This window comes from Oncorhynchus tshawytscha, linkage group LG06 (assembly GCF_018296145.1).
Source record: "Oncorhynchus tshawytscha isolate Ot180627B linkage group LG06, Otsh_v2.0, whole genome shotgun sequence".
NCBI lineage: Eukaryota > Metazoa > Chordata > Actinopteri > Salmoniformes > Salmonidae > Oncorhynchus > Oncorhynchus tshawytscha.
Window position 1 is genome coordinate 16,818,805 of NC_056434.1, and position 113,646 is coordinate 16,932,450.

The 113,646-nt window shown below is 41.1% G+C and overlaps 7 protein-coding genes and 2 long non-coding RNA genes across 15 annotated transcripts; 7 read left to right on the forward strand and 2 right to left on the reverse strand.

The window, feature by feature from the left end:
- The first annotated feature begins 5,093 nt into the window (after positions 1–5,093).
- LOC121846710 lies at positions 5,094–6,114 on the forward strand. Its single transcript, XR_006083660.1, has 3 exons — positions 5,094–5,257; positions 5,381–5,897; positions 6,028–6,114. It is a non-coding gene; the product is annotated as an uncharacterized LOC121846710 (long non-coding RNA).
- A 917-nt stretch (positions 6,115–7,031) lies between these two features.
- On the forward strand, positions 7,032–15,377 carry klhl26 (kelch-like family member 26). Of its 4 annotated transcripts, XM_024423109.2 has the most exons (4): positions 7,032–7,183; positions 7,281–7,344; positions 9,827–10,009; positions 12,282–15,377. In XM_024423109.2, the coding sequence occupies exons 2-4, from the start codon at positions 7,295–7,297 to the stop codon at positions 13,861–13,863; spliced, it is 1,815 nt and encodes a 604-aa protein (XP_024278877.1). In that variant the 5' UTR covers positions 7,032–7,183; positions 7,281–7,294; the 3' UTR covers positions 13,864–15,377. The 4 variants fall into 4 exon arrangements, with proteins under 4 accessions (XP_024278877.1, XP_042178962.1, XP_024278878.1 ...); XM_042323028.1 differs by having other exon boundaries at positions 7,032–7,344; XM_024423110.2 differs by lacking the exons at positions 7,032–7,183; positions 7,281–7,344; positions 9,827–10,009 and adding an exon at positions 10,041–10,142.
- Positions 15,378–16,884: 1,507 nt separating this feature from the next.
- LOC112252136 (CREB-regulated transcription coactivator 1) lies at positions 16,885–49,573 on the forward strand. 3 transcript variants are annotated; one of them, XM_024423112.2, is made up of 14 exons: positions 16,888–17,105; positions 20,819–20,935; positions 22,399–22,524; positions 23,019–23,080; positions 24,846–24,940; positions 29,928–30,004; positions 30,100–30,140; positions 30,439–30,662; positions 32,673–32,809; positions 34,082–34,300; positions 43,878–43,907; positions 43,980–44,066; positions 44,199–44,373; positions 44,660–49,573. In XM_024423112.2, the coding sequence occupies exons 1-14, from the start codon at positions 16,980–16,982 to the stop codon at positions 44,869–44,871; spliced, it is 1,728 nt and encodes a 575-aa protein (XP_024278880.1). In that variant the 5' UTR covers positions 16,888–16,979; the 3' UTR covers positions 44,872–49,573. The 3 variants fall into 3 exon arrangements, with proteins under 3 accessions (XP_024278883.1, XP_024278880.1, XP_024278881.1); XM_024423113.2 differs by lacking the exon at positions 43,878–43,907 and having other exon boundaries at positions 16,889–17,105; XM_024423115.2 differs by lacking the exons at positions 43,878–43,907; positions 43,980–44,066; positions 44,199–44,373; positions 44,660–49,573 and adding an exon at positions 42,231–42,518 and having other exon boundaries at positions 16,885–17,105.
- Positions 49,574–51,350: 1,777 nt separating this feature from the next.
- comp (cartilage oligomeric matrix protein) lies at positions 51,351–63,205 on the reverse strand. Its single transcript, XM_024425321.1, has 19 exons — positions 62,974–63,205; positions 61,089–61,162; positions 60,923–60,974; positions 60,081–60,226; positions 59,684–59,821; positions 59,491–59,568; positions 59,218–59,370; positions 58,914–59,018; positions 58,692–58,799; positions 58,427–58,586; positions 58,206–58,324; positions 58,044–58,096; positions 57,711–57,904; positions 57,410–57,588; positions 57,241–57,289; positions 56,939–57,135; positions 56,452–56,624; positions 52,425–52,564; positions 51,351–51,604 (listed from the first exon to the last, which is right to left on the reverse strand). The coding sequence occupies exons 1-19, from the start codon at positions 63,038–63,040 to the stop codon at positions 51,546–51,548; spliced, it is 2,244 nt and encodes a 747-aa protein (XP_024281089.1). The 5' UTR covers positions 63,041–63,205; the 3' UTR covers positions 51,351–51,545.
- Positions 63,206–65,281: 2,076 nt separating this feature from the next.
- Positions 65,282–75,907, reverse strand: LOC112252137 (trimeric intracellular cation channel type A). The gene is made up of 6 exons (XM_024423116.2): positions 75,408–75,907; positions 72,581–72,737; positions 72,164–72,348; positions 71,908–71,995; positions 71,511–71,628; positions 65,282–66,117 (listed from the first exon to the last, which is right to left on the reverse strand). The coding sequence occupies exons 1-6, from the start codon at positions 75,529–75,531 to the stop codon at positions 65,905–65,907; spliced, it is 885 nt and encodes a 294-aa protein (XP_024278884.1). The 5' UTR covers positions 75,532–75,907; the 3' UTR covers positions 65,282–65,904.
- An 851-nt stretch (positions 75,908–76,758) lies between these two features.
- On the forward strand, positions 76,759–80,186 carry smim7 (small integral membrane protein 7). Its single transcript, XM_024423119.2, has 5 exons — positions 76,759–76,950; positions 77,324–77,365; positions 78,197–78,252; positions 79,157–79,247; positions 79,615–80,186. Exons 1-5 carry the CDS (start codon positions 76,925–76,927, stop codon positions 79,628–79,630), a joined length of 231 nt encoding a protein of 76 aa, XP_024278887.1. The 5' UTR covers positions 76,759–76,924; the 3' UTR covers positions 79,631–80,186.
- A 470-nt stretch (positions 80,187–80,656) lies between these two features.
- LOC112252138 (mediator of RNA polymerase II transcription subunit 26) lies at positions 80,657–89,234 on the forward strand. Of its 2 annotated transcripts, none has more exons than XM_024423118.2 (3): positions 80,657–81,185; positions 86,492–86,566; positions 86,673–89,234. In XM_024423118.2, the coding sequence occupies exons 1-3, from the start codon at positions 81,114–81,116 to the stop codon at positions 88,326–88,328; spliced, it is 1,803 nt and encodes a 600-aa protein (XP_024278886.1). In that variant the 5' UTR covers positions 80,657–81,113; the 3' UTR covers positions 88,329–89,234. The 2 variants fall into 2 exon arrangements, with proteins under 2 accessions (XP_024278886.1, XP_024278885.1); XM_024423117.2 differs by having other exon boundaries at positions 80,658–81,185; positions 86,489–86,566.
- Positions 89,235–90,841: 1,607 nt separating this feature from the next.
- On the forward strand, positions 90,842–91,643 carry LOC121846711. Its single transcript, XR_006083661.1, has 2 exons — positions 90,842–91,172; positions 91,339–91,643. It is a non-coding gene; the product is annotated as an uncharacterized LOC121846711 (long non-coding RNA).
- A 6,555-nt stretch (positions 91,644–98,198) lies between these two features.
- Positions 98,199–112,197, forward strand: slc35e1 (solute carrier family 35 member E1). The gene is made up of 6 exons (XM_024423120.2): positions 98,199–99,027; positions 100,509–100,579; positions 101,163–101,300; positions 102,098–102,223; positions 105,044–105,289; positions 109,281–112,197. Exons 1-6 carry the CDS (start codon positions 98,700–98,702, stop codon positions 109,515–109,517), a joined length of 1,146 nt encoding a protein of 381 aa, XP_024278888.1. The 5' UTR covers positions 98,199–98,699; the 3' UTR covers positions 109,518–112,197.
- The last annotated feature ends 1,449 nt before the right edge of the window (positions 112,198–113,646 follow it).

Sequence of the window (113,646 nt, forward strand, 5' to 3'; positions counted from 1 at the left end):
TGTTGGCAGTAGCCACTCAATGTTAGTGGTGGCTGTTTAACAGTCTGATGGCCTTGAGATAGAAGCTGTTTTTCAGTCTCGGTCCCAGCTTTGATGCACCTGTACTGACCTCGCCTTCTGGATGACAGCGGGGTGAACAGGCAGTGGCTCGGGTGGTTGATGTCCTTGATGATCTTTATGGCCTTCCTGTAGCATCGGGTGGTGTAGGTGTCCTGGAGGGCAGGTAGTTTGCCCCCGGTGATGCGTTGTGCAGACCTCACTACCCTCTGGAGAGCCTTACGGTTGGGGGCGGTGCAGTTGCCATACCAGGCGGTGATACAGCCCGCCAGGATGCTCTCGATTGTGCATCTGTAGAAGTTTGTGAGTGCTTTTGGTGACAAGCCGAATTTCTTCAGCCTCCTGAGGTTGAAGAGGCGCTGCTGCGCCTTCCTCACGATGCTGTCTGTGTGAGTGGACCAATTCAGTTTGTCTGTGATGTGTATGCCGAGGAACTTAAAACTTGCTACCCTCTCCACTACTGTTCCATCGATGTGGATGGGGGTGTTCCCTCTGCTGTTTCCTGAAGTCCACAATCATCTCCTTAGTTTTGTTGACGTTGAGTGTGAGGTTATTTTCCTGACACCACACTCCGAGGGCCCTCACCTCCTCCCTGTAGGCCGTCTCGTCGTTGTTGGTAATCAAGCCTACCACTGTTGTGTCGTCCGCAAACTTGATGATTGAGTTGGGGGCGTGCATGGCCACGCAGTCGTGGGTGAACAGGGAGTACAGGAGAGGGCTCAGAACGCACCCTTGTGGGGCCCCAGTGTTGAGGATCAGCGGGGAGGAGATATTGTTGCCTACCCTCACCACCTGGGGGCGGCCCGTCAGGAAGTCCAGAACCCAGTTGCACAGGGCGGGGTCGAGACCCAGGGTCTCGAGCTTGATGACGAGCTTGGAGGGTACTATGGTGTTGAATGCCGAGCTGTAGTCGATGAACAGCATTCTCACATAGGTATTCCTCTTGTCCAGATGGGTTAGGGCAGTGTGCAGTGTGGTTGAGATTGCATCGTCTGTGGACCTATTTGGGCGGTAAGCAAATTGGAGTGGGTCTAGGGTGTCAGGTAGGGTGGAGGTGATATGGTCCTTGACTAGTCTCTCAAAGCACTTCATGATGACGGATGTGAGTGCTATGGGGGCGGTAGTCGTTTAGCTCAGTTACCTTAGCTTTCTTGGGAACAGGAACAATGGTGGCCCTCTTGAAGCATGTGGGAACAGCAGACTGGTATAGGGATTGATTGAATATGTCCGTAAACACACCGGCCAGCTGGTCTGCGCATGCTCTGAGGGCGCGGCTGGGGATGCCGTCTGGGCCTGCAGCCTTGCGAGGGTTAACACGTTTAAATGTCTTACTCACTTCGGCTGCAGTGAAGGAGAGACCGCATGTTTTCGTTGCAGGCCGTGTCAGTGGCACTGTATTGTCCTCAAAGCGGGCAAAAAAGTTATTTAGTCTGCCTGGGAGCAAGACATCCTGGTCCGTGACTGGGCTGGGTTTCTTCCTGTAGTCCGTGATTGACTGTAGACCCTGCCACATGCCTCTTGTGTCTGAGCCGTTGAATTGAGATTCTACTTTGTCTCTGTACTGGCGCTTAGCTTGTTTGATAGCCTTGCGGAGGGAATAGCTGCACTGTTTGTATTCAGTCATGTTACCAGACACCTTGCCCTGATTAAAAGCAGTGGTTCGTGCCTTCAGTTTCACACGAATGCTGCCATCAATCCAAGGTTTCTGGTTAGGGAATGTTTTAATCGTTGCTATGGGAACAACATCTTCAACGCACGTTCTAATGAACTCGCACACCGAATCAGCGTATTCGTCAATGTTGTTGTCTGACGCAATACGAAACATCTCCCAGTCCACGTGATGGAAGCAGTCTTGGAGTGTGAGTGTGTGGGTGAGTGTGTCTACGTGAGTGAGAGTGTGTGGGTAAGTGTCTATGTAAGTGTGTCTACATGAGTGTGTGGGCGAGTGTCTATGTAAGTGTGTCTACATGAGTGTGTGGGCGAGTGTCTAAGTAAGTGTGAGTGTGTGGGTGAGTGTGTCTACGTGAGTGAGAGTGTGTGGGTGAGTGTCTATGTAAGTGTGTCTACATGAGTGTGTGGGTGAGTGTCTATGTAAGTGTGAGTGTGTGGGTGAGTGTGTCTACGTGAGTATGTGGGTGAGTGTCTATGTAAGTGTGAGTGTGTGGGTGAGTGTGTCTACGTGTGGGTGTCAGTGTAAGAGTAATAGGTGGATGGATATACATGTAAACAGGGCTGAAAAGTGACTGGTAGCAGGAATATATAAATACTTATGGTAAAATACCTATGGTATATACTGTATACATGTAATCAGGAGTAATAGTGACCAGTAGCAGGATAAATAGATAGATACTAATGGTCATGGCAATCAATAGTCAATGAACAGCAGTGTAGTGCCAGTAATAAGTCTAATCAATAATCATTTAGTGTTATGACCAGGGGATAGAAGCCGTTTGGGTGTCTGTTGGTCTGAGCTTTGATGCGCTGGTACAGCCTGCCGGACAGGAGCATGGAGAACAGTCCATGTCTCAGTGGGCTGGAGTCTTTGGCAATTTTTCGGGTCTTTCTCGGACACCCTCTAGCATGTACATGCTGGATGGCTGTGAGCCCACCCCCTGTGTGACCATCTCCACCACCCTCTGTAGGGATTTTCGGTTGAAGGCAGTGCAGTTGCCATACCAGACAGATGGTGCAGCTGTAAAAGTTCCTAAGGATCTTAGGGGCCCTGCCAAATCGTTTCAGCCTCCTGAGGGAGAAGGGACACTGTCGTATCATACTAGAATATAAATGTGACAAAGAAAAGAGCCATGTCAGAAGAATGTAACCATTGTCACATCTGCTCCTGCAACGCCCTCTACTGCTCATCCTGTGTCTCCTTGACCTGCCGCCACTCCCCCAGTACTCTCTCCCCCTCTCTCTCTCTCTCTCTGTGTGTGTGTGATTGTGTGGGTGGAGACAGGTGTGCTGGAGTCAGAGCAGATCCCCACCAGCTGCAACCTGTTCCATAATCAAGACCTCTACAAATACTCAGCACCTGCCACTTCCACACTGCCAGATCGTAATCTCTGCTCAGTCAGTCTATGCTTCTAGCCATTTGTTACTATTCCGATCCTGTTGGGCCTGTTTTCCTTGCCTGCCGCTATTTTCCTCTCCGCTACAGTTCCGCCCACTCTGACTCTGGTCCCTGTCTCCAGTCCCACGTCTCGTCATCCTGCTACTCTGTCCTGGATTCCCCACTCTACTACTCCCTTGGATTCCCCTCCGGACCTGCTTACCCTGTTTCAACCCCTCTCGCTTCAGCCTCCGCACCTGGTTTCCAGCAACCCGCCCAAGCTTCCCCTGACCTGCACTCCATCTCCCCCGTGTTTCAATAAATACCTTGGTTACTTCATCCTAGTCTCATCTGAGTCTGCTCTTGGGTTCCACTCTGCGTAACAATCATGTATCATGTGTAGATATTTTAGACAGTGTCAGAATACATGAATACAAAGACTAAACAATTTCACAGAATATTTGCAATGACTGTTCATATGACACCTAATTACATTTTTCCTAAAGTACCAGAGTTTGAACACAGAGGACAGGCCTATACACTTGTCAAAATGTATATTCTGTCAAAGCCTGATTTCTTAATGATTTCATCACAATGATCCATCTCATTCAACGATATAGAAAGACAATCTGTTTGCGGAGTGGGCATTCTGAGCCTGTATGATGTCTACCATCAATCACAAAATGAACCAGCATGGAGTTGGGGATCCTAAAAACCATCTGACTTAAGCAGTGCGGCTAAGAAGCAGTTGGGTTGTGTATCGGAGGACGCATGACTTTCAACCTTCGTCTCTCCTTAGCCGGTACGGGAGTTGTATCGATGAGACAAGATAGTAGCTACTAACAATTGGATACCACGAAATTGGGGAGAAAAAGGGATAATTAAAATAAAAAATAAATCTTCCCTATGGTTTTGTCTCTACGTATTTTGTTTTTTTAACATAGGGCCTGCAGAAATAGTTTTAGAGCCACTCATCTTTGGTCAAGGTGGGAAAGGAAGGTGAAGGAGAGGTGATTGAGAAGTGGGAGTGAGGCCTAGGCTGCATTGAAACAACAAGAAATGATATGATGCCTACTGTTTTACCTTAACAACTTGGCCTACAACTGCTGCCCATGGGTGGTGCATTCACTTCATGAAAATCATAATTGGGTTTCATACTACATTTCTACCTGATAAACATCAGGAGACCCTATTGATGTATCACTATTGTCATTAGTGATAGTAGGCTTAAGCTGCAATAGGCTGATATTATTACAGTTTTTTTTTCAATCATTTCACACTGGGCGCACACTAGTTGAATCAATTTGTTTCTATATAATTTCAATTTGGTGCAATTTAACATGTTGTACATTTCACAACTCTAAGCATGAAAATCTAAACAGATCATCAAAATGGCTCATTTCAAAACTCTAAGCACATTTTCAATTGAGTACAGCAAATAAATTCACTAAGTCATTGGTTCACTTGTCCACTGCATCAAATCACTACCAACGTGTATACATATTCACTAAGTATCTGCTTTTCAAAATGCAATATTCACTTTACATTTTATATGATTTTCTTGTCATTTGTTAACAATAAGATTAACTATAATTTAATCAAACTGCTCAAAACTGATAACTACTGAACCAAAATTATATAGTGCTTAGTTAACGTATATAGTTTGATAACTGCTGAACACTGTACATTTCTATATTTTTACCTCAAATGTATCAATTTGACATCAATTTATGTTGGAAGGTAAACCAAACTTGGCTGTAAATAATACATAATCTCTCTCCGTCAGCCAGTGCTCTTCAAGAGTCACTGTAACACTCGCTGCAGCCACCTACAGTCCAACTCATCAGGTTTAAGTGCAATACTATTTGAAATCAGTCAATTCTGTTCTTACATATATACTGTAGATAGGCCTACTATAGTAGATGATGATTGGAAATAATGTCCGGTTCTTCAATTCATGAATTTCATTTTAATCTTCTATATTGTCTGAATTCTGAATTGATTGACTGCCCCAAGATAGAGACATTTTCCTGGCTTACCATTTCTGGTTGTAACTGTAATTTTGTTGCAGAAATCCAAAATCCCACAGAGGTTAAGTGGACAGTGGAGGATTTTAACAATGGTACCCGACTCCTCAATCTGACTTGGGGTGTAAGTCACAGAATGTTACACAGCGTTGAAAATTAAACAACATTCTAGAACCTGCTGATTACGATTAGGCTCAAATTGTGTTTTAAACAGCTGCATAACTTAATTTGTACCCGTGTCTTCCAGACACCACCTTATCCAGTCTCTGTGGGACAGGTGAATTACAACCTCTCTCTCCATATTTGGCCTTGCCAACTAAAGCGAAAGAACCACACCAATATCACTACCACTGTGTTTAGTGTTTATGTGACTTACTCTGCTGTCAGTGGTTACATTTTTGCCTTTAATAAGGTGGGAAAGTCATCGCAGACACATATCCTTGTCCCAGCAAAACATCTTACATATGCCAGGAAGTGTAAGTATGTGTGTTCGTTTGTGTGTGTGTGTGTGTGTGTTCGTTTGTGCTTTTGCTTCATTTATTTCTACACAATGATGTTCATTCCTTAAATCAACATTTTGTTATTTCATTTCCAATTAGCTTGGCCTGATGACAAACTCATCCCACGCAATTATACCCCTCGCCTTAAAAATTCCTGTCTGGAATGGTACAAGCTAACAGACGGAGAAACACAACCAGCCAAAGTGAATATATCAAAAATGATGAATGGAACAGTGGAGGAAACACTCAAATCTATCAGACAAAGTAAGGGGGAACTTCACGAAAAGTATATATTTCTTAAGAATAAGAAATGTCTGTGTTCGTCTTACTGTGATATACTGTATATCTTGGTCTCTCTCTTGAACTGAAGATAATGTCTGGTTTTGATTTTTAGAGATGGACGACTATGTACGTTACTTTTACCTCGTTCACAAACAAACTGATGGAAAGCCACAAACAACAGAAATGCATCTCATGTACATGTCATCTCTCTCCGTCAGCCAGTGCTCTTCAAGAGTCACTAAGGCTGTGTATACACAGGCAGCCAAATTCAGATGTTCTTTTTTACTAATTGGTCATTTGACCAATCAGCTCTATTCACATACGATTTTTTTTTAGCGCTGATCTGTTTGGTCAAAAGACGAATTTGTGAAATAAAGGTCAGAAATGTGCAACCATTTTGTAATTGTATTGTAGTGTGCAATGCACTGCTGAAATACCTATCCCACTTACCTGAATTTCATTGATACGCTGTAAGCAGAGAGACGGCGATACAGTATCAGTTGACAAGTCACGTAAAAAAGTGATCTTGTACAAAGTTGCATGGGGCTGAAATGGCATTCAACACATGCTACGTTTTTACAGTTACCAACTGCTTTACAATACTCCAATGTCTGATGATTTGTCCTACGTATGTACTGTATCAGGATAATTCAAATGTAAGACTGACATTTTTCTCAACATGCTCACAACCTGCCATTGGATACAAATTATACAACATTGTGCATGTCAAGTTATAGTCCAAAACTGTATGGAAAAATATATTTACTCTCTACTATTTATTATATTCAGCACTCCAAAAACAACAGTTTTGAAATGTGTATCTTGTATTTTTATATTGGATTAAATGGTAGTTAAAATTACTAAATTGTGAGTCTATCATTATCTGATGTATTGGTGACAAAACAAAATGTTGTCATGGTATTTCACAGAAAACTGATTTTGCATGATTGACTCAGCGGTGAAAAATGTGTGAACCCTCAATGAATGCACAATCAAAGGTTCTGAACATAATATAGTGGATATTACAACTGTTTCGAGTTTTGTACTTAAGAGTTTACAAAATACACCAGTTATGTGAAAGATGTCCCAAAGTGATTGAAATGACCGGTATTGTAATCTCAGCGCATCCTAGCGGTGAACAGCAGCAGCGCATGGGCTCAGCACAAACTGAAGTCGTACACAGCGCACGACAGGACGTTTCCATCTGGTGCAGAGGTCAACATCTTTCAGCACGGGGGAAGGCACCATATGTTGTTCAATAGTTAGAGGTCGATAGGATTGATTGATGAGTTTATTTTGTCATGAACGGGGCAGTAATGCCTTTGACCCACTGCTACATTTACGAATAATTCCCTTTGCATACAGCACGGTGCTAGAAGATGGCGGAGTCAGATGGTGGGGATTTCGCCTCGAATCGTCCACAGAACAGGTGAGGATGACAATGTAGTGTTGAAATCTATATGGGAAAACTGTATTTTGACCAAAGGGCAGCTAGGGATACGGAATGAATTAGATAAATATGAGGCATTCGCTTGGATCATCAAGACATTGAGGACACTGGTAATTTTTTTTGCATTAATATTCACATCGTTGCAGATTGATTAATTCACTGTACATTGTATCCATTGTAGTCTACAATGGAAGGCTGTAAATGTTTCCAATGACAAGGTATCGAGTAAGAAGGAATGTTAGGAATATGTTTGTCAATCTCTCGTAACATTTACATTCATAGTTAAAGTTTAATATAGCAGGTGCAACGGCGCAACACGGTGCATAGTCCCTTACTTTCGAGAACCAATACATTAACTGTCTCAAGGGTTCTCAGCACCCTTTAACGTTACCAATGGGACCATGTGAACTACAATCCAGACGCTTTGTTATAACGCTTAGAAACGTCAAGATTCATAGATTGCGAGACGGTTTTCGAAACATATCGAACTTACTCTTATGAAAAAGAGTGCTGTCTGAGTACAGTATAACACCAGTATTCTGCAAATACTTAATTCCAAAATAACACCGTTTTTTGGAAGCAGTAATTTTGCAGTGTAACCACAGTCTAATGCAGTTATTGCACTTCTACTGCAGTTTCAAAACTGCAATCTTTTTTGTAAAGGTATCTTTCATATCAGTGAGAAATAATCTTTCAAATAAAAAAGACACACTTACTGTAGCAGGTCAGATCCATACTGCTGTGTGTCTCCAGCTGACTAACTACATTTCTGCAACACTTCCTCTCCAGTTATGCTCACATGCTGACCAGACCGCTAATCACGCGCATGTTTATTTTTGTGCATCCACACCACACACAATCAGGACACCCAGGTTGAAATGTCAAAACAAAGTCTGAACCAACTATATTAATTTGGGGACAGGTCGAAAAGCATTAAACATTTGGCAATTTAGCTAGCTAGTTTGCTGTTGCTAACTAATTTGTCCTGGGATATAAACATTGGGTTGTTATTTTACCTGAAATGCACAAGGTCCTCTACTCTGACAATTAATCAATAGATAAAAGGTTAAAACGAGTTTGTTTCTAGTAATCTCTCCTCCTTCAGGCCTCTTCTTTGGACTTTAAATGGCGGTTTGCAACCAACTATAAGGTGCATTACCACAACCGACTGGAGTGTGGACTTCAGTTAATCTTTCAATCACCCATGAGGGTATATGCTCCTAAAAACAATGAGATGGGAGAGGCGGGACTTGCAGTGAGTTCTATTTTAGCGCCTGGCTACGCAGATGCTTGTGATCAGTGTGGGTGCAATGATTGAATAACATGTATGTGTACATTTATTTTGCAGCGCACGTGACGTGGGTGGTGTTTTCAGCATGTTACACACAGGTGTTCCAGCAGGCTAGATAGCTAATTAGCACAGGTTGTCGCCTGTCTCCCGTAAAACAAGCACTGTAACATGGAGATATGGCCGTGTGGGAACACTAACCCTATAAAGATGTGTAGAAATGTAACCTTTTGTTTTTTGAAAATGAATTCTCACTGATATGAAAGACTACTTATGTTTCCAAAACCGTAGCGCAAGCGATGCATGTTAACGTTCAGAACGAGCATCGGGGCTCTTAAAACTCCCCCAGCCAAAAGATACCTTCATGAATAGATGCTAATGGTAGCTGGCATCTATGAATGGGCTACATACTAGTCCCTATCTTGTCAGCATCAAATAAGCATTTTTATGGCTGGGCTTATTGAATTTAATCCGCTCCATTTTGATGATACATCTTAAAAATACATTGGAAATATCTTACAAATATATGTAAACAACTTTTCAGTGGTGGCTTTGATCCATGGAGAAGGTCATATCCTCACTCAAAATCTAGTGACATTAAAGTGGCCTGACAGTGGTGAACAATTAAAGATGTTCTTCCGTGTTTAAGGGATATCATCATTATCACAGGTTGTGCGCTCTGAATAGAAAATAAAGCTTTTTTCCCCATGAAGCAGCTGAATAATTCAAGAGAAAAGAGTTGGGAGGAGGGTAATGATGCAGCTGCTGGGAAATACGGATGGAAAAAGTGCAGGAGAGCAAGAGCTCATTATTGTCACTGATACTACAACAACATCAGTAAACTCTGACAAGCATCCTAGAAGCTTAAAGGTAGACTCAGCGATATGGCATAGATGCAAAAAGTAAACAGCCTAGTGGATCAATTTCTGCAACAACTAAGAGCGTTGAAGCGCGAGGCTCAGCTTCTCCATTGTTTTGGTGCCCTGGCTACCATGCTGTGAACAGCGTGAAGCGAACCAGTACACATACGCAGATGCTTTGTGTGACTGTGTGAGAGCAAAGTCTTGTATCTGGTGCTGCTCGTGGCAATGTAATTTCGCTGAGTCTAACTTACATTTTTTCTAAAATATCCTATTCTGATACACTGACAGTGATGGGCCTTTTCTCTTGCAGTATGGCTAACAAGAATAGCTCCCTGCGTTGCACGTTCTCAGCCCCAAGCCATAGCGCCACTCTCCTACAGGGCTTGTCGGTCCTGCGAGCCCAGGGGCAGCTCCTGGATGTGGTGCTGGCCATCAATGAGGAGCGCTTCCAGGTTCACAAGGCAGTGCTGGCCTCCTGCAGTGACTACTTCAGGTGAGACTGACGCTGTCTCTCCGACATGGCTTCTGCTCTTCATCTCCTTTCCTCTGCACTGATTTGAGACAACTGGACACTGGATGTATTTTTTTGACTGTAGAGATGCACTGACCTGGAAAGAGAGACCCAGGTAAAGTCAGATATACAAATTAAATCATCATACAGATGTAGAGGTGAAGGGAAGAGTGTTGAGAGACTGTGTTGGTAAATTAGTCTTTGGTGTGAAATAATTGATACATCAAAAGCTTAGTCAGATGAGGTATGGTAGAGAGAACTGAGTAATTGTTGAAGTATGTGGAACTGATAGGTAGGGATATAATAACATTACAGGTGTATAATGTGAATATGTAACTTGTTTCAGGAAACTAGGCGTATGCCACGTGTCACTACTTCACAGGAGCGCCATTTGAACGTAAACTTCATTTAAAAAAAATCAAATTGTGTTTTTTGGCAGAAATGCCTTCTTGGACATGTGAACTTTCATGTACCTTAATAACAAACTTGTATGCCATCTGTAAATGTGAATAAAATTAAGTTAGGAGCCTAGTTAGTTTAGCCACGGAAAAAGACAGCAACCTAATCGCTAGCCAAGATTGGTTGAGATGATGAGTGGGCTGGACATGCCAAGAGAAGAGTTCTGATTGGTCTGCCATGTAGTGTGCTTCTGTCTATATCATGAGCTGGTCAGTATGTGTAGGTAATCCTTTCTAGCACAGCTCTCGTAGTAGAGCTGCATAAGTGTTGCTCTCCACTTTCTGGAGAACCGAGTTTTGAAACCAGTGGAAATTAAGAGTATGATAACTAAGGAGATGGAAAAAAAATCTGCCATTTGATTGCAAATATGCAGACGGAGTTCAAAAGAGAACACACAGAAGGCTGTCTCCGGATTACATCTTCAAACTAAGGGCAACTATGGCATCTGTGACAGAGAGGGAGAAGCGTCCATCCATGTATACGGGTAAAATAGTCTAGCTAGCTATATTTTCAGATATTACATGTTTCTAATTTTGTCAAAGTTGTTTTAATTTCAAATTAGTGTTCTGTTAGCTAGCTAACGTTAGCTGGCTGGCTAGCTAGCGTTACATCTATGATCTGTGTAGTAATATTATTCATATCTCAGAGCCATTTGCATTGCTAGTTATAGCCTAATGTTAGCTAGCTAACATTGAACCTGGTTGGTCAGCTACCTGCAGATTCATGCAGGGTAGTAACGTTATGAGTTTGGATTATGGTTCATTGTTTAGCTATGCAAGTAACCATTTCAATAGAGTGTTCATGATGTCACTGTGACAACTGTCAATAGACGTAGCTGGTAAATTCACTTTATCTACTCCGATTTCCGTGCACTCTCGTCTGAGTGTGCCATAGCGCATAATAACTGACAAATTTACGAAAGCTCAACACCCGTTGAATATGGCCTGTCAGTAAACGTTAGCAAAAAAAAAAGCGTAATTAAATTGTTGCCAGCAGCATAGTTGCAGTCACCAACGCTCTGGATAACATAAAAACAGCCAAACCAGCTCTGCTAGGGCGAGTAAAATGGTCAGTGAGTTTTTCTTTAATTTGTCTGGAAGTAGCTAGCCAACGTTAGCCCGTTAGCTTGGGTGCTTGACTGCTGCTGTTAGGCCAGAACGCTCGGATCAACCATACTCCTCGGTCAGAGCGTCCAGTGTGCACTCTGAACGCTCCGAGAGCGAAACGCTCTGAATTTACGAAAGGACAATCTGACAATGCTCTGAGTTTACGAACGCACAGAGCACACTCTGGTGCTCCAGATAACATTTACGAACCCACTCGTAGTATAAACCAGCCTATAGTCTTGAAATCTTTGTTTGTTTAGTACATAGCCTCACATGTGAACGACGCTGAATGGGTGTAGACAAAGAAGAGCTCTCCAGTAGGTACCAAAACATTTTCTCAAAAGTGAGGTGACAAGTTTATCAACTTCCAAAGCAGAATTACTTTCCCATTGTTCATCAACTATAGTGTATGATGTACAATTTTCTAGCTGTGAGTCTCTACTTTTATCCAATGTAAAAAAATATTTAAAAAACAATTAAAAATGTTGCTATGTAAGATCGAGCAGGTTGGTCACATATGTTTACATTTATAATCTGATGTTCTCATCCTGATGTTACATGGCAAGTAGAGATGAGTTGTTGTTAATTGTCTAATTTACCTAGGATGAATGTTTTGAATGGGATGAAATCAATTAAACAAGTTTAACATAATGACAGTTACTTAAATGACTTTCTCACTTGCCTTACAGAGCCATGTTCACTGGAGGCATGAGGGAGTCAAACCAGGAAACCATTGAGCTGAAGGGCTTGTCTGCCCGCGGCCTGAAACACATAATTGACTTTGCCTACAGCGCAGAGGTCACGCTTGACCTGGACTGCATTCAAGACGTACTGGGAGCAGCAGTCTTTCTACAGATGGCCCCAGTCGTTGACCTCTGCGAAGAATTCCTCAAGTCGGCTATGAGCGTAGAGACCTGCCTGAACATCGGCCAGATGGCCACCACCTTCAACCTGACCTCCCTCAAGGAGTCTGTGGACACCTTCACCTTCCGCCACTTCCTGCAGATTGCCGAGGAGGAAGACTTCCTGCACATCCCCATGGAGCGCCTGGTCTTCTTCCTACAGAGCAACAAGCTGAAGAACTGCAGCGAGATTGACCTGTTCCACGCTGCCATCCGCTGGCTGCAGCACGATGAGGCCCGCCGAGCCGGTGTAAACGAGGTCCTCTGCCACGTGCGATTCCCCCTCATGCCCTCCTCGGAGCTGGTGGACAGCGTGCAGACGGTGGACATCATGGTGGAGGACGTGTTGTGCAGGCAGTACCTCCTGGAGGCCTTCAATTACCAGATCCTCCCGTTCCGTCAGCACACGATGCAGTCCCCGCGGACCGTGATCCGCTCCGACGTGGTTTCGCTAATTACCTTTGGGGGGACACCCTACACTGACAACGACCGTACTGTGAGCAGTAAGGTGTTCTATCTCCCAGACATTGCAGCGCGTCAGTTCAAGGAACTAACGGAGATGGAGACAGGATCCAGCCACGCCTGTGTATCAGTGCTGGACAACTTTGTGTACGTAGTCGGCGGGCAGCACCTGCAATACCGCAGCGGTGAAGGGGCAGTGGACATCTGCTTCCGTTACGACCCACACCTGAGCAAATGGCTGCGTATCCAGCCAATGCAGGAGGGGCGTATTCAGTTCCACCTCAACGCTCTTCAAGGACAACTCTACGCCACTGGGGGGCGCAACCGATCTGGAAGTCTGTCGTCCGTAGAGTGCTACTGTCCTAAGAAAAACGAGTGGACCTACGTGGAACCACTAAAACGCAGAATCTGGGGCCATGCAGGAACTCCCTGTGGTGACAAGCTCTACATCTCAGGGGGTTACGGTGTCTCAGTGGATGATAAGAAAACCCTGCACTGTTACGACCCCACGTCTGACCAATGGGATTTCAAATCGCCTATGAACGAGCCCAGAGTGCTTCATGCTATGATCAGTGCCAAAGACCGTGTTTACTGCCTGGGCGGTCGCATGGACCACGTGGATCGCTGCTTTGACGTCCTGGCAGTTGAGTATTATATTCCAGAGAATGACCAGTGGACCACTGTTAGCCCCATGCGAACAGGGCAATCTGAGGCAGGCTGCTGCTTGTTGGATAAAAAGATCTATATCGTTGGAGGGTACAATTGGCATCTAAATAATGTCACAAGCATTGTGCAAGTGTACAACACAGAGACTGATGAGTGGGAGAGGGATTTGCACTTTCCTGAGTCTTTTGCAGGAATTGCGTGTACGCCGATCATACTTCCACAAACCACCACGCAACGGTAATCCTTCGGCCCAAAGAGACTGACAATTTGATTCCATGCATTCTTACTGTTGAGCTGTCAAATTAATACAAACATGGCACATTACATAAACTATTGAAATATTAGTGGTAATTTTGATGTAATGTGGGTGGGTGTGTTTGAGGGAATAAGTGGAAATAGGAATACTATTTTGCTATAATATACAGTGTATTACTTCATTTTCCATCCTATGGTTAAGGTCCATGTGCTGCATTGTAATGAGCAGTTTTAATGGAAAATAAGTGTTAGCTTTCCGGGACAAACTCGCTTTTAGGGTATTTTAAGCAACACTTAAAACACTACCCACAGTCAACCTATTAACTGATTTGCAGGATAGTTTTTAAATTTGTGCCATGCATCAAGGAAGCATGTTTTGATTATTTAATCAAGTATATTCATTCAAATAATAAAAGAAAATGTAAAAAATTTTTTTTTTTACAATATATTGGATGACATATTTGACTGTTTAGGACCATTTGAGAACTAGTGATTGACTTAAGAAGACTCTCCTAATGTTTTATGTTTATTTCAGAACATCTGTTTTTGCTGTGTATGGTGATGTGCTCATTAGGCTGTTCAATTGACTGGAGACGTTTACACACAGTCATCATAATGAAATGTGTATTCCAAACTGACAAGATAATGTCTCTTATGGCACCGTAATCATTTTTTTCAACTCCTTTGTGTAAGTGTGTGAGAACATCTGTGTTTAGTGCTCCTTTGGTAGGTATTAGGTAGGCTTCCTGAATATTCTGAAGTCTCTTATACTGTGTATAATCAATATACTGTAGATCAGAATGAAGTGCTTTTGTCTTGTCCATCTGTTGCAGTGTTTAGTTGTGGGGGAAACTGGTCAAGTGGTCAGATATATTTTGGTGCCACGTTCTTTCTCCAAGCTCCTACATAAAAGGACAGCATCAGTGTGAGCACTATGGTAATGAATTTTACCTAGACAAGCATACAGCTTTCACTTATCCAGTCCTGACAGAACTGTGAATCTCAAAGAGCTGGTCGCAAAGGGGCTGAACTTCACGTAAGGGTCAAAGTGAAGGCATAGATGGAAAGAACAGCACAGCACACAAGCAGTGATATGTGATTATTTTCCCTAGTCTATTTCTTATTTTAGTACAGTGCAGATGGTAGCATTTTTGTTTTATGAGGAGTAGCCTATTTGTGAGGATTTCAGTAATTGTATGCAAAACTGATCTTTTACTGATTTTAGACTGTTGGCAATGCTGAGACGAGCTGAATTTTATTTGGAAGCACAACATGGCACTCGTTGAAAAATGTTTGGTTCTGAAAATGTCACCTGTTTGCCTTAGGAACAGGGTTTTTGTGATGTTTTGTCTGTCCAACTCAGAAGCACATAGTTATCTATTAAGTGCATTATAAGTGGAATTCACTGTAATCCAATGAGAATGTAGACTTTTCTGTATCCAAATGTATAACTTTTAATTAAAGATGTTACGTGAACTGAAAAAGGTATTCAAGTGTTGTCTCAATGGTGGAATGCATCATTTTACAAAGACCTACAAAATGTTAATGGATTGGCAGATTAATGTAAATTGAAGACCAGTTAATCCTTATTCCCAATCGTAGTTCAGGTTTTATTTTCTATTAGTGAAACTGAAATACAAGGCCACACAATGTTTCATTTTATGAGTTTTTATACAGTACTGTAATTGTGCAAATATTTTGTGATTGGTAATCGGTATAATTGTCATTTCTGTAAGTTTTACAGAACATTCATTTGAATAAGGTATAGAGAGAACCCCTTGCTCCAGAGCTTCATGTTTTAAAAGTATGTCAGACGATTTACAGGAGACGAAGATTAATAATTAATGTATGGATTATATGGAGGTGCTACTTGACCATACACTGCATTTATACATGTATACATACATACACTGCAAAATACTGTGCAACTCCATCATTGTTAAATGTCACAAAGGTCATGACCGAAAGACATGAATCCCAATATTGACTTTCCTGTCAATTATAGGTGTACTGTAATGGGTAACTGATACATTTGGTATATTTCAGTTCAGCTGTGTACATCATGACCTTGATACAGTTCCAAGGATGTGATCTATCCACTACAGGTATTTAAACTTTGGTAGAGCAATATCTTGCTTTTTACAATGAAAAATATACAGTGCCAGTCAAAATTTGACACATCTACACATTCCAGGGTTTATATTTGTACTCTTTTCTACATTGTAGAATAATAGTGAAAACATCAACTATGAAATAACCCATGTAATCATGTAACCAAGAATGTGTTGAACAAATCAAAATATATTTTCTATTTGAGATTCTTCAAAGTAGCCACCCTTTGCCTTGACAGCTTTGCATTCTCTCAACCAGCTTCATGAGGTAGTCACCTGGAATGCATTTCAATGAACAGATGTGCCTTGATAATTTGTGGAATTTCTTTCTTCATGCATTTGTGACAATGTAGGGGTGGTATACAGAATATAGCCCTATTTGATAAAATACCAAGTCCATATTATGACAAGAACAGATCAAATAAGCAAAGAGAAATGACAGTCCATTATTACTTTAAAACATGAAGGTCAGTCAATCTGGAAAATTTCAAGAACTTTGAATGTCTTAAGTATACTGTGCTGCTCCAGACAGGTAGGTTATCCTCTGGTGATACAGTACCTTGTTCAGTACCCAGGTCATTGTGGTGTTCAGATGTTAAGGTGGTGGTGTCATTGTGGTGTTCAGATGTTTATTTTAATTAAACTTAACTTCAAGAAATAGATTGTTTTCCTTTTATCAACCTTTCCTATGAAAAATCGGATATCACAGTTTTTGCTCGGTACTGAAATGCTCTATCTTAAACTTGACTGATGTCGTGCTGACATGTACATCGTTTTTGAGTGAACTATCCCTTTAAACAAATGTCATTGACATTTTAGAGCACGTAATACAAATCAAATAGGCCTACACAAGTTCATTCCTGATTTAATTATGTGACAATGCTCATTTGTATTCCACGAAATGCAATAGAAACATGTACGCGCGTAATGACGACAAAACCATCGTATCCAAGCGTTGTGCGTAAGGTCCCATTGAGAAGAAGAGCAGAAGATGGCGAGTTCAAACAATCCACGTAAATTTAGCGAGAAAATCGCTTTACATAATCAGAAACAGGCCGAAGAGACTGCGGCTTTCGAAGAGGTGATGAAAGACCTAAACATTACTAGAGCTGCACGGGTAAGTGCCTTGTTTTGTTTATGAATTCTGCTGCTAGGCTAGCTAGCTACTGCTGTACTGTCAGTAACCTAAGGTTAGCTAGCTAACGTTAACTGCTGCACGTTTTTATTACAAGTTGTTTTTAGCCAGCTGGTAGTGGCAAACATAAGTGGTAGATTGACTGCCCTCGCAATTAAATTCAAATATTTGTATTCTGATAACCATCATTGATTGGTGCGTTACTTTGCCAGCATTTATAATTTGTTAACCGCAACCATCCCGTGAGCTGTCTTTGATGTTTGCTATGGTAGGCACCCAGGCAAGCTCAGGTAAAACTAGCTAGGTTATTGCTAGCAAGCACCTGGTCCTATTCATATTCCCATACATCAAAATATTCCGTGTAGTAAGCTAGATAGAGATTTAACCGCTAGAAATTGCAATGAAGACTGAACATTTTTACCAGTTCGACTCAAACTGGTGCGTTTGACACTGACTAACGTTTTAATTGTTTACCTGTAAACTAAAGCGTCACTTGCTATGCATACAACGTTAAAGCTAATGTTGACAAGCCATTTTGACAGAATTCACAATTCAGTTTTGCACGCCATGCAATGGGTTTGCATATTTACAAAGTACCAAAGCATCTTTGACAGCACCAAGAATCCCGCAGCATTTACGTGTATATGCATGCTGAGGTTTGACAGATTTGAAACTTCGAAGCCTTTAAGGCAGAGATGGAGAACATGGGATTTACTTCCTTGTCTTGAAGATGTTCATTATGTGTAATGCAAAGTTGGTTACTGTCAATCAGTCTGGTTTGTATAAAATGTTCATGTTAGCCTGTTTATTCATCCCCATCAAATCAGGCCTTTGTTTAATCCATCCTTAATGCAATTCATTATTAAAGCAATTGGTGAACTAAATCATTCAGTAATTATTGAAAGGAATATGGTGGTGAACCTACCAGTTGTGAATATAATAAAGGAATGGTTTAGGAGTACAGGATAGATTTATGTTGTGGTTTTAAAATATGCCTATTTTATTTAAAAACAAATAAAATAAACAATGTTTGACAAATCTAGCGACATCTTCTTTCCTTATGAGATTGACACAGCTTCCAGCTATTAAGCCTAGGCCTACTGACTTTGTCCACTTGACTTGGGACATAGTACTGACCTTGCACAAACTTGATACCGAATTGATTAAGATATAAACAGTTTGCGGCTCATGTTAGCCTATTGCCCACCAAGTGCCTTTGGAGAGTTCTTCAATGAGATTGCCACCTTGATAACCTTTCCCACTCAGCCCCTATCCAGATGGTTATTCGCAGCTGCAGTCTTCACGTGTGCTCTCTCTCCCACTACTCTTTCCCCTTCTAAATCCTGCTCCCTCCTATCTCCTGACTTTTTGCCTCTTCGACCCTACTCTCATGCCTTTCTGCATCCTTTGACTCACTGTCCCCTTTCCTCACAGCTGACCTTCCCCTCCCGCTCTGTGGCTGAGTGACTCATTGCGTGCTAACAGGGCTTCGGGTAGCTGAGCGGAAATGGAGGAAAACAAAACTTCCGGAGGACCTAACATCCTTCCACTCCCTGCTCTCAATCTTATCTTCCTCTTTATCCACTGCTAAAGCTGCTTTTTATCACTACATTTCAAGCTTCTGCCTCCAATCCTGTGAAATTCTTCTCCACTTTCTACCTCCTTTAATCCTCCTCCCTCTCTGCGATTACTTTGTCAACACCTTTGAAAAAAAGGTGATGACATCCGCTCCTCTCACTAGTGATGTCGGGCCACCCCACAACCAGCTTGACCAACTTGATTCCCTTCTCCAGACCAACTCTGGAGACCTTCTCCCATTCCTCACTTCTCTCATCAGCTGACCACTGACTGCGTCCCCTATGACTTCAAGATGGCTAGAGTCGCTCCCCTCCTCAAGAAACCAACACTCGACCCCTCTGTGAAACTATAGACCAGCATCCCTAAGTTCTTTTCTTTCCAAAATACTTGAGTATGCTGTCTATGACCTCTCTCGTTCTCTCTCTCTCAGAACAATCTACTTGACCCTAACCAGTCAGGCAACAAGGCTGCTCACTCAACTGAGACTGCTCTCCTCTGTCACAGAGGCTCTCCGTTCTGCCAAAGCTGACTCATCTGTTCTCATTCTCCTAGATATATCCACTGCCTTGGACACACTGAACCATCAGATCCTCCACTCCTCCCTCTCACGGTTGGACGTCTCAGGCTCTGCACACTCCTGGATTGCATCCTACCCAGCAGGTCGCTCCTACAAGGTAGTGTGGAGAGGCTCTGTGTCTGCACCACATGTTTTCATTACTGGTGTCCCCCAGGGCTCGGTTCTAGGTCCTGCTCTTTTCGCTTTACACCAAGTCACTCGGCTCTGTGATATCCTCACATGGTCTCTCCTATCATTGCTATGCAGAAGACACTCAACTATTCTTCTTCCTCCTTTGAGGGGATGTCAGCCAACCACCTCAAGCTCAACCTCAACAAAACAGAGCTGGTCTTCCTCCCTGGAAAGGTCTGCCCGCTCCAAGACCTCTATCACGGGTTGACAACTCCACGGTGACCCTCTCCCAGAGTGCAAAGAACCTTGGTGTAACCCTGGACAACAACCTGCCATTCTCTGCAAACATCAAAGCAGTGACTTGCTCCTGCAGTTTCATGCTCTACCACATCAGTAAAGTATGACCTTACCTCAAACGGCGCAGTTCCTAATCCAGACACATTTAATCTCCTGTCTAGACTACTGCAACTCTTTGTTGGCTGGGCTCCCTGCTTGTCATCAAATCCCTGCAATTTATCCAGAATGCCGCAGCCCCCCTGGTGTTCAACCATCTCATGTCTCCCCGCTTGTCCGCACACTCCACTGGCTTCCCGTCGAAGTTCAAAGCATCTTCAAGACCCTGGTGCTTGCCTACAGAGCAGCACTCTGTTCCGCCACCTCTGGTCTCTTGGCCCCCTCTTGACCCCAATGGTGGAACAAGCTTCCCCCAAAAGTTAGGACAGTGGAGTCCTGCCCATATTTCGACATCTGAAACCCTACCTCTTTTTGAAGAGTATCTTCAAAAGGAGCATGCTAGCAGTTACCAAATACTTCCAGTATTGGTCTTACATCAGTTAGATATTGAGCTTAAAACTGCACACAGAGATATATATACAAATGGTATCCCTGAGTTCATCGGACTCTGGGGATGTAGATAAAGTGATTCATTGCCAAAATCCTGAAATTTCCCTTTAAATTAAGACACTGCAGCACCGGCGCGAGGGATAAGAAATGCGTTGTACTCAATTGTCCCATTATCCCAAATGTTATACCGAGAAGATTTAATGACTGCTAGTTTTTCCGAAAACTGACCTTTTCGTCCTCATGCTAGGTAGCAGATGCCACAGCAGCCATTTTGGAATTCATCCCTGGATTGAGGTATGTATTCTGAGCCAAATCTTGCGCTGGTTCCGCGGTGTCTTAATTTAAGCAAACGGTCTGTCTGACCCTCTAGTGTAGCTTTAAGCAAGAATAAGGTGTTGGATCTGCTGGCTAACCTATGTCTTATCTCATTTGTCCTTTAAAAAAAAATGTTTTAGATGTGGTCCATTCTATCTTTAGCACTGTAACTTGTATATCAACTGTTTTGGAATGTGATTTTTTTTTTCTTCACATAGGCCTATCAGTTTAATCATTCATTCATGCTTTCATGCAATTTTACTTTGCACAGTTGCAGTTACAGAAGACCCAGTATTTGCAACTAGGGCAGAATCGTGGACAGTACTATGGAGGCTCACTGCCCAATGTCAATCAGATTGGAAATAGCAACATTGACCTGCCTTTTCAGGTGAGCTCTCAGCTTCTCTATCAGTTGGTTTAAAAATAAAAAATAAAAAAAACAATTTTGTTTAATGATGCAAATCAGTCTCACCTGAGGGAAATGTAGTCTTTGATTGCTTCCATGATGGGCTGTTTTACCCTAGTGTTACCTTGAATTGGATTCCTGTTAACATTACAAGACACTTTAGTATTTTACCATTTTGAAGACTTGTCCGATACACTGAATTTTCTGGGACCAACCATCTCTCAGAAGGAAGCTAACATTGAGAATCAGAACCCTCTCCCCATCTTGAATTAATGGTCCAATGAAGCAGTTTTTATCTCCATATCAAATAATTTCTGGGTAACAATTTAAGTACCTTACTCTGATTGTTTTAAATGACTGTCTGGGAGTGGTCTGAGTGTGTGTGGGGGGGAGGAGAAGAGAGGTTTGGAACTCTCTTATTGGTCTATTAACAAATTTACCACCTGGTGATGTCACCAGGCAGGCCAAAACTCCATCCTACCAAAACAGGCAGAGATTGCAGGTGTTCTTTTTAAAAGGGCATTATTATAATTTTCACTTTTTTTTTCAACATCAGTGTAGGATTGTACTGGAAAAATATATATAAACGCAACATGTAAAGCGAGCTGAAATAAAAGATCCCAGAAATGTTCCATAGCACAAAAAGGTTTTTTCACACTTTTTTTTTTGCACAAATTTGTTTACATCACTGTTAATGAGCCAAGAAAATGCATCCACCTGATGGGTGTGGAATTTCAAGAAGCTGATTAAACAGCATGATCATTACACGGGTGCACCTTGTGCTGGCGACAATAAAAGGCCACTCTAAAATGTGCAGTTTTGTCACACAATGCCACAGATGTCTCAAGTTGAGGGATATCCAGCAACTTTGCACAGCCATTGAAGAAGAGTGGGACAACATTCCACAGGTCACAATCAACAGCCTGATCAACTGTATGTGAAGGAGATGTGTTGCGCTGCAGGAGGCAAATGGTCACACCAGATACTGACCGGTTGTCTGATCCACGCCCTTTAAATTTTTTAATTTTTAAAAAATGGTTTCTGTGACCAACAGATGCATATGTATTCCCATTCATGTGAGATCCATATATTAAGGACTAATTAATTTCAATGGACGGATTTCCTTGTATGATCTGTAACTCTTTTGAAATGGTTGCGTTTTTAAAGATTGTATTTTTATTTAACGGGAAAATCACGTTTTAGACTGCACTGGCCTTTAAAAAGACACAAGTAGCCTATGTCATTGCTTTCTATATCATGGCATTCCATTTTTGAAATATATTTGTTAACTTGAGAATGTGTTTGAGGGCCCATAGCGTGACCCATTTTTAAATGAATACATTTGCACCATATTATACAAAGACATTTGAAATTGTATTTTTTTGTATGTATGTTTCAAAAGACAAATATTTCTTATATGGTTGATTTTTGCATTTCCTGTCCAGAATTCCACCTTGGACAGCAGTCGGTCGACCAGGCACCACGGACTGGTAGACCGCGTTTACCGCGATCGGAACCGAATCACCTCCCCGAACCGCCGGCCCCTCTCTGTGGACAAACATGGCCGCCAGATATCCTTCTTCTGCACTCAGCCAAAGATGATCTATTATATTGACAAGATAGTTGTGACTGCACTAACAATGGAAATGCATGTCCTCAAAGATGTAAAGCGATATCAGGTGGGACCATTCTAGCCAATGAAAGGGCAGATTTGCACATGAACAACAGGCAGAACTCTAATATAAAGTAGTTTTTTTCTTTTTCCAAAGTTGCCAAAATTCCACATATCAGTTCATTCGTAACAACCTACCCATTACGGAACTCCTATTTGATCCAATAAGCCTTAGCAAATTAGCAATTAGATTTTTTTTGACCAAATTGACACTTTGAACTTTTTCAGGTGGGACCAAGTATAAAAACAGCGTGTTGTCATTGTTGGAAAATTCTTAGGTAGACTTTGCACTTTAGTCAATGAATACTGACAGTTAACTTGACCATTCAAATATAGATTTATATTTCACAGCTATTTGTATATATATTTTTTGTGTCCTTAACTGAGATTCACATTGACAGCTGCCCCTATGGCTCAGTGTACCTCTCACCCCCACCGGATACCAGTTGGAGGAGGTAGGCCATTAACGACGACTTCATATTCGGAAAAACTTGGGTTGGGAGCAATTTCATCTACATTCAGGATATGCAATGCCTATGTACAGTGGGGCAAAGAAGTATTTAGTCAGCCACCAATTGTGCAAGTTCTCTCACTTAAAAAGATGAGGCCTGTAATTTTCATCATAGGTACACTTCAACTATGACAGACAAAATGAGGGGGAAAAATCTAGAGAATCACATTGTAGGATATTTATTTATTTGCAAGTTATGGTGGAAAATAAGTATTTGGTCACCTACAAACAAGCAAGATTTCTGGCTCTCACAGACCTATAACTTCTTCTTTAAGAGGCTCCTCTGTCCTCCACTCGTTACCTGTATTAATGGCACCTGTTTGAACTTGTTATCTGTATAAAAGACACCTGTCCACAACCTCAGTCACACTCCAAACTCTACTATGGCCAAGACCAAAGAGCTGTCAAAGGACACCAGAAACAAAATTGTAGACCTGCACCAGGCTGGGAAGACTGAATCTGCAATAGGTAAGCAGCTTGGTTTGAAGAAATCAACTGTGGGAGCAATTATTAGGAAATGGAAGACATACAATGTCACTGATAATCTCCCTCGATCTGGGGCTCCACGCAAGATCTCACCTCGTGGGGTCAAAATGATCACAAGAACAGTGAGCAAAAATCCCAGAATCACACAGTGGGAACCTAGTGAATGACCTGCAGAGAGCTGGGACCAAAGTAACAAAGCCTACCATCAGTAACACACTACGCCGCCAGGAACTCAAATCCTGCAGTGCCAGATGTGTCCCCCTGCTTAAGCCAGCACATGTCCAGGCCCGTCTGAAGTTTGCTAGAGAGCATTTGGATGATCCAGAAGAAGATTGGGAGAATGTCATATGGTCAGATGAAACCAAAATACAACTTTTTGGTAAAAACTCAACTCGTCGTGTTTGGAGGACAAAGAATCCTGAGTTGCATCCAAAGAACACCATACCTACTGTGAAGCATGGGGGTGGAAACATCATGGGTTGGGGCTTTTTTTCTGCAAAGGGACCAGGACGACTGATCCGTGTAAAGGAAAGAATGAATTGGGCCATGTATCGTGAGATTTTGAGTGAAAACCTCCTTCCATCAGCAAGGGCATTGAAGATGAAACGAAGGAGTGGCTTCGTAAGAAGCATTTCAAGGTCCTGGAGTGGCCTAGCCAGTCTCCAGATTTCAACCCCATAGAAAATCTTTGGAGAGAGTTGAAAGTCCGTGTTGCCCAGCAACAGCCCCAAAACATCACTGCTCTAGAGGAGATCTGCATGGAGGAATGGGCCAAAATACCAGCAAAAGTGTGTGAAAACCTTGTGAAGACTTACAGAAAACGTTTGACCTCTGTCATTGCCAACAAAGGATATATAACAAAGTATTGATAACCTTTTGTTATTGACCAAATACTTATTTTCCACCATAATTTGCAAATAAATTAATAAAAAATCCTACAATGTGATTTTTTTCTGGATTTTTTTTCTCTCATTTTGTCTGTCATAGTTGAAGTGTACCTATGATAAATTACAGGCCTCATCTTTTTAAGTGGGAGAACTTGCACAATTGGTGGCTGACTAAATACTTTTTTCCCCCCACTGTATATATTTTTTTAATTGCATGCTTAATTTAACAACTTAAATTTATTTGACCCAGTCTGAAAAATACCATGGCACATAAATGGTTGGGGAATAGGGGCCACAGAGATTTTGTTGATCTTTCTCTTCATTCTAATGCCACAGGACGAACTCCGACTCAGCTCTACACCAGAGTGCCATGAACCCTGTGCCCCAGGACTCATTTACAGGGGGTTCACAAGAGCTCCAGCCTAAACAAGGTAATGGAGGATCCAGGTTACATGGACACGGAACAGCTTCTATTTATTCAGGCCTGTACTCCTTTATTTATGCATGAATCCACTAGTGATGCACCGAAATTACATTTTTGGCTGATACCGATATCCAATATTTTCCTTGACAAAAAAACGATACTGATATTTAAAATTTTAGTGGCCTTGTAAGCATTCTAGTACTTGTTAAAACACACACACACGGACGCAGCGGTCAAAGGCACTGCATCTGTGCAAGAGGCGTCACTACAGTCTGGTTTGAATCCAGGCTGTATCACATCCTGCCGTGATTGGGAGTCGAATAAGGCACCGCACAATTGGCCCAGCGTCGTCCGGGGTAGACCGTCATTATAAATAAGAGTTTATTCTTAACTGATTTGTGTGGTTAAATAAAAGGTTACACACACCACACTGACCAACAAGTTATTTTGTTGGCATTTACGTATGTCCCCATTACCAGTAAAACATCATCAAAACCTATTTCTTTCACTTACTTGCTGTGATGTTTCATTGTATATTTGTTCAGTAGTTTCATTCTCAACCAGGATTTCTATGGAACTCTGTTTGGGTCTTTGCATGTCAAATATACTATTTAACACTTTTATTCGAGGTGTCAAATAAGTTTGTTGACCGATCAGGACCTAAATACTGCATGCCACAATTTAACGCCTTCATTAATTTTACACATTGATTACACGATCACTCGTATTTCATGTCATAACGATTCATCGATATTTATGCTATGATGCTGGTAAAAAAAAAATATATATATATATACACACACACACACACACACACACATATATAGCTAGCTCGTGGATGCAAACAATGTTCTTCCCCAAAAACATTGTCTGTTTCAGCAGCTATATAGTTAGTTAGCTAGCTAACTATATCGCTAGGTGTCATCTAAAATAATCATAATGCAGTTTATTTGATTTAATGGTAGTCCGACCTATCTATGTGAAGCTAGCCACAATAGTGGACTTTGCGGTTAGCCTTCAAAATAAAAGTATGGCATAATTCTACTATTTGTATTAGTTTGCATCACTGTCAATCACATACTTTTTTATTTTGAAGGCTAACTGCAAAACCCACCATTGTGCCTAATCCTTATTGTGGCTAGCTTCACAACATATAACACTGTCTGGTCGAGCATCACTAGCCAAATAGCTTTATCAGGCTGCTTATAACATTATTAGCTTTGAGCAACAGGGTTAAATAGCTGGCTAGCTATTTATTTTCATTAACTGATGTTCAGTTTCAATTGGTGAACAAGTGGCTACCTAGCTAATACTTACTCACAATGATTCCTAAATCATTGTTAAGAATAATTCATATGACTGTAGTTTCTACTGGTCATTGTTTTCAGGCTGGTTGTATTGGTGCTAGCTAGGTACCAAGCTAAAGCTAGCTACCCCAGAAGTTGCGGTCGAATAAATGATACTTTATTAACAGCGCGGTATTGTAAACACATCGTTCACGGCCGGTGATTCCAGACTTTTTTTGTACGACTTTGACAATGCTACTGTCTTTTTTTTGACACGGAAAGACCCAAACGGCGTTCCATTGTATGTGTGTATGTCGTGAAGCTAATAGCATTTATGCTATTACTGTGTGACTCCGGTAGAGCAACATCGGAAAAATAGCACACTTGGTAGTGTTAACCGGTCGGCGAAGGCCAACATCACCCACGACAGAGAACAGTTGATTGTCATGGACAGAGAATACCATTATCTTGGCTTTAATGGATTTCACCTTTGAGTTGTCTCGCTGAAATGTTCTTACTCTTACAAATGACTGCTTGACTTGTTGACTGCTCGATCCACACAGCAGACTTTGTGGGCTAGTTTTAGGAATGCTGTGTTGTACGTATAGCGCAAAAATTTATGTGGCGTCATGTACCTTCATTATATAGATATGCAGGTCAGCTTTGGCATCGGTTTTACACATCGGGCATTAAACTAGACATCAGCCGATACCGATGTTGGCATTTTTAGATAATATTGGACAATTCCGATATACATTTGAAGTCGGAAGTTTACATACACTTAGACTGGAGTCATTAACTCGTTTTTCAACCACTCAACAAGTATCTTGTTAACAAACTATAGTTTTGGCAATTCGGTTAGGACATCTACTTTGTGGATGAGACAAGTAATTTTTCCAACAATTGTTTACAGAAAGATTATTTCACTTATAATTCACTGTATCACAATTCTCGTGGGTCAGAAGTTTACTTACACTAAGTTGACTGCCTTTAAACAGCTTGGAAAATTCCAGAGAATGATGTCATGGCTTTAGAAGCTTCTGGTAGGCTGATTGACATAATTTGAGTCAATTGGAGGTGTACCTGTGGATGTATTTCATGGCTTCCCTTCAAACTTAGTGCCTCTTTGCTTGACATCAAAAGAAAACAGTCCAAGACCTCAGGGGGGGGAAACAATTATAGACCTCCAAGTCCGGTTCACCCTTGGGAGCAATTCCCAAACGCCTGAAGGTACCATGTTCATCTGTACAAACAATAGTATGCGAGTATAAACACCATGGGACCACACAGCCATCATACCGCTCAGGAAGGAGACGCGTTCTGTCTCCTAGCGATTAATGTACTTTGGTGCGAAAAGTGAGCAGGACAACAGCAAAGGACCTTGTGAAGATGCTGGAGGAAACGGGTACAAAATACCTATATCCACAGTAAAGCGAGTCCTATATTGACATAACCGAAAAGGACGCTCAGCAAGGAAGAAGCCACTGCTCTAAAACCGTCATAAAAAAGCCTGACTATGGTTTGCACATGGAGACAAAGATTGTACTTTTTGGAGCATTGTCCTCTGGTCTGATGAAAGAAAAATTGAACTGTTTGGCTATAATGACCATTATGTTTGGAGGGAAAAGGGGGATGCTTGCAAGCTGAAGATCACCATCCCAACCGTGAAGCACGGGGGTGGCAGCATCATGTTGTGGGGGTGCTTTGCTGCAGGAGGGACTGGTGCACTTCACAAAATGGATGGCATCATGATGGAAATTATGTGGATATATTGAAGCAACATCTCAAGACATCAGTCAAAGCTTGGTTGCATATGGGTCTTCCAAATGGACAATGACTCCAAGCATACTTCCAAAGTTGTGGCAAAATGGCTTAATACAACAAAGTCAAGGTATTGGAGTGGCCATCACAAAGCCCTGACTTCAATCTTATAGAAAATGTGTGGGCAGAACTGAAAAAGCATGTTTTTTTTATTTTTACCTTTTATTTTACTAGGCAAGTCAGTTAAGAACAAATTCTTATTTTCAATGATGGCCTAGGAACAGTGGGTTAACTGCCTGTTCAGGGGCAGAACGGCAGATTTGTACCTTGTCAGCTCAGGGATTTGAACTTGCAACCTTTCGGTTACTAGTCCAACACTCTAACCACTAGGCTACCCTGCCTCCTTGTGCGAGCAAGGAGGCCTACAAACCTGACTCGGTTACCCCAGCTCTGTCAGGAGGAATGGGTGAAAATTCACTCAACTTATTGTGGGAAGCTACCCAAAACGTTTGACCCAAGTTAAACAATTTAAAGGCAGTGCTACCAAATACACTCAATCAGTATGTAAACTTCTGACCCACTGGGAATTTGATGAAAGAAATAAAAGCTGTAATTAATCATTCTCTCTACTATTATTCTGACATTTCCCATTCTTAAAATAGTGGTGATCCTAACTGACCTAAAATAGGATATTTTTTACTTGGATTAAATGTCAGGAATTGCGAAACATTTAAATTTATTTGGCTACGTTGTGTGTAAACTTCTGACTTCAACTGTATCGCGCATCCCTAGAATCCACATGTCCTCATGAAAGGGTAAGCCACAGTCTTCTCAATCATATATTACATGAGTGGGTTGGGTTCCACTCAGGGATGGAAATTAATCCTAGTTATTATGGTTATTTAAAAAATGTATATAAAGTATCCCCCCCAACCGGCTCGGGAGAGGCGAAGGTCGAGTCATGCGTCCTCCGAAACATGACCTGCCAAACTACGCTTCTTAACACCCGCACGCTTAACCCGGAAGCCAGCTGCACCAATGTGTCGGAGGAAACACCGTTCAACTGATGACCAGAGTCAGCTTGCAGGCACCAGGCCCACCACAACGAGTCACTAGAGCATGATGAGCCAAGTAATGCCCTAACCCGGACAACGCTGGGGCGGCAGGGTAGCCTAGTGGTTAGAGCGTTGGATTAGTAACCGGAAGGTTGCAAGTTCAAACCCCCGAGCTGACAAGGTACAAATCTGTCGTTCTGCCCCTGAACAGGCAGTTAACCCACTTTTCCTAGGCTGTCATTGAAAATAAGAATTTGTTCTTAAATGACTTGTTAAATAAAGGTTAAAAAAATAATAATTGTGAACCACCCTATGGGACTCCCGGTAATGATACGCTGTGCCCAACTGCCTTAGACCGCTGCGCCACTCGGGAGGCCCTGACTACTACTTTTTAGACCGGGCTATTAGAAAATGTGCCCATCTAGCCCGCCAGCTGGTAACATGTTGTCTTCAAATATCGCATGGCATAGATTTCGAACCCTGGCTAGAAATTCTTAACTTCCATCCCAGGTTCCACTAGCTAACAGGTTTTGTCCATGTTGGAGCAAATATTCTCTTTCTGTGTCACTATCACCTTGTGTACAACCAACCACTGCTTTCTGATGAGGGAAATGTTGGTGTAGTATTTTGACTTATAATTGATTTTACTCAAGAATGCATGGAAAACGGATCAATAATATTGTGGTGACACACATTTGTGTGGTGTTCTGAAAACGGGAAGCATCTAGCTACCTGCCATTGAGCTGTGCCTGATGTTTTAACAGTGTCTAAAAACCATTAAGCAGCTTCATTTCACTACAGGAAAAGTACTACTTTGAAAATATAGCAATGTGGGTTGATTTTAAATTAATGCCTTCAATTGTTGGTTATTACCTGATTTTTCACCATTCAGTGCTGCTGCTTACAGTTCCTGGGACTGAGGAGTCTGAATCACACGCAGACAAGGATACACAGTGGGGTAACAAAAAGGTAGTGGAGCGAACATGAAGCCTAGTTGTTATATCTGTGCTTGCTCACAATTTTGGGATTTTTTTTTTTAATGCTGAGTGTGCTTTGCCTTTTAGAATGACTCAAGACCCAAGTCTTGTGAAGTCCCCGGGATCAAGTGAGTACTTACTGCACATCCTATCATTCATAAATCTAAATATGGTACACTGTAGAAAGGTGCTGTGAGAAAGATCACTATCCAGGCCATGCTTAGAATGAATTATGTTCAAAGATTACTCTGTGAAGAGAAAGTGTGTCTGTCTGAGAGAGGACCTATGACACCAGAACTGACATTTCCACACAAGGCATAGAAAAATGTCATAATTCATTAAAACAAGCAAAAATCATTCAGAATGGATTACCTTTGCCATGTGCTGTTTTAGGTCATTTGTATCCCTGTTCTTTCTCCCCTCTAGTATATTTCCATCTCCTGATCAGGAAGTGAACACGTCATTGATCCCGGCCACGCTCAACACAGGAGGCTCCCTGCCCGATCTGACCAACATCCAGTTCCCCCCACCACTGCCCACTCCGCTGGACCTGGGCGAAACTTTGGTGTTTCCTTCCCTTAGCACCTCCAACAGCACGGGCAACCTGACAACCAACCTCACCCTCCTAGGCATCAGTGCTGCCAGCCACGGTAAGCCATCGATGGCAAAATGAATGTGGCACATTTTGTGTGTGTAATATATATAAAATATACTACTATATGCATTCAAAAGTTTGGGGTCACTTAGAAATGTCCTTGTTTTTGAAAGAAAAGCAAAACAAATATTTATCCATTTTAAAATAACATCAAATTGATCAGAGATACATTGTTAATGTTGTAAATGACTATTGTAGCTGGAAATTGATGATTTTTATGGATTATCTACATAGGTGTACAGAGGCCCATTATCAGCAACCATCACTCCTGTGTTCCAATGGCACGTTGTGTTAGCTAATCCAAGTTTTTTTTATTTTTAAAGGCTAAATGATCATTAGAGAATCATTTTGCAATTGTTAGCACAGCTGAAAACATGTGCTGATTAAAGAAGAAATAAAACTGGCTTTCTTTAGACTATTTGAGTCTGGAGCATCAGCTTCATTAAATAGTACTGTAAAATACCAGTCTCAATGTCAACTGTGAAGAGGCGACTCCAGGATGCTGGCCTTCTAGGCAGAGTTCCTCTGTCCAGTGTCTGTGTTCTTTTGCCCATCTTAATCTTTCCTTTTTATTTGCCAGTCTGAGATATATGGCTTTTTTTTTGCAATTTTTCTTTGCAACTCTGCCTAGAAGGCCAGCATCCCGGAGTTGCCTCTTCACTGTTGACATTGAGACTGGTGTTTTGCAGGTACTATTTAATGAAGCTGCCAGTTGAGGACTTGAGGTGGCTTTTTCAAACTAGACACGCTAATGTACTTGTCCTCTTGCACAGTTGTGCACCGGTGCCTCCCACACTTTCTATTCTGGTGAGTGCCAGTTTGTACTCTTCTGTGAAGGGAGTAGTACAGAGTTGTACGAGCTCTTCAGTTTCTTGGCAATTTCTCGCATGGAATAGCCTTCATTTCTCAGAACTAGAATAGACTGCCGAGTTTCTGAAGAAAGTTCTTTGTTTCTGGCCATTTTGAGCCTTTAATCGAACCCACGAATATTCCATTAAATCAACCGTTTCCAGCTACAATAGTCATTACAACATTAACAATGTGTACACTGTATTTGTGATCAATTTGATATAATTTTAATGGACAAAACATGTGCTCTTTCAAAAAACAAGGACATTTCTAAGTGACCCCAAACATGAATCGTAGTGTATACATAAATATTATTTATTTATTTGAAATTCTGATAATGTAACCAAGGATAATCTCTACGTGTTTTTAATTAACAAGCAAGTTCTGTATCAAAGTTAATTTTGTGATCCACTGTTTTACTGGTGGTTTATGTACGAAACCTTGCTGAACTCCATGCAGCACCATTTCTACCATTTGAGCAAGGAAACCAATTTTCTTTGGACATAACATCCAAAAATCTGACTTTGGCAATAGTCTACATGCAGAATAACCTGTTAACGTATACCATGCAGATATTACAATGGTAATCATGTGACACAACTATATTGTCTTTGTAAGGTGTTTCCCATTACCCTGCAAAATATTGCATCAAACTGCCTACAGACACTGGAGCTCCTTGAACGTCTTGGCTAGACTGTTTCCCACCCCCCTGTATCTGGAAAAAGATGCTGTTGAAATAACATGCACAGATAGCTGGCAGGAATATGGATGGCTCCACTTATTCATTTATGGCTCCTTGAGCATCTTTAGTTAAAATGCAGACTAGATTCTGAGGTAGTAGGTGAACCTTTTCACTACTGTAAACATTTCACAGAATGATTGTGTCAAGTTTCGCTAGAAACGCCATTTGTCAAGCTACTGAAAGCTAGATAGGTCGATGGATAGGTACTTTATTACTTAGTGATTGGTACCTACTTAGGGATTGGCATTTGAGTGGATGCATGCATATAAACATATACAGCACACATCACTAGAAAATCTGTACAATGTAGTTGTGAAATCCCCCTGGCAATGTTACATTGCACAGCAATGTCCAGAATTAGTTTTGCTGTATTTCAGAGAAGAGCCACTGATGCCTGTCCTGTTGTCTTGGCAGGGATCCCAACCACCGCTCAGCCTACCGTGACGGCCCAGCGCAGGCAGTCCACCCTGGTCCCCCTAACCCTAAACGCCAACCCACAGCAGTCACCGCAGCATCTCTCCCCCACCCTATCGCCCCCTCTCAACATCCAGGTGAGAGGCTTTTTCTACGGTCGCATTCAGCAGTGATATTATTGAACTTTAACAGAGGTTGTAAACAAGTCATTTTTAACATAGAGATATCACTTTCAGTAAATCTGTTAACTAAAATGGAATTTTACCCTGATGTTTTTAAAGGGCCAAAGGCATGATGTAACATTTTGATTAATTCGATTGTTTAATCAACAAGGTAAATTCTAAGAGAAAAAGGTGCTGGAGTTTGCTAAACGGCTATGCAGACAAATGTATTTTTATCTCATTTTTATAAGACAAGTTTAATGCTAGCTAGCAACTTACCTTGGCTTACTGCATTCGCGTAACAGGCAGTCTCCTTGTGGAGTGCAATGAGAGGCAGGTGGTTATAGCGTTGGACCAGTTAACTGTAAGGTTGCAAGATTGGATCCCCCGTGCTGACAAGGTGAAAATGTGTCATTCTGCCCCTGAACGAGGCAGTTAATCCACCGTTCCTAGGCCGTCATTGAAAATAAGAATGTGGTTTTAACTGACTTGCCTAGTTAAATAAAGATTAAATAAAGGTGTAAAAAAAAATCGGTGTCCAAAAATACTGATTTCCAATTGTTATGAAAACTTGAAATAGGCCCTAATTAATCGGCCATTCCGATTAGTCGGTCGACCTCTACGCCAGAGTAATTTGGAGCTTTCAATTGCTCGAGGAAGGCATAACATCCCAAACAATGCTCAGTGTGCGACGCTTTAAAATATGAAACGATAACCTTTCTCTGCCCATGGCACCAGTATCTAATGTTTGTTTTGTCCATGAACTGAGAATCTTTCTATAACGTATTAAAGCCTTTGCGTCGCTGGGTGAAAACAAGATATTTAGCTACTCTTGTAATATATTGAAATGGATACGCAGTAAAAGGTGATTCATTAATTTCAGTCTTCATCTTGGTGCTATATTCTAGATATAGGTAATGTATATTTTTCCTCTTTATTTTTTATAGTACACTTGGGAAGATGATGCTAACATTTAGGCATTTTAAGTATTATTTGAGCCAACATCAGTTTTGGCAGTGTTACGTTTTCCAGCAAAGAGCAGTACGGTAGGTAACTAACTGGATATAATGTAATTGTTTCACCTCAGTTACCCAAGTTAGTTAGCAAGCTTTCTTAAATTATTTACAGTTTTAAAGTTACCAAACGTTCTTATGTTATTTTGCTAGCTACTGTAACTCTGTTATACGTGTTGAATTCCTCGTTTTCAGGTTAAGTTCAAGCTTTTTTCTCTTCCTGTATCGTTAACAGGCAATGGCGATGGACGCCTTGACTCTGGAGCAGCAGCTATCCCAGTACGCCTTCTTTAGCCAGCTGACAGCGCAGTCCCAGGCCCAAGTGCTCAATGACCTGCAGCAGCAAGCCCTGCCTCAGGGCATCAGGCTAATTACCCTGGCCACCACCACTGCCTCCACAGCCACCCAGTCCTCCCCAGTCAGCCAGATCGCGACGACTGTCAACATCAACTCGGTGAGTCGCACGCTCTGTAGACCAATGACACGGTGGAAAACTGAGCTGACAAGATCCAAGAAAAAGCCAGTGTTGTAGTCCTTGTTTTGATGAGACTTACCATGGACTTTTTGTATGGTGCTCTACACGGTGAAACGCTTTTGTTTGTGACATTGGAGGTGGGATTGTTGCTAAGTGTAAGTAGATTAGCCTTTTCCACAAGAGTATGGGAGGTGACATTACCAGTAGTAATTCTCATGATTTTTGAGACCGCTGTTTCAGTCAGAACAATTGTCTAGATCAGTGGATCCCAAACTTTTTTTATAGTCCTGTACCCGTTCAAACATTCAACCTACAGCTGCGTATTCCCTCTAGCACCAGGGTCCGCACACTCTCAAATGTTATTTTTTTGCCATCATTGTAAGCCTGCAACACGCACACTATACAATACATTTATTAAACAAAGAATGAGTGAGTTTTTGTCACAACCTGGCTTGTGGGAAGTGACAAAGAGCTCTTATAGGACCAGGGCACAAATAAATAATTTTTATATTTGCTCTTTATTTAATGTCTTACATATAAAAACGTATTTGTTCAACAAGAATTGTGAATAACTCACCACAGGTTAATGAGAAGGGTGTGCTTGAAAGGATGCACATAACTCTGCAATGTTGGGTTGTATTGGAGAGAGTCTCCGTCTTAAATAATTTTCCACACAATCTGTGCCTGTATTTAGTTTTCATGCTGGTAAGGGCTGAGAATCCACTCTCACATCGGTACGTGGTTGCAAAGGGCATCAGTGTCTTAAACAGCACGATTTGCCAAGGCAGGATGCTCTGAGCTCAGCCCAATCCAGAAATCTGGCAGTGGCTTCTGAATTTAAATTACATTTTCACAGAATGCAATTTCGATGAGGCTCTCTTGTTGACTTGGACTGGAGGCAGGGCATGAAAGGGATAACGAATTCAGTTGTTTGTGTCATCCGTTTTGGGAAAGTACCTGCGTAAATGCTTACCCAACTCACTCAGGTGCTTCGCTATATCACATTTGACATTGTCTGTAAGCTTGTTCATTTTCCCACAAATCAAACAATGATGGAAAGAACTGTGTGTTGTCCTTGTTAATCCAGACAGAAAAGAGCTCCAACTTCTTAATCATAGCCTCAGTTTTGTCCCGCACATTGAATATAGTTGCGGAGAGTCCCTGTAATCCTAGATTCTGATCATTCGGGCGAGAAAAAACATCACCCAGATAGGCCAGTCGTGTGAGAAACTCGTCATCATGCAAGTGGTCAGACAAGTGAAAATGATGGTCAGTAAAGAGCTTTAAGCTTGTTTATCAATAAAAAAACATGTTAATACTTTGCCCCCTGATAAGCAGCGCACTTCTGCATGTTGTAAAAGCGTTACATGGTCACTGCCCATATCATTGCATAATGCAGAAAATACATGAGTTCAGGGGCCTTGCTTTTTCACTGTTGTGTCCAAAACATCTTTCAAGCTGTCAGGCATTCCCTTGGCAGCAAGAGCCAACTCGGCCAGCAGCATACCACCCTTCATACCACTGCTGGCTTGCTTCTGAAGCTAAGCAGGGTTGGTCCTGGCTGGAAGTGGTGTTGGAGGGCCAGTAGGAGGCACACTTTCCTCTGGTCTAAAAAATATCCCAATGCCCCAGGGCAGTGATTGGGGACACTGCCCTGTGTAGGGTGCAGTCCTTCAGATGGGATGTTAAACGTGTGTCCTGACTCTCTGAGGTCATTAAAGATCCCATGGCACTTATCGTAAGAGTAGGGGTGTTAACCCTGGTGTCCTGGCTAAATTCCCAATCTGGCCCTCAAACCATTAACGGTCACCTAATAATCCCGTTTAAAATTGGCTCATTCATCCCTCTCCCCTGTAACTATTCCCCAGGTCGTTGCTGTAAATGAGAACGTGTTCTCAGTCAACTTTACCTGGTAAAATAAATAAAACTCAAGTGTCTACATTGACATTTTCAACCTCTCCCTGACGAGTCTGTAATACCAACATGTTTTAAGCAGACCAGCATAGTCCTTGTGCTTAAGGACACAAAGGTAACCTGTTTAAATGACTACTGACCTGTAGCACTCACGTCTGTAGCCATGAAGTGCTTTGAAAGGCTTGTCATGGCTCACATCAACACCATTATCCCAGAAACCCTAGACCCACTCCAATTTGCATACCGCACCAACAGATCCACAGATGACGGAATCTCTCTTTCACTCAACACTGCCCTTTCCCACCTGGGCAAAGGGAACACCTATGTGAGAATGCTATTCATTGACCACAGCTCAGCGTTCAACACCATAGTGCCCTCAAAGCTCATCACTGATCTAAGGACCCTGGGACTAAACACCTCCCTCTGCAACTGGATCCTGAACTTCCTGATGGGCCGCCCCCAGGTGGTAAGGGTAGGTTACAACTAGAGGTTGACCGATTTTATGTTGGGTTTTTTTTCAACGCCGATACCGATTTTATTGGAGGACCAAAAAGCAGATTTTTTTTTTTTTTTTTTTTTAATTAAAAACGATTTATTAATTTATATATATGTGTATATATATTTATTGCAATAATGACAATTACAACAATACTGAATGAACCTTGCTATTTTAACTTAATATAATAAATACATCTATTTAGTCTCAAATAAATAATGTAAAAACAGTGTTGGAGAAGAAAGTCAAAGTTAACCTAGTAATATCAACCATGTGTAGTTTTTTATTTTAATTTTATTTGACCTTTATTTAACCAGGCAAGTCAGTTAAGAACAAATTCTTATTTTCAATGATGGCCTAGGAACAGTGGGTTAACTGCCTGTTCAGGGGCAGAACAACAGATTTGTACCTTGTCAGCTTGGGGGTTTGAACTTGCAACCTTTCGGTTACTAGTCCAACGCTCTAACCACTAGGCTACCCTGCCGCCCCAGTTATTATGTGAGTTTTTTTTATACGATAAGTTTAATGCTAGCTAGCAACTTACCTTTGCTCCTTGCACCCACAAGGTCCTTTTGATGCTGCACTCATGTAACAGGTGGTCAGCCTGCCACGCAGTTTCCTCGTGGATTTTAATGTAATTGGCCATAATCGGCGCCCAAAAAGGCAGATTACCGATTGTTATGAAAACTTGTAATCAGCCATGCCTGATTAATCGGTCAACCTCTAGTAACAACATGTCTGCCATGCTGATCCTCAACACGGGAGCCCCTCAGGGATGTATGCTCTTGTACTCCCTGTTCACTCATGACTGCACGGCCAGGCACGACTCCAACACCAAGTTTTCTGATGACACAAAAGTGGTAGGCCTGATCACCGACAACGATGGGACAGCCTATAGCCCATTTCGCTACACTCGCATTAACATCTGCTAACCATGTGTATGTGACAAATAAAATTTGATTTGATTTGATTTATAGGGAGGAGGTCAGACACCTGGCCGTTTTGGTGCCAGGACAACAACCTCTCCCTCAACGTGATATAGACAAAGGAGATAATTGTGGACTACAGGAAAAAGAGGACCGAGCACGCCCCCATTCTCATCGACGGGGCTGTAGTGGAGCAGGTTGAGAGGTTGAAGTTCCTTGTCGTCCACATCACCAACAAACTATCATGGTCCAAATACATGAAGACAGTCGTGGTTGCATCACTGCCTGGTATGACAACTGCTCGGCCTCCAATTACAGAGGGTACTGTGCACGGCCCAGTGCATCACTGGGGCCAAGCTTCCTGCCATCCAGGACCTCTATACCAGGTGGTGTCAGAGGAAGGCCCTAAATTGTCAGACTCCATCCACCCTTGTCGTAGACTGTTTTCTCTGCTACCGCATGGCAAGCAGTACCGGAGCGCCAAGTCTAGGTCCAAGAGGATTCTTAAGTTTCTACCCCCCCCCCAAGACCCTGAAAAACAGAGAAGCAGCAGCGTTATCTATGCATATTCAGTTTAACTCTACCTGTATGAACATATTACCTTGACCAGCCAGTGCCCCCACACATTGACTCTGAATCGGTACTTCTTGTATACAGTTGAAGTCGGAAGTTTACATACACCTTAGCCAAATACATTTAAACTCAGTTTTTCACAATTCTTGACATTTAATCCTAGTAAAAATCCCTTGTCTTAGGTCAGTTAGGATCACCACTTTACTTTAAGAATGTGAAATGTCAGAATAATAGTAGTGATTTTATTTCAGCTTTCATTTCTTTTATCACATTCCCAGTGGGTCAGAAGTTTACGTACACTCCATTAGTATTTGGTAGCATTGCCTTTAAATTGTTTAACTTGGGTCAAATGTTTTGGGTCGCTTCCCACAATATGTTGGGTGAATTTTGGCCCATTCCTCCTGACAGACCTGGTGTAACGGAATCAGGTTTGTAGGCCTCCTTGCTCGCACACGCTTTTTCAGTTCTGCCCACACATTTTCTATAGGATTGAGGTCAGGGCTTTGTGATGGCCACTCCAATACCTTGACTTTGTTATCCTTAAGCCATTTTGCCACAACTTTGGAAGTATGCTTGGGGTCATTGTCCATTTGGAAGACCCATTTGCGACCAAGCTTTAACTTCCTGACTGATGACTTGAGATTTTGCTTCAATATATACACATAATTTTCCATCCTCATGATGCCATCTATTTTGTGAAGTCCACCAGTCCCTCTTGCAGCAAAGCACCCCTACAACATGATACTAGCACCCCCGTGCTTCACGGTTGGGATGGTGTTCTTCGGCTTTCTAGCCTACCCCTTTTTCCTCCAACCATAACGATGGTCATTATGGCCAAACTAATCTATTTTTGTTTCATCACACCAGAGGACATTTCTCCAAAAAGTATGATCTTTGTCCCCATGTGCAGTTGCAAACCGTAGTCTGTCTTTGTTATGGCGGTTTTGGAGCAGTGGCTTCTTCCTTGCTGAGCGACCTTTCAGGTTATGTTGATATAGGACTTTACTGTGGATATAGATACTTTTGGATCTGTTTCCTCCAGCATCTTCACAAGTTCCTTTGCTGCTGTCCTGAGATTGATTTGCACTTTTCGCACTACGGTACGTTCAACTCTAGGAGACAGAGCACATCTCCTTCCTGAGCGGTATGACGGCTTTGTGGTGTTTACACTTGCGTACTATTGTTTGTACAGATGAATGTGGTACCTTCAGGTGTTTGGAAATTTTTCCCAAGGATGAACCAGGCTTGTGGAGGTCTACAGATTATTATTATTTTTTCTTTTTCTGAGGTCTTGGCAGATTTTCCCGTGATGTCAAGCAGAGAGGCACGGAGTTTGAAGGTAGGCATTGAAATACATCCACAGGTACACCTCCAATTGACTCAAATGATGTCAATTAGCCTATCAGAAGCTTCTAAAGCCATGACATAATTTTGGGGAATTTTCCAAGCTGTTTAAAGGCACAGTCAACTTCTGACCCACTGGAATTGTGATACAGTGAAACGATCTCTGTAAACAATTGTTGGAAAATTACTTGTCATGCACAAAGTAGATGTCCTAACTGACTTAACAAAACTATAGTTTGTTAACAAGACATTTGTGGAGTGGTTGAAAAACTAGTTTTAATGACTCCAACCAAAGTGTATGTAATCTTCCGACTTTAGCCTTGCTACTGTTATTTTACTGCTGCTCTTTAATTATTGTTTACTTTTATTTTCAATTTTTTTACTTAACCCATTTTTCTTAAGTAAAAAAATTGTATAACTTCTTAAAGCATTGTTGGGTAAGGGCTTTTAAGTAAGAATTTCACCTGTTGTATTCTGCGCATATGACAAATAAATAAAATTGGATTTGACTGTCTTCGAATGTCATTTTACTTTTTGGTCTTATGTAACATGTTTCTTTCTGTTCGTGAAATGTCCGCTTGACAGTTTGAAAGCTTTTTATTTGACAGTTAAAAAAAGACCCATTACATGTATTACCACACTTATTACCATTCTAGTCCCTTTTTTTTTCTTTTTTCTTTTACATAAATACATATACAATTACATACTGTAGCTACAGACACAGAGATGCTTGACTTCCAAATGAGTGTGAGGGAGTTCTTACAACCTTGTTTTGGCTGGGCTGTAGCTTCAAGTATTCTGTTGATGTTTGGTGCTGCTGGTGAACCATTATGTTGGGGCGGCAGGTTGCCTAGTGGTTAGAGCATTGGACCAGTAACCGGAAGGTTGTATGATTGAATCCCTTAGCTGACAAGGTAAAAATCTGCACCTGAACAAAGCCGTTAACCATTAACTGTTCCCTGGTAGGCCGTCATTGTAAATACAAATTTGTTCTTAACTGACTTGCCTAGTTACATTTTTAAAATTATTAAATACATAGTGCACAACTTTTGCGGTTAGATTCCCATGTACTGAATAAGAATACAAGTTAAATGGGTTTCCATCTCATTTTCAACTCTAGACGAACTGATGGTTTTACCACAAAATGTTGTGTAGGTATAGTGAATGTGCCCATTCTGGTATTTGCACGTGTGCTCCAGCCAACAGCTCGCAGATACAGTGCAGTTAAAGCCTGCTAGATAATTTGTCTAACAGCAGCCAAGCATCATTGTCACATAAGACCCTCAGTATTTATTGAATGGAGCATCAAGCTCATCACCTTGTACTTTCACCACCCAGTGAAGTTCATCATATTTCATCTGTAGCCTAATAAACTGCATGCTTTCTCATGTCTTGGCCTTTTTTTATCCGACATGAACTTTACTCGTATGAAATGGTTGAATGGAATTATATTTTGGACAGACGTGCGCATGTATACAGGTAACTTTTGAAGTAGCCTAATCAGATGAACATTGTGATTTATATGTGGCATAAACACAACCAAGTACATTTTTAAAAAGTGAAATGGTAAATATTTTGGGTATATTGAAGTGTTAGGTTCTAGGTGCATGAGGAATAGCGGCTCAGATTGGAGGCAGTGCACTCCTTAAGCTTTCCTGAAAAACTGGGCCAGCCAGGAGCATGTGGGGCCACATTATTATAGTACGTCTTGGGAGAGTGAGGATCTGCAACAGGACATCTCCATATCAGAAGTAAAGATACAGCCAGATTGGCCTGCTGCTGTGCCTTTTTAGAACTTGTTAAACTGTTGAGTAAACCCACAACTCATCCAAATGCGCTTTTGCGCTGTTATTCAAATTATATTTTCACTGCAGCCTTGAGTAGAATTTTGTACTATTGAAAACAATAATTAAATTGTGTGTAGGCTGTCAGCCTACTCATCCAGACTATGACATTAAATTCTCCCAGCAGCTAGCTAGCTACAAGGCTCTGATTTTTTTTTTTAGCTTGCTAAATAAATACATATTAGTTAAGCTAGCCTATTAGCCACGTTATGACATGATCATTGCCTTGTCGAGTTTGATGGGTTCGAGATTCCCAGACTTTTTGTATTTTCGTCCAAAATTATGAGTGGGTGCCAACTGAATGGCAAGCAGCAAATAATGTAGCTTGCCAGCTGTGATTTACAACCGAACAGCAATATTTAGTGGACTACCAAGCAATGTATTGAGGCATTAATCTATTCTGCCAACAATGTCAGACTAAGCAATGGAGTTTTGACTCAAATAGAGCCTATTTTTAAAACCTTTTATGAAGTTGGTGAATTTGATATTTTGGGCTGATAATTGTTTTTTTCCATCCAGTATCTGCAAAGTAGCTAAAATGGTGTCAGTTGCACTTTAAGAGCTGTACAGTCTCTTCTGTTGGATTGAGTTTCCTGCTTGTCAATACCTTGACTGTTAATACCCAGTGAAATTCTAGCTCCTACAAAGTTTGGTTCATTGGTCCCCTTCAGCAGTGGCTGTTTTTTGGGAGAGTGAACTGGTCTGTGATTTAGATGGTGTAAGAGCCCACCTTAGACTCTTGGGCCCTTTCTGAGTGCTCTGTGTCTAGGATTATGGTACTCTGCACCGGTTAACACTCTTCCCTCCAACAGTACCGCAATCAGACTGGCTCTCCGGCCAATCAGTCTCCAACCTCCCCAGTCTCCAATCAAGGCTTCTCCCCTGGCGGCTCGCCTCAAGTAAGGGCGAAACCACCAAGATGCTTTGTTGGGGAGGGTTTTTTGCCAAATATTGGCTGTAATTGGTCTAGCTGCTGCTCATCCCAGCCTCTCGCTCCCCTCCATGGTGTCGGCAATCACACCCCCATCTCCTCTCCTTCAGACCACTGCTCGCTGTCTGCTTATCATATTGGCTCAGGTCTTTGAGTTGTCGCATAGCAGCTTTTTGTGTTTTTGCTTGAACCCAATATACACGGAGTGTGCAAAACATTAAGAACACCTTCCTAATATTGAGTTGCACCACCCACCTCTACAAGGTGTCCAGCATTCCACGGGTATTCTGGCCCATGTTGACTCCTATGCTTCCCACGGTTGTCAAGTTGGCTGGATGTCCTTTGGGTGGTGGACCATTCTTGATACACATGGGAAACTGTTGAGTGCGAAAAATCCAGCAATGTTGCAGGTCTTGACACACACTGGTGCGCCTGGCACCTTCTACCATACCCTGTTCAAATGGCACTTAAATATTTTGTCTTGCCCATTCTCCCTTTTTGAATGGCACAGATACACTATCCGTGTCTCAATATTCTCAAGGCTTAAAAATCCTTCTACATTGTTATGAAGTGGATTTAACAAGTGACACCAATAAGGGATTGTGGCTTTCACCTGAATGCACCTGGTCAGTCTAATTCATGGAAAGAGCAGGTGTTCTTCATGTTTTGTACACTCAGTGCATGTCCTGTGTATTTGCAGCACCTACATAGAACCTTAATTATGATTATTTTTAGTTAGTCCAACACGTTGATAGCAGCTTTGGTTGTTTCCTGTTTTACGTGGCCTTGTTTCCAGCATATTTTACAAAAAAGTGCCAGAGATTTGGGAAATAGGTTTGACCTCTTTCTAGTTCTGTTCCTCAAAGTGTCCGATTCCATGTACTGTAACTAGCTGTAAAAATGTAATCTTCCACCAACTTATTGTGCTGTTTTTTTGTCTTCTATTGTGTTACTGAATGCCAAAGTTTGTTTTATATTGGCGAACTTTGACAATCAATACATCCTTAGGAAGTGGATACATCACAAAATGTGTCAAATGGTAAATATTACTGGACCTAGTCAGTTTTGAAGGCATGAAACAGCAGTGGGGTTGCGAGTAGAGAAACTACAGAAGCCAAATAACCTCACCCCACAGGAAGCCAAGTTAGCTACTGTAGCTAGCCAAAGTCATTTTCATTTATTTGCTGTCGTTAGTTAGTGCCTCAGCATTGTTTTGCTAGCTTACAATATCATACCTCTAAAAATGACAAGATGGTGATTGTGACATTTCTATATTCTAAATGAAGCCCTATTGCGCCATATTTTTATAATGTTAGGGTTCACATCTTACTGATGAAACATTTATGTGGATGTGGCTCTTATTAATCATGCTGTGTCTGGTAATTTTGGGCCTGAATAGGCATTATGAAGTGTTATGAGATGTTGGGTGTTTGCCATCATGAACAGCCATTTACCTAACAGTAATTGAATTGCCTCATGCCTTTTGTGATGTCTCATGACTGTAATGTTCCCTTTATACATCCCTCAGATACCCAAGAAAAGGCTTTACCCATTGACTGTAAGTCTATTAGATTTCATAACCTTTTTTGTTGTTGTTTTACTTTAATCAGATGTCCAATGTCTCTTTCAGCACATTCCAGTGGTGGGCAGTATATTTGGGGATTGTTTCTACGACCAGCAGCTAGCATCAAGGCAGGCCAACGCTCTCTCCCATCAGGTGACTTAACCCACACCAAACTAGGCCATGAATTTCACAGCCACTACATCCCCACATATTACAACTTGTGCCTGATCTGTGTTCTATTCCCTAACTTGACCTATTACATGTTTGTTTTTTTCACTCGCTTAGCTCGAACAGTTCAATATGATTGAGAACCCGATCAGCTCTAATAGCCTGTACAGCCAGTGCTCCACCCTCAACTACACACAAGCAGCTATGATGGGCCTCACAGGGAGCAGTCTGCACCAGTCCCAGCCGTTGGGCTACGGTAGCCATGGCAACATCCCAAACATCATCCTCACAGGTACCGAGCAGCCGCTGAGTCGATTAGAGAGCCTGTCATGTAATTCAACTTAGTCGGGTACTGTACACATCTATTCAAGTTATTTGTTCATCCTGGCTTGATTAGTCAATTGTTTTGAAGTTTGGCCAGTATGAGTAAAAAGTGTTTTGTAAGATTAATTGTATTTAGTTTATCTTGTTACAGATTATTTTGGGTGAAGACTGTTACTTAAAGTAATACTGTTAATTAACTAGCAGCTGCTTTGATTTAACAAATGTCAAATATTTCCCTAATTGTTGCGTTTTAGTGACAGGCGAGTCCCCACCCAGCCTCTCTAAGGATTTAACCAACTCCCTGGCCAGCGTGGGAGATGTCAGCTTCGACGCGGACTCTCCGTTCCCATTGGACGAGCTGAAGATCGACCCCCTCACCCTGGACGGTCTGCACATGCTCAATGACCCCGACATGGTTCTGGCCGACACTGCCACTGAGGACACGTTCAGGATGGATAGGCTGTAATATAGATTGCTGTCATTGGCCAATGACAAAAAAGAACCCTAGGAAGAAAGGGAAACCAGGCATGGCCATTCAGCTATTCAACCTCGCACTCACCCTCAAGTCCTTTGAAATGATGAGCCACCAAAACCCATTGTGGAGAAGGACATGCAATGGCTTGTTAAGGTCAGGAATGGAATTGTTGTCATTTCCAATGAGATTGTTGGTTGGTCAGTGCTTTGCTAGCTTGCTGCGTTAACTATCTCTAATTTCTTACCATATATCCCACAGTGTCACAATTGATAAAAGATTGTATATCTCCTTTTTATTTTGTTTTTATTTTTCTACAAATCTACATGCATTTAAAAAGCAAAAAGCCACTAGGAAGGTGAGCTGCACCATACCTATTATCATTCCTTACCAACCATATAAGCTTTATACTTCACACTCAAAGCTTTATTTTTATTGACAACCAAATGTTAATGTTTCCGTTATGCGTATGATGGATTTTTATTTATTCAAATATTTATTACTTCAGTTGAATGTTTTTTGTTACATTTCAAAATGTGTTTGAGTTTGAAGCCAATGTCTCTGCTCTAACTGTATTGTGCAAACTACACTGATTATGGATCTATTTAATTAAAGTTACATATTAATGTATTAAGCTGCTCTGTTAAACTTAAGGAGTACAAATCCTCCCCATGTTTGCTCTTACGGTTGCCAGTTGCAACGACATCTCACTAGATATAATCAGATAAGGCCTCTTAAAATATAGGATAGGATCTGCAATTGTGTTTTCATCACTTACATGGGCCCGCAATCGTTGGGTTTCATCTTGTGCCAATGCTGTTTTTAAATGTATCTTAACTAATGAAAAAGATATTCAACAGATGCTTATAAGCTTAAGCAAATGTGACAATGTAAACATGGAAAATGCAAATACCCAAACTAGATTGGCCATAATTCTCCTTTGCATGTATATCCAGATTGAATGCCTCCTGAAAATCTGAAGGATACAAACTCCTCAGAAACCTGTTGAACTTGTCACTGTGAGATCACCTGATTTTGCCTTACATATTGAGTATTGTACTGTTTTTAAGTGTAACTAATGTGACAGTGTATTTTCTTAACTTCTAACATTTTCTTGTATTTGAGAGGAATTTTAAATCCTAGTCAGTGACAATATTTGTGGTTATGTAGTGTACAGTTTGACAAATCACTGTACTGTATTTTGTACTGGTACACTTTCTAAATGAGTTATGGGTGTTTTGTAAAAAAAGGAAATGTTGATTTAAAATTTGTGATTGAGAGTGCAAATATGGGGAGGCTTTCTTCTCCTTAAAGGGAAACTTACAAATGCAAATAAAATTATTTTGGTAGACAATTGTTATGATAAAAAACAATGTTACTTAGAATTCATATTTGGTTCTTCCCTCCAGATTAGGGGCTGGTAGAAAACTATTTGAACCATTCAATTTTATGCTCATAGCTAAATGAGTCCCAAAACACATGTAGAACTTTGCAAAAGAGGTTCAAATGGGCAGAGCTTTCGTCTATACGCTAACTTGTAGAGCTGAAATACTTTAACTTTTTATTTTACTCTATCTTCCCCTCTGTTTCATATTCTGACATTTCTGTTTTGAAAACGAATATAGTGAGATGGAAGTGAAGAGCAACTTGGCTAAATTGGATGTTTCCTTTATATGGGCTGAGAATGTGTCAACCATTTATAAAGAACACAATATTACATTTGGTTTTTCTCTTAACATTTGACATTTTTATACTGTAGCTATGTTTGATCATGTTTCTACTGTAATGTGTGTGTGTGTACAGAATGTTAATGTTACTTTTTAACTAAATCCCAATGTGGGAAGAGGCATAGTTCCCCAACTATGAGTTAATGATAAGTACAAATATATATTTGAGAAAGAATATTTGATTCTTACGCAAATCGGAAATGAGAAATCATACCATTCATTGCATCACTAAAATATGTAGAAATGCACCGTTATACAAAAAAACTGTTTGAGACAAACTGCAATACTCCAGTATGCTACTTTCTTACAGTGCCATCCAGACTAATTCGCTGCAAATTATTTTTGTTCATTTTTGTTTGTCTGAACATTTTCCAAAATGTGCATTCTGATATCCTGTACATAGGCTATAGCTGAAACAAAATGACCGCATGACAAAAATGGAAGTGACCCTCAAAAAGGCCTTCAAATCAAGTGTTTGGTCACACATATTTAGCAGATGTTATTGCGGGTGTAGCGAAATGCTCGTTTTCTATAAAGTTTTTGATTTAAATTGCGCTCTACAATGTAGTAAAAACAGAAAACACCACATCAAAAATTATGCATGTGTCAGTTGTTCCTAATGATTCATGTAAATGGTTACTTTTCAGATGACTGTGTTGCCTCCATTTATGCATAATGCTAGCGCATTGCTGAAATAAGAATGTATTTGTCTTGGAATTTCTGTTTCAACAAATGACATAAGCCAAAAGCATTTTTCTTGAATATCTCTTACTACCATCCATTTGTTGTTCAATTGAATTGGCTGTTAATTGCTTTTGAACCTAGTTCTTCACTGTAGCACTTCACTGTGGGTTTTAAATAGTTGTTCCTGTAAGGCGAACCTATTATGAATCCCATCTTCATAACAGACGTTTTTTAAAGTGGTAGTTCACTCCAAAGATTGAAGATTTCAGCTCTCAAAGTTGTCTAATGTTGAGATGAAACCATTTCAAAAAGAGGGTTGATGAGTTAAGGAGCCAACTTCTTTCAAATTCTTATCAACTTTGAATTTCCTGATGCAGAAAAAGTTTTCTAGCCTAATCAGAAACCGGCTTAATTGCAGGATAACTCATATCTTGAACTTGGAAATTCACATTGCGTTCTCCTCAAATAATCAAATCAAAACGATGGATGTGGATAAAAGCCAAATAGTTGATGTGATTTATAGCATGCATGTTGTAATTAGTTTGATGCAACTTTTTGTCTTCAAATGACCACCCAAATTCCTGAGCTACAAGTGTGAACTGAAAGGGAAAAATGATGGAATCAGATGTTGTGCATCTTTTCCATTCCTTTAAGACTGAGGCACACACTGAATAGCTGGAGCTACAGAACATTAGGCTTGGGCCATGGACTCCACTTGACATTAGACCACAATATAACATCTTCGGACAAATTTAGATTTTGGAGTGAACTGTCACTTTACTGGCCTGGCAAGAGTGAAAACAAAAACAGTTTCAATAGCTACTTAAATATGCCGCTTACAGTAGTGGTCAAACTTGTCACTGTTTACGATCTTTAAAAAATAAGTTGAAATTGGAAAAACTGTTGGTTTAAGTGTATTTGTTTGATTTACAACTGCACATGACCAAGAGAGAAAATGAAATTGAGATTTTTAACTTAAGTCAAAAAATTGGTGGACTGAATTATTCAAAATTCAAATGAATTTGGTTGGAGGCAAGTGATTTCTCTTTTACTGTGTAATTTTTCACCTGTGGTAAGTTGCAGGTGCCTACAGGGTAAAAAAAAAATAGCCATTCAAACCATTTTGAAAAGAGAACATTCTGCTCCATTGCACTCAATTGTAAATTATCAAATTATATTTGACTGTACTCTATTTGCAGTAAAACTTGACTGTCAAGAAAGCTTACTGTCAGTTGCATGACATGACAGATGTTATAAGTAGTCCCTATTGCTGATACAGGTTTATTGAAAATGATTCAGCACTATCATGTTGACTTCAGCAGTATGCGTATGAACTATGGCTAGCTAGCTAACATAAATTGAGGCATGTTTTGAAATAAATTCTAAACACATATCAGTTACTGTGACTGCATACAGTAAGACATATTCTATGTAAGGTTTAACAAACATGTTTGTATTGTATGTGTTCGTTCTTATTCTGTTGCTTTCTCACTTTAGTTATGGTCACCTGCCTTGTGAACAGTGACTGTTCTGTCAATGCTGACTGTTTTACGCCAAATTTGAAGAAAGCGTATATTCTTTTTTTTTTTGCAAAGCCGGTCATTTTAAATGTGACTTGGAAGCATATTCCTTATTTTGGGATGCAAAACCAGAAAGGGCTTATTCCAATGCAGCTTGTTTTCCCATCATGTTCAAAAAAAAGAAATAGCACTCAATGTATTGTCGATCAATATACCATACTGCTCTGCATATGCATGGGAAGTGGAAATCTAATAAGGTGATGTGGACTCCTGTGTTGACAGTAGTTATTGAAATCAACTGACTGAAGTGAGAATGTTATCTTGATTTTCACAAAGTATATTGTCACTGCCTGAGGACCTGTCACCACAAATTCCCTCAACTAAGGTAAACATTGAGCAATTGCAAAGGAACTTAATCTCAAGTGAATGAAGAATTCTGTTTTGTTACCCATACTTTAAATGCATTAGTATGAATCCATACAATTGCCTCCTCTAGGACAGTTGATGTTGGAAAACCTAAAATGACACTTTTGGAAAGTATTTCCAGTTAGTAATGTAAAGAAAATCTATTCTTGGTCAGCTTTAAGTGGGTATCACATATTTAACCATTGTCCTGTAAATCATATATATTCTGAGATGTATTTCTTTGTTGCTATGTGAAACTACGTATGTGGCCCATTTGTAAGATGAAACTTGAATGTAGGTGGAATCTTTTTTCTGTACATAGTCTCAATATCAAATAAAACTCATTTTCACCAAGGTTTACTAAATGTGTGACATTTGAACTATATATATATTGTCCTTATTCTGTTATTTCTATTTTGTCATCTGTATTTCTGTATGTGTTTTTTTATTTTTTTATGGAATACCTGTGCATGTTCGTGATTTCAGTCCCTAACTTTTTATCAGCATTCAAAGCAGTTGCTCAAGGCGTCACAGTTTCAGTCTAGATAGTAGTAGGATGACTTTCCATCACAGTTTCAGTCTAGTTAGTAGTAGGATGACTTTCCATCACACTTTCAGTCTAGTTATTAGTAGGATGACTTTCCATCACAGTTTCAGTCTAGTTAGTAGTAGGATGACTTTCCATCACAGTTTCAGTCTAGTTAGTAGTAGGATGACTTTCCATCACAGTTTCAGTCTAGTTAGTAGTAGGATGACTTTCCATCACAGTTTCAGTCTAGTTAGTAGTAGGATGACTTTCCATCACAGTTTCAGTCTAGTTAGTAGGAGGACTTTCCATCACAGTTTCAGTCTAGTTAGTAGTAGGACTTTCCATCACAGTTTCAGTCTAGTTAGTAGGAGGACTTTCCATCACAGTTTCAGTCTAGTTAGTAGTAGGATGACTTTCCATCACAGTTTCAGTCTAGTTAGTAGTAGGATGACTTTCCATCACACTTTCAGTCTAGTTAGTAGGAGGACTTTCCATCACACTTTCAGTCTAGTTATTAGTAGGATGACTTTCCATCACAGTTTCAGTCTAGTTAGTAGTAGGATGACTTTCCATCACAGTTTCAGTCTAGTTAGTAGTAGGATGACTTTCCATCACAGTTTCAGTCTAGTTAGTAGTAGGATGACTTTCCATCACAGTTTCAGTCTAGTTAGTAGTAGGATGACTTTCCATCACAGTTTCAGTCTAGTTAGTAGGAGGACTTTCCATCACAGTTTCAGTCTAGTTAGTAGTAGGACTTTCCATCACAGTTTCAGTCTAGTTAGTAGGAGGACTTTCCATCACAGTTTCAGTCTAGTTAGTAGTAGGACTTTCCATCACAGTTTCAGTCTAGTTAGTAGTAGTATGACTTTCCATCACAGTTTCAGTCTAGTTAGTTGGAGGACTTTCCATCACAGTTTCAGTCTAGTTAGTAGGAGGACTTTCCATCACAGTTTCAGTCTAGTTAGTAGTAGGACTTTCCATCACAGTTTCAATCTAGTTTGTAGTAGGACTTTACATCACAGTTTCAGTCTAGTTAGTAGTAGGACTTTACATCACAGTTTCGGGCTAGTTAGTAGAACATTTCATCACAGTTTCGGTCTAGGTAGTAGTAGTAGAACTTTTCTTCACTGTTTTGACTTAAAAGTAAGTCTTACAGTATATATTCAGCATATGTTAAAGCAAAATAAAGATGTATAGTTATACATTTATTTCTAGGGCACTCAACAGTAATAATTGATCACATGTAATCTAATGCATATCAAATGTTTTTATTTTTATAGGGTCCCCTCACAATGTAACACATTTACTGGCAACACCCTGATTATTAAAAAACAATACATTTTCACTTTAATATATTGGTGACAGAGTAATGGTAGACAGAAAAGTCCCCTGAGAACTGGAATTATTGGGGAGCGAATGTAAGACAGGAAAATCCTCTCATTGCTGGTGGTGATCAATATGTCAGCCGCCATTTTGCTGAGTGAAATCTCACTGGCTGCGTCTGTAATGGCACCCTATTCCCTATATAGTCTTTAGTCAAAAGTAGTACACTATATAGGAGATCAAATCAAATCAAATTTTATTTGTCACATACACATGGTTAGCAGATGTTAATGCGAGTGTAGCGAAATGCTTGTGGAACGCGAAGCGAGGCGGCCATCTCTGTCGGCGCCGGAAGTACAAAGTGGGTGCCATTTAAGAAGCAACACTGTACTGTTCATCTGGGAAACATGTGTTCCGGAATGTTGGGGTTGTAGATGCATTGTCTTCTCAGTCTTCATTTGGGCAGATGTGCGTGCCCTGTTAGAACTGCAGCTGGACCTGTTGGGCTTGGTATATATCGAAGTCCCCAGGGATTGTATCTAAAGGGAGAGGGTGAGATAAGTCAATATGGAATCTGTGCATGGCAATAGGCCTACCTACTGTAAATGAGTCATACTCTAAGTTAGTTGGTGTCTGTAGTACGTCCAAATGTCTTTACAATACCACACGACCAACAGACCAATATCATTAAAGGGTCATTCTGCAGTTGCTGCATCCATTTGTTTTCATAAATTAAGGATATGTACCCATTGATTCTTAAAGAATATAACTTAGAACTTAAGCTTAGTTCAACTATCGTACTGCATCAGAAGCCAAAATATAAGCCTGTTTTACTCTGTTTATAAACAAAGTAAATGTAAACATACTATATAGCCTCAAACCATGTTTGAAACTATAATGTTGATATCATGGATATCAGTCCTTGCATCCATAGCGGTGTATATGAATTTGGAGTGGTTATATTCCTCTAGCCCCATCCCTCAGCTGTTAACCGAAGAAGGGGTGGGGAAAACACTTCATTGTTTTAACTGCTGATTGCCTCAAATGTATTTCTCTCTAAAACCTCAAACTAGTCGTATGTGTACCAAGAGGTAATTTAGTAGGAGTCTATATAAATGCGGCCACGGTATCACTTCATGCTAATGTGAAGGCATAGAAGCAGGCACAAAATATAGGTAAATGCAGTTCCCCTTTAGCCAGAGACCAGTTTCATCCATTTCTCAATACAGGAATTATATTATCGGGATGCTGCAAGGCAATCATTCCGTAATTGATTCCCTAAGGTCCTCATTCTCCTCTACTTCCTGCTTGTTAAAAGGGTATTCTAAAGGGGGGGGTCAGCATTAGTGTGCTGCTCACCATTGCAGCGGTAGCGTAGGTTAGCCCAGATGATGTTCTCCTGAGAGAAGCAAAAGACGCCCAGTCTGCCTCCTCTCATGGTGGTGTCTATGATGATGCCTGTGTCTGCCACTAGCTGAGGACCCTCATAGAAACGCACCCTGAAAATGACACACACAAACACATAGGGAGACCAGTAAGGAACACAAAAATATGACAAAGGCTGCGTTTACACAGGCAGACCAATTATCTTCCCAATAATTCTGCAAAGATCAGAATTAGGCTGTCTGTAAATGCAGCCAAAATATGACCATCTTGAACCAGAATAGTTACAGCACCAGTCAAAAGTTTAGACACACCTACTGATTTAAGGGTTTTTCATAATTTTTACTATTTTCTACAATGTAGAAAAATTGTGAAGACCTCAAAACTATGAAATAACACATATGGAGTCATGTAGTAACCAAGAGTGTTAAACAAATCAAAATATATTTTATATTCTTCAAAGAAGCCACCATTTGCACACTCTGGGCATTCTCTCAACCAGCTTCATGAATTCGTCACCTGGAATGCATTTCAATTAACAGATGTGCCTTGTTAAAAGGCAATTTGTGGAATTTCTTTCCTTCTTAATATTTTTATTTCTCCGTTATTTTACCAGGTAAGTTGACTGAGAACACGTTCTCATTTACAGCAACGACCTGGGGAATAGTTACAGGGGAGAGATGAATGAGCCAATTGTAAACTGGGGATTATTAGGTGACCGTGATGGTTTAAGGGCCAGATTGGGAATTTAGCCAGAACACCAGGGTTAAAAGCCCCTACTCTTACAATAAGTGTCATGGGATCTTTAACGACCTCAGAGAGGCAGGACACCCGTTTCACATCCCTTCCAAAAGGCAGCGTCCCCAATCACTGCCCTGGGGCATTGGGATATTTTTTAGACCAGAGGAAAGAGTGCCTCCTACTGGCCCTCCAACACCACTTCCAGCAGCATCTGGTCTCCCATCCAGGGCTTGCTTCAGAAGCAAGCCAGCAGTGGTATGCAGGGTGGTATGCTGCTGGCAAATGCATTTGAGCCAATCAGTTGTGACAAGGTAGGGCTGGTATACAGAAGATAGCCCTATTTGGTAAAATAGCAAGTCCAAATTATGGCAAGAACATCTCAAATAAGCAAAGAGAAAAAACAGTCCCTCATTATTTTAAGAAATGAAGGTCAGTCAATGCGGAAAAGTTCAAGAACTTTGAACATTTCTTCAAGTGCAGTCGCAAAAACCATCAAGCGCTATGATGAAACTGGCTCTCATGAGGACCTCCACAGGAAAGGAAGACCCAGAGTTACCTCTGCTGCAGTGGATAAGTTCATTACAGTTAACTGCACCTCAGATTGCAGCCTAAATAAATGCTTCACAGAGTTCAAGTAGCAGACACATCTCAACATCAACTATTCAGAGGAGACTGCATGAATCAGGCCTTTATGGTCGAATTGCTGCAAAGAAACCACTACTAAAGGACACCAATAAGAACAAGAGACTTGCTTGGGCCAAGAAAAACACAAGCAATTAACATTAGACTGGTGGAAATCTATCCTTTGGTCTGATGAGTCCAAATTTGAGATTTTTGGTTCAAACCGTTGTGTCTTTGTGAGACGCAGAGTAATTGAACGGATGATCTCCGCATGTGTGGTTCCCACCGTGAAGCATGGAGGAGGAGGTGTGATGGTGTGGGGGTGCTTTGCTGTTGACACTGTCAGTGATTAATTTAGAATTCAAGGCACACTTAACCAGCATGGCTACCACAGTATTCTGCAGCGATAGGTCATCACATCTGGTTTGCGCTTAGTGGGACTATTATTTGCTTTTCAACAGGACCCAAAACACACCTCCAGGCTGTGTAAGGGCTATTTGACCAAGAAGGAGAGTGATGGAGTGCTGAATCAGATGACCTGGCCTCCACAATCAGCCAATCTCAACCCAATTTAGATGGTTTGGGATGAGTTGGACTGCAGAGTGAAGGAAAAGCAGCCAACAAGTGCTCAGCATATGTGGGAACTCCTTCAAGACTGTTGGAAAAGAATTCCTCGTGAAGCTAGTTGAGAGAATGCCAAGAGTGTGCAAAGCTGTCATCAAGACAAAGGGTGGCTACTTTGAAGAATCTCAAATATAAAATATATTTTAATTTGTTTAACACTTATTTGGTTACTACATTTAAATTGTATTATTTGACCTTTATTTATAAACGTTTTTCTCATTAAGATAACATCTCTTTTCCAAGAGAGACCTGGTCCAATAGCAGCAGGGGGAACAATGTTTCAGACTAAACAACATACATACACTAACACAACATTAAACAAAACTATAAACACAGATACAGTACAACAACTACATTAGAGACAATTACACTCTTCTATGATATAAACATCGAACAAGTGTTTAAACTCCACCAACGAGACTAGATCATCAAATTTTAAAATGTTCTGGAGAGAATTCCAGGACTATGGAGCTAAGTAACTAAAACTATTTCTACCATGACCTGTTCTAATTTTTGGTACTGTTCGAAGCAAATGAGACTGTAATTGATATTTATTTACCGACCTGACTAAAAAAGAAAAGAACAATAATTTGTGTAAATTCCTTAGTAAACCAAGGGTTCTCTCTGCCCTTAATACTGATGTTTTTTTCAGGGGCATGCCTATTGCATACATCCTGGAATGCGTTGTGGAAGTAAGAAAAGGCTAGTTCAACATAAGGGATTAATTCCATTCCATTCAATGCTATATACATCATGTAAAAAACTTTGAATGTCAAACCGCTTCCAGTTTCTTTTCGTAATGACACGTGGAGATTTCTTAGGAATTTTACCATCTCTCACACAGGCAATAGCACAGTGATCACTTGTCATTTGCAAAAATACCAGAAGCATTAAAATGATGAGGATTATTGGTTAAGATCAAATAAATCAAAGAGGATATTTTATATTCAACCTAGTTACACTGTTTACAATCTGAGTGAGATTATAGGTATTGCATAGAATTTTGAGTTGATGTTAGCCAGTCCTGAATCAGATCACCCATCAGGACAAACTCAGAATTAACATTCTGTGATAACAATTTGAAAATGCAATCCAGAGAGCCAACAGTAGCAGATGGAGGTCTAGAACAACAAGATACAACAATATTTAAAGATGCACCAAGGTTTAGGTTGAAAGACAGATATTCAAATTGCTTAGGTTTTAGTAACAGAAATCAGAAAACCACAGGGGACTTGTCTTTTACGTATACAGCAACATCACCACCCATAGATTTACCATCTGTACAAAAAAACATTGTAACCATTTATGCCAATATTTTTGTCTGTAATAGATTTTTTAAGCCAGGTTTCAGAAAGCATAAATACATCAGGGTCGGCAGTTTTTATCCATACATCCACCAAATCAAGCTTCGGCAGAAGACTTCTTACATTCATATGCAAAAACTTCAGGCCACTCTGACTACTTAATTCGATAGGGGTAAGAATGTCAGGACCTGGGTTAGACAATTTCCAGACAATAGAAGCAGCAAGATAATGGCAAGTCTAGATCGAGAGTTACAACATTTGGATTTACAGACAGCACTTGAACGAGAATCCATAGCCACCAGAGATTCCATATGTGTTATATGATTCCATATGTGTTATTTCATAGTTTTGATGTCTTCACTATTATTCTACAATGTAGAAAATAATAAAAAATAAAGAAAAATCCTTGAATGAGTATGTGTGTCCAAACATTTGACTGGTACTGTATGTTAGAACTGGAAGATGTTTCCTATTGTGGTAAAGAATACCATTTGGATAATATGATAAGAGAAAACATGCATGAAAATAATTTTGTGTTGTTCAAGTTCAACAGTATGTGGTCTTATAAAATCTTGTCAGTTCAATCAGTTGTACACGTAATGCCACAAATTAAAATTGAGTGTATTATCAAAGGACAATGTCATGTCATAAATGTCAAACTGCGCCAAAGGCCATCAAACGCCTATGACTTGTGTCTAATAGCAGCCTACTACCTGATGTATCCATCTTGGGGCCTGTGTTGCAAGAACCAGCGGTAGGAGGTCTTGTCCTTCCAGCCCACGTTGCGGGCATCTTTCCACAGCAGCTTCACCTGGTCACTGGTGTCTCCGGTGTGCCACAGGGAGTTACGTAGATTTTCCCCTGGTCCCGTGTTGGACTTTACAGCCTAGTTGTCAACACAATTGCATAGGCACCAATGTTACATAACTGTGGATCTCTTCCAATGTATCAATCTGGGCAGGTGTTTTAATACTTCAGCTCAAGGGGGAAGAAACTGGAACATGTATCTATTCTCTATTGAGCTGGTTTTTAGTCTAGGAGTAGACTTAATCTTGGTCTAAGAAACTGGCCCTATGGGTTGTGTGTAGGTCAGACTATTGACCGAGTTGTGGTGTGGTGGCATGAATTTGTATATGAACGTGACTTTTACTACGACTGGATAAGTCATATATAGTATGTGCGTATAGGATTTTGTTTTACCTTCAGTTGTATCCCTGGTTCTGCCACAGCTCGGAACGGATTGGCCTGCCAGTAGATCTGCTCAACTTGTTTCCACATCACTACGTAGAAGGAGGAAGAGTCCTGGTAGCCAAAGATGAAGCCTGCATAGTCGTCGTCTGTTACCGTATTCACATGGAACGTCCCTTCGAAGTCAACGCCGTTGAAAGCCGTGTAACCTTGAGAGAATGGCGTGAGTTTGGGTCAGGGTGTGTTTCTAAAGGTACATAAATTGGTTTATTGAATGAATCCAACGTGAGACACAGTGTGATTGCTGTTCTTACCAACAGCCAGTCCAGGGTCACTGTTCATAGTTTGAACGATCTCTCTACCCTGTGGAAAGAGAATCAGATAAAATGATGGAACTTAAGCAGTTAACATGTCTCCTGGCAATTATTTGTATATACTGTAACACCCTTTGACTTAGATTAGATTTAATGCATGCATCAAAACCTGATCGAGCACCACCCAGTTAGGGTCTATCTGTGCGTCTCCCTCCGGGTCCAGCACCACTGTCTGGTAGGCCCTGAAGTCTGTGAGAGTAACCTCAGCGTTCTCTGGGCACACATCGATGCTGTCGATGATGGTGTCGTTGTCAAAGTCGTTCTCGCACAGGTTCCCAACCCCATCACCTGTAACAAGAAAATCAAAAGAAATTTGTGACTTTGAAGGCACAGGATAACATCAATATCAAAATGACACGGATATATTGGAGAACTGTTTTGAAACTGGGCTGAAAAATGGCTAGACTCACCGTCAGAGTCCTCCTGCAGAGGGTTGGGAATGAGGCGACAGTTGTCCGGTCCCGGGGGCAGAAGGTCAGGAATACCATCATTGTCATCGTCATTGTCACACTCGTCCCCCAGGCCATCCTTGTCCGTGTCCAGCTGGGCGCTGTTGATGACTGCAGGGCAGTTGTCCTGAGAGTCCTGGTGACCGTCACCATCACTGAGAATAGTAGAGAAAAACACAAGGAGACCAAGACAGAGATTTAGCTGGGGTAGGATTCAGCATTGGAGACCATTTTACAGTTCTCATTGTTGTGGGTTTATGAAAGTTTAAGTGTTGTATAGTAACACTACTATACCTGTCCTTATTGGTGTCACAAGGATCTCCGATCAAGTCGTTGTCCATATCCAACTGTGGAAACATAAATATCATTCAAACAAACCAAAGTTTGTTATGCTGTTACGTACAACATGTTGTAATGACTAGAATGTGTACAAGTACAGCCAATACGAAACCAGACCTGGTCAGGGTTGGGAACGTAAGGGCAACTGTCACAGGCATCTCCGACTTTGTCCCCGTCTCGATCCTTCTGGTCAGTATTGGGAACCCTTTTGCAGTTGTCCAGGTTGTTAGGGATTCCTGTAGTAGGGAAGATTATCTTTGTCATATGTCAATTGACATGTATTACAGCAACAGCAGAATTAGTCTTGTCACGGTCAAATACTGTCCATGCATACTGACCGTCGCCATCAATGTCTTCGTCACATTCGTCACCCAGTCTATCAATATCAGTGTCTTTCTGGTCGTTGTTTTTGATCATACGGCAGTTGTCACAGGCGTCTCCAAAGTCGTCTTCGTCCACATTTCTTTGGTTGACGTTTGGTACCAGCACACAGTTGTCCTACCATAGAGGCATCAGAGTCTTATCAGAGCCTGTCTTTACACTAAGATACAAAATAGGGTGTAAATACTTGTAGTAAGCATGAGTGAGAGAGAGACCAGTAACCTGTGTATTTAAGATTCCATCCCCATCTGCATCCTCATCGCAGGCGTCTCCTATACCATCCTTGTCTGCGTCCTCTTGGCCAGAGTTGGGTACCGTTTGACAGTTATCCTATATAAAGCACACGACTGTGACTTAATTTTTCTGCTCTGGATATTTCTTTCTGTTTGAAATAGTATAGTCACAGTTTTTCTTTGTCTTTTCAAGGTGATAATAGTGTATTACCTTGGCACAGTTCCTCTCGGCGCATTCCTGTTTCTCATCAGGGAAGCCATCAATGTCAATATCAGATCCGCAGAAGTAGCCATTGCCAGCCCATCCCACCCCACACTGTGAATCAGGATAAAGACAGAGTTATGGACTGTACATGAAATGTCAATTAACATTCAATTCCATTTCAGCAGAATCAATAGAGGGCAATCTGCATCCAACAGAATGCTATAGACAACATGTATTAAAAGGAGCAGTATACATTTAGGCTGTATTCATATTCACATTGATCCATTGCAACATAATCGTATCCCATTACCTGACACTCTATTTTCCCATCTCGTTGGACAATACACTCTCCGCTGGCATGGCAGGGGTTGGGCTGGCCATTACCACATGCTCTCTCAGGCTTACAGCCCTTGCGCTGATCCCCAGCATAGCCTGCCTTACAGAGGCCACACCTAAACGAGCCCTAACAACAAACACCGCCACCACATTATAAACTTAGTTCCTCAAGACCTCAGAGGAAAGACCTCTGGATTTTCAAATATACAGTATTGAGTGGCATTGATTGGTTATTATTTATACTTACAGGTGTGTTTACACAATTGGAATTTTCCACACAACCTCCATTCTTGGGTCCTTCGCACTCATTGATGTCCTTGCAGACCTGAGTAGAATTCAAATACAAAAAAAGAAAGCCATAATGCATATATCTTCAAACAAAACCTTACATGTTGCCAATGCCAAGCTCATAAGCTTTTTGCTTGAGCCAAAATGCCTACCTGTTTGTTTTTAGTGGCGTAGGAGAGGCTTACTCCCTGCACCTGAGGGCCAGTGTAGCCAGTTGGACAGGGGCCACAGCGGAAACCTGGGGACGTGTTTATGCAGCGCACACCCATGTGGCAAGGCTTCACCACACACTACACAGGAGCAGAGGAGAGAGAGTGTATTAATATGTTCGAAATGTGACTCTTCAATAGATATTAGAATTTGCCATTGAGATATCGTGAAATCAGACACTTTAACAGTTGATTTAAAACCAACGTACACAATAACTTGTGCAATACACAATAACACATACTATGAGTACATGATCATGTTTCAATTTAGGCACACTACAGAATACTAGGTGAATTTGTTTTTTTTGGGGGGGTGGGGGTGTTTGCTCAAGTGTCCCACCTCGTCCACATCCATGCATCGGGTACTGTTGCCCACCATGCCCTCAGGGCAGGGGCCACACTTGATGCCGCCAGCTGTTTCAATGCACTTTACCCCCGGGTGGCAGGGGTTAGGGTCACAGGAGGGGCGAGAGGGACCTTGCATGCCTAGGGGGGGAAGAGGGTGATAAGTCATCCATCAGCCAAGTAGACCACCTGAATTAATGTTCTGAATTGTAGCGCTCTCCCGTACAATGTCTCCATCTACTGGAGGCAATGAAACATAATTGGCTCATTCATCCCCCCTGTACTTATGTACTTATTCATGTATGTACTGTATTCAAAATACAGTAACTGTTTTATGTGCCTGAAGGAGCTAGTTTATTAATGCTAACTTCTTGGAAGTTATTATAAAGTGTCACCACCTTTACAGATCAAATTCTTTTGGGAGCCTGTGATAAATGTAAAATAAATGTCTTGTCAATGGCACGTAAAATTATATTTGTCTAAAATGCTACGTTTATATGATAATCATCACAATTGAATGTCACTGTTTTTATTAAGCATATTCCTTATTTTCAGCATTCATATTCAGCATTCATTTACAAATCTGAATTGCTAAGTCCTATCATCTCCATGGCCAATGGGCTGATTCATTCAGCAGCTTATGCTGTTGAGCAACTTGTCAAATCACACTGGTAGTGTCATCGTAGTGTTCACACCATTATTTCTGGAGCCTGTTTGCTAGGAATTCATACAGAAAACATTTCAGCTCCTAATGTGAAGACCACACTGATTACACCACAGTATTTACTGCCATCCAACTGGCATATCTATTTCTGCTGGCTGGCCTAGGCTACTCACCACAGGCTTCACACTCCATCACTGTGTTCTTCAGGAACACAATCTCTTGGATCTGCATGGAGGTACAAAGACACTATTAGTTCACATTATTAAACTGTATGGGACCGTGTACTGGACCTGACATCCTCACAGAGAGATGCCCTGTAAGTCCAAACAGTGGCTTTACCTGTTGTTTCAGCAGTTCTTTGATCTCAGCCAGAGCTTGATTTGTTCCCTTGATCTGATTGATGATTTCGCCATCTGAAAATTAAATATTTCATAATACTGTATTAGCGACGCATTAGCAATGGACAGAACATACTTCCTGTTCCAGTATACTACGTTTCAACCAAAGTCAAAGGACGAGTCAGTTGACAGTAAGAATAGACATTTTAAGTGAATGGGGTGTTATCATCATAGGATGCCAAGATCAACTCAAACTAATGTCAACCCTACCGAAGTCCTCCTCATGTTGCAACAGAATGTTAATCACATCACAAAGCTCTTGCTCGTACACTCTTAAAAAAGAAAAGTGCTATCTAGAACCTAAAAGGGTTCTTCGGCTGTTCCCGTAGGAGAACCCTTTGAATAATGCTTTTTTGGTTTAAGGTAGAACCCTTTTGGGTTCCATATAGAATAATTTTTTACAGAGGGTTCTACATGGAACCCAGAAGGGTTCTACCTGGAACCAAAAAGGGTTCTACCTTGAACCAAAAAGCGTTATCCTGTGGGGACAGCTGAAGAAACCTTTCAGAAACCTTTTTTTCTACCTCATTCCTCTTCTTGTGACATTGTTTTGGAAGCACATCTGTGTTGGACTCAAGTCACCAGTGAGCAATGAGTTGGGGATGAACTATGCAGATGTCCTTCTATAAAACAACATAATCCACTTCCCCATTCATCATCTTTACTACCTGAGTGGGCTCTCTGCCTCTGCGCTACTATCCCCCTGCCACAAGAGCTGGCATTCCAAGACTATCCGTTGGCCTGAATTACATGCATACTCAAACACAGAGACTTACATGTCGTGGGGTTTGTGCCAAATGCTTTTTCCTACTGCTGCAAAACCAATTTGTCTCAAATTTGGATTGATAAGGAATTCATTGAATTTTTCACACTAATTTCAATGTGAAAGATATCGAATAGGAGCTTGGAAAGAACAGAGCAGATACTATACTGGAGTCTGGTTAAGTTTCACAGTTGTTGGCAAGAATCATGGCAAGGTCACTCACTTTAAGGCTTAATTACCCAGGAATAAGTGTTCCAGATGAATAGGATGCTGGGATAACCTGGTATGTGGGGACTGTCGTGCTGCTCCAACAGAAACCTACTAGATATATTATTTGACCTAGGACAACTCCTTAGGGATCTGTGTTGTGTCAACATCTCTTGAGCATGGAGGAGCGGAAGTGTGGTCTTCACATTAGGAGCTGAAATGTTTTCTGTATGAATTCCTAGCAAACAGGCTCCAGAAATAATGGTGTGAACACTACGATGACACTACCAGTGTGATTTGACAAGTTGCTCAACAGCATAAGCTGCTGAATGAATCAGCCCATTGGCCATGGAGATGATAGGACTTAGCAATTCAGATTTGTAAATGAATGCTGAATATGAATGCTGAAAATAAGGAATATGCTTAATAAAAACAGTGACATTCAATTGTGATGATTATCATATAAACGTAGCATTTTAGACAAATATAATTTTACGTGCCATTGACAAGACATTTATTTTACATTTATCACAGGCTCCCAAAAGAATTTGATCTGTAAAGGTGGTGACACTTTATAATAACTTCCAAGAAGTTAGCATTAATAAACTATTTATATACTATTAATAATAACTCATGTATACAAATAATTATTTGTAAACATGTATAAACATGTATAAGCATTTAAGCACTACAATTCATAATCATTTATACAATTTATAATCATTAATTTATAAATGCCTTATTCATGACACTGTTATTATAAGGTGTTACCAGACTTTCAAATCTCTCCAACATTTTTGACCTACAAGTATATATTAAGTTCTCACTAAAGATACTAAAGTGATTATAGACATACCTCTCTGACCAGCTACTAGCTCACTGCTCACACTGAGAGAAATCACCAACACCAGGATCCACAGCATGTTCTTATTTTCCCTTAGACTTCTCTACGGCAACTGACAAGTAAAGGTATGTGAAGTCTGGAGCCACTGTGTGAAGTCTGGTGTGGTTCAACCAGGTTGTTTATCCAAATTCTGCCCCGTCTTCAAGTAGGACCAGGGAAGGCTCCTGCAGCAGGGTTTGGAGAGTCAGAGAGAGTGGGATCTGTCTCCTCTCCTGCATGTCTTTTATACATCTCTCCTAGAGTGACATCACCTCCGCCCAGAAGGTCCTCTGGAACCCTTCACTTTGGAATGCCCACGTAACACAGAAGCCCACTGGCCCAAAATCATGGTGCTTTCGGACAGAGTCCTCTCAACTTTGATTAAATGTAGACAAGATCCCACGAATACCAATGGGGAAATGGCTACCTAAATATGATCCCCAATCAGAGACAACGATAAACAGCTGTCTCTGATTGGGAACCATAGCAGGCCACCATACAAATACAAAACACCTAGATGACCCACCCTAGTCACTATCACGCCCCTACCAACATAGAGAATAAACAGCTTTCTATGGTCAGGGCTTAACACTCTGTTACAACCAACTGGTCTCTGTTAAAACTAACTGATCTCTGTTAAAACCAACTGGTCTCTGTTACAACCAAATGGTCTTTGTTAATACAACCAGTATACTATCTAACCATGACCAATATACAACCTGACCATCATAATGATGTCATCGCAACAAGTTTTGCCTGCTAGTAAGCCTAGTCAGTTTATCAGCTCATCAAATAAAGCATTAAGAGAGAAACCAATAAGCAGCACAAACTGAAACTAACCATGTCTTAAGTCTTCAATCCTCTACTAAGTTACAATGAATTTGAATGATTAGTATTTTTTCTGATCAGGTTGTCTATTGGGTACACCTCTTGGACATCACAACTTTTGTCAAAATAAAATGGGGACCCAGATCAACTCCAGTATTTGCTTGAACCATGATTTACAACTGATTGCATGGGAAGCATGGGTTTGTGTTATATGTTTTGTTTGCCAGTGATGGAACCAACAGATGTTGGTTGCATTCCAGTGCAGGCACCCCTGAGGCTTTCTGATGCATGCACCTTGACTGGCTTTCATCACATCCAGTACATTTATCCTAGCTCCCTCCTAAACCCTCTACAATAGAGAAGTTTCCTCCTGGTCCCTCGCTGGAAAAACACATCAAGAAGCCCTGATTTCTGTCTTCACTACTAGCTTGAATGCTTCAATAGTGATCTCAGAAGGGAAACAAAACTACACTACATTTGACTGTGTCTTTGCCTCTCTCTACAAACAGTTATCAGTCAGAGGGTAAAGAAAAAGGGAAGGCATGGGGTTGGCTTCAAGGCATCTCTTTCCAAAGATGTTGATGTTTCTTTGGGATTTTTGGACATGGACTCAAAGTTTGTCAGGAAACAAGGTGATGCATGACTTGTTCCCTTAGAAGTCTCCTTTGATGATCCAAGTCCAACTCTGGAAAAACGTTAATACCTTTCTCTAGTTGTGCATTTAAACTTTTAGCCAGGCTGACAAAACTGAGAGTACAATGAATCTTTCAAGGTGTCCTTAGCTCTCTGTGATGACTTTTGGTTTCACTTGAAAAAGAGCATTGTTTTCTGTATGTGAGATGGGACTGAGGTGCATACAAAATAAGCTAGAATTTGTATGAAGAGGGAAAATAAAGGGAATGCTTGTTCTTGGTCAGTGATCTCTTCTGCTGTCGTGGGGTATGTACGTGTCAGGGGTCAGGGGTTGTGACCTTCTGTAAAGTTTATCAGTGATGGTTCATTAGCCGTACTACAAAGGACAGGAAGTGAGACAAGTGCAAACAAACACAGACATAGCTTAAGGTTTCAACACCATTTTGAGTTCAGTATGACAACCTTTGAAGATACTTTTGTAATGACACTGCTCACTTTTGAATAAGTTACATTTCTTCATGGAAAAGTATATAGAGACATGCAACTTTCTCCTTAAATACCTGAATTTCTGTTGTGTTTTTTTGTGTGGTCACTTGTTTTATTTAATGTGTTGTATATGGGTACAGTGGCAATTTGCCCTTATTGATTTATTTTACGTTTCAATATAAAAACAACATTTTATAAAATAATTCCTTACTATGTTGCACAATTCTGTATGAATGCATAGCTTTCCACCTCATACTTTCTGTTTATATGGTAACCCTTAACAACATATAACAATGTCATTTACTAAACAAATAAATCAAAGTGTCACCACGTATGAATTTTCACATGCCTTTATTTATAAAGGACATGCATTTCACTTGTTTACTTTGTAAAAAGCAGCCATGTATTCTTCACATTATATTACTTACTTCATATTCTGTTGTATTGTCTGATTCATTCTGTCAGATTGTGCTTTTGATCCAATTTCTTTACATTACTGAAATAGGTCTGACAGGGTTTAAACCAAAAACCCATTGATAGCTTACGGCAAGAAGTACTTGTAACAAAGGCCATCCTCAAACAATCAAGTAACTTGCAGTTCACTGTTCACCTCGTGCTGTTGCACACAGTTAGAGATATTCACAGATGAAAAATAAATATGGAAATAAATATGTTTATACTGTATGTACTAGCTGGAAGGAAGATTTAAGTGTTTGACTTGACTTCGGTGAGCAATTTACAGAATCCCCATACTGTGTAATATGTCATAGAAAGCACCATTTGCTTCAATAGATTTACTCATTTGCTCATTTGGTAAACATCAAACTGCCCCTTACCACAGCAAGGAATGGAGACTCCATCATGTCTAAATAGAAGGCTGGACTATGAGACGAAATCAGATGCAGTTAATTGATGGGGGACCTTTTTCCCCCCTTCACTGGTGTAGTAGTTTGTGTTCTACTCGGCTTTCTTGGACTTCCTTTTGCGAGTGCCTTCACTGAGCTCCTCCTTGGTTTTGACTGGTGAGACGGGGGCGACAGGGGCTGGGGCAAGTGTGGCGTGGTGCTCCTCCTCACCACCTCCAAGAGGGGAGCCAAAGAGCAAGTGGCACACCCAAGACTCGATGAGGATGAATGGAGAGCCGTGAGAGTGGCGGGCGGTCAAGATCACCTAAGAAAATTACAAATCATCAGTGTGAAAATATTTGCTTAGTTTGCGTAATTTCTAGTTGAGACAACCAAATAACCATAGTTTATGATCATTATCAATTGTGTTTATTTGCTAATACTAATAGTAAATAATAGGATTTCAGAGGTAAGTATACTGAACAAAAATATAAACGCAACATGTAAAGTGTTGGTCTCATGTTTCATGAGCTGAAATAAAAGATACCAGAAATTCTCCATATGCACAAAAAGCTTATTTCTCTCAAAGTTTGTGCACAAATTTGTTTATTTGTTTGTTTGTTCTCATTTGCCAAGATAATACTGACAGGTGTAGCATATCAAGAAGGTGATTAAACAGCATGATCATTACACAGGTGCACCTTGTGCTAGGGACAATAATAGACCACTCTAAAATGTGCAACCAACTGGTCTTTGGTACAACCAACTGGTCTCTGTTACAACCAACTGGTCTCTGTTACAACCAACTGGTCTCTGGTACAACCAACTGGTCTCTGGTACAACCAACTGGTCTCTGGTACAACCAACTGGTCTCTGTTACAACCAACTGGTCTCTGTTACAACCAACTGGTCTCTGGTACAATCAACTAGTCTCTGGTACAACCAACTGGTCTCTGGTACAACCAACTGGTCTCTGTTACAACCAACTGGTCTCTGGTACAAATGTCACGACTTCCGCTGAAGTCGGCCCCTCTCCTTGTTCGAGCGGTGTTCGGCGGTCGACGGCACTGATCTTCTAGCCATCACTGATCCATTTTTCATTTTCCATTAGTTTTGTCTTGTCTTCCATCACACCTGGTTCCAATCCCATCAATTACATGTTGTGTATTTAACCCTCTGTTTCCCCTCATGTCCTTGTTGGTGATTGTTTGATTGTATGTTTGTGCAAGTTATGTGTTGGTGCGCAATGGGTTTTCTACCCACTTTGATTATTTTATATATTTTGGTTTTTGGAGTTTTGTTAACTTTTATTAAACGACTCCGTTTATACCAAGTTCGTTCTCCTGCGCCTGACTTCTCTGCCACCAACACGCACCAATTACAACAACCAACTGGTCTCTGTTACCCTATGGAGTCAGCAGGAGAATGTACCCCGGCCATGGAGGTGGAAGAGCGCGTCCAGGAGCATGCAGTAATACTTTACCATCTTGGTGCCGCCATGGACAGCGTTGTCCAGACAATGGACCGCTGGGAGAGACAGGGAGTTCTTCCAGCGCCTCCACCAGCACAACCGGGGTCTCCCCTGAGCGCCCCTTTCCCGCCTGAACCCAGTGGAATCTGTCTCTCCTTGCCACAGGAGTACGAAGGGAGTGCTGCCAACTGCCAGGGGTTCTTCCTTCAATTAAACCTCTATCTGGTCACGGTCCACCCAGCTCCATCGGACCGTGAGAGGGTGTCCACCCTTGTCTCGTGCCTCACCGGGAAAGCTCTGGAGTGGGCCAACGCCGTGTGGAGAGAGGGAGATGCGGCATTGGACCAGTTTGAGGAGTTCACCCTCCATTTCCGGGCAGTCTTCGACCACCCACCTGAGGGTAGAGCAGCGGGTGAGTGCCTCTACCCTCTGAGGCAGGAGGAGCGCCCAGGCGCCCAACGAGGAGCGCCCAGGATTTCGCCCTGGAATTTAGGACCCTGGCTGCCGGCGCAGGATGGAACAACAGGGCCCTGATCGATCATCACCGCTGCAGTCTACGTGAGGACGTCCGTCGGGAGCTGGCTTGCAGAGACACCGCCCTCTCGTTTGACCAGCTGGTGGACCTGTCCATCCGTCTGGACAACCTGCTGGCTACTCGCGGACGTTCAGATCGTGGTCTGGTGGTTCCATCCTCCCGCACCCCCTCTCCGATACCCATGGAGCTGGGAGGGGCGGTGCGCAGGGAGACCGGAGGGGGTTCCCGCTCGTGCTCTATCTGTGGCCGCAGAGATCACACTGACGGTTGGTGCCGGGTGGGAATCAAGGCAGCAGGCAGGGCGCTCTGGCGTCACCCCAGGTGAGCTGGCACCATCCTCACCCAGAGTCCTCTGTTGCACATATGTTTGTGTCTTTTCCTGAGTTTTCCCCGCATTCCCAGCATAAGGGGCTCATCGATTCAGGCGCGGCTGGGAATTTCATTGATAAAGCTTTAGCCCATAGTTTAGGGATCCCCATTTTTCCCGTGGATGTGCCTTTCCCAGTTCAAGCCTTAGATAGTCGACCATTAGGGTCAGGGTCGATTAGGGAGGTTACCGCTCCTTTGGGCATGGTGACGGGGGGGGTGATACGGAGAGAATTAGTCTCTTCCTTATTGACTCTCCTGCGTTTCCCGTGGTGCTGGGCCTACCCTGGTTAGTTTGTCCCACTCTTTCTTGGCCACAGAGGGCTCTCAAGGGGTGGTTGCAAGAGCGCTCAGGTAGGTGTTTAGGGGTTTCCGTTGGTGCACCTAAGGTGGAGAATCCAGACCAGGTCTCCACCGTGCGCATTCCCCCTGAAAATGCCGATTTGGCTCTCGCCTTCTCTAAAAAGAAGGCGACTCAATTACCACCGCATCAACGGGGCGATTGTGCGATAGATCGCCTGGTAGACGCTGCACTTTCCAGGAGTCACATGTATCCCCTCTCACAGGTGGAGACGGAGGCTATGGAAACATATGTCACTGAATCCCTGCGTCAGGGGTACATTCGGTCCTCCACTTCACCCGCCTCCTTTCTTTTTTGTTAAGAAGGAGGGAGGTCTGCGTCCGTGTATTGACTACCGGGGTTTAAATCAGATCACTGTGAGGTATAGTTACCTGCTACCGCTCATAGCCACAGCGATAGAGTCAATGCACGGGGCACGCTTCTTCACCAAACTAGGTCTCAGGAGCGCTTACAACCTGGTGCGTATCTGAGAGGGAGACGAGTGGAAGACAGCTTTCAGCACCACCTCTGGGCACTATGAGTACCTCGCCATGCCGTACAGGTTGATGAATGAGCCATCAGTCTTCCAAGCTTTTGTAGACGAGATTTTCAGGGACTTGCACCGGTAGGGTGTAGTGGTGTATATTGATGACATTTTGATATACTCCGCTACACGCGCCGAGCATGTGTCCCTAGTACTTGGTTGCCTGTTGGAGCATGACCTGTACATCAAGGCTGAGAAATGCCTGTTCTTCCAACAGTCCGTCTCCTTCCTAGAGTATCGCATTTCCACATCAGGGGTGGAGATGGAGAGTGACCTCATTGCAGCCGTGCGTAATTGGCTGACTCCCACCACGATAAAGGAGGTGCAGCGATTCTTAGGGTTTTCCAACTACTACCGGAGGTTTATCCGGGGTTTTGGTCAGGTAGCGGCTCCCATTACTTCACTGCTGAAGGGGGGTCCGGTGCGCTTGCAGTGGACAGCTGAGGCGGACAGGGCTTTCAGTCACCTGAGAGCTCTGTTTACCTCGGCTCCCGTGCTGGCCCATCCGGAGCCCTCTTTGGCGTTCATAGTGGAGGTGGACGCGTCCGAGGCTGGGATAGGAGCTGTGCTCTCTCAGCGCTCGGGTACGCCACCGAAGCTCCGCCCTTGTACCTTCTTCTCGAGGAGGCTCAGCCCGGCGGAGCGAAACTATGACGTGGGGGACCGGGAGTTGTTGGCTGTCGTCAAGGCCTTGAAGGCGTGGAGACATTGACTTGAGGGGGCTAAACACCCTTTTCTCATCTGGACTGACCACCACAATCTGGAGTACATCCAGGCGACGAGGAGACTGAACCCTCACCAGGCAAGGTGGGCCATGTTTTTCACCCGTTTTGTGTTTACCCTTTCTTACAGCCCAGGCTCTCAGAATGTTAAGGCAGACGCATTGTCCGGGCTGTATGACACAGAGGAGCGGCCCATCGATCCCACTCCCATATTCCCCGCCTCTTGCTTGGTGGCGCCGGTAGTGTGGGATCTGGACGCGGACATGGAGCGGGTCGTCACGTGCAGAGCCTGCTCCCCCTCAGTGTCCAGCTGGGCATCTCTACGTTCAGTCTGGTGTCCTCGACCGGCTGATCTATTGGGCCCACACGTCACCCTCCTCTGGTCATCCTAGGATCGGCCGGACGGTGCGCTGTCTTAGTGGGAATTACTGATGGCCCACTTTGGCTAAGGATGTGAGGGTTTATGTTTCCTCCTGCTCGGTGTGCGCCCAGTGTAAGGCTCCTAGGTACCTGCCCAGAGGTAAGCTACAACCCTTACCCGTTCCACAATTGCCGTGGTCGCACCTGACGGTGGATTTCATAACCTATCTTCCACCTTCACAGGGTAACACCACGATCCTGGTCGTTTTGGATAGTTTTCTAAGTCCTGCTGTCTCCTCCCTTTGCCCAGACTCCCTACGGCCCTACAGACTGCGGAGGCCCTGTTTATTCACGTCTTCCGGCACTACGGGGTGCCTGAGGAAATAGCGTCTGATCGGGGTCTCCAGTTCACGTTGAGGGTCTGGAGGGCGTTCAAGGATGTCTGGGGGTCTCGGTCAGCCTTAACTCAGGTTTTCACCCCGAGAGTAACATATTGGGGCTCCCGAGTGGCGCAGCGGTCTAAGGCACTGCATCTCAGTGTAAGAGGCGTCACTACAGTCCCTGGTTGGAATCCAGGCTGTATCACATCCGGCTGTGATTGGGAGTCCCATAGGGCGGCGCACAATTGGCCCAGCGTCGTCCGGGGTAGGTCGTCATTGCCTAGTTAAGTAAAATATATATTTTGCCTCCAATGTTTATTGAAAACATAACTCCGTTTCCACAATGAATACTTGTTGTCTCTTAAATACATTGTTACAGTTGTTGGTTGGTTGGTTAGCTCTGTCAAAACACCTCAAAATAAGACATGGTATCAAGGGGCTGTATGACAACTGGCCGTTATTGGGCATCCAATAGGGCGGCACCCCATTGGCCCGGCGTCGTCTGGGTTTGGCTGGGGTAGGCCACCACTGTAAATAAGAATTTGTTCTTAACTGACTTGCCTAGTTAAATAAAGGTTAAATAAAAATTCTATACAAAAATCAAGAATAAGATCAAAGGAGTTGAAACGAGCCACTTATGATTCCCCACATAATAGTTTATTGTCATTGTTGCTATCAGTCTGGCTATCCAGAATCACAACAACACAACGCGCTGACTTCTGCCCCATGGAAGCACGCACATAATTTTTGTGACGTCGTCAGTTAACCCATCTATGCAAAGGTACAGTGAAACTGTTCTGGCTTGGTGGCCCAAAGACCTATTAAGACACTTTATGTTGGTGTTTCCTTTTCTTGGCAGCTAATGAATCCATGAACTGGAAAATGACAATTATTTTCCAGAAACATTATTGTTATTTCATTTGCACAATTTAAGCATATTTGCCCGAATCCCTGAGTAAAAGTATGGTGTTCACTCACTAGTATGGACTTCAGGACCTACCTTGGTAGTAGCCATGAACAGAGTGAAAAGACAGATGAGGGTGCTCTTGGACACGGGAAGTAAGTGTGCCTCCTGAAGTGTAAACAGAATGGCTCCATACAGACTGGCTTTAGTAGGGCTGGAGAGGGAACATTTTATGAAAATAAAGCAAAGTCACAACTTCTCTTGATTAAAAAAACTATCCATTATTATCCATTGGTCAGCTTTAAGAGGGATAGTTCAGCCCAAATTACAAAAAAAAGTTCTTAAAAAACTAGAGCTTTAATAACCTGAGCCGCCCTGAAACAGCTTAGGTTACTAACAACCAGACATCTAAAATAAATCTCTCATGAGAGGAGACGGCAACACATATCGGCGGCTGACATAAACCACAGAGCTGTAAGGGAAACCAACTCACAATGACATGTTGAGGATTTCATTGGTGTCGGGGCTCCACACACCACGAAGCAGTTGCTCAAAATTGGAAATGAGAGCTACTCCTGACCCTGAGAGGATATAAATAGAAGGTACAAATAATTAGGACAAAGGTCTGTATCTCGCTTCACTGGTCTTATCTTCGTTTTGCCTTCCTCGCTCTGCAAAATGAACACACACAAGGAAAGGCCTACAGGTCGCAGCTGTAGCAATGGGGGGAAGTGCAGTGAGACACCAACCTTTGACGTAGCCGATGATGACCATGATGAGGAAGCCGTTATGGTAGGCATGATGGGCATGGTGCACGCCGGCTGCAATTTTACGAGCACGGACAACCTCCTTTAAGGCTACCAGCACAAGCTTTACAGGCAGGAAAGCCACACATTTGTAGAACAGGTTCAGTGGGCAAAAAAAGATGAGGTACCTGTTGTTACATTTTAGTGAACAAGAAACAAAAGAGTACATCTTTAATGTTGAGGTGGTGGTTTGGTTACTTAACAATAACATTTAAAAAATAATTTCAAAATATTTTCTATCGAATTGAATTTGACCTGTTTCAACAATCCTAGGCATATACAGACATCGTTTTTGCAGTTTCTCAAGCAAAAACTAAACCAATGATGAAGATTAGAACCTTAACCATTTAAAGATCTTACCAAATAATGGAGGCTAGGAGGATGTGGCTGTTGTATTGAAAATAGTCCAGGGGGCAACCTCCGAGCAAAACGTCTGCTAAGATGTAGCTCGCAAAGCAATAGAGCATGGCACAAAGCCAAGAGGCCACAGGGCTCTTGCGAGCCACCTCCACTGACCCTGCAGAGGAATAACAATTTAGATAATTTTCTTCACATGAAGCCAGATTATACATCGGGAACACTCATAGTAACTTTCATAAATAATCCATTATAAATCACTATAAATGTTTATAAACGCTTCATAAATGATTTGAAATGTAATAAATACTCATGATTTGTAATGCTGATAATGCTTACAAATGTTTCTAAATGTTAGTAAAGAAGCACACATTTATTCATAGTTTATCAATTGTTCCTTAATGCTTATTCATGACTGTTTTATGGCTTATCCGCACCGCCAAAGCTGACACTCTCTCCTCGGTTCTCCTCCTTCTAGATCTATCCGATGCTTTTGACACTATGAAGCATCAGATCCTCCTCTCCACCCTTTTAGGGCTGGGCGTCTCAGGCTCTCCACACTCTTGGATTGCAGCCTACCTGGCAGGCCGCTCCTACCAGGTGACGTGAGGAGGATCAGTGTCTGCACCACGAACTCTCAATACTAGTGTCCCCCAGGGCTCAGTTGTAGGCCCTCTCCTCTATACACCAAGTCATAGCCTCACATGGCCACTCCTATCATTGCTATGCAGATGACATTCAACTATTTTCTTCTCACACCCAGGTGGCGACACGCATCTCTGCGTGCCTGGCAGATATCTCAGCTTGGATGAAAGGCCCACTGCTGAGCCCAGTTAAAGCTATTCTCTGTCCTGGCACACCAATGGTGGAACCAGCTTCCCCCTGAACCTAGGACAGAAGAGTCCCTGCCCATCTTCTGAAAACATACCTCTTCAAAGAATATCTTAAACAATCCCACAGCATGTTTTTCTTTTTTTTGGTCATTTACAGTAGTGAGTATATACATTTTCCTACTTTTTTTGTACTGGTCCCCTGTGGGAATTAAACCCACAACCCTGGCACTGTAAGCACAATGCTCTACCAACTGAGCTACACAGGACACTCGCTGATAGCTACTTAATTGAGGGAAAATGTACTAACTATGACAGAGATATGTGTCCCACCTAGCTATCTTAAGATGAATGCACTAACTGTAAGTAGCTCTGGATAAAGGCGTCTGCTAAATGACAAAAATGTCAATGTAAATCAAAGATATTATAAAGTGTTACGGTGTGTGTACTATTATCTTTTGGTTGGTTATTCCTTAGCTCTCATCCCCATATCACATGTCTACCAACTCCCAACATTGATTGAGTTACTCAAGGACAAAGTTGCAGAGAAGGTCTCTGATCCTTTAACTCATCCATTACTCACTTATTCATTAACTTTACTCATGAGTGTTACTGGTCATGAGGAAAGAGGAATCAAGTCTTGCACTACAATCAAGTAACTTAAAAAGGCCAAAGATGAAATGAACCATTTATGGATCGTTGCAACATTGTGGAGTAAATCAGGATATGTGAGTCAGAACTGTGAAGATCTAAAAGAACAAATGTGATTCTGGGTGGAGGAGCGATTAGCCTGCTGTTTGACAGAAAACTGATCCCTAGAAATGTGGCCTAAAAATACACATTGCTCTATTTATTTTCCTGCCTCGCAAAGCAACTGGTAGGCTTGACATTAACTTTGACCCTTAACATCCCCAGCCCCCAAACTCATTCATGGGTTTCACCATATAGTGAGAACCAGGGAACCACTTCCAACATGTCTCTCAGAGATTGGTTTACATAGGTCTAGATCTAGGAACTCATTCGTTTTTTTTTCAGACCATTACTGGAGATTAACTAACCCATAATTTGGCTAATGTTTGTCCAAAGAGTCAAAGTAGGGAATCAGAGTATTTTTACACAAGTTTTTATAGGCCACTATAATATACTTAAGACAAAACGGTGTCAATAAGTAAATAATAAAATATTTCAAAGTAATTTATCAACTAACATGTGCAATTCCAATTCAGTTTACCATTCTGTGTGTGAACAAGGGAGATCCAGAAGGGTGGATTAGTGCTGGGATTTCATTAAACATATTCATTTCGAGGACAACATAAGTGCTTTTGCCCATATTCTTTGTTTCTAAGAGACTCGACTGAAAACATTATTGAGTATTGTGGGTTTCACTTCTGACTAATACAATGTCAATGAGGTATTACAAACATGCACCATTACAAAAGGTCTATGAACAAGCCTGCTCTAAAGCAGAGGATAATTTATGTAGTGTGTAGCCCACTGAAATTCTATTTAAGGACATTCTATTTATTGCAAAGGGGCCAAAGCTTTGGTATGCAACGAGTCTCTATCAGATTTCATACAATAGACCCTGTCTGTTTACAGGGTTAAATATTGGGAAATGTGAGGTATTAAAGAAAACTGGGTTAATCTAACTCCTGTTGTGGTTTCTTTATTCTTCCCTCAAGGTATATGCCAAGCTGCTGCTGCAAATGTTATCTATGAGACACATAATGGGTTAATTAATTTAGCAAAAGTGTATTATGGCTTCCATAGTATGGCTATCAGTTGCCAAAGTATTGCTTGTATAGGTGCATGTATTTATAGGTGTTATACTTTCCAGAGGTTGACAACTCATATTGGTTATAACCTAGTCAATATAGCCATCTATTTCAACGTTGACCTGTGTTATATTCTATAGCCTACATAATTATAAGCTACTCTCAACCTCACAATCATTGTTGAATTTTTGAACGTGCATTTATAGGGATAAAAAAAGAACTTACCTGGTTCATACTTGAGGTAGAGTATGGACACGATGTAATAAGCAAGATCAAAAACTGGAAACATTCCAATTTTTGAGAAAGTTTGGGCAACATCGCCCAAATTGAGGACTCCCAACACGTCCATGATTTAAAATGTATAACCCTACCGCATGTATTTTATATGATCACTGCGTAACGAGAATGTCAGTTGTCCCGCGACCCGCCACTAAGCCCCTAGTCTTCACGAGTAAAAACTGACACTCAAGCCAACCTATTAATATACCTCATCTGCACAGCCTTATAATTTGTTCTCAGCCGGGCGTTTTTTCTAAGCCAACAGGTTTTATTTGTCAACTCCATTTAAAGGACTTCCCAAACTCGTCGCTGCTGTTGAAAAATGACAGATAGGCTTTTCTTTTCGAATCCCGATTTTTTAAATCAGATATGCATCGCTATAAATTATTGAATCAAATCTTTGAAGGTCAGCTGGCCTAAGAAAGATATTGACGATGTACTGTAGTGCTCTGCAAATGACACAAAGACAAAGAGAGAGACAAGTGAAAGGACAGACGATGCGCACGACACTGCGGTTTATTTTACTATGACACGTTTTTAATATAGGCCTAAATCGTGGGTAGCCTAATTTAATTGGCATTGGACCCTGATGTGAAAAATCGGTACTGAATCGTATGGATATGCTTATAGAAACTATGACAGATTAATATGTGTCTTTCTTTAGAAATACAATTCCACTGACTGGATCTGGTGGCCAACAATAAAGCCATTTGCAATACACAGGCTAAATTATACAACGGGTGGGTCTAATTCTGAATGCTGATTGGTTAAAACCGCCTTCCAGCCGGTGTCTATTTCACAAGTTACCGCTGGCTAAATCTATGACGTCAAAATGTTGATTCACTCTGTTTCATCTCACTGCGCAATCCACTGTCTCGTCAACCCTGGAAATGTATAAACTTGATCTCCACTATAAAAAGCATCTAGATATTATCTCCCATTTCTTTTTTGCAATACATACGCTAAAATGGAATATAATAAATGTATTATATTCATGGAACCTCGGTCTTTTAACTGGCCTAATGATGAGAAATGTAGGGTCTATTTAACTGAAAACCTAAAACGTAATTTAATTCCTCGAAGACTCCTCAAATTTATTGGATGAAGGTGGTGCTTGATTGTTTCCATTCATTCCCCCCTACGTCACATGTGTCAAACTCATTCTACGAAGGGCCGAGTGTCTGCGGGTATTCGCTCCTCCCTTGTACTTGATTGATGAATTAAGGTCTCTAATTAGTAAAGAACTCCCCTCACCTGGTCTAGGTCTTAAATGAAAGAAGAAAAACCTAGGCTCTCCATGGAAGGAGTTTGACACCCCTGCCCAACGTGATTGATCATATTTCTAATGTGGCTTTCTCTTCAAAACGTTTTCTCTACTGAACATAACCCAGGATTTCCCTTCAGCCTTTTGACACTATTTTGATGACGTTTACGGAAGTTATAGCGCCTCTGATGTGGACAAAATGATCGGGGATCTCTTGATATTCGGGTAATGTTCTCCTTTTTAAAATTGTGTTATTGAAACAAATCAACGACTTAATGAAAAGATTAATGCTATTTAAAAAAAATAGGTAATGTGATATTAAGCAATAGTGGTATTTTGTTTCAACCAGCCAGTGTGTAGTTTGATTGTTGTTCTTAGCAAGCTAACGCTTAGCAGGCGTAAAAGAAAGCTAACTACTACCAGCTACGCCTGTGTGGCTGAGCAAGCCTAGTTAGTTATTTTCTTTGCCAGCTCACTAACGTTAGCTAGCTACAGTAGCCCAGTTTAGACTTGCTTCGTGACAAAGTTGGAGTTCTGTGCCATGGCATGTGCTTCATTAGAAGTGATCATTTCTAGTTGTCTGTGTCCTCCTTTTTAGGACCTTACTCATGAATGCTGGTGCTGTGTTAAACTTCAAACTGTGAGTATGACACAATTTGAGTCTTACCCTGAAGACGTTGTGCATGTGTAACCGGTACTGTAGCTCTGCGCTGTGTGATTGATTGAGACTAAAAACGTTGACTTCAGAGATCAGTTTGTTTTATTGTATCAGAGTTCTCTATCCTGCATCCAAAATAAAATACAAAACATTTGTAGAGCATAAATAGGTCCTGCCAATCGTTGCCTCTCGCTCTCCTAGTGCATCAAAATTATTTTAAAATAGAAAAGTGAGTACAGCCTCTCCTTGTAATGTATCAACACAATGTACATTTTACATAGATAAAACCATAACTGCATCCAAAAGAAGACAAAACATTTGTAGAGCACAAATACGTTCTGCCAATCGTCGCCTCTCTGTACAACAGACGGACAATACAAAGGACTGGGATTAGTCGAGGACCTTGCCATCGTTCACACATACAATACCTTAGCTAGCTAGTAACCACATGTTAAATACATCTTGACAATACCATCCACTTATGAGTAAACTATACATCATTATTCATGAACAAAACACTGACTTTGTGCTTAATCTAACTTTTTTTCTGAAGATGACAGAAAAAGCATACCTACCTCTACTAGTGCATCAGTTATTTGAGCACGAGCACACAGGGCAAAACATAAGTATGCGCTCTCCTAATTCCCCAGGATGCAGGAATGCGTAATAACAAATCAACATGCTATATTAATATATGAACCTGGTGAAATTCAAAGTATTATAACAACTGATACACTGGTAACCAATATTGCTCAACCACGTATTTTTACTATCTCATCAATACAAGACAAACAACACTGTCCTCTATTACAGAAAGAGAAAGGAGACGCATGGAGGATTTGGAGATGAACCTCGTGGTCCAACTACAGGTGTGTAATACATGAGTGTATTAAAAACCTCACCCGTGAGAACTTCACAGGGTAACTATCCATGAAAAAGTGGGGACACTTGAGTGGTCTGCATTGAGAGAGAATCTATTTTTCAATAACATTAGGCTGCAGACAGCTATGTCTGTTTCTGCAATGTTTTATACCTTCCCCTCTGCCTTTGAGTCAGACTGAAGCATGATTGGTACGCTGCATTGCATGATGGACAGTAGCCCAATATTGGACTAAAGGAGCCTAACCTTAATCCTTATAGTTCTGAGTTTACATGTTCTCTTTGAGGCGAATTGTCTCTGGCAACCAAAACATCCACATACTCCATCTAAATGTGAATTGATTCTCAATTGCTGTACGGTTCTAGAAACATAAAACGCTCTACTTTCATATCACATCAAATTAATTTCACAAATGCAAAATATACTTACTGTACACTGTTTTAACAGTTGCATCCAACAGTATTTTTCAGTGACAACATGTTTGTGGTGTCAGTCTTCCGTTTACACACATGTGTTCGGCGACGCAGATAGCTAATTAGCACAGGTAGTCGACTCTCTTCCGTCTGTTTTCCTTAAACAAGCGATGTAAAATGGGAATATGGCCATGTGGGAACTCTAACCCTTTTAAAGGTGTGTTTGATAATTTACATTTTTGGGGAAAATGATTTCTTGCTGATATGAAAGTTAAGTTCCTTTCCAAAACCGTACTGCAAGCGATGTGTGTTTAACGTTTAGAGCAAGCGTTGGGACTCTTAACAAAACTCCCCCAGCCAGAAGATACTAAGATACTATCGTCAATAGGCGATAAAGGTAGTTAGCATCTATAAACAGGCTAGATGGACCAATAAAACACAATGAAGGGCTGAAATTAGGTCATGGTGTATTTGTTTTAGGTGACAACATCAGGGAGTTCCTCCTGAGTCTACGTTACTTCCGGATCTTCATTGCCTTATGGAACATCTTCATGATGTTTTGCATGATTCTGTAAGTATCTGCCATCTTGTAGAGGCTAATCTACTTAAGCAATAAGGCCCGAGGGGGTGTGGTGTATATGGCCAATATACCACGGCTAAGTGTTCTTCTTACGCACAATTGGCCATATGCCACAAACCCCTGAGGTGCCTTATTGCTATTATAAACTGGTTACCAATGTAATTACAAGAGTAAAAATAATGTTTTGTCATCCCTGTGGTATATGGTCTGATATACCACAGCTTTCAGCCAATCAGCATTCAGGGCTCAAACCACTCAGTTTATAATAGTAATGTTCACACTGAGGTGCTTCTGTGCCTCAAAAGGTATACTCCTTATTGACTAATGTATTTATTGCCCATATCTATTACACTTACAGATTGTTTGGCTCATGATCAACTTCGTTGTTGGATTGGGGACCCCTGCTGAAAAATTTAACAAATATTAAATCTTTTTCGAGTTGATACTTTGATGGGTTGCTCTTGTGTCAGATCTTGTGACCATTCTGTGCATTTAGTTTGTATTTATATATCTCAATGTCTTGCCTGTAATTTTCAGTAAGCAGAGTACTCTGCACAATAACACTTACTACTACATGTATAAGTTAGTTAAAACACATTTGTACATGTTATATTTGGACCTCCATGTTTATTCAACTGTGAATATACGAAACATTGGACTCTTGGCTGTTCTCTTCATAATTTTCTGTTCCTTTCAGGCTTTTACTATCTTATTTGGGTTGCTGACCTGTTATTTATAGTCCTCATTTTCTTCTAAAACTTGTGAATACAATGAAAAAATATGTAAATCCCCAACCATTTTAGACATGTTTGATGTGTTTCTTACATAGGCCTCCTGATGTTACCAGCAGTCAGACTTCAATTCATCGTTGTGTACTTTCGTCACATCTATAACCTAGTTCTGTATAATAAACCTTTACTCTGAAATGCACCTGGTGTTTTCAGCATACCTTTTTTCCTTTTCTATTCCGGTATTTGAGTAGTGTTTCAGTGATTCTCGACCTTAGTTGGTTGCTGTACTTAATCGTGTATTTAACACACTCACTCACCTGTGTAAGCATGTAAAACATTTGTGTATTAAGTCTTCATTCAATTAAATGAATGAGCATAGCCCTATATAGGCTACAGTTTTGACATTTATCAGAATGTATTTACTGTTCATGCTAAATGTATTGAATTGAGACTACATAATGTTTAGTCTAAGACTAGATGCCCTCCCATGGCTACGCCCCTGCCCAGTCAAGTGGAATGCATATGATCTGGGCCTAATGCATTTATTTCAATTGACTGATTTCCATATGATCTGTAACTCCGTAAAATCGTCAATTGTTGCGTTTACGTTACTGTTCAGTATACGTACAGAATAATAAGAACTGCTCTGAGACAACGTTGTCCAGCTAGTGTTTGGTTACACATCCATACTGAAATATGATAACCCAGTAATGAAACTGAAGGTATACAAAAAAATATCTCCTTATGTTTACACATTTCCATTCACAGTCGATGGCAGTGTACGTGGTGACACGTCTGACGTCTCTGTGTTACATTTCCCACCATGCACCAGGAGAGCGTTTTTCAACAGCAGAGAAACCGATGTTGAAAGACCACTGCCACAGCGTTGGCTACTGCCGAAGAGGCAGTTTGATACATGAATATTCGGAAGATCCTCTCTCTGGAGACAGTTATTCATTGCAAAATACATGAATACACCTGGACAAACAATAAAGCCCCATAGAATATGGGGCTTTATTTACTAACACATCTCCCAAAAGGCCTGTGAGTGTCTAAGTCACCCACCCGTCTTTTCGGAGGATTCCTCGCCCTCGTCTACTGTACTGATCCGCACCACTGCCAGGCAATGACATCGGCTACGGCAACTCCGCAGGAGATGAGAGACCGGCTGATGCAGGCCATCGATGGCCAAAGCAATGTGAGTTAACTAGTTAACTTTTCCACTAATTTTAAGTGTCTGTGCCCACAATTGCAATGGTCCCCTATTGTGATTGTCTTATGACTAACGTCGACAGCGTACATTAGCTAACTACAGTAACGTTAGCTGTAAGCCTGGTAGCTAGGTAGATCTAAGAGTTTGTTGTTAAGCTAAGTAAATACTAGATACTAAGCTAGTTAATTAGCTGTGTAGTAACTAGCTAAACACACTGGACTCTGGACTGACCCCCAGCATGTTGATAGCTTCGTATAAACAATACCGCGGTGTTGCTGGTAATGAACCATTCATGTAAACTCGCGAGATCAGGAGCCTTGTGAGGCTAGTATGTTGACATATTCGGTTCTCAACCAATAGTATAAATCAATCATTATTCTCAACCGTTATTATACCTCAGCGTTTTCAACCTGTCTCAGTTATTCTAATAAGATGACTATCTGCTTACCTGTCATTTAGCACAGCTAGCTAGTTAGTTTTGATTTCGAAACTTAATGTTAGCTAACTAGCAAGCAAGCTAACTACACTGAACAAAAATATGAACGCAACATGTAAATTGTTGGTCCCATGTTTTATGAGCTGAAACAAAAGATCACAGAAATGCTCAATACCCACAAAACGCGTATTTTTCTCAAATTTGTTAGTGAACATTTCTCCTTTGCCAAGATAATCCATCCACCTGACAGGTGTGGCATAGGGCTTAATTAATTAACATTTACAGATTTCCTCATGAACTGTAACTCAGTAAAATCAATTAAATTGTTGCATGTTGCGTTTTTATTTTTGTTAAGTATATTTAAAGATGCAAACAGTACCGTTGCCTATGACTATTGTAGCTAACCAGATATATATAATGTTACTTACCCTACATTATTCATCTCATATGCATACGTATATACTGTACTCTGTATCATCGACTGCATCCTTATGTAATACATGTATCACTAGCCACTAACTATGCCACTTTGTTTACATACTCATCTCATATGTATATACTGTACTCGATATCAGCTACTGTATCTTGCCTATGCTGCTCTGTACCATCACTCATTCATATATCCTTATGTACATATTCTTATGCCCTTACACTGTGTATAAGACAGTAGTTTTGGAATTGTTAGTTAGATTACTTGTTGGTTATTACTGCATTGTCGGAACTAGAAGCACAAGCATTTCGCTACACTCGCATTAACATCTGCTAACCATGTGTATGTGACAAATAAAAATTTGATTTGATAAAAACTGCGACTTTACTGGAGTTTAGTCCGCCACCCCTTTACTGATTTTAAGTTAGGACCAAGTAGACTGGCGAGTGTGGACATTCAGCTAACTGCTTACTAGGCACTGTAGCTAGCTAACTAAATGGAAGAATGACCTGACCACTCTTAACCTAGCACCAACGTCAGCAATAATGGTAATTAGCTACCTATAGCATTCACACATACAGTCAGTGATTAGGCCTATTACCCAGTAAAGAGAATTTGACAGACAAGAATGTTTTAAATTGAAAGCGCACTAAACATATTCAGCACAGCCAGACTTGGATCAGTTTGTAGTGTAGGCTTAGTATGGGTGCCATCAGTCAAAGGCCCAACTACTTATGCTATTTGATATTAACAAAGTGTTCCCTTGAAAGAAATGTCTGAGGTAACCAAATGTGTTGTTGAAGTGACAACACATTGCAAGGATGCTTGCCAAGTCTGTTGGTCAAGACTTGTGGGCCTACCTATCATAGGCATTAGTGCTGAGCAATTTAGTGATTTTTGAAGTCTGTTTGATTATCAACAAAAAAACAAAAAATTTAAGTCCTAAATTTCAGTTAACATTATTTTTTACATGCATTATGAAATGATGACCGTAAAATGATAAGAGCTTTTTAATGTAAATTCCAAAGCCCAAAATAGTTAACATTTAATTGGCAAAAAATTTAAATATTCCATTGTCTCTCAGGTCCACATAGACAAATAGGAAATTACTATGAAATATTGAAAAATTTCAGTTGTGTATATTTCGTTTTATTTAATTTGATTATTTTTCATTCCTTAAAGTAATCTCATCTCTGCTCAGGCAGCAGAAGCAGCCAGCCAGACAACCATCTAACATTACTCTGTTCTCCCCATACTGTACTGTGTTTAGTCATCCTATTTAGCTAGGCTAGCCTGCCTAAGTACTGTATGCTGCAGAGCTGTCAGGTGATCATTTTACTAGTTTAAAAAAACAAACATAAGGCATACTTTCAACAGTGGTGTAAATTAATACTTAAGTAGATTTTTGGGGTATCTGTACTTTACTATTTTTATTTTTTATTTTTGATGACTTTTATTTCACTACATTCCTAAAGAAAATTATGTACTTTTTATTCCATACATTTTCCCAGACACCCAAAAATACTCGTTACATTTTGAATGCTTAGCAGGACAGAAAAATGGTCAATTCACAAACTTATAAAGAAGATGTCTCTACTGGCTCTGGTCTGGCAGACTCACTAAACACAAATTCTTAATATGTAAATGATGCTGGAGTGTGGCCCTGGCTAGCCGTAAATTTAAACTCATTGTGCTGGTTTGCTTAATATAAGGAATTTGCAATGATTTATACTTTTACTTTTGATACTCAAGTATACTTCAAACCAAATACTTTTACTCAAGTAGTATTTTACTGGGTGAATCACTTTTACTTGTCATTTTCTATTAAAGTACTTTTACTTTTACTCAAGTATGATAATTGGGTACTTTTTCTACCACTGACTTTCACAAACTGTCTCTATCCGTCTCTCTCGTAGTAGTGTTGTGTACATTCCGCTCTCATGCGGCGGTGTTTGCGGTCTGTGTGTATCTTACCCTAACGTAGCAGGCGTAAAAGTGTATCTACTTTGATTCGGAAAATAACAGCCGCAATGGATTATGACCATTGTAGTTAATTACCATGTTTATGCGCTGAACTAGGTTGAACATTTGCTTTAGGAAAACTACAACTCTCAGCCCAGCGTCCCATATCTTAACTTAATTTCTCATGAATGAGAATGGGGTCATGGCTAAAAGGGATCCAGCTTTTCTTGTTTTTTAAATTTACAGATAGATAGGGGCACAATGCAACACTCAGACATAATTTACAAAGCATTTGTGTTTTGTGAGTCCGCAACATCAGGGGCAGTAGATGACCAAGGATGTTCTCTTGGTAAGTGTGTGAATTGGACCATTTTCCTGTCCTGTTAAGCACTCAAAATGTAAGTACTTTTAGCTGTCAGAGAAAATGTATGGAGTAAAAAGTACATACTTTTGCTTCACTACATTCTTAAAGAAAATAAAGTTGTCAAAAATAAAAATGTAAAGTACAGATACCATAACAAAATGACTTAAGTAGTACTTGAAAGTATTTTTACTTAAGTACTTTACACCACTGGCTTTGATAAAAGCTGGAATCTTTCTAGCCATGTCTGAGAAATGGTGTGATAGGCCCCTCCCAAAAGGATTTGTTTAATAACTGAAAACCCCCCTGAAATGTCATTTATTCACTCAGCACTAATAGGCATACACTGCTGAAAATAACCTTTCTCTGCCAAGGCTTACAGCATAATATTCATTGAGCCAATTGAGAGCTGAGATTTGATTTGGGTTGTTATATATATTGTGTGTGTAAACAGTTTTAGTTGAACATATCTTGCACAAAACCCCCTTATTGTTGAGTCAAGTTTTGAATATGAATAAATCTAGCCAGTCAGATTTAGTGGATTGGTTAGGTTTAGCCTAATGCTCCTTACTGGTATGACTAGAATGGCTAACATTTGCATGTGTATTCTCAGTTTTGTCATCTCAAACTTGAAACTGCTATCGGTTTACATCCCCGGTACAGGTGCACATCTGAAAGTCCATTCAAATTTAGCCATATGCTTTTGTCCTCCACATTTTACAGGGGAAATCACTGTGGGGTGCTAATCTGAATAACATCCATTTGTATTTGATCAACAACACAATTCATCATCAGTGAGATTTCTGTTAAACAGAGATGGCTACACCATGGAAATCTTGACAGACTACTAGCTGCTGACAGACTACTATTTGCATTGTACAAGTGGTTGAAGCTGTGTAGGCTAATGTTTGGGGGGGTGACATTTTATTAGAGGCTAGTAGGCCTTAACATCAGTATCTAACTACTCCTGTATATTGTTTTTTGAGATGAAAAACATTAAAACTACAAATGTCAGACGGAGGGGAGCTACCAAGAAGCTAGCCAGAGAGAGACTCATGATATGAATAACTTAGTTAAAGATATTGTAGTACTGCTGCTGCCTGCAGACATGACTTGTTGGTGAACATGTTATTTGTTTTCATATGGCCTCTGCCCACAGGTCAGTAGCTGACTGTCAACATCTATACATCCATTGATCTGGGGAATGATCCGTTAGGCCTCATCAATTAAAAAAACATTTTTTTTAAGGAACTCCGTCTGGCTTGCAACTTACTCTAGAAAGTTGTAATAGTAGAATTCACGAGGTGCCATTTCGAAATCAGTTTTCCTTTTGTCATTTTAGTCGAATACCCCGAACAGTACATGTTTTTATTGTAAGCCTGGACAAGCACACCTGATTTAACTTGACAACTAATCATCAAACCCTTAATGAGTTGAATGAGGTGTGTTTGTCAAGGGCGGCAACGAAACTGTACTTTTGTGGGTACTCATGGACCAGGGTTGGGAAACACTGCCTTAGATGGCTATTTAGAACTTATCAGAAATGTCCAGATCAACTAGCCCATGTCAGGTAGCATTTTTTAACTAGGTGTTTTATCCCAAAGATTTTGTAGTAATGTTCAAGTCACTCAAATATCACATGAATACACATTACACTTGGCAATATGTATAGAATTCCAAGAACATGAGCTTTAAAACTGCTAAATGTTCTCTGCACCCCATGACAATGTGTAGAATTGCAGGAAATAAGCTTCAAACCTGCAACATTTTCTCTCCGCCAACAAGAGGGGTGTGAACAGTTCTTGTGCCCATAGAAATAGAAGTGGTGTGCAGGGGCATGCGGGATGTTCCCCAATGGTGGAAGGGGGGACTTGAGTGAAAAAGTTTAAACACCTGATCTAAGCCACCGACTCTATGGATGTCAGTGTGTGGTTTTGAATCCAATGATTCAATGATTTGTTATATACACTCAAAGCTCTTTATTTACAAATATCCAAATGCCTCATCTGTCTTTGTAAATAGTAATTGAGGGTTTTCCTATGGACATTTTCTGTCTTTATTATGAGTAGTTTTAACATGATTTGATGTTTACTTTCCAGCAGATCTGCAACATGGTAGCTGTAATGGAAGTAATTTCCTATTTGGAGAAATATCCCATCACCAAGGAAGCACTTGAGGTAGGATACACTAGGGGTAAATATCCATAATAATATGTCAGCTCTTGGAAATAGATGTTGTGAAGATGGGGTTTGTACTAAAGAAAACTTCCTGTTCTTCCTCAAGGAAACCCGCCTTGGCAAGCTGATCAACGACGTAAGGAAAAAGACGAAGGATGAGGATCTCGCCAAGCGTGCAAAGAAGCTCCTGCGCACATGGCAGAAGCTAATTGAGCCTGGGCAGAGTGAGGCACTATCCAAGGGGCATATGGGTCCGCCAGGCGCTGCCAACGGTGGTATGCATCTCTGCCGGATGGACGTCTCCCCTCCAGCTGCTATCCCGCCTTCAGGTAAAATGGTTCCGGAGCTCAAGAGTAGAAATGACTTCAACAACCGTTACTCCCCCAAAGCGGAAAAGTCAGGCAACCGAAAACGGAAGGGGGAACAGAGGGACAGGCAGCACATACCAATGAAAATTTCCAAAATAACCGCCTATGAAAGAACACACAACTCACGACTGCCAACAAATGGAATTGGAGCCAGTCTTGAGGCTTTTACGGACACATGTGGTCCACATCTTAAATCCGACAAGGATGGTGCTGCGCATCTTGACATGGACAGGCTCAACAATATCCCTGTCAATGCTGTCAAACCTCACCCTAGCTCACCGGGAGTACCCAAACCTCTGAGCACTTCCGCATTGCTCAAAACGGCTGTTTTGCAACAGCATGGCAAAATGGACCTGGCTGTCTCAGGAGGGGGGCTGCATCAGCCCAAACACCCTCGAAGCAACTCATATAGTCCCAGAAGTACAAAACAGGATGCGGTAGTTAAACTGTCTATGACCAAATCAACGACTCTACTGAGCCCTGCTCGGAGCCCCAGGGTCATGGACAGCTCTGGACTGGGGCCCTCTCCTTTGCGTTCTCCACACCTTTTAACTCCATGTATGCAGGGTTCCCTCACTGTTGGGCCTCTGCCTACAGAGTCTGCCCTTCATTGGGACGGACCGGCAGACATGGACCAACGCCTTCAACAAAGCACCGGGAGACCTGACTCTCTGCACTCCAAAGCCTCGTCCCACAGCGAGGTGAAGGCAGAGAGTGATGGTTCTGTCACTAGCACAGAGAGAAAGAGGAGAAAGAAATACAGGTCCAGAGACTATACAGTGAACTTGAGTGGGCAGCCCACGAAAGAGACCACAATGCCATGTAGGTTAAAAGACCGTAGACTTACGTTTGACCCTGTAACAGGGCAGATCAAACCCTCAACCCTCAAAGAGTCTTACCCGGAACGGGAGGCTACAGTGGCTCCGGTCACACCAGAACTTCCTCGGACAGAACTGCTCAAGCAGAACCATTGTGCACAGAATAGCCCTGTTACTCCCAGTCCGTTTCAACAGACCAACTGGAAAGAGCTGTCAAGGAATGAAATCATCCAGTCCTACCTTAACCGTCAAAGCAACGTGCTCACATTGTCTGGGGCTCAAACCTCAGGGGCACACTTTTTCATGTCTGAGTACTTGAAACAAGAGGGACATCATATAAAAGAGGGCAGAAAAAAACACATGCTGGTACCAAATATCCCTGATACGGACTTACCAGGGGTGAGCCGAGCTGTCACAAACGAGGATCTCAACAGAATACACAAGGAGCACTGGCCTGGGGTGAATGGTTGCTATGACACCAAGGACAACTGGTATGAATGGACAGATTGCATTTCCTTAGACTCACATGGGGATGATGCCAAGCTGAATATCCTGCCATATGTCTGCCTAGACTGAGTTTAATGAGCTGTGGCTTCAAGAGGGAAAAATGGCACCTTCCTTGGCTGAGTGCAAAAAGGCAATTATCAATGGAAGAACCTGCTCACTCCTTTGCATAGGTGGTGTAAGAGAGGCCTTGCTAATTGTGCTGCTCCCATAAAAAGCAAACGTTGATCAGTGTTCGATGGGAGAGAGCTCAGCTGTAGCATCACTGAAGTTCTTTGAGTGGAATGGGTCCATACATTGTCTGCCAAAAGCTAAGAGTTTAAGGTGCTCAGTAACTTCAAGTATGGAACCTGTTTGGCATGTACATGCTGGCAAAAAGAATGAAATGTGTGGTTATATCATGTATGCATTTATTTATCTCTTATTTTCTTTAATTTTGTTAGTTACATAAAATAAAATAATACACTTCACTTATTCAATCAGTTCTGCTTGTCAGATAAGGTAAAACTGTGTTCTGCATATTTTCTCACAAATTGTTTGCAGTAGCAACATTCCATACCACCTTACAACTAGAACGGTTCTTGCACCAACACTAAAATCTTAATATACAGGGAAACTATCTGCAAAATGACACATTATGGAAATGTGCGAGTTAATAGCATTTTCTTTAGCTTTTCCTTTTTTCCTGTTTCTAGGTAGTAAAATATGAATTCTAATGGCAAAGCAGGTGATGCTACAACATTGCAACTATGAGGAAAAACAGAAAAATAAAATGTTTATGCTGGAAATATACTTGTTCCCATTCCTTTATATTGTTTGCCTTATGGAAAACAATGTTTCCTCAAACGGAGCCTTAGTGAATGTACAGAAATTTGCCTTTTTGTGTTCGGGAATGCAGAGGAGAACATATTTGCTACTTAGTCATTTTTAAATGGACACGTTGATACAGTATGTGTTAATAAAAAATGAAAAAACATATCGTGAGTGTCTTTCTCCCTTTCATGTGGAAAGCCGTTTGGGTCTTTGCGTGTCAAATATTCACGTCAAATAAGCGTTATTTGATTTGTCGTCGGACACATCTATGTGAAGTTAGCCACAATAGTGGACTTTGCGGTTAGCCTTCAAAGTAAAAGTATATCATTGACTGTGATGCAAATTAATACAAATAGTAGAATTATGCCATAATTGAATAGATCAGGCTAAACGAGGTTGGAATGTGTCAGGATTTAGGATTAATGCATTTTAAACCCGCTATCATATTACTTAAGATTGAATTGTTTGAACTGTCTGTGTGTGTGACAATATTGAGCACATGGTGTGACTTGCTGCATGTTACAAAGTTGTGGTAATCAGGTATAGGGAGGGGTGGTCATCACAAGGTTTAACTGAGATGGAAAAATACTGAACAACACAATAGCAGGAACTGAGCAACTGTTACAACTAGGATGTGATACCAGAACAGTGAGAATCTATACATCGACAGAGGGTGAACTCCAAGAAGCGCCAAGAGGCTAGGACTAGTCTGAGAGCCTGCGATAGGCTGAGCAAGTCTAAACCACGCTCAGCCTCTACTGTCATAGTTCCAACCCATCTGTTGGCCTATGTCTATCACAGTATAAGAACAGCTGTTTACGTACATCCTGTCAGTTCTCTGTTTGCCCTGTGAGGTGGGACAGAGAGCCCGTATATACGAAAATTGAATTTACCATTTATTGCTTGAATTTAATTAAAGATAATTAACAACAGATTCTGACTTTTATTCTTCCTGATACCGGATTCGAAAGACGCAGCCTCTAACAAATTTTATATAAAATCAACAAAAGACTATTTGTTAATCTCACAAAAATGTTGAAATCACACTGGATGTATTTTACTTTAGAATTGCATTGGGTGCATACTTCACTGTACAGCCTTGCCTATGGATTATGGATCAATGACATGGGTATCAGTCTACTCCGTGACACCCAGAGAACATTAGCGTCGTAGCTCTCATTGCGGGACTCTGAAACAACTGTGAATTGAGCCACATTTATTGTCAACCTATGTGTATTGAACACTATTTCAGAGGAAAAACAATACTGTGTTTTGGAGTCTGATAGCTTTGAGGACGTTGGGGAAAAAATATCTTGTGTATTGAGTAGACTGATCCCCAATCTGTAGGTAAAGCTGTACAGTGCAATATGAATGACACAATAGGCTGACTGGGGAGGTGATTTCACAGTCACAGTCCTGCGATAAGCGCTACAATGCTATTATTTGTATAAACTCTTCACAGTTGTGTTGTGTGGGTGTCACCGAGTAGACTGATGCCCCATTTCATTCCATTATTCCACCAATTGTAACCTTCTGCAACACTTTCAAATAGGTACTTTTATTTTGAAGACAAACCGCACATTCCACTATTGTGACTAATCCTAATTGTGTCTAGCTTCACAACACAACCCTGTCCGGTTGAGTCCCACTAGCCAGATGAAGCTAGCTGGCTGCTTATATCGTTAGCTTTGGGCAAAAGGGTTAAGTAGCTGGATAGCTATTTATTTTCATGAACCTAAGTTCAGTTCCAATTGGCGAACAACAAGTGGCTACCCAGCTAATACTTACAAGGATTCCTAAATCATTGTTAAGAATAATGAAAATTACTGCAGTTTCTACTGGTCATAGTTTTCTGGCTGGTTGTATTTGTGCTAGCTAGGTACCAAGCTAAAGCTAGTTATCCCAAACACCGCTTCCCATTAATTTCAATGGTGGGAGGCGGTGAAAAAGTTCAACTTTACGCAAATCACCAGAGACGACCACTGGGCGATGACCAATCATATCGAGTGGTTCGTCCCATGACGAATTTGACGCTATGCGTCCCAAGGCTAGAGACGTTCTTCAGCAAAGATGGCTGACAAAAATACTAGGACGGAAGCAAATGTAAGTGATTAAAACGTTAACGAATCATCCAAAAAAATGTAGTTGACAGTAATATGTTAGTTAATGTAGAGAAAAGATTATGCATTTTCTTTTAATCATAAAGTTAACATTAGCCAGCTAGCTTTATGTTGTGACATGAGTATGAAATTATGGTTGTTTGTTTTAGGGACTCCTGAAACAACCCGCAAACCAGGCTGTCGTCTTGTGAAACAGTGGATGTAAAGAATCTAGTAGCTAGCTAAAGCATTTACTGCAAATTGAATGTAAAATTTGTTCAGCTTGCCTTGCTGATATTTGCCATGCAATGGAGATAGCTAGCTACGTTCTTGCTTATTGTGCAGTGGAGGATAAAAAAAATACCTGTATATGCCTATGGATGTGTAGCTAGCTATCTAGCCGATCTGTGTATGGACCCAAACGTTTGGTATACATATTTGTTCAGAACCAAGCTATCATAGCCATTTGTATTAACTTCAAAACCGTCAATGACATTAATGAAGCCTAAGGATTCAGTAGAATATAACTTTGTGCCAAGGATGCAAGTCGTATATACATGTAGTTATTACCATGCATGAGATCCCCACATTGTAGCCTTATATTTAATATATTCAATGATCATGTACTCTACCGTGGCAAATAAAGGTGCAGTTCAGGTATGAATGCCTGATTATTTTTCAGTCATATCCAATACCAGGAGATGAAATTCCAGTCTTTGAATGATGCGTGTCTGCATGTATGTATTACAATTACACACTTCAACAGTGTTTACCAATCTTGGTTCTGGGACATCAATGGTTACACATTGTAACTAAGACTAGAAACAGGATTTAACTTGTAAATACTCTAAAACCCATTCATCTCAATATCTAATGCCCTTCATCTGCATTGATTTGATAAACACAGGATAGGTATAATATTTCATCAAATGAGACTTAATTTCAACCAGTAGAGAATTGTGAAATGCTTTATTGAAATAAGTTCATTATCCAAGTGTTATAAATACATGCATTAAATATAATTGTAATATAAATACAAGTTTAATCTGTACTTCAATGCACATCTGTTGTGCATTATATAAACAGAGGAAGAGGCATAAAAGGGAAAGTGGTAAGAGCAGGGAATGCAGCATATGATTAATGAATCAGTGCTACCCAAATATTCTCTCAGTTCATCAAAATTACAGTGTTTCTAGTCGGCCCGAAGGTTATCTTAAGAGCGGGTAAGGTGGCAATGGTGGGACCAGGGGTTGGCATCCTCATGTCAAAATACACTGCTCAAAAAAATAAAGGGGAACACTAAAATAACACATCCTAGATCTGAATGAATGAAATATTCTTATTAACTACTTTTTTCTTTACATAGTTGAATGTGCTGACAACAAAATCACACAAATTATCAATGGAAATCCAATTTATCAACCCATGGCGGGTCTGGATTTGGAGTCACACTCAAAATTAAAGTGGAAAACCACACTACAGGCTGATCCAACTTTGATGTAATGTCCTTAAAACAAGTCAAAATTAGGCTGTAGTGTGTGTGTGGCCTCCACGTGCCTGTATGACCTCCCTACAACGCCTGGGCATGCTCCTGATGAGGTGGCGGATGGTCTCCTGAGGGATCTCCCAGACCTGGACGAAAGCATCCGCCAACTCTTGGCCAGTCTGTGGTGCAACGTGGCGTTGGTGGATGGAGCGAGACATGATGTCCCAGATGTGCTCAATTGGATTCAGGTCTGGGGAACGGGCGGGCCAGTCCATAGCATCAATGCCTTCCTCTTGCAGGAACTGCTGACACACTCCAGCCACATGAGGTCTAGCATTGTCTTGCATTAGGAGGAACCCAGGGCCAACCGCACCAGCATATGGTCTCACAAGGGGTCTGAGGAACTTCTCTCAGTACCTAATGGCAGTCAGGCTACCTCTGGCGAGCACATGGAGGGCTGTGCGGCCCCCCAAAGAAATGCCACCCCACACCATGACTGACCCACCGCCAAACCGGTAATGCTGGAGGATGTTGCAGGCAGCAGAACGTTCTCCACGGCATCTCCAGACTCTGTCACGTGCTCAGTGTGAACCTGCTTTCATCTGTGAAGAGCACAGGGCGCCAGTGGCAAATTTGCCAATCTTGGTGTTCTCTGGCAAATGAAAAACGTCCGGCACGGTGTTGGGCTGTAAGCACAACCCCCACCTGTGGATGTCGGGCCCTCATACCACACTCATGGAGTCTGTTTCTGACCGTTTGAGCAGACACATGCACATTTGTGGCCTGCTGGAGGTCATTTTGCAGGGCTCTGGCAGTGCTCCTCCTTGCACAAAGGCAGAGGTAGCGGTCCTGCTGCTGGGTCGTTGCCCTCCTATCCTCTACGTCTCCTGATGTACTGGCCTGTCTCCTGGTTGCGCCTCCATGCTCTGGACACTACGCTGACAGACACAGCAAACCTTCTTGCCACAGCTCGCATTGATGTGCCATCCTGGATGAGCTGCACTACCTGAGCCACTTGTGTGGGTTGTAGACTGTCTCATGCTACCACTAGAGTGAAAGCACCGCCAGCATTCAAGTGACCAAAACATCAGCCAGAAAGCATAGGAACTGAGAAGTGGTCTGTGGTCCCCACCTGCAGAACCACTCCTTTATTGGGGGTGTCTTTGCTAATTGCCTATCATTTCCACCTGTTGTCTATTCCATTTGCACAACAGCATGTGAAATTTATTGTCAATAAGTGTTGCTTCCTAAGTAGACAGTTTGATTTCACAGAAGTGTGATTGACTTGGGGTTACATTGTGTTGTTTAAGTGTTCCCTTTATTTTTTTGAGCAGTGTATATCTGCAGACGAGCCAGATGGAGAGAGAGAGCATGTTTAAACCTTGTTTTTATTTTTTTTATTCAAACATTGTTAGTCATCAATCACCAGGAAGTGAAATACAAAACTGATCTTCGATAATTAACTCTGAAATACTGAGATGCTGTAGTTCCAATTTAAAGCATCTCTTTAATAATACTTCCTGTTGACCTGACCAAGTGACCTCACCATGCTGTGCCCTCTATGTCGCCAGGTCAGATGCGGGAGGGGTTCACCTACATAGCTGATATAACCTAGAGGATTTAGGAAGAAGAGAGGGATGAAGTGAAGGAGAGACTTATTGAGAAAATAAGGTAGTTAGAGACAGTGTTCAATAGGAATTTGTGCGTGTGGCCTCACCTGGTGTCCACACAAAGTGGTTACAGAGTATTTTATGCTGAAAAACATGAACGGACACACGAGGACAAACAATATAGCGTAGTTATAGAAATAGTGAAGTGTCTTACTATTCTCCATGGTTGGCCTTGCCTATTTTTTAAAGGTGGAAGGAGCCAGTTATACACCTGAGCCTGCTTACTGCACAACACAATTCATCAATCAGATTGATACATGCGTTTGGGCTATAGGATGTCTAATTGTTCTACATTTTTTCCAATATGGTTGATTTAAACTAGCTTGTTTTGTTTTTGTACAGGCATCACACACTTACCTAAACAGCACCCTCACCTGAAGTTGAAATCAAAGGGAGAGAAAGTGGGAATTTAATAACTGCAGTTGACATAGCTAAGTAAATGGAAGAATACTCTTATTGCAATGTGAATGGCTGTTAAAATAGCCTTTGGTTGTGCATAGTGTAGTCTATGGCATTGTCAGGGAACAGCACCCTCTTAGTAGAAGTAGGAGGTGAAGATCGCCCGCACACAGATTGCCTCTCTTGCTGCGTTGTTGGACCCCATCCTTGAAACATACTGCAGGGAGCAGACTTACCCTCTGGCACATGGCGGCGAGCTGCAGATCCCCTCCTGGTCCTCGTGTCCATCCTCATGAAGTTATGCAGGACACAAGTAGCCTTCACACACCTGAATTTCCTCCAGGAGCCAGTCCCTGGTGGCCCTGGTCACCCAACCTTGCAGTGCTCTACATGTTAACTGTAGGCAATCGTTTTGAAGGAATCTCCTGTTACAAGGTATCTGTAGGAATATGGAAGACAATGTAATTAGACTTTTACATCACCAGGTCATTGTAGATTACTAAAGTATAATATCCCTTATAACATTGGATTGATAGATGTGTAGCGTGGTTCATTCTGCGTTGTGTACTTTTAATTAGGACGCTGCCACAACTGAAGGTCTGCTAGTTGAATTATTTTTATTTGCCCTGCACACGAAGAGACAACACACATTATGTTAACCCTTGGCGCGGTCCTAGCTCTCAGGCACCTGCGCAAGCACATGGACACTCACTCAAACACTGTCCCAAGTACTCACAAGTTACAATAGATACCCTAGTTAGCGAGCTTTGTGTAACTTGTTAACATAAATCTTTATATTATCCACATTGTAACAAACTTATGGTAGCATAACAGTCCATTGTGTAACATTATGACGGTTTTATATTAAACAATTTCGGAGCCAAGGAAAACATACCTTGCTATCTGAAGGTCAGGCTAAAGAGAACATTAAGGGGGTAAGGAAATACAGGTAACCCGCGATGGACCAAACCAAAATATACAACACTTTTTTCAATCACATGTATGTACAATATTGATATGAAAAAGTGTTTGTACACCAAAGAAAAACATTAGCTATGCAGCTGTAATTTTTTAAAACACTGAATTATTATCAAATTATTAACATCCCCTCTTGACCTGGCCTATTTGAATTGGTCCTTGTGTGCAATTTGGTGCATAATCTAGGGGAATAACATCACACTGCTACAGATGCATGGGCACACGTGTAGCATGTGACAATTACAGGATCATATCAAGGATAGCATCACAAATGAATACATAAATACCACTTGAAGAATTGATCATTTGAATCAGCTGAATCTGAGTCCCCAGCACTGAGAACCACTGCTCTTCATAGCTCTTTATCCGAGAACAGAAAACCTCACACGACTTCATTATACTCAAATTTCAACGCACTGAATGTTATGTTACTATTATCTCTGTCCTCACTTCTAGGGACAGGAACAACACAAAAGTACCTGTCCTATCCAGAATAGCCTACTTTCTTACTTTGACAGTTGGGGCTGCTAGCTACAAATGCATTTGGAGTTTGTTTTTTACAATGATAAATACATCAAGATAGCTAATATGAAGTTAGGTAGCTGGTGAAATGTAATTAATTTAGCTAGCCATCTATAGAGTATGTGAAGTTGGCTAGATAGCTAACGTTAGATTGCTCAATTAAGTTAGCCTGCACTGTAGTTAGTTAGCTAATAATGCATCATTTAACATTTTCGACATATATTTACTTACTTGAATAGGTTCTCCCAGCCATGTCGACAATTGGAAACAGGGTAGCAAAGTTTGTCACCAGAGCGTTTGAGGATATTACTATTGAACTATTTACTCATTTAAAAATCAGACCTTCATACAAACTTGCTATGCTGAATTTTTGACGCACGGTCAAAATACTGCCAGCACGCCCACAAGCGAATCACAATAAGCGGTAATTTAACGTGTACATGCCCGGTTAAGCGGTATTGTAAACACCGGCGATGAACGATTTGTCATCGCAGGTGTTTGCAGACTTTTTTGTACAGCTTTGACATTGTTACTGATAGTAGTGGTTGCGCTTGGCTTGCACGTGTAAATTCAGAACACACAACATTCTATATTAGAACTGTTATTTGACATGACAAAACCCAAACGGCGTTCCAACCTATAGTATTCTTTCGATATAACTGTATCTTGTTGCAAACATCTCAGGCCAGACGAGCGCATCAACAATGGCTCGAATTTTAAACTCAATATCCACATTGTAAGCAGTTAAATGAACTCTCTTTTTGAGCCCGTCTTTCTCAAAGTAGCCTACAACATACATTGGACTTCAATGCGCTATACAGATGACATTTGTTTTTATCATTTCTCAAGTTTCTATTTCTGAGTCCCTAGTATAGAACGCCCTCTGGTGGAGGATCTACTATCGCTCTGCACTGCAGGTGGAAATGTCTGTTGGACCAATAAAAACGGTGTGCAAAATAAATATACATTTTTTTAATTCTGTAAATATCTACAACACTGGAGATTTCTTTAACAGTAAAAATTGGTATGGACAGCCAGACATAAACGATGTTTGTTTTGCACAATCAAATTAACTGTACATGATTCAACGTGGAAGTGTTTAATTGTGCATGATAAATATGTCTATAATAGATGTCAAACTCATTCCACGGAGGGCCGATTGTCTGTGGGTTTTCGCTCCTCCCTTGTACTTGATTGATGAATTAAGTTCACTAATTAGTAAGGAACTCCGATTGTCTGGGGCTTAATTGAAAGATAAAACTAAAACCTGTCGACACTAGGCCCTCCATGGAATGAGTTTGACACCACTGGCCTATATGGCTGCATTTACACAGGAAGCCCAATTCTGATATATTTTTAAAATAATTGGTATTTTGATCAATCAGAACAATGTGTAAATTATGTGGGACCTCTGCTGTACCAACATACTGAGGGAGCGTTCCTCTGCAGTCCTCTGCTCAGACGTTGCTGACGACTGTCAGATCTTACAACGCCTGGATAGGTATTTTATTTATCAGCTAAGCACATAACAATCTTTTTTTTAAATAAATGTATTAACAAATATCAACAAACAAAAGAGGATAAGTCATAGCAATCTGGTGCCCGATTGCAGTCAATGAAGTGACACGGAACCATTGTCTCAGCCTTCATTCCACAATGATGGGATACAGATTGCCATATTGACCTCTAAGGTTGACTTTTGTTTTGCTTTTTAACTAACCCTTTTCCTAGCCTTAACCTAATTATCCTAACCTGCTACGTAAATTATCCTAACCTGCTACGTAAATTATCCTAACCTGCGGCTGCTACGAAAAGTCCATTCTGACATAACCGGTATTGTATCTAGTCAAAACCGGTGCAACTGTCTGAGTAGTGCAAAACCGGTGCAACTTGTCTGCGATTATCATCTTTGGAGGCGGTTTGATTGCAGGAAGTGACGCAATTAGCAAGAAGTCTATGGGCTTGTTTGACATTGCAGCCGACAATGGGCTTGCATCATAAATAACTACTAATTATTCTTTGTAAATCAGTCACATTTGACCTATGAGACATTACGGTTTGACCCTCTCGAGCACGGCCAGTGCAGCCGACTGACAGATCTACACATCGCCTTGTATCATACATAACGACTCATTATTATTTGTAGATAGTAAGAATTTACCCACGACACATCACGGTTTTGATGCTCTCGAACCCGGTCTACGAGTATTTTCTCAACATTGTACATACTGCCGCATTCATGACAACTTGGAACTTTCCGACATGGAATCTCGTTGTATAAAGTTAATGTCCGAGTTTCTCCACTTGGAACTTATCAGAATCAACCAAAAGGAAGCTCTGCAAAAAAACGTACGCAAATGTTAACTCGGGGATTCCGAGTTTCCGACTTGTCTGGAACGCGGCATAGTAGCTTCTCCACGTCTCACACTGCTGGCCTTGCTGCCACACACTGCCGCCGGTGACTCCGAAGTGGAAGATGGCTGCGGTGGAGCGTCCCCCAGTCAAGGAAGGGGTCCGGATAGCTTTACTCTGTTTCTGTTGGTATACTGTTAGTTCGGGAGGCAACGTAGTTAACAAAATTATTCTAAATGGGTTCCCTTATCCTGTCACAGTTTCGCTTTTTCATATATTCTCAATCGTCGTCTTCCTTCCACCGTTGCTGCGAGCATGGGGAGTCCCCAAAACAGAAATACCAACTAGATACTTCAAATGGTATATTATCCCTTTAGCTTTTGGAAAATACTTCGCATCTGTGTCGGCCCACTTCAGTATATGGAAGGTACCGGTTTCCTACGCACACACTGGTAAGCATTGCAATAACTTCGAATTAGGCTAGCTAGCGCAGAAGCATTGCTTGGTATTCTAACTAGCAACATGGAATGCTAGCTAGCGTTACCTTGCTAACATCAACTTCAATGAATTGGTTTCTTGTGCTGGACAATTTAGGCAAGCTTTAAGTGAATTGGCTTCCTTTGCATGGGACTGTATTACCCACGTTCCGTTTAACCGAGGAGCTTGCGACATACTGGGTTATTTGAATACCTATTTGTTTGGGGGAGGGCCCCACCTAGCCAGTGCCTACAATTGTAATGTTACTTTTATTTAACCATTATTTAATTAGGCAAGTCAGTTGAGAACAAATTATTCTTTACAATGACGAGCTACACCGGACGACGCTGGGCCAATTGTGCTGCGCCCTATGGGACTCCAATTACGGCCGGATGTGATACAGCCTGGATTCGAACCAGGGTGTCTGTAGCACTGAGATGCAGTGCTTTAGACTGCTGCGCCACTACAGTTGTCTCATTCAGTGGCAAATAACAGTAAGGCTGGACCTCCGTTGATCATTAAGTAAATGGTTAAACCTGTGCGTTAACCATCGTTTTTCTGCTCACAATAGGTTTTATGTTGTGTTACTCCTTATAATGCTTTCTTGCCTGTCATGTATGACGTCCATGGTTACAACTACAGCGTACTAAGCCTAATACCTGCTACAGCGACAGCCTATAGGGGAGTGTGTGACTGCAGTTTGTCACCTCTAAATGAAAGTGTAAAGTATGATTATTCACAATGAGTATTTGAATTATGCTGTCATTACTATGAGAAAGCAGAACTTCAAGGTACTGTGTCAGGGATTGGCATTGAGTTCTGAACAGCACTAGTCCATTGGGCAAGACAGGAGTATTTCTTGGTTAACCGAAGATTATGGTCACTTGATTGAAAATGTAGAAGTAGTTTACACACAGAAATGCCATTACTTGTCTTTCACCTAAAAAACTGGGAGGAACCAGAATGATCTGTTTAAGGTACTGAAAATCTTTGCATTAAATTCCACCTGCCCAATTACTGTTTCCTGACTGCTCAGTTCACTTGGCCCCTGATAACACTTAATGTCAATCCCTATGTGTTATGCCCTTTACTTCCTAATTAGTTAGGTACCCAATGTTGCACGTCAGCGCCCATACAGTGTAACTGACTCATTGCTGTCTCACCTCACTAACTGACATGTCAAGCTATGGCGTCATGATTCAATATGCAAAGTAACACGTTAGTTGTTACCAGGGGTGTGTCTGTGACGCACAATACACAATGAAACTTAAACTGTAGGTGTGAGACACAGTTGCATGGGCAACTAAGTCTTTAAACCACTATCTCAAAAGTCATGCTCCTTACCTTTCCAATCAATACCCGTTCCACTCAAGCCATTGTCCTCAATTCATGCACTGAACAGGATATTTTTATCCATTTTCCAATCTGACATTCTTTGTTTCTTTTCACCCCACAGTCAAAGCCACAATGCCAATATGGGTTGTGTTGTTATCAAGGATTATCATGAAGGAGAAGCAAACAACAAAAGTGAGTAACTCAGAAAATTGTACACAAAGCTGCTTTGGAAGATATTTTGTCCATGCAATGGTGACATGGCACAATATGAGCCTGTATGTTGGCTCATATATCTACCAGCCTTGCAGGTGCATTTACAGAAAATGTACCCCGCTTCTTACATCATGTTAACACTGCAGGGGCTTTAGTAGTGTTCCGCAATAACAAAGCTATTTATGTGTCATAGGCATTTAGAGGTTGGGCAAATGTGACATGTCCCAAAACAAATGAGCAAAACAACTGCATGTGTATGGATGGCCATCTTTTTTTCAACTGTACTTTGAGACTCCTCCATGATTAGGAATATCCTGCTGACTTTGGCCTAGTAACATGTTATTTGGATAGTCTGTAGAGCATCTACAGATGGACTACAATCTACTAACCATGACCTTAACCCTAGCCCTAAACTTAACCCTTATTCTAAAAGTACCGTAACCTTAGCAAGCAGTTGCTTATCAACAGATCGTTTGTTGATATTTTATCAATCTGTACAGCATCTACAGACAAATAAGTATAACCCTTTCTCTTTTGCACTCCTGTCTTGTGCCTGTCTCAGGTGTACGTATCTCTCATCCCCATCATCGGAGGAGTGCTTCTGGCCACGATGACAGAAATGTCCTTTGATGTATCTGGGTTAGTCAGTGCCCTGGCTGCCACACTCTGCTTCTCTCTGCAAAACATCTTCTCCAAAAAGGTACATCTTACCAGTCTGCACCCTTTCAAAAATACTGTTATTTATGTGTTGTTAGATGATGGATAAAAGTATAGCCGGAGAGCACATTTTGAACTTTGGTGGACATTTAAATGACCTATGTGTTTGGGTAATGGTTGGAGAATAAACTCAAGCTGTTTTATTTAATAGAATACTGTATTGCCATTGAAGGAATGGATCATTCACCCTGTAAAAGCATTCCTTGCAATATTCAAGTGCAGATATAGTAGACAGCACTCATACTAAACAAGAAAACACCCGAAAGGTAAACTCAAGGGCAAGGCCTATGAGTGTGAAGCCTTGTGAATCGTTTCAATGTATTTGTTCTTTACATACTGTCGATGTGCAGTATGGGTAGTGTCCTATACTATGCTGATGTGGCCTCCCTTCAACCAATATTTGAGGAAAACATATTTCCTCCATTGGACATTTTTACTTGGTTAAATGTTTTATGAAAACTGACAAGTGCTAGAATTACTTTTGATATTACTAACCCTGCAGTTACATTATTGTGTAATGATTTGTAGTGTTAAGAGTTTAACATCCATGTCTTGTTGATTACCAACTGTGATTACATTACCTATCTATCATGCTGTTGATGAAGAAAACCAAAGCATTCAATGAACAAGGAATTTGTGCCCTCTCAATTTATAACGATGTGTCTTTGCGTAACCTTTATTTTGCTGCCCACTGATTTCCAAGGTAAACACACAACAGTTTTCTGAAATGGCTGGCCTAAGAAATGGCAAAGCTATGAATTAATATTCATTGCTTTTTAGGTGCTGCGGGACACGAGGATCCACCACCTGAGGCTTCTCAACATACTGGGCTTCAATGCTGTTTTCTTCATGGTGCCTACGTGGGTTCTGGTGGACCTCTCCTCATTCTTGGTTGAGGGGGATTTTGTGAGTTTATATAATACGTGCTTCAGTTTTGTCAAGTGTATGCGCAGGTTCATGTATGTTACGCGTCAAATAATGTGATCTTTTGTTGTCCGGCTTATGAGCTTATATGATAGTGTTTCATCTACTGGTAGTGTGTGTGTGTGCCATACATATGATATATTTAACATCCACAAGTCCACAGGAATGTCATACACTGGGTACCAGAGGAGGCTGGTGAGAGGAGCTATAGGAGGACGGGCTCATTGTAATGGCTGGAAGGGAATATTGGAACGGAGTCAAACATACGTTTGACTCTATTCCATTCCAATGAGCCCGTCCTCTTATAGCTCCTCCTACCAGCCTCCTCTGGTATGTACATGAACATTTTTTTCCACATTATGTACCATACTTTTATTATCCACTTGCTTTTGCCGATTTAAAATCCAAGATGGCGTAGCAGTCAGACGTCTTTTTCTTCGTCTTGTCGTGTCCCGTGTATATATCTTTATCTTTTTTCTTCACATTTAAAAATATATATTTTTCTTAACCCCAACTTCAACATATTCTCCTGCAACACGCCTCACTCAATGTGCTCTGAACCTCTTCACCTGGATCTCCGCAGCTAGCTAGCTGCTATCCGATGAGCTTTTCCTGGCTTACGTCCCTGTCCCGAAGCAAGCACCAATTAGCCTGGAGCTAGCCTATGCTAAGCCCATCTCCTGGCTAGCTGAAGAGGACCATCAGCCACTCCTTGGGCTACAATATCTATTTTGCCAATTGGCCTGTACCCCTTAATTGCCGATGCGGAGCCCCGCCGATCCATGACTACTGATGTATGTAATCCGCCCGAGGTTTTTTTTCAACTGGCTCCTTCGTCGCGACGTCCCCTGAATGTCCATCTGCTAGCCGCGGCCCGCTAGCTATCTAGAGTAGGTCGACCGATTAATTAGGGCCTATTTCAAGTTTTCATAACAATCGGAAATCTGTATTTTTGGGCGCCGATTTTTAAAAAATGTATTTATTTAAACATTTTTTATACCTTTATTTAACTAGGCAAGTCAGCTAAGAACACATTCTTATTTTCAATGACGGCGGGTTAACTGCCTCGTTCAGTGGCAGAACGATAGATTTACACCTTGTCAGCTCGGGGGATTCAATCTTGCAATCTTACAGTTAACTGGTCCAACGCAATAATGACCTGCCTCTCTCTCGTTGCACTCCACAAGGAGACTGCCTGTTACGCGAATGCAGTAAGCCAAGGTAAGTTGCTAGCTAGCATTAAACTTAATTTATAAAAAACAATCATAATCACTAGTTAACTACACATAGTTGATGATATGTGTCCTGTGTTGCATATAATCTGACTGAGCATACAAGTATCTAAGTATCTGACTGAGCGATGGTATGCAGAAGCAGGCCGCGTAAACATTCATTCAAACAGTACTTTAGTGCGTTTTGCCAGCAGCTCTTCGTTGTGCATCAAGCATTGCGCTGTTTATGACTTCAAGCCTAACAACGCCCGAGATGAGGCTGGTGTAACCGAAGTGAAATGGCTAGCTAGTTAGCGTGCGCTAATAGGGTTTCAAACATCACTCGCTCTGAGCCTTGTAGTGGTTGTTTCCCTTGCTCTGCATGGGTAACGCTGCTTCGAGGGTGGCTGTTGTCGTTGTGTTCCTGGTTCGAGCCCAGGGAGGAGCGAGGAGAGGGACGGAAGCTATACTGTTACACTTGCAATACTAAAGTGCCTATAAGAACATCCAATAGTCAAAGGTTAATGAAATGCAAATGGTATAGAGGGAAATAGTCCTATAATTCCTATAATAACTACAACCTAAATTTTTTTACCTGGGAATATTGAAGACTCATGTTAAAAGGAACCACCAGCTTTCATATGTTCTGAGCAAGGAACTGAAACGTTAGCTTTCTTACATAGCACATATTGCACTTTTACTTTCTTCTCCAACACTTTTGTTTTTGCATTATTTAAACCAAATTGAACATGTTTCATTATTTACTTTAGGCTAAATTGATTTTATTGATGTATTATATTAAGTTAAAATTAGTGTTAATTCAGTATTGTTGTAATTGTCATTATTACAAATACATAGTTTTTTAAAAATGGTCCTCCAGTAATCGGTATCGGCGCTGAAAATCTTTAATCGGTCGACCTCTAATCTAGAGTATACCGGACAGCAAAAACAGCACTTCCTGGTTGGATTTTCTTCAGGTTTTCGCCTGCAATATCAGTTCTGTTATACTCACAGACAATATTTTGACAGTTTTGGAAACTTTAGTGTTTTCTATTGTAATTTGACAATTATATGCATATTTTAGATTCTGGGCCTGAGAAATAGGTAGTTTCATTTGGGTATGTTTTTCATCCAAACATCAAAATACTGCCCCCTACACTCAGCAGGTTAATTACTAAATTGTAATTATTTCACCACTATGGCCTATTTATTGCCTACCTCCCTTATCTTACCTCATTTGCACATACTGTATATAGACTTTTTCTCTATTGTATTATTGACTGTATGTTTGTTTAGTCCAGGTGTAACTGTTTGTCGCACTGCTTTGCTTTATCTTGGCCAGGTCACAGTTGTAAATGAGAACTTGTTCTCAACTGACCTACCTGGTGAAATAAAAAAATAAGTAATACTAAATTAACCTCCACACCCCAAAATCTTTAGTATCCGGTTGCCTTTTATTCAATTGTCCCATTGAGACCACAACCTGGATACGTTCTCTTTTCCTAGAAAGTCATGACTAAATCTATTGTTCTCTCCAAATATCCAAGTAATCACTCCCTCTCTCTCTCCCTCCTCTGCATAATCCCTCCAGACGGGCATGTCTGAATGGACAGGCACCTTTCTCCTCCTCCTGGTCAGCGGCTTCTGTAACTTTGCCCAGAATGTCATCGCCTTCAGTGTCCTCAACCTGATCAGCCCGCTGAGCTACGCCGTGGCCAACGCCACCAAGAGGATCATGGTCATTAGCATATCGCTCCTAATGCTACGCAACCCCGTCAGCTCCACCAACATCATGGGCATGATGACTGCAATAGTGGGCGTCTTCCTGTACAACAAGGTGATCTTAAATAAGACATCTGAAATTTTCCAACACTTTGGCCACCAACAACTAATTCACCTTAGTTCATGAAATAGATGAACATTTATATCAAACTCAGCATTCAGCATGCAGGTGTATAATATACAGTTGAAGTCAGAAGTTTACATACACTTATGTTGGAGTCATTAAAACTTGTTTTTCAACCACTCCACAAATTTCTTGTTAACAAACTATAGTTAAGTCGGTTAGGACATCTACTTTGTGCATAACAAAAGTAATTTTTCCAACAATTGTTTACAGACAGATTATTTCACATATAATTCACTGTATCACAATTCCAGTGGGTCAGAAGTTAACATACACTAAGTTAACTGTGCCTTTAAACAGCTTGGAAAATGATGTCATGGCTTCTGATAGGCTAATTGACATTATTTGAGTCAATTGGAGAAATACCTGTGGATGAATTTCAAGGCCTACCTTCAAACTGAGTGCCTCTTTGCTTGACATCATGGGAAAATCAAAAGAAATCATCCAAGACTTCAGAAAAAACATTGTAGACCTCCACAAGTCTGGTTCATCCTTGGGAGTAATTTCCATAAGCCTGAAGGTACCACATTCATCTGTACAAACAATAGTACACAAGTATAAACACCATGGGATCACGCAGCCGTCATACCGCTCAGGAGGAGACGCATTCTGTCTCCTAGAGATGAACGTACTTTGGTGTGAAAAGTGCAAATCAATCCCAGAACAACAGCAAAGGACCTTGTGAAGATGCTGGAGGAAACGAGTACAAAAGTATCAATATCCACAGTAAAATGAGTCCTATATTGACATAACCTGAAAGGCCGCTCAGCAAGGACAAAACTACAGTTCCAAAACCGGCATAAAAAAAGCCAGACTACGGTTTGCAACTGCACATGGGGACAAAGATCGTACTTTTTGGAGAAATGTCCTCTGGTCGGTTGAAACAAAAATAGAACTGTTTGGCTATAATGACCATCGTTACGTTTGGAGGAAAAGGGGGACGCTTGCAAGCCGAAGAACACCATCCCAACCATGAAGCATGGGGGTGGCAGCAGCATGTCGTGGGGGTGCTTTGCTGCAGGAGGGACTGGTGCACTTCACAAAATAGATGGCATCACGAGGGAGGAAAATTGTGGATATATTGAAGCAACATCTCAAGACATCAGTAAGTTCAAGCTTGGTCGCAAATGGGTCTTCCAAATGGACAATGACCCCACGCTTGCAAAATGGCTTAAGGAGTCAAGGTATTGGAGTGGCCATAACAAAGCCCGGACTTCAATCCTATAGAAATTGTGTGGGCTGAATTGAAAGTGTGTGTGAGCAAGGAGGCCTGCAAATCTGACTCGGTTATACCAGCTTTGTCAGGAGGAACGGGCCAAAATTCACCCAACTAATTGTGGGAAGCTTGTGAAAGGCTACCTGCAACGTTTGACCCAGGTTAAAACAATTTAAAGGCAATGATACCAAATACTAATTAAGTGTATGTAAACTTCTGACCCACTGGGAATGTGATGAAAGAAATAAAAGCTGAAATAAATCGTTCTCCTTTTATTCTGACATTTCACATTCTTAAAATGAAGTGGTGATCCTAACTGACCTAAGACAGGGAATTTTTACTAGGATTAAATGTCAGGAATTGTGAAACTGACTTTAAATGTATTTGGCTAAGGTGTATGTACAGTCGTGGCCAAAAGTTGAGAATGACACAAATATTAATTATTCACAAAGTCTGCTGCCTCAGTTTTTATGATGGCAATTTGCATATACTCCAGAATGTTGTGAAGAGTGATCAAATGAATTGCAATTCATTGCAAAGTCCCTCTTTGCCATGCAAGTGAACTGAATCGCAAAAAAAAATCATTTCAGCGCTGCCACAAAAGGACCAGCTGACGACATGTCAGTGATTCTCTCGTTAACACAGGTGTGAGTGTTGACGAGGACAAGGCTGGAGATCACTCTGTCATGCTGATTGAGTTTGAATAACAGACTGGAAACTTCAAAAGGAGGGTGGTGCTTGGAATCATTGTTCTTCTTCTGTCAACCATGGTTACCTACAAGGAAACATGTGCCGTCATCATTGCTTTGCACAAAAAGGGCTTCACAGGCAAGGATATTGCTGCCAGTAAGATTGCACCTAAATCAACCATTTTATCAGATCATGAAGAACTTCAAGGAGAGCGGTTCAATTGTTGTGAAGAAGGCTTCAGGGTGCCCAAGAAAGTCCAGCAAGCTCCAGGACCATCTCCTAAAGTTGATTCAGCTGCGGGATTGGGGCACTACCAGTACAGAGCTTGCTCAGGAATGGCAGCAGGCAGGTGTGAGTGCATCTGCATGCACAGTGAGGCAAAGACCTTTGGAGGATGGCCTTGTGTCAAGAAGGGCAGCAAAGAAGCCACTTCTCTCCAGGAAAAACATCAGGGACAGACTGATATTCTGCAAAAGGTACAGGCATTGGACTGCTGAGGACTGGGGTAAAGTCATTTTCTCTGAAACGCCTTTCCGATTGTTTGGGGCATCAGGGGAAAAAAGCTTGTCCGGAGAAGACGAGGTGAGCGCTACCATCAGTCCCGTGTCATGCCAACAGTAAAGCATCCTGAGACCATTCATGCGTGGGGTTGCCTCTTGGCCAAGGGAGTGGGCTCACTCACAATTTTACCTAAGAACACAGCCATGAATAAAGAATGGTACCAACACATCCTCTGAGAGCAACTTCTCCCAACCATCCAGGAACAGTTTGGTGACGAACAATTCCTTTTCCAGCATGATGGAGCACCTTGTCATAAGGCAAACGTGATAACTAAGTGGCTCGGGGAACAAAACATTGATATTTTGGGGCCATGGCCAGGAAACTCACCAGACCTTAAGCCCATTGAGAACGTGTGGTCAATCCTCAAGAGGCGGGTGGACAAACAAAAACCCACAAATTCTGACAAACTCCAAGCATTGATTATGCAAGAATGGGCTGCCATCAGTCAGGATGTGGCCCAGAAGTGAATTGACAGCATGCCAGGGTGGATTGCAGAGGTCTTGAAAAATAAGGGTCAACACTGCAAATATTGACTCTATCCATCAACTTCATGTAATTGTCAATAAAAGCCTTTCACACTTATGAAATGCTTGTAATTATACTTCAGTATTCCATAGTATATCTGACAAAAAATATCTAAAGACACTGAAATTAATATTTGTCATTCTCAAAACGTTTGGCCACGACTGTAGACTTCCAACTTCAACTGTAGCTCCAATGGGAGCCGTAAAGACATTTTCCATTTTTAGAATTTAGCAGACACTCCTATCCAGAGCAACATACATTCATCTTAAGATAGCGAGGTGAGACAACCACATATAATAAGAACATATCCTTGCATTTGTCTTTTCCTACTTTGCTGATCAATTCTTTGAGGAACAATGTACTTACTACGACTGTGTTTTTGTGGTTGACTCACCTTGCTATCTTAAGATGAATGCACTAATAGTAAATTGCTCTGGATAAGAGCGTCTGCTAAATGAGTAAAATGTCAAATGTGACTGACTGCCTCAAGTTTTTATTTTTTACATTGAATAAAAGTATAAACTCAGCTAGAAAATGGTATATCATACACTGCAATTGAAGAACAATATGAAATTAATTCTGCTTTGGAAGTTGTTAAACTTGTAACCCAACTGTAGAAAATGGCCCTTGAATGTTTTGGTACACCTACTCGAGAGCTCTTCTTTGTCTACTCCCGTTCAGTGTCGTTCACACTCTCTTAAGCTTTAGCCCCACACATCTCTTTAAGGATTCACATGTGAGGCCATGTGGTAGACATGGCTCATGCTGCACAGTGCTCACGTGCTCTGAAACCCACCCCCACTCACTGTGGAAAGTTTACATACCACATTTAAATTTGGGAAATCACACAGTAATTTACATCAATGTGTTTTTTTTTTTTGTTATCCTTTGTGCTACACTAAGCTATTCCCTTCCCTTCACTGCCAACAGGCGAAATATGACGCAAACAAGGAAGCTAAGAAAAAGCTGCTGCCTTCCTCCAAGCAGGACATGATGTCCTTTGACAATTTGGGACTGGACAAGACGCAGCCCAATGGTTCAGTGCCTTTCTCCCAAGGTTCAGACATTCAGTATGGTCGAAGCAACGTGTTGACCGACCACTTCCAGTACAGCCGGCAGGCCTACACAATGAACTACGGTGCCTCCAACCACCAGTATGTGGTTTAGGCTGGTGGATTTCTCCATGGACATATTGTATTTGTTTCCAGCAGAATTCTTAAACCACCTCTAACAAAAAGAAAGGCAAGTGCTGTCGTATTGGCGGAGAGGGAAGTATCAGTCATGAGTTGGCCAGCGTTTTGTCCCAAACATGTTCTCTAACATATTCTCTTCACCTCCTTGTGTTGTATTTATTTTGATATGAACACTTAAAAAGGGATAGTTAAGTCAAAATCAAAGTTTGTCAGATGTTTTCAGACCCCAAATGTTGTCCACTTCCAACCCTGTCCTTCGTCAACTGTTGCAGATAGTGTCAATCTTTCCAGTTAATTTTGGATTGATGCATACCACTGGATCTACAAAACAGATGGCTTGGAACATGGACTCGTTTGACAAATTTAGATTTTGGAGTGAACTATCTGTTTGCTTTTTGTTTGCTTGCTAAGGAAGGGATGTTCTTATTAAATGACCGATATGTAAATATGGAACAAAATTAATTAAAAAATATGGGATGTTCTTATTCTTTTCTTCTGTGGGAGTTCGCTAACATGGGAATAATTGTTACTGTAGCTACAATAGCGTAGTTCAAAAATAAATAGTTCACCACTTTGATATACAGTTAAAGGCCACGAAATGTTTACCATGCCCATAATGCCTTGTGAATCAGGCTTGTCCTCAAGGTTACATTGACCCCAATTTTATCACAGAAGGCATGAACATTTTACATAAATGTTTTGCAGAGATTGGCAACATTTGTCCTATACATGTAAAACCGTTTGCCCTTATGACATTTTCTGGTTTGTCTGTAACTAGTAATGGAGGAATGAAAATGTATATAATCGGTTGTAGGTACAGAAAGGTTCCTGGTTTGAATACCCAATCCGAAAAAGGGGAAAAATATGTCTGTGTCTTTGAACAAGGCCCTTGTCAGCCATAGTAGTACCTCTGGAGGTTAATGTGAAACGACACATTTCACTGCTCTATCCAGTGTATGTGACAAAAACATATTTTTTAATTAATTTTGTTCCATATTTACATATCGGTCATTTAATCAATTCGTATCTGATCTGGTAATAGCTGTGGAATATGTCGGTAGAAGGGTCAGGATTGGCAGACTTACTGGATCAGGCTTAAGTGTCAGTAGACTCCACTTGTTTTGCCTGTTTGTCATTTTGTTCTTAATATTCACACTTACAATCATGTTCTGATTAAGGAGTAGTATTTCCCCCTGCATGTGAGTAATTTCGCCTACAGGGAACAATAGCTGTTTTTCAAAGCTGGTGTGACGCACCTGAACTGGTTATTTACTTTGCAAATCAATGAAAGATGTGACGGAAACTAACTAACTTGTGTGACACTCTAGCAAAATGTTATCCTTGTTGAATATAAAAGGAATATTCTTCTAGTCCAACTTTTTTATTTGAGTTTGCGTGTTTCAATTTGCTACAGCACATTCAAGCATTTTAAGTGGAGAATTTCTTTGAAGTTACTTAACGGCAGGAAAGTTGGATCTAACCTGATTTTATTGCATGTTCAGCAACTGGCCGGCAACAAACTACAAGCTGAGATTTTAAAAAAGCATTTTCGCTGTTTACCATAAATACAAATAATGTATTTGAATATTCCCCTATAGTATATGATGTATAGTTGTGGAAGACTGCACAGAGGATCCATGTGTATTTACACATTTAAGGAACTCTTGTGTGTGAGCTTGTGTGGAATTCTCAGGTAGTTCCAAGCTTATCATAGTCCATTTAGTGAAACTTCCATATCATTTAGTTCGGCAGGTTTGGTCTGTTTACGTAATGAAATTCATACTGGCGTGGTGATTAGGCTATGGGGATTTGAATACATTTGACTGTCACTTATGCCTGTTCTCTGCATGTCCTCATGAATGAGTTTTGACTTGACTTTGTCCTATCATTGTCTTTTGAATCTTCTTTACAGAAAAAACTATTTGTAGAAATCTGTAATTGGATAACAAATGTTTTATTTGTGGAAGGAATATCAAATGTTGGAGCCACAATTTGGATTCTACTAAATCATTTTTCTGTCACCTTTAACATAAGATGTTATGAAGCGCTGTGGTAAGTCAGCTTGGATCCCATTTTATTATTTTGTTACTTATTTTGTATTATTTTATGTCATTCTGTTCAAATGTCTCATGGTCTCTTCTTAAATCTATGGTCGAGTTTGTCATGTCCTTACGCAAGGTGCCAAATGGAAGGCGCTACCTGGCTCAAAGTGCATCACAAGGATTTTTTTTTTTTTACTATAATTTTTTGACCCAGTAGCATGGAGTGATGAATTCTGATGTGCATTATGTATATGTTTAATTTAACGTAAAGCCTAATTTGTCTATACAGTAGGCTAATGGATAACACTTTGAACATGAGAATTTAGAGAAACTTTGTTAGTTCTGGGGCGGTATTTGCTATGAGGTTATTTACTGGAATGTACATTTGGATATGTGGGGTTTGCTTTGTAAAAGTTGTATAAATGCAATTTTTTGTGTTTTAAATAATCTTGAAAAACTGAATTTTTACTGAACCAATGTTTATAGATTTTTATTTATGGTGTCTAGGTACAGAAAAGTATACATAAGTGCAACCATGCACAGTGTTGTCTGCTTACGTTTAGTAAATACTATTTTTAAATGTCTAAAAAAATAAATGCATTGTGAAATGAATGTATGATTTAATTTTCTTGATAAAGGTGTGCTGTACATTGAATGCATAGTAAATATTTATTTGACTTTGGACAGGTGGGTGCTTACATTGGTAAAGGATGAAGGTGAGTCATCTATTACTATTGTTAACAATTCTAATGATGATCATCTGTTCAATGCATTGTTTTCAATTGTTTATTTGGACTAGTATGAATTTAAACTAAACGCTTCAGCCTATCCAATTGCCAACTGTAATTCGTAACATATCACACTAACTGTAATTCGCCTAGTTAAATAAAATAATTTTAAAAACAAAGCAAGTGCTCCCTCTTGTGTCAAGAATAAGAATAGACTTTTAACAAGTTAATAATATTTCCCCTCCATATCTAACTTTCAGGCATGGTATGGGTATTTGATTATTGCTTGGATGAGGACAATAGGACTTTGTATTGGTGGAATTAACTACCAACCACAAGAGCCTGTAAGTGGAAATTTAGCTTTGTATCCATTTTGTAGCTACACCTATCCATTTTCACCATATTGCTACACCTATCTAATGTTTACAGTGCCATGGGGGCTGGTAGGGCTATGTAATGGAGAGATGGAAACTTTCCCCTTACATTTATCTAGTAACTATTACACACAGACTTGTGGCTGCTGTTCCACTTTACCCTTCTCACAAAGTATGCACCGGTAAATTTCCCCTCGTGGATTTAAAAGGAACGGGTGGAAAGTCTCCAGCTGCTTTCACCAGTCTTATACTTTTAATTGATATTTAACACTTTTGTAATCTAGTCCATAAAGCATGATAGGAAGTGAACACTTCTGGGTGAAAGGGTGGACAACAGGAACACAACCCAGGAGAACTAGTCATCTCCCATGTGATGAGGCATACTCCCACAACCTCCATGACAAAAGTTCAAAAAGCCAGATTTGTTGTTGAGTAACTTCACTCCTGAGATGCATAGCTGCTGCACAGTATTTCGAATTCAGTCCAATCAAAGTTTTAGAGGAGAAAAACGTGTGGAAATCCAGCCTGGTCTCATCCCACTGGACACAGACGTCAATTCAACATCTGTTCCACGTTGGTTCCAACAGTGTGCCCAGTGGGATAGACTAGATGTAACAGGGAACGTAAATCCTGGAAACTCATTAGTATGATGTTACATTTTGGAAAGATTAAAAATTAAAATAAGGTGGTTGGTTGGACCTATAGCTTGAACACCTAGCACCCCAAAGGTTGCGTGTTCAAATCTCATTGACCACTTTAGCATTTTGCAACTATTGTACTTACTACTTTTTTGTTGTTGTTGCTACTTTGCAACTACTTAGCCACCTAGCTAACATTGGCCACAACAAATAGGAATTCATAACATATCATACTAGCTGTAATTTGTAACAAATGAAATGGTTGATGGACATCCACAAATTAATACATACTGTACCAAATTAAATGTAACGTACACTGAG

What these genes read in the sequence shown, in the direction of transcription:
- klhl26 (XM_042323028.1), top strand. Translation starts at nt 7,295, where the DNA reads ATGGCGGAGTCAGATGGTGGGGATTTCGCCTCGAATCGTCCACAGAAC. An exon ending in TCGAATCGTCCACAGAACAG is followed by an intron (nt 7,345 to 9,826) that starts GTGAGGATGACA and finishes TTTCTCTTGCAG; the next exon opens with TATGGCTAACAAGAATAGCT. An exon ending in TCCTGCAGTGACTACTTCAG is followed by an intron (nt 10,010 to 12,281) that starts GTGAGACTGACG and finishes CTTGCCTTACAG; the next exon opens with AGCCATGTTCACTGGAGGCA.
- LOC112252136 (XM_024423112.2), top strand. Translation starts at nt 16,980, where the DNA reads ATGGCGAGTTCAAACAATCCACGTAAATTTAGCGAGAAAATCGCTTTA. An exon ending in ACATTGACCTGCCTTTTCAG is followed by an intron (nt 20,936 to 22,398) that starts GTGAGCTCTCAG and finishes TTTCCTGTCCAG; the next exon opens with AATTCCACCTTGGACAGCAG. An exon ending in CCGGATACCAGTTGGAGGAG is followed by an intron (nt 23,081 to 24,845) that starts GTAGGCCATTAA and finishes CTAATGCCACAG; the next exon opens with GACGAACTCCGACTCAGCTC.
- comp (XM_024425321.1), bottom strand. Translation starts at nt 63,040, where the DNA reads ATGCTGTGGATCCTGGTGTTGGTGATTTCTCTCAGTGTGAGCAGTGAG. An exon ending in ACGTTCCCAACCCTGACCAG is followed by an intron (nt 58,097 to 58,205) that starts GTCTGGTTTCGT and finishes ATGTTTCCACAG; the next exon opens with TTGGATATGGACAACGACTT. An exon ending in TGACCCTGGACTGGCTGTTG is followed by an intron (nt 57,136 to 57,240) that starts GTAAGAACAGCA and finishes CATTCTCTCAAG; the next exon opens with GTTACACGGCTTTCAACGGC.
- LOC112252137 (XM_024423116.2), bottom strand. Translation starts at nt 75,531, where the DNA reads ATGGACGTGTTGGGAGTCCTCAATTTGGGCGATGTTGCCCAAACTTTC. An exon ending in CTCCTAGCCTCCATTATTTG is followed by an intron (nt 72,349 to 72,580) that starts GTAAGATCTTTA and finishes ATGTAACAACAG; the next exon opens with GTACCTCATCTTTTTTTGCC. An exon ending in GAAATCCTCAACATGTCATT is followed by an intron (nt 71,629 to 71,907) that starts GTGAGTTGGTTT and finishes TTCCCTCTCCAG; the next exon opens with CCCTACTAAAGCCAGTCTGT.
- smim7 (XM_024423119.2), top strand. Translation starts at nt 76,925, where the DNA reads ATGATCGGGGATCTCTTGATATTCGG. An exon ending in GGGGATCTCTTGATATTCGG is followed by an intron (nt 76,951 to 77,323) that starts GTAATGTTCTCC and finishes CCTCCTTTTTAG; the next exon opens with GACCTTACTCATGAATGCTG. An exon ending in GCTGTGTTAAACTTCAAACT is followed by an intron (nt 77,366 to 78,196) that starts GTGAGTATGACA and finishes CCTCTATTACAG; the next exon opens with AAAGAGAAAGGAGACGCATG.
- LOC112252138 (XM_024423117.2), top strand. Translation starts at nt 81,114, where the DNA reads ATGACATCGGCTACGGCAACTCCGCAGGAGATGAGAGACCGGCTGATG. An exon ending in CCATCGATGGCCAAAGCAAT is followed by an intron (nt 81,186 to 86,488) that starts GTGAGTTAACTA and finishes TTTACTTTCCAG; the next exon opens with CAGATCTGCAACATGGTAGC. An exon ending in TCACCAAGGAAGCACTTGAG is followed by an intron (nt 86,567 to 86,672) that starts GTAGGATACACT and finishes TTCTTCCTCAAG; the next exon opens with GAAACCCGCCTTGGCAAGCT.
- slc35e1 (XM_024423120.2), top strand. Translation starts at nt 98,700, where the DNA reads ATGGCTGCGGTGGAGCGTCCCCCAGTCAAGGAAGGGGTCCGGATAGCT. An exon ending in GGTTTCCTACGCACACACTG is followed by an intron (nt 99,028 to 100,508) that starts GTAAGCATTGCA and finishes TTCACCCCACAG; the next exon opens with TCAAAGCCACAATGCCAATA. An exon ending in AGGAGAAGCAAACAACAAAA is followed by an intron (nt 100,580 to 101,162) that starts GTGAGTAACTCA and finishes TGCCTGTCTCAG; the next exon opens with GTGTACGTATCTCTCATCCC.